The sequence below is a fragment of the Neolamprologus brichardi genome, chromosome 12, assembly GCF_056152115.1.
Source record: "Neolamprologus brichardi isolate AB-2024 chromosome 12, ASM5615211v1, whole genome shotgun sequence".
NCBI classification, from domain to species: Eukaryota; Metazoa; Chordata; class Actinopteri; order Cichliformes; family Cichlidae; genus Neolamprologus; species Neolamprologus brichardi.
The window spans coordinates 27,465,469-27,606,983 of NC_142115.1; the positions used below are offsets into that span (position 1 = coordinate 27,465,469).

The window sequence follows — 141,515 nt, forward strand, 5'->3', positions numbered from 1 at the left end:
AAAATGAGACCGTACTTTTCTGTTTTATAGAGCGCATGTGTTTTACACTCACTGTTGTATTGCTCTCCTGACCTCTTCGCTACATATTGATGATGTTTTAAATCACATATTTCAACTTTGGAATCATCAGTCCATAAAATCTATTGCCACTGATTTTCAGTCCAGTTCTTGTGTAATTTGTCAAACTCTTTCTCTTTCTTCTTTGAGAATGCCTTCATGACAGCGACTCTTCCACTAAGACCATCACTGATGAGGCTTCAGCGACCAAAAGATAGATCAGATGCATCCCATAGGCCCTGTGTGAAGTCACTCAGATACTCCTTATTTTGTCCTACACTTGTGTAGTTTCCTCTGGGTGTTTTGGGGAGGGGTTACAATTTTTTATGTAATAGCTATTTTGAAATCATGTTGATTCAAAAATATCTGTTAAACTGTGTTATATTTTGCATTTTTAATAGATTCAGCTAAAGAAATGGGGGGGGTTGATCAGTTTTCAGGCACCTTCAGTTCCCTCACAGTTTAACCTCTATTTTTTAAACTATTGTGTCAATTCTGGGAAATACGCATCAAAAGAGAAGGTCAGAAGCCAGACTGTTTTTCTAATTTACTGGTTCTATAACTTCTTCTGCCATGCTCTACTTCACACTTGACCAGAGATGGGCAGTAACGCGTTACTTGTAACCCGTTACTGTAATCCGATTACTTTTTTCAAGTAACGAGTAAAGTAAGGGATTACTATTGCAAAAACGGTAATTAGATTACCGTTACTTTCCCGTAGGAACGCTGCGTTACTGCGTTACTAAAACCGTGATTTTCTTGCGAGAATGTCTCATGACAGTGACTTAAGCGAGTGTGATGTTCGTGACAACAGCTGTGTGCAGATCAACAATGGATAATATATGAGTGCGGGAGAGAGTATGAGCGTGCAGCGTTTAAAGCGTGGAAGTACTGACCTTATTTTGAGTTTGATTCCGTAAAAAGTGACAAAAACATTAGTGTCCGCTGTGCGTGGGAAGAAAACTTCTTTTTACAGCGAAAAAAACCCCCTAAACTTCCAAGCTAGCACCGAGTAGCTACGACGTAATGAGAAACTCACAGAGAAACTGCGGTATCCTTCCACTGACCGCTGCGGCACACCTGCACCAGGATAAACCTCCGCCTACTCTACTCCTGCTTTACAGGTGAAAATAGAGCAAAAGGACCGCTAGTCTTTGACTTTATTTATTTTCTGCTGTGTTTTACTTGCATCTGAAAGAGTGAGTGTAAACACAATATATATATATATATATATATATATATATATATATATTTATTATGTGCTGGAATGTGCAGAAAATAGGTTTAAATGTTAAACTAATTTCTTCCAGTCAGAGAATGGTGCATATAATTAAAATTTTGCTTCATGCATAAAGTTAAAAGATTAAAATTAACAAAACAAGTTTTAAAAAGAGACTTTTCCATTTGATTACATTTTGTATGATGGATTATGTAGAAAAAGTAGAATTGGGCTGAAGGATCTATCACTTTATCACCTATTCAGGTTGTAAATCATGTTTTTAAAAAGTAACTAAGTAACTAAGTAACTAAGTAATTAATTACTTTTGAAAATAAGTAATCAGTAAAGTAACGGGATTACTTTTTTGGGGAAGTAATCAGTAATTAATTACTGATTACTTTTTTCAAGTAACTTGACCAACACTGCACTTGACATACCATTATTTTATCTTTTATGTTTATTATTAATAAGAAATGACAAAGACCAGGTTGAAATTTTAGTTACACAGACATCGGTGGAAGTAGCACACTGGTTTTTAATTGAACCACAGTCTGAAAATTGCTGCTCCAAGTGACAGAGATTTCGCATACACAAAAGTTTGGAGTTTTCTAAAGAAGCATTTGCATGGTAGAAACCGGAGACAGAGCATCTGGTAGACAAACAGTGACCAGATCAATACACAAGATAATGTTCAACGCTAAGAAAGCTGCAATTCACACATATTGTCTTTGCAAAAGCCTTTAGAGATTTGACAGATTATTCACAAATCAATAAAAAAAAACAGATATTTTAGTAGCAGCTGTTGTGTTAAACATTTAATCTTGTGTTTTTACATCTTCTTTTTTTTTTACATTATTATTCAACATTCATTATTATGCATGATGGATGTTATGCTTATGCCGAACTTTAAATTACTTACCGTATAAAGCATGTAAAAGTCAAACTGCTCTATAATATAGAGCAGTCCCTCCAAAAAGCACAGTGTACTTACAATGTAAGATGGGAAAATATTGTTTTTGTCTATATTTAAGTATTTGTGGGTAAATAATGACAATAATAAATTACATTGTAATTTCAAATAAAATACATTAAAATTCCATTTAATTACAGGACTGTGTTATAAAGTATTATCCATGTGTTTGGACTCTCCTGTATTTGGGGAGAATATCCATCCACCCTAGATTTAAACCTGGTACTTTCTTGCTGAACAAAATCCTTGACATATGAAAGGAAGTGTTCCTAATAACAGTTGCAGGAACAACATTCAGGAACAAGAAACAAGAGGCAGAGTGACAGCTCTTTCTTTTTTCCACCTCCTCCCCCCTGAGAAGCAGATCAGGCGAGGAGGCGCATAAAAGCCAATCGGAGAGCCTGCTGCAAGCGTAGATGCATGGTGCCGTGGACACTGAGATAAAAATATAATAACAATAATGATAAAAATAATCAAATATTTAACAGTGTTTCTCCACGATACGAGCAGTAAAATGTTCTTGTGTAGCCCATTAAAAATAAATAAATAAATTAAACCCCCCATGCGTTTCCTCCTTTATTTCCGTGCATTTCAGGTGCTTTTTTCTCCTGTTTAACCAAATGTAAGATATAAACTACAGCTCCCGGGGTGCCTCTGGTGACCCTTGCTTGCAGGCTGCATCAGTGTGAATTTGGCGCTGAGCTGAGGAGCTGGATCCACCGAGAATTTAAAAGAAAAAAAGGGCAGAGCGCTTTTGTTAAACCAGAGGAAGAGGGTGCTAGAGATTATTTTGAAGAAGAGGACGGGAAGGGGGTTGCGATCAGATTGAGGTTTTCGGGTCCTCACACTGACGAAGAGCCCCGCGTTGGGATTGGGCAGCGACTAGATCGAGTCCTCCTCCTCCTCCTCCTCTCTGTGGAGAATTGCGTTAAAACGAAAAGGGAAAGGCCTGAGCTTTACCAACATCACAGGATTATTATTATTATTTTTTTATTATTTTTGTACCCCCCTCCTTCTCCTCCTCCTCCTCCTCCTGTAGATTAAACGAGGAAGCATTGCTGGCTGGTGTATGTGTTTAGAATGGGACACGCTGAAGGTATTGACATTTTTTTTGTGTATTTTCCTGCATCTTTCGACTCGCTATCAAAATCCGTGCTGCTGCTGGTGCTACTGCTCAGTGTTGGCCGCCTCTGCATGCTGCATCTCCTCGTTTTCAGTCGTAGCCAGCTTGCTTTCGGGCACATTTTTCCCCCACAAACCGTCAGTGATGGAGGTATAATCACGGCAGACAATTTGATTTAAAGGGGTACCAGGCAGCCATATTGGCAGCGTTAGCGTTAGCCTACCCAACATTAGCTTTCTCCCCCCCTCCTCCCCTTCCACCTCCTTTCATCTTGTTTCATGTGCGCTTAGATGGATTAGAAAACATTAATAAATGGAAATGTGTCCCCGAGTGTGTCAGAAAGACAAACAGCCACATCCCCGTCGTGTGCCTCGCTTTTTAACCGTTTAAACGGCTCCTGTATTTCCGTTTCGATGCCTTTGGTGCCAGGTAGCTTCAAGCTAACATCGCAGGAAGCTGTAAGATCAGTCATTGAAACCTTGTTATGCCCATGCATGCACCCGTCTTTTTTGTTATGTTTGAATAAAATAACACATCTATAGCCAACTATTGATCTCTGCCACACTATATATACACCCAAGTTATACTACAAGTCCTTATAGGAGACTAGTGACCGCTGGATGACATCTTTTGGATGTTTACATCACCGTTGTTCACCCTTCGCAAAGCTGCTAACAAGTTAAACCGCAACAAGAGGAGCAGATTATCCACTCAACACTTTAAACCTAATTAATTATATCAGCTCTGGTGGTTAAAAGTGTCCAGTGCATGAGGTCAAACCCACCTCTGGTAGCTGCTCTTTTGTTTTGTTTTGTGCAAGCAGGCCACCATGTGTTTGTGTTGATGGAAAATAAACACATAAAAATCACCTAAAGCTTGTGAACAGGAGCTTGCACGACCTCTCAGTATACACTACGAAGATGACCCGAGTTTGTGATGATAATATGGGGATTTATGGGGTCTGCAATTCAGACCACCCTGTGAGTTTATCATAGTAATCATTATAATGAGTATTCTGCAGATCTCCTCAGTGCATCTGTTTAAAAAAAAAAAATCCCACATAATTCAAACTGCTGCTCTAAAACTCAGATTTGAGAAGTAGGAGCCTGGTGAAACTGCCACTGAAGTGACAGTTAATGGTCAGCTAACCCTGAGTTTGTAAGGGAGGAGAGGTGTGTGTTTCTACAAGTCAGAGTTAGAAGTTTCACACGAAAAATAGACACTAAACTAGAAATTTCTAGATATTTTAACCAGAAAACAGCTGATACATGGCAAACCAATTCGGTATAAGGCTGACTTCTTTCCAGAACTTATGACAGTCCCGTGTGTTTATCTGCAGCGAGAAATAGATTTACCAAAGCCCAGATCAGTGGTCATAAACAAAAAATAAACTGTGTTATTCTGATGTTTTTCTAGCTATTTTATTCGTATAATAATAAACAGTCTGTGTTTATTGTGGGAACCAAAAAATCAGATGATGTAACTCTGTCTTTGCTCTTAGTTTCTCTTCATTTACAGCTGCAGTTTGATAAGTTTCAGACACCAAATCTGCTTGGTTCGATTTAGAGAAAGGATTATTGTTTGGGTTTAAATATGCCTTTTTACATTGAAAAATGAGACTTAAAAACGGTAACCGTGAGTTCAGATGTGACACCAAGTGTCAGTGCGTGACAATTTGGGATTCCAGAGTGAAGCTTTAATTTGCAAACAAGTTTGCTTAATACACTGCTAGAAAGTTAAATAAAAAAAGGCCCAACCCAGAAACACAGATGTGTGCAGTGTTAATCTGTTGCTCTGTGTTAAATAATCTGTTAATAATTCCTGAAGGATAGAAGCTAAGGTCTTGGTGACTATTGGCTGTGTGCTTGTTGAGCTTTCCTGCGGTTCATTCAGTTGTGTGTACCTCTGTCGGCAGGTCCAGTCAAAGAAAAAGACAGTTAAGGATGCAGGAGCCCAACAATGGATTTCTCCTTCTCTTTCATGCAAGGGATCATGGGAAATACAATTCAGCAACCCCCTCAGCTCATTGACTCCGCCAACATCAGACAGGAAGGCACCTGCGACACCGGCAGTGACCCGGGTGAGGATGGTGGTCCCTCCTACGATGCAGCCCTGGATGCAGAGTTTCCGTACCCGCCATCGGCTTCGGAGGACATACCGCAGGTCCCCAATGGCTACCCGCCGGGTTTGGGCATATACGAACCGCAGGCTAAATTCTCCATGTACTCGCAGTTCCCCAACGGCTCTGCTAATGGCTATGGGGCCATACGGAGCTACGGGGACCACGGCCTTGTGTCGGTGGAGGGGACCGTCCTGAGAGGTCCCGGTCTCCAGGAAAGACCTCTGTCTCCCGTTTCACCCCCACTGTCCACACATCACCCACACCTCCACCACCACCATCATCATCATCCCCATCACCACCACCATTCGCACCACATCCACTCAAATCCACCTCACATACAAACCCACTCACACCCGCAGAGTCCTCCACCGCCACCCTTGCCCACCCAGCATCACCTACACCAGACACCTCACATCATGACTCACAACCTGCCCCCTCCTCCCCCGTTACACCTGCCTTCGTCCAGTCCTCCCCCCTCACTTGTGGACAACACCCCCTCGTCTCAGCCCACGCATGCCCCATCCAGTGCTTCTGGTGGGGTCCTGAAGAAAACCAGCTCACCGGAGATCAAGCTGAAGATCATAAAGACGTATCAAAACGGCAAAGAGCTGTTCGAGTCTGCGCTGTGCGGAGACCTGCTGCAAGAACTGCAGGTAACTGCCAACAGCCTTTTAGGCAACATTTCTTTTTACCTTTTTGTTTATTCTTCCAAAGATGCTTTTTAGTGCAGAAGATTAGGTGGAAATGTGGAAATCTGCACAGATGTGCACAGTGGTTTTTTTTTTTTTAATTTATTATTATTTCATATAATGAAAAAGATGCATGATCTGACTGCTATCTCCTTTTCAAAATTGCTTCAAACATTTTTTTTCATGTGGTAGAACAGAGCTGGAGAACTTCTGGTTCTCCAGAGTTTAATGTATTTTTAAAAATTGCATTAATAATTACAAAATTTATAATGTTTAAGCTAATTTTTCTGCAAACTAGACTATAGTTAGCCGTTCCTATGAAAACGAAAACTTTGAGGTACAAAAATCAACCCGGGTGTTCTCGACTAAGATCAAGAGCCAAGCCTATGAGCAACAAAATCAAGAGACGACAGTGCAGCTGGAATTACACTTACCATCTGAATTGATTAAGTGTAGAAGGAATGGGCCATCAATGACAACACGTGGGTTATTGATGAGTTTAAAACTCCCCAGAAGCTTAAAGGCTGCACATTATCAGGATCAGCCTCTTTAATTTAATCAAAGTTTGGATAGCAAGATAACAAGAGCTGTTCAAGTGGAGGTCACGGGGTGAAAGTGCATTTTCCAGTCTTTATATAATGTATGCATACATACTATCATCATTTAGCTCTGGTCAGCTACTGCCAGAGGATTTAATAAAATTTACCAGATTTGAACGATTCTGGTTGAGGTTGCGGCCAATCTGCTGTACTGTCTCTCTGAAAAAGACAAGGACTAATGTTTTATATTTATATAAAGTTTAAAAATAAACTCCTTACTTGATGTTAGAGCTGAAATGATTAGCAACGTAATCAATTAGAGGATCAAAACGAAAACGATTAGAGATCCTGTTCACAGCTAATGTGAATACCAGATAACAGTGATGACCCTCAGCTCAGTTTGTTCACAGTGTTGCATACAGTTCTTCATTCTTTTTTTCTTTCTTTCTAGGAAGAGTAAAGATCAAGTAAAAAGCACAAGTTTAATTATTTAGGGAACTTAAGGATAAATATTAAACTAATGCTGGTTTCAGCCTGTCAAAGAACAGAATTAACCGGTTATTGCTCCTTTTGTTTTAAATTAAAAATCTTTAAATTGTTTTTTCTCACAGGAATAAAAAAAATGGAGAGAAAGAAACTTTATCAAAATATAACAAGCATCTGAAGTTTTCACATTGTTTTATTGTCAGGTTTTTATTAACATTTGCTCGTGTTTGGCAGTCCTCTTTAACATGAGCACATGTTTCTTCACAAATCTTTATGGCTGTACTAACAAACTCGCTGTGTGTGTTTGTTTTAAAACCTTGCTTTTAACTTTGTATGTTTTTATTAATGTGCGTATTAGTAAACCTAAAGGGTTTGCTGGTCAAGGTTTGTGCATGAGAAGAAAGCACACACTGACTTTAATCTGAACCGCTGCATCCCGTGTTAAATCCGAGAAAGATGTGTGAAACATAGTTCAGAGGTGCTGCAAACTAATTTGCTTCAGAACTTCAGTCTGGGGACGTCAATTAATGATTATTTTAATTATTACATAAACTAATTGTGTGTCTTCTACTATAACAGTTAATAGTTAACTAAAGCTAAACTAAAACTGGGTGTGGAAAAGCAGTTTTAGTTAACTTATATAAAGCTTAAAAACTAGGCCTCAGAAAAACAGAACCAAGTTTAACAACTTGTCTACTTGGAAATCATACGCAGGAAATGTCCTTGGTATTAGTCTTTGTCAGTTTGGTGCGTAATTTGAACATGTCCTCCCCTATTGTAACAGTTAAAAAGACGGAAATTATGAAAAACTGAAGTGAAACAGGCAAACTCATTTTGGATAGTACCGAATTGAAAACAAATGCTCAAAACCAAACAGAAAGAAAAAGCAAGCCGAAAACTTAAAAAACTGTAATAATGATGCCTCATGTACTTTTTTAGACAGTCGCCCAACACGTAAGCTCGGCCAGTCCACATACAGCGTGGAACTTTACATTACATTTTGGCTTTCCTGCACCTTACGCTTCTGCTCAGTAAAGGAAAAACTTGCATAAACACAATTATCTTCCCGTTTTAAAGACATTGTGTCCTTTAAAAATGCCCTTTTCTCCCTTTTTCCATGTTGTCATGGACATTGTCAGACATTGATGTCAGTGTGTGTTGACAAATACTTGTAAGCCAAAAGCTCACACTTAGACTGGTCTAAATGCTCTATTTTGTAAAGGTATTTTTTAACTCTTGACTCCGTATGATCTCGAAAGGAGTGGATATCATTATCAGGCAGTGTGAAGGTCGCTTTTGCTTATGAGGGGCAGCCAATCAGAAGGAAGTTCACTTACAGAGAGCCCCAATGACAGATGATAAATAAACTGAGTATACCCAGGCTCAGTACTAGATAAATGAGGATTATTTTAACCATAAAGCTACTCTGCTGCAGTCCAAGAATAAAATTATGCTGATGGAAATGAACATAAACTGTCCTGTTTAAATCCCAAGACACCTTGGAAAAATAACTGTGCGTATTAATTGGAAATCTTATCAGTCCATTTATTTTTTAATGGAATTATTACCGTGCACATCTTAGTTTACTTTTAATTATTCTTCAAAATCCCTAAAGCAGCGGACATCTGAGGAAATTCTGAGTTGTTTCTTTTATAAAAACACAACAAAATGAACTGCCGTCTCATCGCAGCTGACTTCTTTCTGTTTATTTCCTCGTCTTCAGAAAGAGTCTCAGAAGAACGAGGCCGCTCAGGCGCAGCGCAGACATGAGAGGAAGAAGGAGAAGAGGAAAAAGAGTGCAAGACTGCTGCTGCAAGCTCAGGAACAGAGCCTGGACACGAGCCAAACACAGCCAGGTACCACAGGCCAGACAGAGGACACCCACGTCCAGCCGCCGCCAAAAGAAGCACCGCCGGTGCAGACAGAGAAGCCTCCGAAGACCGTTATTAAAACCGAACCAAAGACGCCGAAGGCAAGAGCTCATGTTCACTCACCAAAGCAGTTTGAAGTCGTCGCAGATCAGCCGCTGTGGTTTGTAGTAAACATTTTGAAAACATAACAGTGACTTGTTCATGTTTAGGTTCCTAAGGTCCATCATCCATCAGTGATCCAGGAGACAGGCTTCTGTAAGGAGTTTGTAATAGGAGATCTGGTGTGGTCCAAGGTGGGTACCTACCCCTGGTGGCCCTGCATGGTGTCCTCAGACCCACAGATGAAGGTCCACACTCGCATCAACACCAGAGGTAAAATCCCTTAAACATCTTTGTTGTTCAAGTGTTTAAGTGTGTAAACGTGTAAACACAGAAGTGCCGCAACTTGTTTTCTTTCCTCTGCTGCCGTGCAGGTCACAGGGAATATCACGTCCAGTTCTTTGGCAGTGTCGCAGAGCGAGCGTGGATCCACGAGAAGAGGATAGTCGTGTACCAGGGGAAGCAACAGTTTGATGATCTTCAGTCAGAGACACTTCGCAAAACCACAAACCCTGTAGAGAGACACAAAGTATGCACAGATGGGAGATTTATTTTTAAGACTTAAAGAAAACAAACTGTCTAAACAGAATTTTTGTTGTTTTCGGCTTTTAAAATGATCGTTTCAAAAATCTTTAACCAGAATTAACCATATAGTGGACCTGCTATGCTTTTCCTTATTTTCAGCCACTGTAACAATGGTGGATGCTCATATTAAAGATATTAAAAATAAATTTCAAGTAATGAGGTCATCGTATGTGCAAGTAATCCCTTTCGAGTTAAAAGCTCAGGCTTTAGACTTCTGCAGCGGCACACATTTAAAAATGTTTGATTTTGTTGAGTGGGTGGAAATTGGGATACTTAGTTTGAAAGAATAATGAGGAAGTCTAATTTTTTTTAAAGATTTTTCCCTTTTCTTGATGAAGGCATATTCTGAGCTGTCTTCTTCACATAACATCATCATCAGACATCCCATCCCCACTGGGATTATAAGACAGCTTTATGTAACATCAGTGTTTATAGTGGGGATTTCTCAGTGCCACTTTTTCATCTCCCATGCTGATGCTGTCTTTTTCCCCTCTTACACAGCTAAGCCAATAATAAATTTACATGGAGACACGTCTGAGCTCGAGATATCAGTTTAACCCAATCAGATATTTTTAAATCTCAGTTACTTGTCACATCTGTCTTCATGGCATGCTGTTAACTGAGGTTGTACCACATAGTTTTGGCTAATGGAGCACATCTGATTATATTTTCCCCAATGTGTTACCCACTATCTTTGACCAATATCGAATCAATACCAATTATTGGATCCGCACACCTCTTCTTTTGTTTTTAGTCATGTATGTAGTATGTGGAACACTTTTTAAAATTATTATTATTGTTCTTAAAAACTCCCTGAAAAGCCTTCAGTTCATCCAAAATCATGAATGCCAGGGTTAGTACATATTTATAAGTTCATGAGTTTTCTTTCTTTTCTTTTTTTTCCTCATCAGCTAATGAAGCCTATCCCTCAGCGGGAACGTTCTCAGTGGGAGGTGGGTGTTGGTCACGCCGAGGATGCTTTTCTGATGACGAGACAGGAGCGAATTGACAACTACACCTTCATCTATGTGGACCCAGACCCTACTGAAGGCCCACCCAGCAAGAAACCCAACATCAGACCTGAGAAACGAAGCCGGCGCTCAAGCAGCTCGATCAGTAAGAAGGAGGACCAAGATGTAAAGTCACCAGATAGAGAGCAGCCTCCGCGACGGCAGCTTCCACGGAGACAGTGTAGTGTTTCAAACACAGATGACAACGCAAACTCCCAGGCCTCAAGTGAAGATAAGAACCAGAGGGGGGACCAACGTAAGACCAGCTCACCGAAACAGAATGCCAGCTGTGATGCACGAGCACAGCAGGACTCTCCGCCTCCGGTCAAAACGTGGAAAACGGCAGCTGCCAGGAAGCTGCTGCCTCTTTCTATCACAATGAAGAGGCTGAATGTGGAGATCACAAAATGTGACTGGCCTCTTATCCAGAAAAAAGCAGCTGCCTCCCCAAAGAAGGACAAAGAAGAAGAGAAGAAAGAGAGGGTGGAGAGAGAAGGCAGGCAGCCCGACCTGGGATACTGCTCACCTGAGGTTGGTCTAACTGACAGAAGAAGATTTGCACAGCAGAAACATCCTGTAAGCTAATATCCAAATGTTGATTTCAGCAGGACAGCAGAGCTAAACCTGAGCCCAGTCCAGAGGAGGAGGAAGATGGGGATGAAGGAGAGGACGAGGGAGAGGAGAGGAGAGATTCCCCAGCGAGTCGGAGGAGTGAAGAGGGAGGATTGCAGCAGACCTCATCTCCGGGATCACACCACAGCAGTCCACAAGGTTGGCGAAACACAGACATGCAGAGTGTTTCTGTTGCATTTCTCAATTTTATGGATTAAATTGACAAAGTCAGAAAGAGATGCAGCTTAGTGTTTTGTTTTGTTTTTGTAGGTTCTCAAGAGAGGAAGCTTCAGCGGCGGTGTGTCAGAAGCAGGTCTGAGTCAGAGAGAGGCAACGATCTCGTCCCTAAGAAGAAAACCAAAAAAGAGCAGGTATTAGTCCTCCACAGGGAATCAGTATGCCATACCTTTCTCTCCCTGTCTTTTTTTTATAGATTTTTATAGAATATAAAAATATAATAAAGTAAAAATTGAAATATGAGCCTAGCACTTCTGTTCACGTAACAGCTTTAGCAGTTTGAAAGCTTATCAGATGCTAAAACGCTGCTAAAAGGATTTTGTAATATGATAGAGCATTGGGCAGCTGTATTTTTCCTACACCGCAGGAGTTGGCAGGAGAACTGTGAAATTGTGTATCTGTCTTCCAAAATAATCCAGGTATGCATGTGTTGAGCTATATTCAGATTTGTTTTGCAAACTTTCCTGAATTTTTGTGCAGGAATAGTTTCATTAAATTGAATGAGACCGCTTAGAATCCAAACTAAGAAGACATGAGATAACCTGAACCTGCACTTTTAATCTCCTTGCAGGCTGAGATGGCTCCAGAGACCACGCTGAGGACAGGTTCACAGAAAGGTAAGCGATCATTCAATCCCACACACGCTGTAAATCATTTGTCATGGAAGCTCTTTGTACTTGTAGAAAGATAAACTCTGTCTCTTCTTCCCCTCCATGTGATCGTGTAGGAGCTAGTGAGATCTCAGATGCGTGCAAGCCCCTGAAGAAGCGAAGCAGAGCATCAACAGATGTCGAAATGGCTTCATCTCAGTACAGAGACACGTCTGATTCAGACTCCAGAGGCCTCAACGACCCACAGGTAGCCTTGAATGACATGACCGAGGGCTTTTTTTCTGCACACAAAATATTTGTCTCCATTGGTCCAGAGGCTAAATATCCATACATTATTGCCATGCATGCAGAGATGTTTACTGTTCATAGTGCAAAATTCGATCTCAGTCATGTTTTCATTATCTCTGATTCATTTTGCTCTTATTGCATTAATTTATTTTATTCCTGTAAGCAATAGGCCTGTTTAGACCCCAACATTGCACCCTTTAAAACCAGAAATGAGCACTTCTTAAGCTTTCACCTTCTTAAGGATGATCTTTTTTTTTTTATTATTTACATGTTTTCATATTCTTCTTTGGCTTCTCTGCTGCTGAAGAAAAGAAGACACTTGAAGCAGTTGATACTCTTTTTGTCATTCCTGTCATATATGTATTGTTATGATGATGGTCCACGTACAAGTAATTCCTGCAAACTCAAGCTCAGACTTGGGGCTGCTCATTTGCCAGTTTTTTCCTACTCTTTGATTTATATGTAGAGAGTGGATATTCCTAATTTGGTCATTTCAGGTGCACAGCTCTGACTGTGAGCGCAGAAGCTTCTGTTTGCGAGGTACAGCCAAAAAAGGAAAAAGTAGGGTAAAGGAACTTAAACAGCTTGGTTTGATGAGGATACAATTCACAAAGTTCCAGTGTAAGATAAGAAAAAATGTCTGCACACCCGACGCATTGGTTAAACACTCTGGTTTACATTCAGTGCATCTCTGCTTCAGGGCTTATTTGGGAAGAGTCTTGATAGTCCAGCAGCAGCAGATGCAGACGCTTCAGATACTCAGTCTGTGGACTCTGGCTTGTCCCGTCAGGACAGCAGCACCAGCAAGAGGGACACTGTGTGCCAGGTCAGCGTTGCTCATGATTCACCTCAGTTCTGCTCTTTCTTCTAAACATTTACAGGCATTAGTTGTGTGGTATATTTTTAAACTGCCTCACTCTCTGTGTTTTTGTGTAGATCTGCGAGGTGTACGGAGATGGTTTGATGGTATGTGAAGGTGACTGCAACAAGCAGTTTCACATGGAGTGTCTCGGTTTGTCGTCCCCACCTGAAGGAAGATTTAGCTGCACAGAATGTAGAACAGGTGAGTGAATTCAAACACAACTACATATTTACCATCATATCTGCAGTGTTTGGCGCTTTTCTGCAGCACGTTCTCTGACATTCCTTTTCTAGGGAACCATCCTTGTTTTAGCTGTAAAACAGTGGGCAGGGAGGTGACGCGCTGCTCTGTGTCTGGATGTGGTTGTTACTATCACGAGGACTGTGTCCGTAAACTCCCGGGAGCCACCAGCAGCCCAGGTGGAGGTTTCAGCTGCCCTCAGCACAGTTGTTCAACCTGCTGCCTGGAGAGAGACCCACAACGAGCCAGTAAAGGTAGAACAGCTTCCCTTTTTTATCTTTAGTAATTTCATGGTTGAGTCTGTAGGGGTGTGAGCTGGTGATAGATAGAAAAAGGGTGATTAAAATGGAGTTTAGACTCCTTAGGTGATGATACTGACTGACTAATAGAACAAAGCTCACATTGAAATCAAGCTTGTGATTCTTTGTTGAAATATGTAAGAGTTAAATGCATTAGAAGTAAATAGGAGTGTCTTCTTCAGAGAAAACAGAGTGTGGGAGAACTTGTGCCAGATTTAATGAAGAATACTTGGTGACAGCCTTGGCACAAACATCCTCTTCATCTCAAAGTTAAATTGCTCTGTTTGGTGAGAAGTACCTGGAGACTGTCGAGCACCGGCGAAAGTAAACTGGCTTGCTCCTGGAAAGGTCTTTAGGTGATCGTACATTATCCTGCAGGAAATATCTGCAAATGAGAAAAGATGCGCTTCGATGCAGAGGTGATAAAAGTGATATCGACAACTATGATTTCTACCAGGGGTGGGTGGTTCATTTTCCCAAGGGGCCACATGAGAAACTGGGACTGTAGTGGAAGACTGTAATAATAAGTGGAACTCAATTCTGCTCCGTTTTAATTTTATCTCTTTATAATTGTGTTGTTGCAGCCCTCCACAACAATCCCAGTATGTCAGGGAAACCCTTAGGAAAATGAACTGATTTATACCTTTGCCATCAGACATGAAAGTCATCCAAGTGGGAAGAGAGGAAAGGCTGGAAAGGAAAAAAAAACATGCCTAACACCTACCGGACACTGCTCTGGTTTTGCATGAATTTGCTTTGAAAAGGACTGAAAGAATAATTTTCAGTTTGTATACAAATGGGGAAAAAACTTTATGATTCAAAGAAAAATCAAATAACACTGATTTCTTTTCACTTACCTAAGATCATTATGAGTGTAAATGGATGCAGGAGAATGGGCAGGTGAGGACCTGTGCAACTTTGATAGGAGTCAAATCGTTTTAAGTTGTTACTTTACTGGATTTTTCTCAAGTCATGTTTCTCTGGTTCTTTAATCCACTTTTAATATCTATATTTTTTTATGTGAAAATGTTAATGAGAGTAGTTGTATCCAAAAAGTTACATTTGCAAATAGTTGAAGCTTTTGTTTAAAATAAATAAATACAAATCAATAGTGCTTAGGCACAGCAGGCCATCAGTCTTTATAATACAGTGGAGAAAACTTTTTATGAAGAACTTATTTTAAATCCAGTCCCAGCAGGAGAAACTCGTGTTGTTTTGTTCAGTATATGTCTACACAGCCCAAAGCAGTGACTCTCAATCTTTTTGACTTGTGATCTTTTGCGTTTTTGTAATACTTTGTTCTATTTTAGATGTTGAAAAGTCACATTTCCCCTCTGAGCTTTTTTTCCTTTTTAACCTGAGTAAATACTGCACAAATCTCCAGGTTTTCTTGTGCCCTATTGAAAATTTATTGTCAGATTCTGATTTGTTGTTTAAGTACTGTGAAGATAGATTTCAATAACTTAGAGCTCAAGTCTCTGTAGTCGGTTGTGTTTTTCCTTTTGCTTTCCTTTAATTACAGCTGGAGCCCATTAAAGGAATATGACCTATTTGTTTTTAATAGAATCTCAGCAGTAAAAAGAAGTGAGCAGAGCTGTGTTGTTAGGCTGAGTCATTAATTGGATTGCAATTATACTTCCATTTTTGTTTTTTAATGATCACGAAAAGAAGGTAATCTGCATAAAACACAACAGTTGCCGCTTCCTGCATCTCAGATCTACAAGGACCCCTCATCCTGTCTACTTCCAGCAGTGTCTTCGCGTGACTACAGTGCATGTCTTCAGGATGGCTTGAGGGCCTCTGTCTGCACCCTGGTCATAAAGACCCAGACCATGTGCACCTCTTTTAGTTTTTTACTTTTTTTTATGTATTTATTTTTAGCAGCCCTAGAGTACAGTTGAATACTCCAGAATGATTACCTCCTACCTAATCATTTTTCCTTGACCTTCTTGGAGAACGTCACAGGGCCAAAGACATAAAGGCAAATTTATACCATGATTGTGGTAAAATCTGCTCTATCTCTCGTCTGTTTCCCCTCCAGGTCGTCTGATTCGTTGCATCCGCTGTCCGTTGGCCTATCACACCAGCGACAGCTGCGTGGCAGCAGGCAGTGTCATCCTTACTCACCACATCATGATCTGCAGCAACCACGGCAGCGCCAAGAAGAACGGCCTCCTCACCTCCCCCGTCAACGTGGGATGGTGCTTCCTGTGTGCCCGAGGTAAGCTTTCCCCACCGTACACACCGACAAACCCCCGAGCCAAAGGAGTGACGTTCCCCCTCGCCCCATGCTGCAGACACAAGCAGTTCTTAATTACACCAGACGATTTGAATCTTGTGGCGAAATCCAAGATCGATTCTTCTTGCCTGCATCATCTCATATTGTCATCTTTTTGTTTGTTTGTTTGTTTTATATACACTTTTAACCTCTTTTTGACGCAGTAACATCTCATTTAGGTATCTTTAATATTACACGTTTCACGTTTGGCTTTGTTGTTCATGGATAGCAGTGCTGTGTCTGTTTTCCATCACGATACTAATACTATGAACGACTCGGGCTGTTACACTGCACTCCACTTAAAAGAACCACGTCTGTCCTGAGTGCCGATGAAAGCAAACATCCTTTTTTCTTTGTGACTTTTAGCTCGTTTAAGCCTCACATTTAACTTCAAGTTGAGTGCACTGTCTGGCCTCTTTCTGTTGGGACCAACTTTGTTTTACTTTTTGTTTTTTGTGCGTGTTACAACTGTGTGTGAGTATGTGTGTTTGTGTGGCTGTGCACGCGTGTTTGTTCTTTCTCTTTTTGTAAACTTTGGGTAATTTTCGAGTTTGACTGCGGCTCACCCCCGTCTCTTCCTGTGTGTCTTGTGTAGGGCTGTTAGTGCAAGACCTTACTGACACCATATTAAGTTCATATGCCTATAAGTCCCACTACCTTCTGACTGAGTCAAATCGTGCTGAGTTGAAATTACCTATGATTCCCTCTCCTTCGTCAGCTACCAAAAAGAATGTTGGGAAAGGTAACTGAACAGTTTTTCTCTTTCTCCTTTGTCCCACTGGTCTGTGTTTGTGTTGTGCCTGCTCCCATTCTGACCCCCCCTCCCTCCCTTTTTGTACACATCTTTCATTTCAAAGCCTTGAGGTGCAAAGTTAATTAACTGACTACACATGCAGTTAATTTTAACGCAGAGTGACGCAGAGTAACTTCAGCCAAGTTCCCTAACACATTAACAAAACAACAGTGGGCCTCATGCAAGAATTAAGTCTTGTGCTCTCATCCCAAGCCTCTCATTGAAGGGTTGCATATGAGAAGCCAGAGTCACAAAAGTAAAATTATTGTAAAATTGGTCTTTCAAAGATATTACATTTAGAAAGGCACAAGTGTACATCAATTCTGTTTAGCTGTGTACTGCTGACTCATTGCCACACAATAATAGCGCAGTAGATTAGGCAGAAATTATGCTCTTGTATATAATAATAGGACAAAAAAGGCGATTCTTTAACTGATGAACCTGGAGTGAGGAATTACCGACTCGCTGGAGTTTGGTGTGCAATTATTTAGATTGAATTTATTCATTTATGCAACATTTGTAATATTTTAGGCAATCAATCCGTGGATATTGTCACTGTACTATACAACTAGGCCTCATGGCTACGTATTCATATTAAAGATATGAAAAAGATACATTTGTGCTTGTTCCTTAACAAAATTAAAAGAGATGGCGACATAACTGAAATAACACGTCTCATCTGCCTAAGTATGTTATTACGATAGACTCTATAAAAGATGGACGTAGCTTCTGGGTCTGAAAAGTAAAGCCAAACATGTCTTCTGTGGTAATGGTCATCAGAGAGCAGCTCCTATGTTTGCAAAGACACTTCTGGTTGTATCAAAGTAAACGCGTTCATGACTTTACTGGCTCATTGACTTCTTTGGGGTCATATTGAATAAAACATGAATGTTGTTTTGTAAATTATGATTGTTCTCAGAGTCAAAAAGAAGTGTTTTCCAGAGTAAATGAAACCTTGCAGACTTTCCAAGACCGACTCTAAGGTGTCAGGATGTTTTCTTTTTGATGCTAAAGATACTTCTTTATAGCTTTATGACTTTGGCTGAATATTTGGGCATCTATGATGTGAGTTTGGCTAAGCAGACCGTTCCCTGACACCCTGGTACTATTTGAAAGATAAGAACCTAAACATTGAAATGCCTTTAAACCTTCGTACAGTACTCTACATGTATAAGAGGGAATAATTTGGCATGAAGTTAGAGGCGACAAATTCTCTCTGCAAAGTTACGATGGGAAGCAATGAAGAGGAACCAGTGTCACAAACACGGATACTGTTCAGCAGGATGAGAGGTATTTGGTTATTCGTCTTAATTTAAGTCAATTACGGAATAAAGCAGCGGTCCCCAACCTTTTTTCGCCATGGACCGGTTTATGCCCGACAATATTTTCACGGACAGGCCTTTAAGGTGTCGCGGATAAATACAACAAAATAAAACTAGTACCGGTACCGAAAAAAAGAAGATTTATTCATAACTCACGTGAAAAGACCCAGGAAAACCGAGTTAACGATAAAAACGATAACAAAATAACACTGAAAACCGATAAAAACCCTGAAATCCATACATTTCACACCTGAGCCTCAACTCTCGCGGCCCGGTACTAAACGAGTGATGGACCGGTACCGGTCCAGGGCCCGGGGGGTGGGGACCGCTGGAATAAAGGATGATCAGTGCAAAGCTAAAAGTCAGACTAATGTGGAAAAATCTCTTTATAACACAACTGATCTGAACAGCTCATGAATTTTGTTCACTCATCCTGTTGAACGTGAAAAGTTCTTATTTATCGTAGGTCTGCTTTGTTTGTATGAGTGGTTCTTGCATGAGGCCCATCGTAAAATTGGTTGCGCATCAGCAACCAATCTACAAACTTCTTTGCTAAAATAGTCGGTTATAAAGAAAATAAATCAGTTTATCTGCTGGTAAAATAAAATGGGTCCTTAGACCTGCAGCGTGGATGTATGAAGTCCCAATGCAGGGACGGACGCTCTGGGTTGGTTCAGGTTCTCTCTGTGGTTTGTGGAGCTTCTCGCTGCTGGAGGCGCATTGCTTCTCTGCTTCAGCACTCTGGGCTTGGTTTTGATTTGAAAGACCTCGTCCGGCGTCACCTCTTTTATGGCAACTGCAACTAAGTTTGTTTTTGACTGAAAATTTAAAACAGTATGACATTTTGGCTCCCCTCATGTTTTTGAGCTTTGACCTGCCTTGGATGGAATATAATCCTAATCATTTAGGACAATTAAGCAAAGAATTGTTTCCATATGATGGAGGTTAAATTACAGGGTTTTTTTCTTCTTTTTTAAAAATTATAATTCTGATATTGAATTTTTTTTAAATACATTTTGGAAATGGAAATACTGTAAAGATTTGATTCCATGCAAGCTGGTCTGTGCAGAATGTGATATGTGTGATGGAAAAAGTTTGCTTTATGAGCTGGACTGCATGCCGGCTTTTTGCCAGTACTTTGTTATTTGAGTATAACCCTGATTCATTGTTAACCTGCTGGCTGATTTTTATTCCGGTGCTGCCGCATGTATTTCCCATAAGACTGGTCTTGGTACAGTGCTCTGAATCTGATTGCCAGACATGCTGTAACCGCTGCTATAAAATGCTATACCCAAACCAGGAAACCCATGCAGGGTTTCCAATCATTTCATTCATGCAGTCAGGCTGTTACAGGAGGCTTCACTCAGGCCAGAAGGTTCTAGCCTTAGTTTTTCATTTATATTAATAGCCAGATGTTATTGTGGTAGGAATGTCTTCCTAAAGAACACTGTTTTAACTCACATTAGATGCTAGAAAACCACAATTGTATTCTGTATTTATAGACTTTGTATTAGTTGTACTTTTAGTTAATAGGCTTGTCTGCAAATGAGATTCAGAGTTTGACCAGGTGTTAAGGTGCATCACCTAATCATGCACTCCTCCTCTCTTTGCATACCCACCCCCTCCCCACAACGCATGCACACACACACGCACACACACACACACACACATACAAACACACATGCAAACACACATGCACACACACATACGCAAACACACACATGTATACATCCATACAAATGTAGGAGGCAAGTTGCTGTGCTGCGACTCATGCCCAGCTTCCTTCCACCCGGAGTGTCTGGAGATGGAGATGCCGGAGGGGTCGTGGTCCTGCAGCGATTGCAGGGCGGGGAAGAAACCTCACTACAAACAAATTGTCTGGGTCAAACTAGGCAACTACAGGTAGGAAGCACAGATTGGGGACAGCTGAGGGTTATGCAGCTGTCACTTTGTGGTATGGATGCATTTAAAGGATAAGATAGTGATAGTTTAGATTTCAGTGCATGATTTCTACCTTTTAATCCTATTTAAAAAAAACACACAAAAAAAAACCCACAGAAAGTTGATTACACGTACAGTCTTCTGTGTCGTAGACCTCCGCTGTTGTCCAGAAACCCAGTAATGACCACCAATACTGTTTCCTTTCTTTTAATAATCCTTCTAGTCTTGATAATTTAAATCTGCCACAGAAGCTGAAATGTTCTTTTGTCCAGAGCCTTAAAAAAAATTAAGACCAACAATCAGCCACAATATTAAAACCACCTTCCTAATACCGTTTATGTCCCCCTAGTGCTGCCAACACATGTCTGACGCATCAAGGCATAGAATCCACTGAATGTTTCCTTTAGTATCGGGTACCATGACGTTAGCAGAAGATCCTGTAAGTCCTTCAAGTTGCAGAAGTTGCTGCTCAGTCAGAATGAGGATTTAGAGACTTTGGAGACCCAAGCAATATTTGTTTATTTAGCACTTTTTCCTCTCAAGAGTTACAAAGTCCTTTACAAAAGCCAGTATTCATAATAAAAGGTTAAAATAAAAGACACTAAAATTAAACTGAGCAGAAGACAAAAGAAATCATCATCAATCATTCTCCATTCCTGCTAGAAAACACCATCAGAGTGAATGCCTGCAATGAAGTTATGTATCTGGTCATGCAACAGTGTTTGTTCCATGTCATCACATGAATACAAAAAACACTGATAGGAGCATCACACTGTCTCTGTCAGCTGTTATTCTTTCCATAGTGCATCCTAACTGCCATGTCAGTGCGCCCCAGGGTGGCTGTGGCTACAATGTAGCTTGCCATCACCAGTGTGTGAATGTGTGTGTGAATGGGTGGATGACTGGGTGTGTAAAGCGCTATACGAATACAGGCCATTTACCATTTCTTCCCCAGGTAAACAACACACACTCACCCAGCCGTTCACATGACGTAAAGAAGACGTGATTCATCAGACTAGACAGCCAGTGATCCATTTTTGATGCTCACATGACCACTGCTTGTGCTTAAAGCTAGCATTTAAAGATAAAGGTGTATTTAGAGTGCTGACTGTTTTATTCATCAGTCTGTCATGGCCACCATTAAGAGTTTCACTTATTTGTGCTACAGTAGCTCATCCGGCAGATCAGCTACACAGGACAGCCTTTATTCCTCAGTGTTATCAGAGACAGTAATCTCAGTTCTCTGCTTGTATTCCCATGGGCCTCTGTTGGTAAATGCTGTGTACTGGCAACGCAAAACAAGACATGCATCGCAGTTTGTCTCTTAAATCTTTGAGAGACACACAAGCTATTTTTTCAGCTTCTAACACATACGTTTTAAGAATAGACTGTTAACCAGCTGCCTAATATATCCCACCCCATCATAGAGGATCTCGTAACTAGACTATTTTATTTAGCTGAGCTGTCAGTGGTTTAAACGATCTGTTTTTTTACTTGCGTCTTCAGCAGGAAGAAATCTAATATGAGCCTGAGAACCGCAAACATTACAGGGGAGTGCGTGCATGCAGATTGTTGGTCTTGGTCTGTTTAAACTCGGTGTAGCACATTGTTTTCACACCTCATGGGGAAACAGGATGTGATAATATAAATGCAGGTATTCAGGAAACACCAAGAGCAGCGCTTTTCGCTCTCACACTGACTGTCAGTCAGGCTCAATATTTGTCTCACAGTTTAGAATCTTCTGGCAGATTAAAGGTGTGCACGCAGATAATTATTAATCTGTTGATGAACAGCTCTGAATTTGATTAAAAAAAACAACATTTCTAGGCAGAAACAAATAAATACAGTATTTCCTCTCTAACTCATGGTTCACCTTTTCGAGGACTCGCTGCATCGTGGATTTATCTGTAAATTTAGATTGTGGAATTTCATAATATCACAGGCTTCTGTGGCCTATAGGTATTTTTATTCTTATTCACTTTTGCCCTTGATTTTCTAATAATGTCCCTTGCCTGCCAGGTGGTGGCCTGCAGAGATCTGCAACCCTCGTCTGGTGCCATCAAACATTCAGAGTCTTCGGCACGATATTGGTGACTTCCCGGTTTTCTTCTTTGGCTCCCATGACTACTACTGGATCAACCAAGGCCGCGTCTTCCCATACGTGGAGAATGACAAGAACTTTGTCACAGGACAGATCAATATTAACAAAACCTTCAAGAAAGGTAACATATTCCTAAAATCCTTCCTTCTAATCTGTTGTGATTTCACTTCAAGCCAAAAGAAAAGATGATTTTCTGAGTCGCTATTCATCTTTTAGCTCTGGAAGAAGCAGCCCGGCGCTTTCAGGAGCTTAAGGCGCAGAGGGAGAGCAGGGAGGCTCTAAAACAGGACCGCAATTCTCGCAAACCACCACCCTACAAGTTCATCAAGGTGAGCAGATGGAAAGACCAAAAGGTGGTTATAAGTTTTGATTGTCAAGTCTTCAGGGTTGTTACTAATTCTGTGGCTGCTGTATTTTCCTGTCAGTCCAACAAGCCTGTGGGGAAAGTTCAGGTGCACGTAGCCGACTTGTCAGAAATTCAGCGATGCAACTGCAAGCCAGCAGACGAGCATCCCTGCAGCCTGGAGTCCCAGTGTCTCAACCGCATGCTGCAGTATGAGTGTCACCCACAGGTCTGCGTGCATCTTTGGGTTTTTATGTCATTTGTGATTCAGATAATAAAATCTAACTTTTAACTTTCTGTGGTTGTGCTCCTGTGATCAGGTGTGCCCTGCAGGAGACAGCTGTGAGAATCAGTGTTTCTCCAAACGGCTGTATGCAGAAACAGAAGTGATAAAGACGGAAGGGTGTGGCTGGGGCCTCAGGACAAACCAGGCACTGAAGAAGGTGGGCGCTGCACTTAAAATGCAGACCTTTCATCTAAAGAGCATCAGCACATCTGATTTGTATTTGCTACAAGCTGAAATGTTAAATAAACCAATCTAAACTAGTTTAACAATCAAATTAAACACAGAAAAATACTGAAAAATAAAAAAACTGAATAGATTACAATAAAAGCTCTTCTTATTAATCTTCCAAGCTGCCTACCCTGCAGAAAAGCTTTTAAACGCCCCAGTGTCTGTGATATTTGTTAACATATGTTCATTTATGCTATAAGTATCTTCTTCTGCATACAAACAAAAACATCTGAGTGCAGTAGCAGTTTCTAGATATGTAAATTCAAAAATCTTTCCGTGGGTGTATGTATTTAAACTTAGACATCAGTTTCATCTGCCAGGCAAGAGTGTAAAAGTTCAGCAAATCAGTGGTTCTCATATGTGTGTTTGTTATTTGTTGTCAGTCTGCTTCCTAGCAATAAGTAATTTTTATGTGTGTGTCTGTGTAATACCCAAAACAATATAAATGTGTTTGTTGTTTCCTGCAGGGTGACTTTGTGGCCGAGTATGTGGGAGAGGTGATAGACTCAGAAGAGTGCCAGCAGCGAATCAAACGTGCCCATGAAAATCATGTGACCAACTTCTACATGCTCACCCTCACCAAGGTAACATCTGTGATGTTTACTGGACACTCAGGCTACACAATGCTAACAACAATAGGTAACATACAACAGGTAACAATAGGTAACATACAACAAGTTGTAATATTAGTCAGATAATCCATTAGAAACACCCCCAAAAGACTCCAACATAGTTTTCAGTGATCTTAAATTTATTTATTTTTCACTTCTTCATTGATTTAATTTTTCAGTCCTTGACTGTCCCATTTATTTGTTCATCCATTCATTTCCTTGTCCGATTTGGGGTCAGTTCACATAACATCCCTGATACATAAGTCGTCCACAGAAGAACATTTCCTAAACTCTGGTGTCTTAATACTCACGTCTTCCCGGTAGGATCGTGTCATCGACGCTGGCCCAAAAGGAAACTCGTCTCGGTTTATTAACCACAGCTGCAGCCCAAACTGCGAAACCCAGAAGTGGACGGTAAACGGCGACGTTCGTATTGGAATCTTTGCCCTTTGTGACATCGAGGCTGGTGAGTTAATCTGCAGCGCTGACACACATTTTCCTTCATGTATATTAAATGTACTGAAAGCAAGTTAAATGATTCCCATTTAATGTTGCTCTTCTCCCTGGTGTCCCTGCAGGCACAGAGCTGACGTTTAACTACAATCTGCACTGTGTGGGCAACAGGAGAACGTCGTGTCACTGTGGATCTGACAACTGCTCTGGATTCCTTGGGGTCCAGCCATCGGTGAGGATGTTTGTCATCCCCATAAAGATTCAGAGTACCTAAGAAGGACCAGCCAAGTTTGGAACCTGTGTTTGATACCTCTTTCTTGTTTTATCACATTTCCTGCAGAGTGCTGCAGTGACGGAGAAAGAGGAAAAGGCCAGGAATGCAAAGATGAAGCAGAAGAAGCGGAAACTGCGGCCAGAGGGCAAACACACACACGAGTACTTTTGCTTCTGCTGCGGAAAAGGAGGAGAGCTGGTGATGTGTGACAGGAAGGACTGCCCAAAAGCGTATCACCTGCTGTGTCTCAACCTCACCAAACCGCCATACGGTAACGACAGGAATGACTTTCTGCATCCTTTTGTTTAGTTTGTGTTGCTCCTGAAACGTTTCTGCAGGTCAGTTTCTTGCAGTTTTCCAGGTTTTGTTTTTTTTTTGTCTTTTTTTTTTTTTTTTTTAAATTGGCTGTCTGTACTTTCAAACCTTCTCTATAATACTAAGTTATCAGTAATGTACCAGAAATTAAAGCAGATGTATTAGGACAGGATATTAGAAGAATTTCCTGTTCTGTAAATCATCTCATTGACAGCTCAAGTTTTTGTTTGGGATCTATTTTTGAGGTTGGAAACTCCTGTCCTCAAAAATCAGTTCACTCCACGACATAAAAAATCAGCACAGCAGGAAAATGACACAGGTGGTGGAAAGCACAGCATTTATGTCACTGTTCCCATCCACCCCTGTATGCTGTCCTTATGCATCACAGTGAGCTTTCCATTTTGGATTTGTAGCTGGGACACGGATGCAGAAGTGTCTGAAGGAGGCAGGGAGAGACATCCACTCCATTTATTTTTAAAGCTTTTGTTTTTATCAGAAATGTAATGGAAAATATAAAAAATACTCGGTGGAGGTAGATGTTACACTGATTGGACACTTTTTATCTTTATCCGTCTGTTTTGACTTCTGTGCTGAATTAGTGTCTAGATGACGATCTCTCAGCAGTGTGACAGTTAACAGGTTGGTGGAAGGCTCGTCCTGGGCCTATATCAAAGATCAGCACATACTCATTTGTAATCTGGTTCACATGCTTTACACCAGTTTTCCCAATCAAAGAAAACACGAAGTGTGATGATCAGAGTTGTGATTGACATTTCAAGTCTGGTGGGCTATATGTGATATTTATTTTTAAATAATCTCCTTTTTCAGTTCTCTGACTTGATGCAAATAAGTACTCCTGTTTGGCGCTCTGCTAGCGTCTGTAATTAACCCATTTCCTGTCTCCAGGGCGGTGGGAATGCCCGTGGCATGACTGCAGCGTTTGCAGCAACCCGGCCTCGTCTCTCTGTGACTTCTGCCCTCGCTCCTTCTGCCGGGATCATGAGGCGGGGGCGCTCACCACCTCCTCCCTGGACGACCGCCTCTGTTGTTCCAGCCACAACCCGCTCAGTCCCCTGGGGGCCAAATCCAGCTCCACCCAGCAGCGGCGCTCCGCTCAGAGCCCCGTCAGAGTCAAAGAGGAGCCGGAGTCAGGCCAGCCGGCCACGGAGTGATAAAACCCTTAATACCTCATTCCCTGCAAAGTGTGCTCCAATCCACCTCTGATCCTAAGCAGTGCACTACAACAGGGAATACAGTGCTTTTTTCTTTTTTTTTTGACACATGCGATGGCCGCAACTCAGAGCTGAGACACGCTGACGAACACCTTGATGCTGTTTTGTGGCGACAGTAGGAGAAGTGACCAGAAATCATCAGGCACCGTTTTCCCTCCTGTCTTGCCATAAAACACCACTACTTACACTCTCTGCAGCTCGCCTGCGCCCACTGGAGGGCCCAGGCCACCACCTCATTATGTTGTTTTTAAATTTTTACTGCTATTTTTTCTTTCTTTCTTTTCTTTTCTTTTCTTTTCTTTTTAAAGCAGTGTAAGCGTCGTCACGTCTCCAGTTCCTGGCACTTTGAAGAACTCACTGAGTGAGGTGGAGGAAGGGGCAGAGAGGAGGAAAAGGATGTGGGAGCTGAAGCTCTCCATCACCACCAAGCTGCTCCTCTCCTTGTTTACCTGCTGTAAGCTGTGGTCTCACACACAGGGTGGCTTTAGGATGGAGACGAGCCAGCTTTTCTCGTGATCTGTCATCCTCTTTATCTGTTAGAGAAAAGGAGCGGCGGGGAAATGACCAATTTCGTGCAATTTTTTTTTTTCCTGGACCACACTACATTCCAACCTTCCTTAAACATGGTTTTAATATGCTTATGGGTATAGATAAATATAATTATATACAGTATCTATGTTTGTTAATGTTTACAGACAGATTCTCTCACTTCATCTCAGTGAGTGGTGTATTATGTTTGTTTAGGTGTTGAACATTACGCAGACCTCCTTGTGAAAATAGTCCTATTAAGGTGAAATATAATGGTATATAGTGAAATGGTATGACATTTCAGAAGTTCTTGTGATTTTCATATTGCCAGTCTCACTCGCCATTGTGTACATAATTGGCTCACAATATTGTAAGATACTAAAAAGATCAGGAGGGGGCGGAGCCTCACCTCTCTGATTGTTCTTGGAAGATGGAAAAGCTTTTTCTTTTTTCTTTTTTTTTTGTAATAATAATTGAAAAAAAAAACAAGACAGATCCTTTTTTTTTTTTAAATTCTTTCTTTAAACCTATGTTTTCATGTTTCCTCCAATTAGTTATTTGCAAAGTAGATGGAGGGGCCCAGCTTGTGATCACTGGTGCTGTCTTAAAGAAGTGTTAATAAGCCTTAAGTTTGGGTTTTTAGCTGTAGTTACTACTGCCCAGATGCAGTCCACTTCGGTTGTTTCGGTTCGGCGTACTGTGACGGCTTTTTTGTTTTCGGGGATTTGGGGTTTTTTGCCAGACTTTTTCTGAAAAGCACTTTCACGCGGCTCATTGCTACTCACCTTAGCTAGGTCATACGTATACAGAAATGTATATTAAAAGAACATATGACAAGTGTTTCAAAATGGATACCTCTTCTTCTTGTATTATTGGAAGTTAAACTGTGTTGTAACTTTTTGCCTCTCGGTCAGAAACGTGGTGAGCGCTGGGTGTGGCTTGTTTCTTCTGAGGAAAGTGGCCTAAATGCTGTTTTTATTTTATTTTATTTTTGTTTCAAATTTCTTTTATTGTTTGTTTTCTTTTACATTTTTCTTTGGCACACAAGTAGGAAAGACTGCCAACCCAGCTTCGTCCAAAAAAAAAAAAAAAAGAAAACAAAAAAAAAAAAAGTCCTCCGTGTCCTCCAGAGACACTTCTTCATTTTCCAGCTTGAGAAAACTCTTAAGGCTGGGCTTTATATGGAGACGTAATGGTGTAACAACAGTTCAGTCCAGTATAATGTACAAACTTCTGTACAGTGTTTTTAATCGCTCATCGTCAAATCTCAAATTTTTGTATTTATTGCACCACATTTTATACCAATTTCTTTTTCAAACACCAGTGCAGTAATTTGTCTCCCTCTGTAAGGAAATAGGCTTAAAAAAACATATGGGGAGTTTTACGTAATATACCTGTATTTTCTTTCTTTCTTTTTTTTTCTTTTTTTTTAAAAAACATTTGGTGTAATGATTCCACATCCGGTAACAGCCGCTGCTCATCAGCCTGTGTCGTGACTCACTGTAATTGGTGTTTAAAAGCAGTGTGAAGCACTTCAGTATTGGAATGTAAAGTTTCTGTTTCAGAGCAGGTTTCGCAGCCCGGACTCAGGTGGTTGTCACTGAAGGAAGCTTTTCTGTGATCGCGCCTTGCTTTGTGTTCTTCCTCAGTTACACTGATGTTTGTTTTGTTTTTTGTGCCCTTAAAAGATGTATTTTCTCTTTAAAAAAAAGTGCAACAGGGTAAAATGGTGCCAATGTTTCCAATCAATTTAGGTGATTTAGGGTCTTTTTAAACACTCAGTTGCCCGTTTATTAGATAGAACTTCAGAACTGGGATAAAACTTCGAGGAGGTTATAATGCTCATTATTTTTCTACTGATGTTGATGACGGTAGAATAAATGGAGCCTTTTTCAGACATGATATGAAACATACAGGGCTTCAAGGTGCTGACACTCAGGTGCGGTTTTTTTTGTTTTTTTTTCTTGTTTACCTGAGTGTTGTTGAGGCTGACTTCAGTCTACCCACACTGGTACATCACTAAGAGAGATCTGTTTTCGCAGACGAATGTTTTTATTTTAAGTGCTAATAAAAACTGAGTCAGTGAGTTAAAATGACATTATGTTCTTTATATTGTTGTTTAAGGCATTCTTTACTGAGCTGAGGAGCATGTGCAGTCCTAATCTTTAGTGGGATTGCACGAGTCGTAAACTCGTTCAGATGTCGATGCTGATAGATTAATCGGGGGGTAAATATCTGAAAGGATGATCTCTACGCCACCTCTTGCCCAGTCACCAGCTGGGATTGTATCCAGCCTCTTGTTACGCTACAGCTTCTAAATGGACAGATTTATTCTCCGACCTCTAAAACAGGGATGTCAAACTTATTATACGTCAAAGGCCACATGCAGCCCACTTTGATACTTAGTAACTGTAAAAATACAGTTAAAAGTTCAAAGGTTTATCCCCTCAATATTTCCAAAGCTGGCCAGATTAGAGTCTTTGCCAGGCCAGTTCTGGCCCCCGGGCCTTTTGTTTGACACCCTGCTCTAAAAATTTTTCCACCTCTAAAAACAAAAGCTGAGCATTATAGCTTTCTTTAAAATTTTATTTCAGGCCTGATAGCAGTGTGGGTTGTTGTTGGTTTTACCTAATAAACTGGCAGCTGGCTGTAAATCATGAGGGAGAAAGAATAAAAGCCTCCGAATGCAGAAAAATAAGACGTACTAGACGTTTAGTTGTGTGAAAATACTCACCGTTCATTGACCAATTATGTTAATATGCACAAGTCCGGTTTCTGTGCGCTACAGGATTTCAGTTTAAGCGTGAGGCCTTGAACGACCTCTGGACACTGATTCTCACTGATTCTCGCTTGTGGCACGCAACACAAGACCTGATTAGTTTTAGGCAAAGTTTGAGGCAGGACACTCGATGCCTACTCACTCGCTGTGATAATCACCTGACTTTTTTAATGTCCGACCACAGATATTTGTGAAAACGGGGACGTTAAAGTCAGATTTAATTTGACCACGGGGAAATGAACATTTTGGGGTCAGACTTCTGTTTTAATTGACTGATGTGCATTCAGAAATGCATAGAAAAGCTTGAACTTTGAACTTTTTGCCCCCCTCAAGTTAAAGTCTCTCTCTTTTCTGCATTCGGCAGTTTCTTTCCTATAATTCCTGTTGTTTTGTGCCTTTCAGGAAGCCTTTTTTAAGTTGGGATTCCTGGAGGCGAAAAAAGTTGTATTTGTTTTGTTTTTTAATGCAATTAAGCACTTCTAGTTTTTCTTTTCTTTTTACAACTGTATTCCTTGATAATCAAGTAGGTCCATGACTAAAGCACCTATTTGTGTACTCCAAAAGGTCTGTGCGTCTAAACTTTAGTTTCTTTCTTTTTTTTAATTTATTGAAGTACTGTTTGTTTGCGTAGGTTTGGGGTTTTTTTAGCACAGGTTTCGTACGTGTATGATTATCGAACCGTAGGCATCCCTGACTCGTGTTATCTGCTTAAACAAAAGCGATCATTTGTGATGATAAAACTTGTCTTAAAGCTTCTTTCTTTTTTCTGTTGCTTAGCTGAACTGCATGCTTCCAGACAACGACTTATTGCCAATGTTTTTTTGTTTGGTTGTTTTTTGGTTTTTTTTGGTTGGTTGTTTTTTGTTTTTTTTTTTTAAATTGTATTGCACAGAGATTCTGCAAAACCGAACGGCCTTTATTTTCCTTCGCACCTGCAGATCGCATGATCGCGCTCATTTTTTTGTGCCAGTTTGTCCTCTCCCAGCCCTCCTGCCTGACAAAGCAGCAGTATTATTTAAGTGTCCATCTGAGTTACTTCAGAAACTGTCTGGTGTGTATGTTTTGGTTTGAAGAGACAGCATGTTTGCTCTCATTTAAGTGGCCCTTAAATACGCCTAAGGAGGATTTGATTTTATTTGTTTTCCACCCCCTTTCTCTGTGTCAAAGGGCATGTTTCAGTTCACTGTGATGTCTTTTATGTTTTGTGCAATGTTGCCGACTTTTTGTTTTTTTGTTTTTTATTAACATGCTGTCAAATAGTGTTGGAATAAATAAATAAATTCACCTTCATAAGCACTCATGATCTCTTTTTACTTGTAGTAAAATTGCTTACAGTAACTCTAACTGGGGTCATATCTATCTCTCTTGGTGTTGCTTCAATTAAAAAGTGGATGAACACAAAGTACCATGTTAATTACTGTTCAACCTGTGTTACTGCATACTACATTATTGTTGAAGAACTTGTAAATAGTTTGCATTGAACTTGCATAGGATCTTGTTACTGTGGCGTGCTCTTTTTGCCTGTAAAATTCTGCTTCTAAATGTGTGTGACTGTTGAGACGACACTCTTTTTGTACATGACTGTCTTTTTATTTGAGGATATTGATTCTGTCCTTTTTCATTCGAAAGTTGAGTTTGAAGAGTTCAGACATGCCTGAAGTTTGACTTTAATAAAGCTGTACTCTGTCTCAGTGAAACACTCCCACTGTGTGTGGCTTCTTTTTTTTTTATTGTTTGGTGAGAACAAAGTGAACCAGAGCAAAATGCATCCAGGGGCAAATTCTTACCACTCTGCAGTGGAGTTATTATACAGTCGTGGCAAAGAGAAAATAGATCATGCCATTAACCTCCTAAGACCCAAACTCTTTCATGGCATGCATTTTTAATTTTTCTTTGCTATTTGGGCTGATTGGGACTTGATGAATGTAAAAACAAAGAATTACCAGATTTTTTTTTTTTTTTTTACCAAATTTTGTTCCTAAAAAATGAGATCCACATATGAGGACATTTATTTTAAATTTTGATAGAACAGTGCCAGCATAATGTCCTTGTATGTGGATATCAGGCCCTTGTAGAGGAAAATTAAGTATTTTGGTCTAGACATCCTAAAATGTGATGTCCACATATGTGGACTCCAGGTCCTAGGAGGTTAATGTCAAAAACTAAAATCCAAAAGTAGCGTGTGATTGTAGAACTGCCTTTAGCAAGTGTGAAATAACTTAAAGTAATCATGATCTGTATGAGTTTATCAGTTTCTCAAAGCATAATGGAGGAATTTTGGCCCACTCCTTACAATTTCAGACATTTTAATTGGGTTGAGGTCAGGTATTATGTTGTAGGTTTTGTGCTTTGGATCATTGTCATGTTGCATGATCCAATTTCAGCCAAGCTTTATTTATGACTTCACATTAGACCCTAGAGTACTTTGGTAAACAGAGGTTTATGGTTGACTAAGTGACTGCTAAACAAGCACCAATCATCATCATGTTTGATATAAGGTGTTTGGAGAAATCCAAACGTCCTGCTGTGTTCAGACATCTCCACTTTTTTCAACATTTTCAACTTTCTCCTAGCAGCACATACTGTTATGAATTTTTACATTTACCATGCTAACTGAGGAATGGATCTTGTAGAACTTCTTTGCCACTATCTGATCATTTTAAGAGTGTTACACAACTTGCCTCATTCGCCCATTTCTTTCTATGCTCTTTCTATGTAACCTTCCAAGTAGTAGGAGAGCTGCTCTACCACCTGAGCTACAGCCACCCCTATACATAGAGAGTGAAAAGAGGTGAGTGAAGAAGAACAACGTACCATAGGAACCCCCCAGCGGCCTAGGGTTGAGGGTCACCTGATCCAGTTTTAACTATATGCTTTTTCAAAAAGGGAAAGTTTTAAGGCTAGTTATAAAGGCAGAGAGGGGTCTGTCTCCTGAATCCTCTGCCTCCCATTCTACTTTTAAGTATCTGAGGAACCACAAGTAAGCCTAAAAGTCTGAGAGAGAAGAGCTGTATTGAGATAATATGGAAGCAGTAATGGTGTATCTAAGTCTGTCCACATACTGCTTCTTTATTTTGGCAAATTTGTCATTATTCATCTAAGGTTCTGTGTACCTGATATGAAGACCCAGACTGGAGTGTTTGTAAGGGGCAGATTTAAGCCTCTCAGTTATATACATATATAAAGTCTCAATCAACCCTAATCAGGCTGGTGCCTGATAACAAGATTTAACCAAAGTCACAAAGACCAAAAATTTATGTGTGTATTTTAATGAACTTTACCTTCTTGGTAACTGGTCCGGGATAACCATACGATGAGTGAAATGCCATTTCTCCTACCTCAATGTGCGGTAAAAACATATTAACAGGCAAAACACATAAAAATCCTAGAAATATAAACTGGGAAGCTTTGAATGGATGAGTATTTAATAAGTGGAGCTAAACGTATGCAAAAAGTGAAATATTTTACGAAAACGCAGCAGTAAAAAAACAAACATTTAGGCAATGTTTGTATATTTTTTATATATTTTATTGTTTACTCTATTTAATTTGTAAAATATGTATACACACACACACACACACACACACACACACACACACACACACACACACACACACACACACACGTAGGAAAACATATTTAGTATACACATCCAGTAATGCATATACAATTATATATTGTACATATATTTATTAACCGCAACCGCGGTACTGCGCTCCCTCGCACTTTTCTTGTTTCTGCAAAATTCTCAGTAAGTAAAGTGAAATAGTTTGACAAGATTTGCACCTCAGTGCGGATTGAAGAACAGCTGGTGGAGATTTAACATATCTTAAATTAAGAACTTTGGACATCGAAGTCAAGAAACTTTATTAGCTACCAGCAACATTAGCCAACATTAGTTACCAGCAGCTGTTAGCTCGCCAGTTAAAAAAAAGAAGAAAGGACCCCTGGACTGGAATGGCTGGTTAAGACAAATATTTTATTGAAGTTTCACGAGTAACACAAACTAAAGACAGTATGCCACCCAAGAAAGGCCCAACACCAGAGGAGGTCGAGGACATTAAAACCTCCCTCGGAGCATTGTGCGGAGACGTGGCCGCAGTCAGGGCGCAGCAGGAGCTGCTTCTGGGGCTTTTGGAGGAGGTAAAACAGCTACGCCTCCAAAATGCCGAGAAGGACAGACGAATTATGGATCTCGAGCGGCGGGTGGATGAGCTGGAGCAGTACACCCGTACGAACGACGTGGTCATTAGCGGTATAAAAATCAAGCCGCGCTCGTACGCGCGCGCGGTGGCCGGGAGCGTCGGGGAGCCCAGCGACGAGGAGACCCGCTCGGTGGAGCAACAGGTGGCCTCCTTCCTCCAAAGCAAGGGGATAGAGATGGACCTGGAGCACGTAGAAGCATGTCACCCACTGCCCAGGAGGAGTGACAGACCGCCGGCCGTCATTATGAGATTCGTCAATCGGAAGAACAAGGTCGCACTGCTGAAACAAGGACGCAAACTGAAAGGCACGGACGTTTTCATTAATGAACATCTGACACGAAAAAACGCAGACATCGCGAGGAAGGCAAGGCAACTGAAGAAGAACGGTAAAATACAACATACATGGGTAACAAACTGCAAGATTTTCATTAAGCTAAACGGGACACCAGAAGAGGCAAAAGTACTGATAGTGAGGAACATGGAGGATCTGGACAAGTACAACTGACACTAATGTATTGAGGTAATATATAACTCTAATGACAATCAAATGATAAATACACCAACATCTCTAATTACACCAGGAAATGACATGGACACGTTGAAATCAATTCTCCAACAGAAAGTAATTGATCTAGATTGTGAATATAAGGAGCATAATATAATAGACCCAGAAATAGATTCTGAAAGTAATTTTCTTTCTTCTTTTGTTAAAAATTGTAATTATTTCACACAGGAACAATATGAAAAAAAAATCAACCTAGATGGGAAGCTCTCATTAATTCACTTTAACAGCAGAAGTATGTACTCTAATTTTGATTTCATTAAGGACTACTTGCAACAATTCTCTCGCCCCTTCAGTGTTATAGCCATCACTGAAACTTGGTTCAATGTTGATAAAGGAATAGATTTCTGTTTGAATGGATATGATTTAAAATACATGAATAGATTAAATAAGGCGGGCGGCGGGGTTGCTATATATGTTCATAACTCTATAAAATATAATGTTGTAACAACTATGTCTATGGCTATTGATGGAATTTTGGAATGTTTGACTATTGAGATCATGAATGAAAAAAAGAGAAATGTTATAATAAGTTGCATATATCGGACACCCAGTTCAAGTATTGACACTTTTTATGAATGGATAGAAAAAATGTTTGCTTCGGTGAACCAAAAATTACTATTCATCTGTGGTGATTTTAATATTGATTTGCTAAACCCAACAAGGTTAAAAGCCATTGATGACTTTACTGACACGATGTACAGCTTATCACTATATCCAACAATAACAAAGCCAAGCAGAATAACATCACATAACGCCACTATTATTGACAACATTTTTACTAATGTCATGGATTTCCAAATTAATAGTGGCCTGCTTGTCTGTGACATAACTGACCACTTACCAGTTTTTACTTTGTGTGACTGTGATTTAAAAAAAATAGATACCAAGATTACGATAGCAAAGCGAACAATAAATGAAGAAGCAATTCATGCCTTTAATTTCGATTTAGCACAACAAGATTGGAGTTCGGTGTATGAAGAGTCAGATGTGGACAAGGCTTATGACAATTTCCTAGATATTTTCACTATGTTGTACAATAAACATTGTCCTGTAAATGAACACAAGACAAAGAAAAAAAAGATAAAAAGTCCTTGGCTCACAAAAGGAATTATCAATGCTTGCAAAAAGAAAAACAATCTGTATAAACAGTTCATCAAAGTAAAAACAAAAGAAGTGGAACAAAGATATAAAGCATATAGAAATAAATTGACTGATATTATAAGAACGAGTAAACAACTTTATTATAGAAGAAGATTATATGAAAATAAAAACAATATAAAAGGAACTTGGGATGTGTTAAATAACTTAATTAAACAAGGATCTTCTGGAACATCATATCCTGAATGTTTCATTGATGCAAATGGTGAAAATCTCAACATGAGTAACATTGTAGATGGGTTTAATAAATTTTTTATAAATATTGGCCCTGAACTAGCAGCGGACATCCCGTGTCAAAAAAATGAAAACATCAGTAATATAAAATCAAATCCCTCTTCACTGTTCCTCTCAGCTACAAATGAGCAAGAAGTAATAAATATCACACTAAAATGTAAAAGTAAGTCTTCAATGGATTATCATGACATAAATATGTCTGTAGTTAAACAGGTTATTCTGAATATTGCTAGTCCCTTAACATATGTCTGTAATTTATCATTTCAGTCCGGTTGTTTCCAAAAAAAATGAAAATTGCAAAAGTAATACCACTATACAAAAGTAATGACAAACACAGTTTTACCAATTATAGGCCTATTTCTCTACTGCCTCAATTCTCAAAAATTTTAGAAAAACTTTTTAATTCAAGATTAGAAAAATTCCTTGAAAAACATCAAATAATAAATGTTGGTCAGTATGGTTTCAGAACGCAAAGAACCACTTCAATGGCGATAATTGAGGCAGTAGAAGAAATTACTAATGCACTGGATAAAAATAAATATGCAGTTGGTATTTTTGTTGATCTCAAAAAGGCCTTCGACACAATCAATCACTCAATTTTATTGGATAAATTGGAAAGATATGGTATTCGAGGGAAAGCTGGTAACTGGTTAAAAAGTTACCTAACGGGTCGGGAACAATATGTTAGCATAGGGCATTACCATTCAGAGAAACTTGGTATTACATGTGGTGTTCCCCAAGGGTCAGTGTTGGGACCAAAACTTTTCAATGTATACATAAATGATATTTTTGATGTTTCTCAAGTACTTAAGCTCATACTGTTCGCAGATGACACCAACATATTTTTCAGTAGCGATGATTATACTGATCTTGTAATGACCGTAAACAGGGAGCTAAAATTAATAAAAAAATGGATGGATATAAATAAATTATCATTAAATATAAATAAAACTAAAGCAATGTTTTTCGGTAATTTAAAATATAATATAGAATTACCGATTATCATTGAAGGTGTACCAATTGATAATGTGAGTGAAAACAAATTTTTGGGAGTCGTAATTGATAACAAAATTTCATGGAAACCCCACGTCAGACACATAAAAACCAAAATTTCCAGAAGCCTCGCAGTTTTGAACAAAGTGAAACCATACCTTGATAAAGATGCACTTCGTACTCTGTACTGTACCCTGGTTCTTCCATATTTTACATATTGTGTGGAAGTGTGGGGAAACACATATAAAAATACAACTAATCCATTAGTCACAGTACAGAAACGAGCACTGCGTATTATTCACAAGGCCGGTTATCTAGATCATACTCACAAACTCTTTCTTCAGGCAAAGTTACTTAAATTCCAGGATCTGGTTAATTACAATACATCCATAATCTTATACAAAGCCTTTAATAAACTTCTACCTGCAAATTTACAAATTATATTTGAAATTCGAGAAAGGGTTTATAATGTGAGAGGCTTCGGAGAATTCAAATTACCCAGAACTCGAACAACCCGTAAAGGTTTTTGTGTGTCTGTACGTGGTGTGAAAATCTGGAACAGTCTGAGTTTACAACTGAAACAATGCAAAAATATTCATAGATTTAAATTCCTCTACAAACAGTTTGTTTGGTCACAGTATACTCAATGATGGGTATAGTGTGCTCTGTAATGTTTGTTCTCTTACCATTGCTGGTATGGATTCAAAAAAAAAAAAAAAGTGTGTGCATATGTATGTACATGTGTGTGTAGATATATATGTATGTATGTATATGTATGTGTGTTTGTCACTATGTAATTATTATTGCCTGTTACCTGTGGTAACGCAATTTATAATTAATATATATTCTGTATTCTGTTATGAAGGTCCTATTTGTTGTTGCGAGCTGCCATTGAGATGCTTGCATGTGCCCGGGGCTGTTGATGGTTTGTTTGGTTGCAACGATGGGCGTAGCTGTGGGAAGCTTATTGTTTTTTGTTGATGAGTGAGTATAGGGGTGGGATTTAATAAGTTTTCTTCGTCCCACTCCTTTTCAGGTAATTTTTTGTTTTTTGTTTTTGTGCACTTTATATTTAATATATGTATTTTTGTTGTGCCTGAAATGAACAAATAAATGAAATGAATGAAATGAATTAGTCTCAGATTTAGCCATTCTTATATTTTGCTTGTTTTACGTTATTGTATTTTTGCACAACTCTGTTGCTTGTGAAGCTCGCACACAAGAATTTCACTCACATGTACTGTACCAGTGTACCTGCACATGTGATGTGACAATAAAAGTGATTTGATTTGATTTGAATAAATCATGCAGACATCTTCTGTAACCTCTAGGTGGCCATTCGTAACGTGACGTGGCTTCTTGCATTCCACGTGTCAAGCAGAAAAAACTGATCTACGACAACTTCCGGTTTACAAAACATCAAGCAAATGTTTTTTCTCCTTTGGAACGAACGTGGATCATCGTGAAGCATTTATATCATGAGTACATTACAACCCCCCACCCGAAAAAAAGGAAACGAAAAATAATAATAAAAAAAAAAAACAACCCAAAACCAAAACAGCAAAAAAGAATTGTCCATCGAAAATTACTGAATTAACACTTTTATACCTTACACACTCCCTGTGTGTTACTAAATAACACACATGGAAAAACGTAACAAACTGTCACCATACCTCAGTTTTATAATTGCTGGCCATCTTTTTAATATACTTTTTAAAAAATGTACACAGTAAACTACACAATCGCAATTCTTCACTACGACTCGCTTTTTTGAATATATCTTCATACTATTTTTCTATCTATCTATCTATCTATCTATCTATCTATCTATCTATCTGGAGTAAGACGGGACTTTGAGCCGCATTTAACTTAACACTTTAATTTTTTAAGGCTTTTATTTTGACAGCTCACACCAGACGCGCGCGCGGTGTTCGTTAGCTTCACGCAGCGCTCCTCCTCCTCCTCCGTGACATCCCTGTTTCTCTCAAATCTAAGAATGCTCGACTTACACCTTCGGTAGACACAGAAGAGCTAGGGGCCTGCTTTATGTTACAAGAAGATTAAACTATGAGGATAAAGAGGTAAAGAACAGCTTCCGGTTTAAGGTTAGTAGTGTTAATTTTTGTTAATTTACTTGACAACGCGGAAATCGTCCAGATGTCTATGGTGACAGATGTTGCTAGCTTAGCTTAGCTTAGTCTGCTAACGTATACTTTGTACAGATCACTTAAATAAAGCTCATTTTTATTTCATTTTCCTCTGTACCGACGGCACTCATCATAATTCAATGCGTTTATGTTATATCCGGTCAAATGGAACCTCTTTAATATATAGAGCATCTGGAAGTGGAGGGCACAGGTGCAGCATGTTGGCCTTTATGCCAGATTTTAGACGTGGTCAGTGTAAATACTGATGTAAACTGCCTTTTTATCTTTACCTGTATTTATCTGTGCGAACATACGATGTGTAAAGAGGGGGATTCATCAATTTTATTTTATTTTTTGCATTTTTTAAAATAATAAGCTCAAATAGGCGCATTTGACATCGTTTTGCCTGTGATTTCAAATGAATGGTGCCCTCATGTATTTATTAAGATTACAAGAGTATTTTCTCCTCCTTTAGACCAACACCAGATCTTAAGTGTCAAGATCATTTTACATACACCCCATTTTTATGGAGTCCCTTAAGATAGAGTTGTTTTTAACCTTGTGCAAATCAAGTTATTTGGCTTTTGAGAGCATTTTATTGTGGACACAAGTTACACAACGGTTTTTATCTTGTGCAAACAAGTTATTTATCTCTTCGAGCAAGAGATTATCTTAATCAAACAAGTAATAAGATAAAAAAAAAATATTACCTTACAGGTCTTAGTGGGCTCTATATATTTACTGTAGTACAGCGTTTATATTTGCTGTTTTTCTGTATATAGGATGTATAAATAATGTAAGTAGTTTTGCTTTAATGGTGATTATTTTGAGAAACTTGGAATTGTTACCTTTCATGTGACGTTTCATGCCCTCATTTTGGTAAACGGGGTTATCTTTTAACTTAATTTCAAACGACGGGTGGTTGAACTGGAGGTGGTAGAGTTGTTAAGATTTTTATTGGGAGTGATGGAACGGATTAGAAATGAGTACATCAGAGGGGCAACTCAGGTTGAGTGTTTGGAGATAAAGTTAGGGGTTAGGCCGAGATGATTTGGGCATTTGCAGAGGAGGAATAGTGACCATACTGGACAAAGGATTTTGAAGATGTAGCTGCCATGCAGGAGGAAAAGAGGAATACTTTAAAGCAATTTTCATGGGTGTAGTCAAGGAAATTTGGTGTGACAGAGGAGGATAGTAAGGATAAGGGGAGATGGAGGCAGGTGGTTGGCTGTAGATGTTAAGGTTAAAACTAGACTTACAGCCCAAAATATTAACCAGTATCACCAGGAGGTGCCCAGGAAATAACTGAACCACCTCAACAGAATAAAGCAGAATAACTTCAGCTGCTTGTAATGCACACACTTGTAACTAAAGTATTTTGCATAAATCACTGAAACTATTTAACTGCTAACCATCTACCAAAAAAAAAATCTTCTCATCGTTTAGGTTTCATTGTTTTTCTTTCAACATCTAAAGTAAAACTAAGACTCAGCTCTCCATTGTCTTTAGTCCCAGTTAAGTTAAAAGATGGTGGAGTGAAGATGTTTGCTGTTGACTGACGTCCACTCCGAGAAACAAAATGAAGAGGAGGCTGCTGCGTGGTTTCCTGTCGGAAATCTCCATCCGGCTGGCGCTGTTGGTGGTGTTCCTGTAAGTTATCCCTGGGACAGGCACAACATCTGAATGCAAGCATTTTGTTTTATTGTGGGCAAACACCACCTTAACACCATTTGTGCTTTGCTCAGTGTGACGGAGCAGCTTCCTCCTTTCTACCGTGAGATCCAGGCAGAGGAGATGTGGCTGTATAAATTCCACCGCGTGGAGAGGGACCATGTACCCACCTCTCTTATGTTTGTGAGTATAGCTGTTTGATAAACTGGAATAAATAAAATCCCTCTGGTCATTTTTGTACTTTATTGGAACACGTTAACTTTCTGCTGTTTTGTAGGATCATTGTAAAGTTTCTTTTTAGGACCTTAACTCCCATAAGTTCATATTTCTGTGAGAAAATATATTCATAATATATCATAACTCTCTGGATTTTTTTTAGCTTCAAAATTAAACTGCATGATGGTTAATTTACATATTAAATTAACATCTTGTCTTTTTAGTTTGGATATGTTTTGATGCACAGTCCACTCCTGATGAATGCTGTGCTGTAAGACTGCATACATCCACTGCATACTTGTTTTTTTTGTCATAAATAGTCAAAATAAACATGTTGACCCATTGCAATCTGGGTAAACCCTGGTTATTAATTTCCAATTTATGGTCTGAGCAGATGTCTTGATTTCTTTAAAAATGGCTGGTCTATTATCCTGAAAGTTTTAGGAGTCCTAAAACATCAGCATAGGACGAAAGCTGTACTGCACAATGGGGTATTTGATATGTCCAATAATATGATTTTGAAAATGGTCTAAAAGGTCCCAGTAGCAAAAAATAAACAAAACAGTGCAGAAATATAGTTTAATTACCCAAAAACACCTTTTAAATTCTACCAGTAACCATATTTATGAGTTATAAGTAAATCACCCACCATACAGCAGGTGTTGTTAAAGGCGTAAACTTTCCATAGAGGCTGTAAATGTGCTTTTCACTGCTGTAACGTTAGACATTTTAATATTGAATCTGTGGAGAGTTTTGTGTGTGTCCAGTCTCAGATGGAGAGGATTTACAATTATTATTGTTATGATCTCCTCTTTTGTTGATCTGTTACAGAGTGTGGCGGTTTGCACCCCGCTGATTGTAATCCTGGCTTTCACCTTCCTGAATAAGTCGGAGCGTGGTGATCTGAAGGAAGCCTCACTGGGTAGGAAACTCGTGCAAAAGAGCGTTTTGGTTTGTCGCATTTAAATGTGTTGGCTGGCTTTTTGAGTTGACTTATCTTTTTCATGATTCAGTTCTGTTTCCCTCTGTCATCCAGCTGTGACTCTGACTCTAGTGCTGAACGGGGTTTTCACCAATGTCATCAAACTTGTAGTTGGCAGGTGAGCATGTTACATTACATAGCACATTCAAATTTAACCAGAAGCTCCACATTTGTCCTCCACGTTCATTCTGTGTCACATCCTCAGGCCACGACCAGACTTCTTCTACCGTTGTTTCCCAGACGGTCAGATGAATCTGGAGCTGCGATGCAGTGGTGACCCAGATGTCATCATGGAAGGCAGAAAGAGCTTTCCCAGCGGGCATTCTTCCTGTAAGAGGCTGTTATGGTCAATTATGGCTGCAGAGCTGGTACATTTTCATCAGCAGGCAACAAGAAAAGTAAATGGAGGCACAGAGTGAGGCAGGGGGGCGTATATCTCAATGCACATGTATCCAAGTGTGTAATAGCCTTTAGGCTCTTATTTCATTGTTAGACTCATGCTTGAGTTATAGTACTGCCTTAAATCTATGAACATAAAAAAAAATCAGAAATGCAACTACACATCTCAGTGAGGTAGACTTCCGCAGCTGAAGTCTCTCTGCCCTTTCAAGAAAAGGAACTGTATGAGATTTTTCAGCCTCTTAACAGCAGAGTAGTGCAGACCACATCATTAACTGGTGGGGATTCAGCACAGTGCTATAATTTCAGCTCTGATTTCCCATTTTGTGGCATAAAACTTCCTCTGGCTCTATTTCATCCCTTCCGTTTCTTTCTCTTTGGTTGCAGTTGCCTTTGCAGGTTTGGGCTTCACAGCGCTCTACATTGCAGGAAAGCTGCGCTGCTTCACAGCAGCAGGCCAAGGCCGAGCGTGGCGGCTGTGTGCCTTCCTCACTCCTTTACTCATTGCAGCTGTGATCGCCCTCTCCAGAACCTGCGACTACAAACACCACTGGCAAGGTCTGTTAAATTTGCTTGGTCTGAACACTGCAAAATAAGTAGTTGGCTTTTTTAGCTGACAAATTTTGGGTACTATTTTAAAGACGAATCTCTATCAAACGCTTTTATTTATGAAGGCAAAAGGTTATCCAGACTTACCTGTCTGTATGGGAAAACGTAATTAGCCCCTTGTTAAGTTATGAATTAACTGACCACATTTTTTGAATGCCAAGTTCACTACCTCACCCACCCCTGATTACTGCCAGACCTGTTGATTAAAAAACAACAACATCTTAAATAGAACGTGTCTGACAAAGTGAAGACACAGCTGAGAAACAAAGTCATTGACATCTATTAGTCTGGAAAGGGTTACAAAACTATCTGTAATGGTTTGGGACTCCAGCAAATGATGCTGAGAGCCATTGTATTGTATTGTATCTTTATTTTGAATGATGATAAAATAGTCTAACAAGAACAGAGGAAAAAAAGAAACAAACAAACAAAACAAAAGGAAAGGAAAACAAGACAATAATATTTATAAATAACTTACATGTTAAAAAAGAATTAGGAAGAAGCATAAGCTTATTTAATCCCACCCCCTTTCCACTATTTAGCAACTCAGAGTCAACACTTTTTCTTTCTGTTTATGCCCTATCCGTCATAAATTATTTCTTGCAATTTGTTACATATTACATGTATTTGCTTTGTTTTGCCATTATCCACTAATGGAGAAAACTTGGTGAACCTTCCCAGGAGTGGCCAGCCTACCAAAATTACTCCAAGATTGCATCAATGACTCATTGAAGAAGGTCACAAAAGAACCCAGAAAAACATCTAAGGATGTCTCTGGCAAGGAGAAAACCAATGCTGACCAAAAAGGACACAAAGTCTCGTCTCACATTTGCCAAAAACACTTCTTGATGATCCCCAAGAAAATATTCTGTGACAGTTGTGATTTTGAAATTTTTGAGTCCCATTAAATCTTGAATAAAACTAACTTTGTAAAAAGAACTTCATAACAACAGTTAAACATGGTGTTGGTAGTGTGATGGTCTGGGGCTGCGTCAAGACCTTCACAACTTGTTGCAACTGATGGAAGCATGAATTCTGCTCTCTATCAGAAAATGTGAAAAAAGGAAGGTTTTGGAATGACCTCAGAATCTGGATTTAAATCTGATTCATATCTGTCGCATGACCTTAAACAGGCTCCTCATCATTGAAAACCCTTCAATGATGAGGAGCCTGTTAATGACTTAATGACTTAATGACCTATGACTTAATTACAATTCTCCATAGAAGAGTGGGGCACATCACCTCCACAGCAATGTGAAAGACTAATTGTCAGTTATCATACATGCTTGATTGCAATTCTTGCTGTGAAGGGTGGCAATTTAGGTTTACGGGCAATGACTTTTTCACACAGGGCCAGGTAGGTTTGGATAACTTATCACATTTGCATGATGAACCCAGGTGCTTGTGTTACTTATGTCCATTTTCCCTTAAAAAAACAACAAAAAAACCTAACCCATAAATAGTGTATAATAGTGCATAATGTAAATAAGGGACTAATTTAGCAAAAGTTCTTATCTGTGTTGTTATGTGTCTCCTTTATGCAGATGTGCTGGTGGGGTCTCTGCTGGGTCTCGCCTTCGCCTGGCTGTGCTACAGGCAGCACTATCCTCCCCTTCGGGACCCAGACTGCCACAGACCTCTGCGTCACAGAGAGACTGTTCCTGCCGCACAGGAGCGCAAGCTGGCCAACTCCACCTACATCCTGCCCATGTAGAAAAGCTGTAACTGCATTTTCCTCTTTGCTGGTGTCATTTAAACTGAGTTGCACAGTAATCCATGTAATACTGTTTTTTCACTCTTTAGGGCTGGGCAGCATATCGGTATTTAAGTTGATCATTAATCATTGTCAATGTATTCTCTGGGGGGTTTTTTTGTAGAGGGAGACATGATACACAGTTTCTTTTCTGGAATGAATTTGCATCAATTACCGATTCAAATTTTCTCCTACATTGTTTCTGAAACCCTTGAGAGCTACACTAGCACATTAGCAGGTGTCTTTCTAGTCCCGTAATTACCCAGCAAACATGGTCGAAACCCGGATGATATCTCCCAGGTCAAAAGAGGTCGCAGTACGACCACAAAAACTAAACCGTAGACAGACGTATGTCAGTGTTGTCTCAACATAGAATAGAGGCAAGGTCAGACAGCCTCTTGCAAAGTGAGGAATACTGCAAAAACACTTTATATTTTTACAGTTTTCTGCATCTAAACTGTATTTCATTTGTGGCACAGTGAACTTTATGCATTGAACTTTTACAATTATCCCCTCCCTGTCCTCGATGTCAGTGTCATAGACTCAGGAACGCTCAGGAAAAGAAAGAGGTCACACTTGACATGATTATTTTTTTCTCCTGATTCCTCCTCTCGAGACACTTTTTTGTTTTATTCTCATCAATAAGGAGATAGTGGGGGAAAAAATCTTGAACACAAGCTTTCTCTTACCAGAAAGTCCAACAATGATGTCCGGTAACCTCATGTATTTTTCCAACTGTGACTTGATGTCTGAAAATTCTGCTGTGACAGTTATTCAGTGTTGAAATGTTTGCTGGGTACAGATGGGATATCTCATTATCATGATGCTGTTATCCAGCCCAGCTCTGCACACTCTGTGTATTGTGCCTATAGATCACATACTTTACTCACAACAGCTGAGCAGGTTATCTACACAGCCACTGTATAACCAGTCCACCACGCATCAGTCTCTGGCTCAGCTGCTGTGAAAGAGTTTCTCATGTGAGAATCACTTTGTGATTGTTTTGTAAACTTGCAACTTTGTAAAGAAGCAGGATTGAGGCTTAAAGGGAAGCTAACTGCACTCTGAGGTTCATTTCTGTGCATAGACGCCTCCTCTGGTGAGAAGAATCGAAACTCAATGCCTGAGGATTTTTCACCATCTGTTTCGGTCTTTGTGGTTTTGGAGCTGGCTCAGGCTTAAACAAACACTGGGAGCAAACATCAGCTTGTTAGGGGTCAAAGTCCTTGACTGTCCTGTCTGTTCACAGATCAAAATAGCACAAACACACCTAGTAAAACCTCAGAGAAGCATGATATGACATGATGACACAGACAGTAAGATGTGATTAAATGACCCAGTGTAATGGAACCTTTGAGCTTAGATGGTACTGACCACCAGACCATGTCTTTCTTGGGGTTACTGGGTAAAACTGCATCTGTCGTGATGCCTGTTATAGCATATCACAACACTAAGATACTTTGTGGTAAAATTTTGTTGTTTTTGATAAGGAATTGGGTAAAGACACAGGATTGTCTTTGTTATACCTGCAAATTAAGAATGTGAAATTAACTTTATGCTGCCATAAAGTGCAGTGACAGCAACGGCCTTTCAGCTTAAACAGCCTGGCTTGATGTTGGCTGGTCCCGTGATTAAATCATAGCTAACAACGAGTTAAATATTACTTTGACTTTCCCATCTTTTCTGTGGTGTTTTGATGCTTTGATGATGTAAAACTTTGAAAAAAAGTCAATACTTTATAGGTAAAACCTTCTTAAACTCCTGAGCACTGTTGTTAAAACAAAAGTGCAATTAATAGGGACTATTTTGAGCTGCGGATGAATACACATATAACATTCCAGTAGTTTTTGGACAGCAGTGAAGCTCTGTGGCACAGAGGAAAACAGTATTTGTTTTGGTTTTGAGCATATATTGGGTTTAGTGATTAAAAGTATATAACACCTCCAAGTGATTCTGTTAAATGAACTTTCATGAGTGCAAACAACTAAGCACTCCTCTTGCATTTAAAGCCACGTTCACGTAAAACACATTGATCACGCTTGTTTATTTTTACTTTATCGAATGCTTTAAAACTTTGTCTTCCTATAATATATGTTCAATGTTTCCATTTATTGATTTAAAAAAAAAAAAAAACTTCTCTGTAAAAAGTCCTCCACAATATTAACATCCTGATGTAGCAGTGCTGCTTTACGCTTCTCACAGTTTTTCCAGTGCCTGCTTTGCTTTAAATGATAAAATCATCTCTGGTGTAACAGGACAGCTCAGCCAATCACATTATTCCAAGTCACCGTAACTGTAAAGCGAGTTAAACGAGTCTTCTCAGGCTTACTGTAGATGGGGTACTGTAGGTACTGTTTTAACCTCTCCAGGCGATGGTGCTACCCTCCCAGTGCTCCTGCTGGCCAGGTTTTTCTCTCCAGTATGTAAACTCATCGATCGTAATCTGAGACATTTAACGCTACAATTTGTGGTTTGGGCGTATTTTGAGTTTTTATTTATTTAATGTATATTTTTTTTCTGTTTGTGTGTTGAACCGGCCAAAGTTTTGCACGGTTAACCCAAGCATAAAAGCAGCTGGATCTCAGTGGTTACAGACCAAACTTGGCATAAAGAAAGCGGATAATTTTTGTGCCTTTGTTTACTATGTTCCTCTCAGTTCATGAATGAAGTGTATGCTGCATGTTATGGTGTATGCTCTCTGTCATGTAACCTTTTTTTTCTTCCTGGATCTACTTTTTGTTTGTTTGATTGTTTCCAGTGTATTCACTTGTAAACAAACTACACAGTGAATATGGCATGCTGCATTTTTTTTTTTAACCTCAGAAAGAAACGTGTCATTTCCTTTTACTCAGTGGATTAATTGTTGGTGGAGTCAAAAGTGAAGACGTGTGTGGATAATGTCAAATTTTTTAAAAAAAGGAGACAAGAGGAGAGAAATTGTATCTGAATTTCTTTGACAGATGTTTTGGGGTTGGTGTACAAGTATGTTTACTTTTGGGGGAATGCAGGAGTTTACTTGAATTTTTAATATTTGTAACTTTAGAAGTGGTTAGGATGAAAATGGGAGCAAAGTTGTGGGTAAACTTTGAAGGTATGACTCACCCTGAAGTCGGACATACAATTTTTTCCTCCAGCCTGTAGTGCTGTCTATAATCTTAAATAAAATGGGGCTAAATGTCCATAGTAAAAGAGAAAAATCTGAATTTTAAAATGTATTTTGAGGAACTCGAAGCAACAGGATTCAAGCACCCTAAAGGCAAAAACATTTCTACAGCTGATTTCTCCCAATCTGACCAACTCGTACTAGAATTGTCTTGATGAATAAACAAGGAAAAATCTGTAAGTTCGATTTTTGGGGTGAACTGTCCCTTTAAGGCAAAAAAAAAAAGGTCATTAGGCTGCTGCTTTTTCATAAAATCATGCATGTTTCACACATTTTTTTTTTTTTTTGCTTCCATCCATTCTATTAATTTATGTAATTTCAGGGCATTCAGAGTGATGTTGGGGGATTCTGCTGAGACTTTCCTGTTTGCTTTTTTCATGCCATGATCGTACAGCTCATTCTGCTTATGCTTATGTGCTGTTTGTGTTGTGATGCTTTTAATGAATCTCCCCATGACACTGAATGATCTCTTGTCCTTTCCATGTTTTCTTTGGAGTCAGCAGTCCTGGTTTTGAGTTTGTATGTGATGATGGATGATTAATAAATGAGGTTAAAACGCATGTGCATATCAAATTATGGGGCACCAGTATTTGTAGATGATGTATGGGGAGGTAATCTCCCGGACATTGTATGTATTTACATATTGTGTGTGATAATAATTCAGATTTTTGAACCTCTAATCAAAGCTGTAACCTGTGCCACATCTCTTTTTGTAGTTTTTCACCTATTATAATCAAACTGAAGCATGTAGTTCTGCTGGTTGCCAAAAATATAGAAACAAGTCTGCTCTTTGGAAATTATTTTAATGTATTTCAAGTAATGACTTCGCAGGGTAATGGACAGTTGGTGGGTGGATAGTTTAGCAGACGTTAGGGTGTGTAAATCAGATTCAGGTGGTGACACAAATAAACAATTGAACACACCTTTTTTTAAATAATAGAATTCAGTTCAACTTGTTTTGTGAGTTTGCGGGAGAAGTTTTCTTTCAAGGCTTTTTGCCAGACAAGCTCATGAGATACATTTATATACTATTCAAGTGGAAAGGGGTTGGGCAAAATCCTTTCCAATATGTTTTAATCTAAATCAAGTACTTTTTAAAACTTCAGTCTATAACAGATTTTATCATTAAAGTCTAAAAATGTGTGATTAATGCCACTTCTATAGCTATGCCAATGAAAACATCTTTAATAGTACATACTTGTAAAGTGTGTGTCACTACTGAGCTCCAGGTTTACATGAATAAATTTATACTTGGTTAAGTGAACCTCTCATATAAATTCACACAATTTCTGTTATTGTAACCACACGGTGGAAAACTACAATTTTATGAATGTGTGAAGTGTGTGCATAAGTCATTGTTTTAGAATTTTTACAGTTAGACTTAAAACAGTATGGTACAGATAACTCATAGTTAACTCTGTGAGGTTTTTGTGTTTTTTATTAAATTGTTTTCCTATGTCTTTGCAGTCAGAGAATAAACAAAATAATCATTCTGACACACAGAAAACTGATTAATTCTTTCTCCAAAATATAGAGGTAGAGGTTACCATCTATAATTGTTTATATTATTATAAATTCACCCTTCAGGTAATATAAACACTAATGATAAAATAATATTGTGTTCTTAATAAAGTCTAAATGAGTTTACACATATTATAAAAACATCGTTATGACATTTAAATAAATTACTAAATATTTCAAAATCAATATAAATAAAGCTATAACTTTATTTCAGCTCTTTTTAGTTCCAGTACTGCTTTGTTTTCTCAACCTGGTAGGCGGGACTTCCAGCGTTTGACGTTGCTGATTTTCTTCTATCTGATTGGTCGGGAGTGACCTTTGGATTTGGCGCCACATTTCCAACAGGGAACAGAGCGGCATCGCTGTGTGTGTATTGTCAAAGCTCCGAGCCTGACAGCAAGCCAAAATAACCCGCAGTTTATGCCACCTCAGGGTGATTTGATTAGGCTCGTCTTATTTTAATAGTTTTAATCGACTAACATCTCTGAAAATGTTCATCGCGGACATAAGAAAGGATTTTTATGAAGTTGTCGCCAACCAGGTAAGGCTAACTCTAACATTAGCCAACATTGCCTAGCAGCTATGAAACTTTACATCTGAAATCGCAAACTGAAATCGCTTACATTATAAACCTTCTCGTGCTACTTACAGAGAGTCGTGCTCCTGGTGGCACCAGACATTGACGCTCTCTGCGCCTGTAAAATACTGCAGGTAAGACAATAAAATGTTAGCAAGCGGCAGTTCCTGTAGCCTTTCCGTGCACAGTTTTTGACTGTTTTTCCACTGTTATTTTGCCTCTCTTGTTCTAGTGGCTTTTGTGCATGATGACGAACATTTGCGCTCTTAAACTAAGGTCATTGTAGAGGGTAAACAGAGAGCATGCTGATTAAATACTTCCAGTTATTATGGACTTTCGGACACCCAACCGTATTGTTATAATGGGGAGGTTACCATCTGTTCATGCATTAACTGGAAATATTTAAAAGTACTGACAGTAGGTTTCAGTAAGTGCTGTTGCAGTTTATGGAGCTTTTTTGACTTTTACTGTGTTCAGAGTAATTATAAGCTGATGTAAACACTGACTGTTTGTGTCTTCACTAGGCCTTGTTTCACTGTGACCAGATCCAGTATACACTTGTGCCAGTTACAGGCTGGCAGGACCTTGGCACTGCCTTCCTTGAACACAAAGAGCAGGTAAATAAGACCAGAAGGCTGTGCTGCAAAGCGAGATTGACGTTAACACATTATTTCAAGCCAGTATGAAGGTGCTTTTAGCTTTTTGAGATCACCATGGAAACGTTTGCTTTTTTATGCGTTTCTGCTTGAGAACCTGAAGTGGAAAGCTTTGTAGTACACTACTCTGAGCCTGCACATGAATATATGACAGTAAACACTGAACCTTATGTATTGTGTTGACTGATTTTTGTGCTGCAGTTTCGATACTTTGTTCTCATCAACTGCGGAGCAAATGTTGACCTCCTTGAGATGCTGCAGCCAGATGATGACTCCATCTTCTTCATCTGTGACACTCACCGGCCTGTAGATGTGGTCAATGTCTACAATGATACCCAGGTGATGTGCAGTGGTTTGCTAATTCGGGCTATATCCCCACTAATAAGTTCACATAGGTTCACAGGCTAGGGTCTACCCCACAGAGCCTCAGAGTAGCACAGGGATTCACTCAAGGCGTGAAGTCTGAGAAGAGAAGGATCAGATGGTGTCAGGCCTGTAAGACTCAGCCCAGTGGCAGAAGTTTGATGAGGATGCGGATGCAATGCTCGACCCTACAGCTAAAGGGGACGTAAAAATGAGGTTTCGAACCATGATGACCTTGATAGTGAGCATGGTAGTGGAGACGTTTGGAGTGTAAGAAAAAAGAAGGGCCAAGTTGATGTATTATTTTAAAGCAGAAGGGGGAAAAGACAGTTCTGTATATGTGAATTTTATAAACAAAAAACATCTTCTCACATCATCAGTCTCATCAGTTTGTCTCAAGAGCCAAATAACAACACACACATTTCCTCCAATTCTATTTGGCGCTGTGTATAATCTGCCCACTGGTATGTGTGTGTTTAATAATATTAACCACTAGTTTGCCTGTAGAGCCAGGCTCTTCAGAAGGTGTTTGTCACCATTGCTTAGTCCACAGGGGAATAGGCAAGATAACAAAAAAATTGTAAAACCTTTACAAGTATCAAAGTCCAAAACTTTAGAAATACTTGTTGTTAAAATAAGTCCAAAATACATGAATTGACCCTTTTTGCTCCACATTCTCTCCAGCATGCCGGTGAAGTGCCTAGCTAGTTAGGTATAAGATTTTTCTTAATTTCTGTGACTGATAATGTCCAGCGGGCAAAGTTAGCGTAGGGGCCTTTAAATATGTAGATAAAGTCTCCTTTTTGCCCATCAGAACTACAGATGGAAGTACTCTTGTGTTACTGTGCTGTACTGTATCTGCAATCTGGTACAAAACATCAAATAGTTCATTATCTTTATGCATTTCACTGTAAACAATGATCTATTTGCACCTGAAGTTCAAGATTAACAATACTCCCACTTGTTTGTGGAAGTGAGCGTTACATTAACTCTGTCTTCTGCTCAACAGATTAAGCTGCTCATCAAACAGGATGACGACCTCAGCGTGCCGTCGTATGACGATATCTTTCGAGATGAAGATGAGGAAGGAGAAGACTCTGGAAATGAGAGCGATGAAGGCTCAGAGCCGTCTGGGAAACGCAGAAGATTTGATGAGGTAGGTATTAAACTGAGTCGGTGCTGCCCGCAGGGATGAACTGGTAGCGTGAACTGTAAAGGCTATTACATTGGGGCTGTGGTCCTGTGTTTGCAGGGGGCTGTCGAAAGGAGAATTGAAAGGCAGCGAGCCAAGAGGGAGTGGGAGGCTCGAAGGTGAAGTGTTTTTACTTAGTAGTTTGGTTCTTTCTGCGCACAGCACAACAGTTGACTGCATGCTTACCTTTCATTAATTTCACAGGAGGGAAATCCTGTTTGACTATGAGCAGTATGAATATCACGGCACCTCGGTGAGTTATGACAACCTCACATAAGTAATCTAAGAACATTAATGTTACCTGAATTTCTGAATGAACTCCTGAATTTTCATTTGTTTTCCTGTCAGGCTGCGATGATGTTTTTTGAGCTTGCGTGGGTTTTGACTAAAGATACCAAGGATATGCTGTGGTGAGCTTTCTGAGGAGATGTCATCTTTCATGGCAAACAATCTTGAAATACAGTTTATACGGTCTGTTAGATGTGCACTGCGTCTTCTTTGCAGGTGGGCCATCATCGGGCTGACAGACCAGTGGGTTCATGATAAAATCACAAAGTAAGGATGTAACTATTATCAAAACAATTAGAAACCAATTTCCCAAAAGCTCAGGACACTGAAAAATGTAAATAAAAGCTGAAAGCAGTTGCTGTCAAACAATTTAAAACCTTAAATCGGTCAAAATCTGAGAGTATTTTTTTATTTTATTTTAATGAAAGCATGCAAAGTTTTCATCTTGTACTATGGAAATTTTGAAACTTACTGGCTTGCAAATTACATAAGGTTGATGCTTCTTGGGGCTTTTCTTTTCCAGCTCACTCATAACCCATTTTTTTCTGGGTAAAACTGACTTTTACGCTCCTTTACACCACCCACTCCAGTTATAAAAATCTGAAGCCAAGATGTCGTTTTTGTCCAGAACCAATTTTAAGCTGTTTAGGTGTTGTGGGATATAACATAATCCCAAAGACAAAACTGCACCAACTTGTCTGTCAAGCTGACAAAACTTCAAAAAGGCTAAACAAGGATTGTGTCACAGGTGGCTTTTATATCAGGGGTGTAGAAAAAGCTGAGCCATACTATTGAAATTGCACAAATTTTCTTACACTGAGATATTGCAATGATTGAATGTGGAGTTACATTTCTTCACACTGACACAAAGGGGAATTTTAACTGGTGAGGTCCATTTAAAATCAAAGTAAGCTGTTTGTGGCCTGTGATGTAAAATGAGTTTGACATCCCTGGAGAAGATCTCCTTTTTATCCATATTTTGTCTCTGTACGAGATTCCTTCTGTGCTTTTTTTTTTTGTGGACATAAAAAAAAATGTTAATTTTTTTTTAAAGCATTTCAGGTCTGAAAATTTCACATAGTTCTGCGCCTGTGATGTTATGAGGGCTCGAAATAAGGTGCCAAATTTTGACTCAATGCTGTGCACTTTGAGTGTCGTGACTCAGTTTGAGTTTAATATATTAAAGTTTAAAAAAAAAAAAAAACATCAGCAGATTCTCATGAAAATTGCTTTCCTTGTCTTACTTGATATATAAAAAAAGAAATCAGTTGCTTAACAAATTGGCCCTCTTGGAGATATTATTGGACTGGAAGCAGACAAGTTCAGCACATGGACTCTGGCGATGGAGCCATGCTCGTGCAGGATGTGCTTGAGCACTGACTTACTGAAATGGGGACGATGTTGCCTCAGCTGAAGGATGTGTTGTTCAGGAATAATGGATATCACAGATATGTCACTTGGCTATATCACGAACAGTGTTGCACCCCTCATGCTGAACTGTGCTGGTGACCTGCATCCAAAAAGAGGTTTAAATTGTGACGGTTCAGACCACAGGTTTCCACTTTACCTTTAACCCTTACTGTTCAAATATAATATTTCAAAGATTTACCAATCATTGCATTTTGGGTTCTATCTGAAATATAAATACAAGGAAACTTTGTGTAAACTGTTCTTTAAAATCACTGCTGATCTCTCTTTTTTTCTTTTATATTTCTGCTGAGTTATTTTTTGTCTGCCTCGCTTCTTATTTACTTTTTTAGTATGAAGTATGTAACCGACATCGCCACTATGCAGCGACACGTTTCCCGACATAACCACCGAAACGAGGATGAGGAGAACTCGCTCTCCATCGACTGTATGAGGATCTCCTTTGAATACGAGTATCCTTAACTCATCTGGCTTGTTGCCTTTACAGATCTTTATGTTCCACCGGATTTCTGCCTCACAATTGCTGAAAATTACTGAAAGTCAGAGCCTTAACTGTCTCTTCAGTCTTCGTCTTACCCTTTACCAGCACTGGTCTCTGTATGAGAGCATTTATAATTCCTGTTACACTTCCTGCAGCTTCAAGCTCTGGACCTTAAATGGCCAAAAGAAACTCCAGGAGTTTTTAGCAGACATGGGGTAAAGTGCTTTCAAATCCATGCTTTGTGTGTTAACAAACTTCCTCTTTTTGTTGAGCCGGAATTTGTTTTATAGAAAATTTGTGTTACAGACTGCCGCTGAAACAAGTGCGTCAGAAATTTAACTCCATGGATATGTCGATCAAAGAAAACCTGAGGGACGTCATTGAGGAGTCCTCCAATAAATACGGGTATGAATTTGAATGGCAAACACTGACTGCTCATCCAGTCTGCTTTTCCCTGTTCTACTCCCATTTCTCCTCTTCATCAGTATGAAGGACATCCGCATCCAGACGTTTGGCGTTCACTTCGGCTTTAAGAACCGCTTCCTGGCCAGCGACATGGTGCACGCTACTGCTGCCTTGCTGGAGAGTGCTGAGAAAGATGACAGCGAGACTGACAACTTCATCAAGGCTCTCGATGCCCTTTCTAGGTGTGCAAAGGAAACTAAGTTCACCGTTCAAAGACTTAATTTGCTCACATTTCCTTTAAAAATGTCTTCTTCTTTTTTTCTTTTTTTTTTCTCTGTGCAGGAGCAACATCGATCGTCTGCATTTGGGTATTGAGCTAGCGAAGAAGAAGCTGATTGCCATCCAGCAAACGGTCGCCAGCTGCATCTGCACCAACCTCATCCTGTCGCAGGGACCCTTCCTCTACTGCTACCTCATGGAGGTGCGAGTGTTTGGATGCCTGAGATGTGCATGCTTTCAATTTTATTTAGCCATATATCCTATTCACATCCTCTCTTTGTAGGGAACACCTGACGTGAAGCTGTTCTCCAAGCCCATGGCGCTAACGCTGCTCTGCAAGTACCTCCTGAAGGCTTTTGTCCATTCGGTGAGTGTCTGAACGCTATCGGGACTGATTCACAATGTAGAAGGAGGTTCACTTAAATCATAGTTATTCAAGTCTCTCTGCTCTTTCACTCACGGTGTCTTGGCCAATTAGACGAGAAATAAACGCTGCAAACTGCTCCCGCTCGTCATGGCTGCCCCCAAGGATGTGGAGAAGGGAACTGTCATTGTTGTGGGAATCCCACCAGAGTCTGAGACGTCTGACAAGAAGAAGTAAGTTTCTCAGTTTATGATTTCTCTCCTTCTCAACCTGCATCTCTGGTTAAGTTGATTAGCTGCTTTTTGAAAGAGATCAGAGTCCACAAATCTCGGCAGGACTTAATCTCAACAACTCAGAGCCTGCTGGAGATGTACGGATATAAAAGTTCACTAATGTGAGCTGATTTTTGTCCATGCAATGCTCTAAAAGTCAAAACCAGAGTCTTCAAGTGGTCTCTGAGGTTAATGGTGAGCCTGTGTATGTGATATGTGAGAAGAGTTATAAGTTAGAAGCCTTGCAGCAGCGTTCTGAACAGCCTGCAGACGTTCCAGGTTCTGTTAAGACGAGCAAATGCTGAATTATAATAATTCAGACACAATTAAATAAAGGCGTGAATATTTTCCAGTTCAGAGCATGACACAGTGGGACTTAAATAACAACTAGTGGCTCTTATTTATTTCCTTTTCACATTTTTCTACCAGTATACAACAACATTGTCTCATTTCCTCCTCTGCGTTTGTTTTTGCCCTTTTAGTTTCTTTGGTCGTGCATTTGAGAAAGCTGCAGAGAGCACGAGCTCCAGGACTCTTCACGACCACTTCGACACTTCAAGTAAGAAACAGTAAAGTGTTTTTTGTTTGGTTTTTTTGCTGCTGTGCAGACAGTCAGTGAATTTGCTCTTGCATGTCTGTAATGTGGCCACTAGGTGTCAGCCTAGTCTTTGTTTAATGTGCAATCTGTTTGTCTTGCCATTCTCACCCAAACTGTCAGTTGGGATGCTGTTACTCAGGATTTTTACTTTAATCTGTCATGTCTCATGTGTGAAAGAATATTTTAGAATATTCTGCTCATTCCCATCTAAAATATTTATCCAGTTCACCATCATTTTAAAAATCGCAAGCGGAAAAACTCCTCCCAGGATGTCAGAACGCTGCTGGATGATTTGTCCTGTTGACATGTTTTTCTTTCTTATCTGTGTTTTTCTTTCTGCAGTAATTGAACTGAAGACTGAGGACAGGAGCAAGTTTCTGGATGCGCTCATCACTCTCCTTTCATGAGAAACTGAAGCTCTCCCAGGGCGACTCTGAGTTTTCAGATTGAGCCCACCGTCTCGGTTTGAACAGATCAGCTGCTGGTCACGTGTGTCAGGCGTGTAAAATGTCACCAGCACCAGAACTTTATCCTTGGTTTTGTTTTTTAAGGTTTTAAGTGGTTTTTATGTGTATATTGTACAGTGTTTTTGTAAATGTGTTGTTTTAAATTTGTCTTTTATTCCCAAATGTGAGAAATTTTAAGTCATTCACATTTTAAACATGTTTAATAAATCGTTTTATATAATGGAGACGCGTTGATTTTTATGGCTTTTTTTAAATTTTTATATGATCAGACATTATTAACTTTTTTTTTCATACTCTTGCAGTATTTAATATTTTTTACCTTATCTAATGTATGACCAGAAAATCCCGCATTCCTCACGTGTCATTTGTTGAACTTTTAACATGTCTTGGCTTCGCTGCGGCCTGAGAGAAGTCAGCTGTCTATTTTGAAGCCCAGCCAGCTTTGCTTTCTTTTTCTTGAGAAGATGAACAAAAAAATTACGTGAGGTAAGTTTTTTCGTAAATTTTCCAGAATGGCAGTTTTGAATACCAAAATAGTTTTTAGTCTCATATTTTTAAATAACTCAAGGCATAATTTTAGTGAGAACTTATAAAGGTGTTCTTAGTTGCCATATTGTAGTTGTAGTATATACAGAGACTGACGGGTATATTGGTATTTAGAATCAGCTTTAACGTTCAAGTACACATACAAGGACTCGGGTTATTTATGCCCACTTCTCAGTGAAAGAAGCATTTACTTTGACTTGACTGTCAACAGACAGTACATTGCATTATTTATTTTTAATATTAATAAATTGAGTTTGTGATATTACAACAGTTAGGGAGTGTACACTGCATAAACAGAGGAAACAAGAGTTTTTAAAAAAATGTAAAATGTTTGTGTCAGAATAAAGCGCAGGCCAATATTTAACAGTAAGAAACTGTTAAATAATGAAAACTTTAATACGGCAATTATTGTTTAAAAAAAAAAAAGGATGTACCAACTAATAACAAAAATTCTACTATTGCAGTATTTTGTGGTTATTTAACTCAAACTACAAATTTAAAGACTTTCAAATCATATGTGAAACTTTAACACCTTTCAGTGTTGAAGTTTTACATATTACTGTATTACTGTTAATGCTTCCATAGGAGCAGCCAGGTGCCCCTAATCAAATGCACTTTAGTACCTAACTGTGCACACCTTAAGCAGAGATGTATTAGTTTGATGGTCTGTAGCATTCAGGTAAGACATCAGGAATGAGAAGCCCAATAGTCTGAGATGGGTTATATGGCCAGGTGAGAAGCTTTAACAAGAGGAAAATTGTCAAGACAGTACAATTAGAAAAAGACTGAACAAGAATGGTTTGTTTGAAAAGATGCGCAGGAGAAAGCCTCCTTTCTGGAAAGAATGATGGCAGGAAGACTTAGGTTTGCAAAGACTTGTGGAACAATGTCCTTTGGACAGGTAAGAGCAAAGTGAAGATGTTTGGCTGTACTGCAAACATGCACAGGGCCATGTTTGGAGACAACCAAACATAATATTAGCACAATCAACTCGTACCAACTGTCGAGCACAGTGGTGGAGGGGTGATGATTTGGGCTTGTGGGCACCTGGCAGGCACTGAGTCAACCATGAACTTCTCTGTATACCTTCATACTCTGAAGTCAAATGTGAGGTCATCTGTGTAACAGCTAAAGCTTGGCACAAACTGAGTCATGAAACAGCACAATGAGCCCAAGCACAGCAGCAACTGTACAACAGAATGTCTGAAAATCAAAGAATGAAGGTTGCAATGGTTTGGCTAAAGTCCAGACCTCAAACTGCTACAGTAAGACCTGTGAGAGCTGTGCATAAACAAAGGGCCACAAACCACAACGAACTGGAAAAACGCTGCAGACTTTGAATGTATGCAACTCACTTTTTAATATCTAACATCTGATGCAGTCACGTATCATATGTTGCTTGAGTCGGCACAGTTGAACCTTTTCTGCAGTAGTTACTGTTTCAGGGACAATATTATATTTAATTAAAAACTCTAAAAGTAAATGTTAATGAATACATTTATGTTTTCATATTTGAAATTTCTGCTTTTTGTATTTAAAATATGTACGAGTTTAATCACTTTTAAAGCTTTTCATACAAATGGTTTCTGAGGGAGATGGAGCAAATTAAAAAGAACCTGCATGCCCAGCAACCTTTTTATTACAAGGTGGATATAGTGGATTTTAGATTACTTGCTATGCAAAGGCCCAATAAATCCTTTGAATATAGCAAACCTCACAGATTACTAGAATCAACAAGCACGTCCTGCAGTACTTGTGGTTACAGCCCAAGTCTGCTGGCTATCCAAACTTTAGCAGAAAAGCTAAAGTTTGGATATGAATGATTATGAAAAACTTCAGGCTGAAGTCCTGAAAACATCAGCAGTAGATAAGGTCAGTCTGCCACCACACAGTCAGCATAAATCACCATTAGCTTGTTATTAAGTGTTAGTGAGTTTGTTGGGGTGCATGACTTGAGGCTTTACCTAAGGAACCCTTTTCCACTCCTAGGCTATTTAAACTTCACTCATATTAGAAGGAATTACCGCATTTTTAAAACCCTCTGGTGGAAGGTTATCCATCCAGCTGCAGGCAGGAGGCAGGGGGCTGCAAAACTGCTGGGATCAGTTCGGAAAAATCCAGGCGTTATAAGGAAGTCATAAGTCTTGTATCATGAAACAAAGACTTGGCAAAGTGTTTGCTGTTGGCAGTGGTCAGTGAAAGGGTCAGAGAAAGGAATCCAAACCGATAACAGTCTTTTCATCTCAATCCAGTCTTTTGTTTTGCTGACGCACAACTTGTGGTTCCACCAAAACTCTTCTAACTGTATTTCTATGATTTCCAGTTAAAGCATTGAGGTCCACTAAACTTCACATCTTCTCCTGAGCTCAGCCCGCTCATGTGGGGCAAAGGTGAGAGCACAGCCTTGGCCCACACTTGGGAATGTAGGCCAAGCCCCCTGGTGGTGACTTGCTGCCGCCCTTGAGACTCACTGGAAGGGAAAGGCCTGAGCTGCTCCCAGCAGGGTGATTTAGATGCCTATCGCTTCTGGATCAGGATAAGATCATGAACTTCAGCGTGAAGGGAGTTTGGGTGGTTTTGCAGGAAAATCCGGAGTGAGTGGCAGCAGCGGGACGGAAACATGCTGCAGTGGAGGATGTTAAGGCAAACTGTGGTATTGTCAGGAGGGCGTGCACATCACCTTGGTTTAAGATCTGCGAGTCATGCTGTTTTCCCTAGGCTGGCTGAGAATTACTTACATCCATAATGACACTGTTTACAGTCACAGCAGAGTGATGTTATCCAGAAGAAATAATGTTACAAACTGTAACTGAGGAAGCAGAGTAGTTTATTTTAAGAGATGTAATTATCATAAATTGCCTCAGCAGCCTTTCTGCTTCCACCGCTGTCTTTGAGTTTATTTATTTATTTATTTATTGCTGGGTAATTAACATGTTTAAAGAAGACCTGTACGTTTTAGTAGAACAGAAATTTCCAAAAACGTTTCCATGTAAGAGTACCTATAATTCTTTTGTACCAAAAAATAATTATCTTTAGATACAGTAGAAGATGAGAAGACGAGGGGAACCATTGTATGTTTATTTTTTAAAATAAACTAATTAGATTTGATGTATCTTTAAGTAGCCTGTAAATTTGTGGTATTTTTTTTATCATTTTTTTTTACAATAATATTAGGAAGCATCAGTGTTGGGGAGTAACGGAATACATGTACCGCCGTTACGTATTTAAAATACAAAATATGAGTAACTGTATTCCGTTACAGTTACCGTTTAAAAAGGTGGTATTTAGAATACAGTTACTTTGTTGAAATAAATGGATTACATGGCGGTACTTCCCTGTTTCATATTGTGGCGGGTCAGGACTGTTTGGGTTTTGTTTGACAGCTACGTTCTGTCGTTCCAGGCGGCAGCGTTACGGTTGCCATGGTTACAGGGTTACGCTCTCTTTCTCTCTGCGTGTTTCCTGGGTGAGAGAGGCCTTTTTGTTGTTGTTGTGCTAAGCTAATAGGCAGAATGCTACAGGTATAGCTCTAAAGAATGTAGCATCATAGGCAGTGTAGTCCGTGCTGCAAGGAGAATGGACTGCCATACCCGTTATGTGTCTGTGAGCGAGGGAGGGAGAAAAAGGAAAAAGTATGAGCTGTCATCGAACAAAAACGGGAGCTGGAAGCATGTAAATATAATAATAACCACTGCAGCCAAGAAGAGTGCCTGACGAGCCCAGTTGTAAGTAAGCTATTAAGACTCGACTGTACACCGTGTTCGTGTTTTCCTCCAAAAACAATAAGTTCCGTTGGAGCAGCCTTTCAACGCCTCTCTCTGTCTCTTGCTAGCAAAGTTGACCCAGAGAACAAAGTAAAGCTAGTTTTCGGCTACGAGCCCGACATGGAATCCACCGTATTAGCCAGAGGTCCCTTTACTACGGTTCGGAGCCGCGGACCTTCAGTAACAGTAATAAATCACAGCAATAGTACATTCATGTAGTTGTAAACAGCATGATAATATATTAAGTAATCCAAAGTATTCAGAATACGTTACTCTCATTGAGTAACGTAACAGAATACGTTACAGAATACATTTTGGGGCATGTATTCTGTATTCTGTAATGGAATACATTTTAAAAGTAACCTTCCCAACACTGGGAAGCATAAACTCCCCCATCTCATTATAATTATATATTATTTTGATGTCCATATTACAGGCAGTCCTGATGCGTGTCTGCATTGAAATTCAACCACAAAAACTGAATTTACATTTTGAAAAGTAATGTTGTTTTTGAGGAAAATGGGTACATTATAAGTACATATAAGTATATCCCGTAATTATCAACTTCGAGGTGTTTTAGAGGAAAGAAGGTTTCTCTGTGTTACACTGTAATTATACTGCATTTCTAGGGTTGCAGGCTGTATTACTGAGTAATTTAACCTTCCAGTTTTACACTGTAATTACTCAGGATTGTAAGTTTGAAGACCTTATTTCTGCATAGCCTAACCTCCCCAACTTGAAAAATAATTACAAAGTATTATTAGGGGCATGAATTGTAACATAGAGTAGTCTAACCACCCTATTTTACATTGTATTTACACAGGATTTATTAAAAACATGCAGACTTTATTATAAAGTAGCCCAACGTTCTATATTACATTGTAATTACAGACACATTTTTGCTGCCCGTGTTATATTTTCAAGTAGAATAACATCCTCATGTTGCATTATAATTCCACAGTACGTTTTGGGGACCGGGCTGTATTAACAAGTAGCCTCCATCAACACCTCTTTTCTTGCACTGTAATTACACTGCACTTTTAGGGGCATGGGGTGTATCACTGAGTTGCCTGACCTCATAGTTTTGCATTGTAATTAAACATGTTTGGTGCCACCTGATATTGAATTAAAATGACTTTATATTTGAATTTAAATTGTCTATTTTTAATCATTTCAGTTGCTCTGATTTTCATTCGCACAAAAAATTCAGTTCTCCAAATATGTATGTATTTGTTTAATTACAATGTAAGCTGGGCAGGTTAGGTTACTCAATAATATAAGCCTTGCACCTGAAAGTAAGAAAATACCCCAAAGTTACTAAAATATTTACAGTATAATTTGTTTCTTCTATCTTTTTGAAACCTCCTGTTTTTACCCTCCTTGTTCTGCTGTGCAACTAAATCAGTATTTGAAGCTGCTGTAAACTGCGCCCTAATTCAGAAAAACCAGATGGTAATTTCCAGGAAATTACACAATACATCATGGGCTTTATTATAAATTGCTAGCACCTTTCTCTGTTGTTTGTTATACATTTATACATTGTTATTTATATGTTGTCACAAGGATGGAGACATGACAACGTTGCAAATAACGAGATCTGCTCACAGGATGTTCCCGCGGCACATCCACCTGTTTGGCCTTCTCCCCCTCAGCCATCAATCACTTTGCTCTCCACCACCCCCCTCTTGCACCTCTGGTAAAGTGGGGCCACTGCCCTTTACGCTGCTCTGCATACGAGGAATGTGGCACGTTACAGACCAGACACACACACACACTGAGGAAAACAGCTCCCCAAAGGCAGGACCATACAGTCAATGTGTAAATGTGCAGAAGAGATTTTTCAAGGCTTCACACAAACAGTACTGTTGCCTCAACAGGACTGAGCTGCTTAGTGGGGCTTTGTGGGATGTCGGTGGAGTAATGATGTGGGTGATGGGAGAGGGGTGGGGTGGGGGGGCTGATACAGTATTTTCTGACTTTTATGATACACTGTTATGATCTACATTTAAAAACTCCATTAATTCACATAATCCGTTACATACACATATCAGTAACACACATAAACATTGCTAACTGCACAATTTTTAGTGTGTTTGACATTTCTGCACTCATACTTCTTTCTTATCTGCTGACATGTACACAAATACCACTGGCTCTGGTTGTGTTGGCCTTCTCCATTCATTTATTGGTCCGCTTGATGTATAGGCATTCCTGGTCCTAGCAAATTCTAATTACTTTGGTTAATCAGACTTTTTATCTAGTGCCACGGCACAGCTGAGTAGTTAGTCTTTCTAACAATGACAACCTATAGAACAACAAAATGTTGTTTCATTAATTACTTACATGCTCGTGTCCTTTCTTGAAATAAACTCTCAGAAATTTGCACATTCATCAAAATCCATAAAAAAATGAGCACCAGCTGTTTTTACTCCTGTTCCTTCTCTGTCTTTGACAAACCTCTGGACAGCCAGAGACTTAGAGTCTCTCCGTCATGCTGTGAGCAGATCAAGATCCACAGTCCTATACGAACTTTTTACACAAACTCAACAGTACAAATATTATCACCTTAAAACCTTTATTTCCTGCACTGCTTCTGCTGCTTTCGTCTCACCCTGTCAGCCCACAGCTGCCCTTAATGATCCCTAACCCCTACGACCTTTAACCTCTTCAAACCCTCTCACAGTTGGCGGTGTTATTTCCTGAATTGGTCTGTTCTCTTTTGTTTTAAAATGCTTTCAAGCAAAAGAGATTAGCAGCAAAGATATGACGCAGGGCCTGAGAGGTGCTTCTGGGCCTTCAGTTGATCAGTCTACTGTTTACTGAATCCTCATCAGAAATGATTCAAATAACTAAGGAAGATGGAGCTGGAGAAAAGGTTGAGGAATGCCAAATTACACAAGAAGTGGACTGAATCTCAATGAAAACAGGCCTTACGGAGTGATGACATTTTGAAATTTTTGGATCACATTTCTGTTAGTGTGAACAGAAGAGGTCAAGAGAGAGGCACAACATGAGTGTCTGCAGCCATCTGTAAATCACGATGAAGTGTCTGTCATGTTTTGAGGCCAGTGGTGGATGTTGTCAAAATTGATGGAATTATGAATGCAGAAAGAAAAAGGTTGCTTTTTGTCCACCACGCAGTATTATTTGAAAAGGGTCTGGTTGGAAACCGCCTAATTTTTCAGTATGGCAATGTTCTCAAAACACTGCCAATGCAACTAAAACACACCTGGATAAAAAACACACACACTGGAGCACTATCAGTTGTGGACTGGCCTCCTCGGAGCCTCGACCTCAACATTATTAAAGCAGTGTGGGATCAACTTGACAGAGAATGAAAAGGCTGCCAAAGAAGAAGAGCCTTGAACGTCCTTCAAGAAGCCTGCAGATAGCTTACCTAAGAGAGTGCCGGCTGTGTTAAAGAACTTGCTGGTCATACTTTTAATATTGACTTTTAAGCTCGTTAGAATTGAAACTCTGCTTTATATACTGTATTTCTATGTATGCACCTTTACCCATTTTCCAAGCAAAATATAAAGAAATGAGTGATGTCTCAAGACTTGTGGACAATAATGTAACCAATCTAGACTATAACCATGATAACTGCACTAATACAAGGTCTGTTTATGTATAAATATGCTTTCCACAGGATGTTTTTTAGCATTGTGTAGAAAACCCTAATCGGCATGACATTCCTGTTACATTTGTGTGTTTGCACACTGGGATGTCAAGCAGAAACACTGAAGGAAGGAGGGCAGGCTCAAACACAGTCGGGTGTGATGAGAGTGTCTTTTTTTTTGCCATTTCCTGTGGTGGGTGGCTCAGTCATGCAGGACACCCTTTAATGGATAACAAGCAGAACAACTTTCTTTCTTCAAAATAACCTATGGTCCCCTGAACACAGACAGAAAGCTCAGGAAGAGAAAGACAAAAACAAAACACACACTAACATGAGTTTCCTTGTTCTACCTTTAATTTTTCCACATATCAAATTCAGGTTTTTTTTCTTTTCAAGAGTCCCAAGTTTTCCTGCAAGATGTAATTAGTGCAGAAACAATACACTTTGTGCATCTAAATCCTGATCCTGTTTGTGTACGTGGTTTAGATAGTGTTTGTTTACTAAACCACTGATTGCCATATCCTATGTTTGAACGGGAGTCCAAATAGAAGCCAAAGTTAAAGTACTGCCTGTATCGCAGCCCTTTATAGCAACAGGAGTAATAAACAGTGCTGGTGGTGACATAACATACGTTTTGCTAACCATGCCAAATCAGAAATGTCTCCTGATCACACCCAGACATTCCTCATGCTGCCAGCACTCCTCTTCATCTCAGCAGATTGTTGCCATTCACTACTTTAACTCATCCATCGTACCCACTTGTATATGTGTGCGATGAAGTTTTTATGTGTCCAGGTATTTAAAATGTCCATCTGAAGATATACCGAAACATGATCTCACTCAGACTGGCATGGAAGGAGTAGAGACTCCCTGTTTGAATTTCTCCCCGCTCATATTTTTGAGATACAACCATCCCTGTGCTCTCTGTTTATCGCACTTTTAAGAAAACACTCGCTGTAGAAATGTTGTTGGCTTGTCTTAAATTATACATGAAAATCTAAATATTGTGTCATTTTTGGGAAAGTGAGATTAAATATTTGGCATGCCTTTTTGTAAATGTTGAGATTTGAAGCGTTAAAGGTTTAAAGGTTTAGATGCTTTTTCGGGGTGGTAAGTGGAAATAATCTGTGACATATTTTTAATTGATATGATGAACCTGTTGCTTGTTAACACATCAAGCAAATACAGATTTGAAAGAATAATTCACTTTATCATACATTTACCAGCAGGTAATAGTTACTGAAAGTTCTTGTCCAGTAGAATGTGATATTTATAGACCTACATAATGCATCTTCTGATTTCTCAAACATGCCACAGTATTCCTGTTTAAAATGGGAGAGCTGTCAACATAGTTTTTACATGATGTATACATAAGGATTTAAATATTACCAATAAAGTAAACGCATCAATAGAATTTGGAGGTCGAATTATCCCTGAATTATGTCGTAGATGAACATTTTAACAACCTATTAAATAACACATGTTAAATCTGTTTTTCACAACCTTATCTGAGCTTTATCAAATGTACATTGAGCAAAATACAAAAATCTTGAGTGTTTTTTTTAAGTTGCAAAATCGGTTCAGCCAAATAATTCTCTATATGGCTTTAAATACACCTTTCCTTACAGATATTTGAGATATTTGATACATTTTAAAAGTTTTAGAAGTTTGGGGATTTCAAATAACGTTGTACTTGTATCAATACAAGTACTTATACAGAGTACTCAAAGATACTGCAAAAAAACCAAGAGCTTCAGCTCATATCCTGCCAGCTTCAGTTAGCACAATAAATGTTCATGACGGTGCGATTACAAGAACCCTGAACAGGCTATGGTTTAAAAGGGTTGCCAGGAGAAAGTCTCTTGCATGAGAGCACAGCTAGGGTTTGCAAAATAACATCTGAACAAACCACAAGACAATGTCCTTTGGACAACTGAGACCCAAGTAGAGATGTCTGACCATAATGCACAGTGCTGGATTTGGAGAAAACCATAACAGCACAAACACCTCATACCAACGGTCAAACATGGTGGTGAAGGGGTGATGATTTGAGCTTGTTTTGCAGCCACTGGCCATGGGCACCTGGCAGGCACTGAGCTGACCGTGAACTCCTCTGTATTCTAAAGTATCATGAAGTCATATGTGATGATGTCTGTCTGATGTCTGTGAAGGTTCTCAGTCATCCACATCATCGTAGTCTAAGGAGCTTGGAAAGAAAAGCGTCTGGACTTCTTTAAGTTTCCTTGAAGACTTTTCACCTCTCATCAGCTGTCAGTCAGACAGCATTAGCTGTCAGCTAATGCTTGGCCCAGACTATCATGCAACAGAAGCACAGCACCAAATAAAAGCACAGCTGAAAATAAAAAGAATCGAGGTGATACAATTAAGTCCAGACTTCAACCTGACTGAAAAATTGTGGCTTATCTTAAGTGAGCTGCGCAAAAACAAATACCTGCAAAACTCAATGAACCAAAGTAGGTTTGACTCCATAGAGTCCTGTGGTAACTTTCTTTTTCATGTGTCTGTATATACGTGCATACAGGTTATTTTTCTGCAAACTGTTTGAGGTATATGATGCTGTGGCTCTGAGCACATAGTTCTCTTGATAGGACCTTCTGTTTGTGACATGCAGCCAATCAAAAGAAATCTCCAAAGGGAGACTGGCCTTAAAGATTAAGGAGCTAAAATAGTTTGTCTTGGGCAGAGGATGAGATCAGGGGCTGCACCAGTGCAAGAAAAAAAGGATTATTTTGAGTTCTGAATCATGTTAAGCTCGTCTAAAAGAGAAGCAGGAAATGAATACAATATGCTCATTTTAAATGCTGGACTTAGCCCCTACAGTATAAAAATGGGTGAATTTATTTTTAACTATTCTCCTCATAAAAGCAACATTTGATAATTTCCCTTGTACCCTTAATGACGAGCTTTGAGTATTTACCAATAAAGACGTGACTTGACCACCATTAGTAGTTTCCAGGTAGCTACATAGGCAGAGACCACCCACACTAACTTCTGATGCACATCCAGTCTTTTTGTTCAATAAGCAGGCCTGAAACACTAGGTTCAGAAAAAAACATTTCAAGGGTTCCTTCTAGTTATCTTTCAAGGGGTAAAGAGATAAAGGGATTTGTCCTTTTCCCGGTAAAAGATAAATCACGTGTCCCTATTTTCCAGATTTGACCTGATGTTTGTTTACACGTGATGATGTCTTTGCTGTTCTGTGAAGTGCAAAAAGTAAACAAACTTAACATCTTCACTTTTACATAATCCAGATGGATATTTTAATGTTTGAGGAATGTCTGTTCGCAACCCACAGATGAGCAATTATATGTTTGGATTGCATCAAACCACTAACCTAGCATAAAACAGAGGGTTGTCATATGCAAACTCATACATTTATCTGTACCTGTGTTTGTGTGAATACTGAAGCCTAGGGAGTAGTTTACCCAAACCACAGGACTCCATCTACACACACACATTACACTTCTACTTCTCCTCCTCTCCGCACCCTCCATGTTCCTTCCTGTTCCTGTTTCCTGTTCTGCTGTCCCCCTGCACAGGAAGCCTGGTCGTGCTACTGGACTCTGACAAAAAGCCGTGAGTCAAGCTGTAAACTTTCTGGACACACTGGAGGAAAGAACGTGGAGTTTTGTTTTGTTTTTTCTGATCTCCATCTCCATCTAGCTCTCTCATTGTTTCTCAAACAAATGACTCATGGGGTCTTTAACTCTATGTACAAAGCCACATTTGTCCTCCACGTTTAACCACCTGCAGACTCTTGGCTTTGCTGTCTGTGAGTAAGCTGTGTCCAGCTGGGAGGTCTGTAGATTGTATGCACCTGCTGGCTCTGGTGCAAGTCTTACTCAGTCAGTAAAAGCATTACTCAGTTCTCTTGTTTTGTGACTCGTTTACGCTGCTTTAGAGGCTTTGTAATATCATTGTCCTGTAATGTTAAGTTTTAAAGTGACCAATCGTTCCAAGAGCCGTTATCAGCTGGTGTGAGGAGCTCAGACTGAGGGTTGTGACCCTGATCCGAAGTTTGAGGCTCGGCTTCGATTAGATCATGCCTGATCAGTGGAGGGAGCCGATCTGCAGCCTGACCCGTGACCAGCTCCAGAGGTCAAGGTTCAAGCCATGAGAGTCGACTTCTTAACTCAACCCTGAAAAAACACACGTCTCTCATTCGTGACACAAATCTGAAATCAGCAATCAATCTGATCGCCTTTTGACACGGCCTTAACTGTATGGCCTCTCGCTCACTCGGAGGTCAAGTTTAGTTGTTCTCTGTGTGCTGTGTCATCCGTTTCGCATGTGTTTGTTTGTGTGCATGTTTCAAAACATATGGCAACATTTGCTCTTTGGATGAAACACAATGAAGAAAATATGCTTTTGCTGTCTCAGCCATTTTTGCAGTGACCATTAAAGGCTTTAAGTAAATCCCTCCTTCATCTTCCAGACTGCTGTGGATAGGCTGTGCGTATATTTGTGTGTGTGCATGTGTGTGTGTGTGTGGTTGTATGTGCGCGCGTGTGTGTGTGTGTCCATAGTTACTGGAATGTCTGCTAGCCAGGCCTTTTATTAGGCTCATCCATACCACCACATTATAGGCTCCCGTAGCCAGGCAACTGCAGGTTCTGGCTGGTTACAATGGCGAGCGTCCATTGAGTGACGTCGCTGGCCCTATTTGCCTCCCTCCTAAGAGAAATGAGGGCCTTTTTTAAATGTGCACCCCCATTCCAGCTCTTTCAATACTCACACATACATACACTCACTTAACCCGTTACTCACACAGACAGACACACACACTGTGCTTCGTCACCCTCTGTGAAGATGAGTGGAACTAACAATCTGAGAAAAAAAAAACACATCTCACTGAGGCAAAGCACACTGCAGCTTCCCGGGAGTGTCTTTGTGTAGGAAAACCCATGCAGGCCACAAAGTGTGAGCGCTTACTGTAAGCCAGTCTTAGCCTGATTATGTTACTTTGTCTAGTAGAACATGTTTTACTGTGCAACAACATTCCAACTAATACAAGTAGATTAGGTTATGATAACCTGTGCATTTATAGGTAAACATGAAATTATGATTAACAGTTATTGAAGTTACAAATTACTCACATTTTATTATTTAGACTAAAAGCAAAGGTTGCCATTAAAAACATGGTCATTTTGTTGGATTCATAGTCTAAATTCCAAAGAATTTGGAATTTAGACTATAATAAAGAATAAATAAAGAATTTTATTTATTGATTCAGTCTGACATCAATAAATAAAAGCTGTACCATTTACCGTTTGGGAAAAAAGTAATTTTGGTGATCTCAAACCAGCTATCAGAGATCTTGGAGTGACGTTTTATGGGGAGTTTTCACTGAATTCTGATGTTAACAGTTGACTAATTTCACAAATGCAGTCCTATTATATCTAAATGTGAAATGGAGTTTGTTATTCCTGCTTTTATTTCCTCTCACCTTGACTACTGCAGCTCACTGCCTTCTCCTTGGGTTGTCTAGCACTCATACAAAATGCTGCTGCAAAGCTCCTTACCAGCTCCTCCATCCTTCAGCTCCTCACATCACACCTCTGCCGATCTCACTGCACTGGCTCCAGAATCCAATTCAAAGCTTAGGCGTTCCTCTTTGGGAGTCTGCATGATGAAGCACCCACTTTTGCACACCTCACCGGGACTCTCAGGTGTTGATCAGGACTTGGGATCAAGAGTAAAAACTAAACATGACAGAGCCTTTGCAAGTGTGAGCCCCCGCTCTCTTTGCAACACTCTGCCCTCCTGTGTCCAATCGATGAGCAGTTTTTTTTTTTATCCGTTTCCAATTGAACTTGTGCTTTTTTCATATCTTTCAGAAAATGCAAGTAAGTAGACCTTGAAATGGAAATATTTTATCAAACTTATAGATGAGGACCTTGTGATATGGTTGAACATGCTGGAAACTTGCTGCAGTCTCAGTGAAACCTTTGTTGTTTTCTTAACTGCATATTCAACTTACAATTGTGGGCACCCTGAGTTTCTGATGATGATTTTAATCTACCATGAAGTATTTCTTATGTGTGTTACTAGAGGTCCACTGATCGCCCTATATCCTGACTGTATGCAGCCTCTCTGCGTGGCCATATTTTGAACTTTTAAGAGGGCATATGACCTGCTAAGATTCGTAAGTCACCAGCAAAACAAGTATGCATAAGCTTCTGTAATCCAGTCACAGTTCTAAATCAGAGAGCTGTTATTGGAATATCTTGTGTATTTTTCCCCTGTTGTTCCCACTGTTTAAATCGGACTGTAACTTCATTACCTTAATATACCAAAGTAATCCCCAGTGTTTTGAGTAAATTCCTCGCCTGTGAAGTAAGTAAACAAATTGCTCTGTACCAATTTGTCATGGAGCCTGCCTATCTTAGCACCTCGGTGGAAGAAGATGTGAAGACTTATGAATGAATGAATGGAGTGACTTGCAGGACAACGATTGCAGCAGCTTCTCCACAGCTTTAATTTGAACGTCTTTCACTGACTGCGGATGAGGAGGGGAGGGGAGGTGGTCTGAAGGGGGGTGGGGGTATTGTGAGTTGAACAGCAGAGCCCCACTCTGGCTGAATGGGTATTGTCATCTGGATTTCTATGGCTAACCAAAATACTTTCTCCCGCCGTGGGGGTTGGTTTATGGATTCATGATGGGAATGGCAAGTCTTACACACAGCTATGGAGGGCACTCCTGCCCCTGCAGACCATCATAACTCAGACTTTAGCACTAAAAAAACACTTCAAATGAGGATTATATACAATATATTCAGTTTAATCTTAATAAAATGAAACAGTATTGCATCTTCAGATACATGAATATGGAATCATTACATCAAACATCAATAACAGAAAACAAAGTTTATTTCTGGAAATTGTGAAAAAACAAAAGACTTCCTGCAATGAAGGGAAAAGTTGCAGGTTCTCGAGACTGTAGCCTACACTGCATCTGTTGCACATTTTCATGTCACATATAGGCCAAATCTCCAGAATCTACAGGTCCAAAATAAGAGCAAGCCTCAAAGCCACCCCCCTCTTATTAACTTCTGAGCAAAACAAAAGCTTATCTGAGATTTATGAGGGCTTTGACACAACATTTTACTTTGACATTGTTGTCAATTGTCCCCCTAAAGGAAACTGGTCTTTGAACGCGTGGGAGTGCAAACATTCTCAGTTACTGTACAAGGTTGTGCTGACAATGCACATCAAGGCAAAAGAACAGCCTACATTTTTCGGTGGCTAGAGTTCCTCAATAAAAGAAAAAAACAACAACAACAACAACATGTAGTTACAGCAGTAAACAATTCAAAATACTAATAATTTCGAGAATTTACAAAGCTGGTACCTAAGAAAGATACTCTTTTTTTATATACGTCGTGAGCTACCTCCTGTAGTTGATAGTCTTTGTTTAATCTCCTGTAGACAGACACATAAAGGACGTGGTCCGAGCGTATTGAAGGGCCAGTGTAAAAACAATAGAGGTGGTTCCACTGATTTTCAAAGTTCAAATTTATGAAAAAAACAAACAAACTGCTGGTGCAAAGATAAAGTCCGTAAAAAACAGTTTTTTCAAAAGCGGCAGGTTCACTATTAGGCGTCACCTCCTGGGAGCCACATAGCTACACATAATTCCTCTTGTCATAGTCCCCGTTCTGCGTGGCGGCTCTTTTGGTCTGTGCGTATTTTACTGAATATCCCGAGTTCCCGCTGGAAGGACAGGAGCAGCACAGCAGCGCTCCTCCGATCAGCAGCAGCGCTGTGGCCGCCCAGCCGATGTAGAGCGCAGCGCCGATCTCCCTCTTCTTGGATGCGGGCACCTGCGGGTTGTAAAAGTCCGATATAATGTTGTTTGCCATCCAGCAAAGGGGCACGAGCACAAACAGGCCACTGAGGATGTAGATCACCCCACCGGCGTTCACCACCCGAGCTTTGACGTACTCAGTGCGGATACAGTTGGTGCACTGTGCCCCCGCAATCACAACCATGAGACCCAGCACTCCCATCACGGAGGAGATGATGGTGAGCGCTCTGGCCGCCTGCAGGTCGTGGGAGAGAGCGAGGACGGAGTCGTGCACCTTGCACTGCATCTGCCCCGTGCTCTGCACCACACACGACATCCACAAGCCGTCCCAGAGCGTTTGAGCCACCACGATGTTGGCTTCGATGAAAGCCGTCACCTTCCACATAGGTAACCCGCACGCAACCATGACCAGGAGCGAGCCAATTACGCACATGGAAAGTCCCAAAATCTCCAGTCCGGCCGACACCATTTTCACTCTTGTTATGTTCAGTCAGGTCCGCGTGAAGGTGCTTAAACTCTCCGCTTGTTTCTCTCCTTGAAAGCAAAGTGCGGTTTTCGCTTTTGTCTTCTTCCTTCTCAACTCGATACAGGAGGGTGAGTCGTTAGTCTCGCATCACTCGTTACGTTTACGCAGAGATGTAAGGCAGCAGCTCCCAGTCTCTTTGTTAGCGAGGGGATGTGAAAACAACTGGAATCACAGTCGCACCGGACCACGAATATCTGCGAGGTGGGGGTGTGTGGACTCGGAGAGAAACTTTCCTCCAATCCGCTGTGTCCGCATCCTCAAGGGACCAATGAAAGCGCAGGGAAGTTGACCGACTGAATAAAGCGGTCCAGAGCGCATTGTGCTTTTGAACAGTTATTTACAATGAATAGAGGGGGCGGGAGAGGGGTGAAGAGATTTTATGGCAGACCTCTGTGTGCGCGTTAACGTTGTGGAACAGCTGAAGTGCAGTGGTGTGATGAATCACGGCACTTGCTATTGATTCTTCAGACATGGAGGATAATGCAACTTGTCTGTTGGGTATAATTATCATTTCACACCTATTCTCATAGGAATATTATATTTGTCTAACCCATTAGTCAGAAAAGAAGTACAAATCTGATTTTTAAATATGTCCACTTATCTTTGAAGCATTTTTTTAGACTCTACAAAAACAAGTACAAGTACAACAAGAGTTTTTTTTTTTTAAATGCTTTTCTTTATTACTGTTGTTTTGTCTTAATTTCACCTTCATCTTCAGTCAATCATTTGCAGTCAACTTGCACTTTTAAATAGCTTATTTTAAGTTCATAAACTATCTACAGCTAATTTTATATGTTTAGTGTTTGGACTGGAGGGTTTGCGCCCAATGACTGCAATGAGTTGACTTTTCCTGTCAAGTGCCCTTGGTGGCGCAGGCAGATTTCAAATTCTAAAAGCCTCACATAGGATTCATACAGTCCTACCAGCACAAAATGGAATTTTACTGCAGGATATGTTCAGTGTAGCAGGCTTGATTTGAACTTGGGAGAACTTTTAATCTGCTTAAGGTGGTACTACCAAAATATAACTCTCAGTGAAAGATTTGTCTTGGCTGAGGGATTTTAAATAACAAATACAACAAGTAGATAAGTACTTTATTTTTTATAAAAGGACAAATGAATACAAATCAAAATCATTAGTAAATGTGTTACAACACTGTAGGTAGGCCCAGGGACCCACTGGATGACTTCTGAAAATATGAAGAGTGACATCAATTTTGGGTTTTTATTTTTCATTTTATTTTCACAAGTTTTATAGCTTTTCTTCCTGATAAAGAACTCCCTCATAGCCATTCATACAAGACCAAAGTAATTAAGTAATAGATAAACAATTAACTGAAAGAAAAGTTCCTGTTCTTTCACTTAGAATCGAATTATGTGGCCCACGATGTAAAATAAGTGTGACATCCCTGATATAGACAATAGCCTACTTTCTTATGCAAAAACCATCACAAACATAGCAAAAAACATACTTCTTTATCTTTTAATGTCAGTTTTTTGCACTGCATTGTGCACTTCATTTTAATGAATTTTAATGCCATTTGATATTTGCTGTGCTTTTCCCCCTACATTTTATAAGTCATATTTACATCTATTTTCCTGTTTTACTTTATTGTATAATAAAGTAAAATAAAACATTAAAAATATCAATTTAATTCCAAATTTAAATGCTAAAAAATATTTATTTGAATATATACTTATTTTTGCTTTAGTGTATTTAATTTACTTTTATTTCAAATTCGTTTTTTTTTTTTTTTTTTTTTTTTAACTTTTTTGAGATATTTCTTTTCTCGTATTGAATTTTATTTTTTGAGTTCTACTTATTTTGTTAGCCTGTAACTTTGTTTAGCTTTTTTTTTTTGTTTAGCAGAATTTACCCACTTAATAAATTAAGCGATTCTCTCATCGTTAACATAAGAATACATAATTCGGCGGATTCTTGGGAAACATTATAACATTTTTAATAAGATAGTTACAACTTCTATCGCATAGTTGTATATTTAACGGTTTCCACGGCAGAAAGAAAAACCGTTACAAGGTAAAGTACCAAAGAAACTGTTCCGCTGAAGTAACCATATTGGTTCTGCCTAATGATACATTCCTACTTACGCCTTTCTAGCAGTTGAGCCGAAATGGCGTCAGTGGCGCTGTACGGTAGCCGTTGGTAACGAAAAGACACTGGGACGAGGGCGGACTCAGGGAAGCGGTTTCCGGGTCTCCCTTCCTGGGCTGGGACAGCAGAGAGAGACGAAACGCTCCGGTGGATTAATAGCATTTCAAAGGTACGGACAGGTAAGGTACTGCTCGGTTGTTTGCTGTTATTATGATATATAGATTTTTAACTTTAAACAGTGTAGCGACTAGTCGATGGAACCCTAAGGGAGACAAACCAGACAATCAGTTTGAAGACTAGCTGGCAATATGACACCAGCCGCGGTAGCAACTGTTGCATGCTAAAGTTTGACATGTAACACAGTTTCATCGCTTTTGTAGACCCAACGTCGGTTTATCGAGCAAGTTTTTAAAGAGGAAACTATTTAAGGAACTATTGTGTTTACTTAAGCTGGGTACTGGCAAATTGCAAAGTCATTGTCCCAGTAGCAGATATTTGGAAAACTCTGTGAGTGTCTGACAGACTGGGTGTGGTGGACATCTGACTGTTACAGACACTGAGGCCTTCACACACGTTTCAGACTCCCCCTGGCCAGTGACTAAAGCATTATATTAAATTCTCCTTCATTATTTGACACAGCTGTCCAAATAAACACTTCCCCTTCTTCATGTTTTGAAAAACAGCTGCACTACCCACTGCTTTGAGCTCATTTATTGCCCCATGGCCCAACTGCTGGGAAGCTTGCTACACTTCACCAGGCTTAATCAATTCATAAATAGGCACCATTAAAGAACTTTGCTCCAGATTCCTCTTGTGTACCCTTCCTGACCTCTGCACTTGCTTTCTAACATGCAATTATTCCATGACCTTTGGTTATAAAGCACATTTCCAGAAAAGTAAATTTTGCCTTCAGACATCTTTAACAATAACAGAGGGAAACGATAACACATTCTCATTATGTGTCTGTCTAAGATGTGGCTGAGGGCCACTATTGAAGAATTGTCATCCATCTTTGTTGTGTTTTGGACTTGGTGAAAACATGCATATTTCACTTCCTTTCTTGTTAAGTGGTGAGCACTATGGCAGACTCTGCAAGGTGTAATCTCAAGGCGGCAGCTGCCCCTTACTACAGAAAACAAGTAGGCTTTATGGCCAGCTGGACAGAGATTAATTTGATATTAAAAGAACAACATCTTCCCGTAATGAAAGACGCCCCATGGCTCAAATCAAGCACCTTCACCTTTCTCTGACCTTTCCCCTTCCTCCGACTTTATCTCACTAACACAGTCCAACAGGGATCACGTTTGTTTGAAACTACACAGGGATGTTTCCGATCGTTTTGTACTGCGGTGTGAATGGAAAGGCAAAGCTTCATTCACACCAGCAGAGCCAAATGGACTGTGGGTACTGCTGATGTGAAACTGCAGGATACTTTTCAATTAAGCTGGACTTGTGTCAAAATGTGATTTTTGTTTTTACATAATGTGAATTTTTTTGCAATAATGTCTTTTTGAAATGTCCTAAAAAAAGATCAATTTGGATAGTAAAACAGAACAAAAATAAACAGGAGAACACAGTTTTAGCAGTTTCTACACTGCCAAACACACTGATGTAAAGTTAAACAGACACATTTTTGAAGATAATAAGTTGACCCAGTAATGTTGTCTTGTTACCAAAACAAATAAGCAAATGATATCAATGTGGATTGCCACATTAATACAAACATTTTGTTTATATGTTTTTAAAGTAACCTATACCTTTCCTTATTTTCTGGCAATTAACTAATCATTTGATTCAGGTGTGTTGACTCAGGGTGATATCTAAAACCTTCAGGACACCGGCCCTTGAGGTCTGGAGTCCCCCATCCCTGACTTTTAAAAACATTATTATTAAGAATGCCTCAAGTTTCAAATATTGAGGGCATATGTTTAATTTACCCATGTTATCCATAAGCTTAGGCTTATCTGGATGAGGTTTTTGTTTTATTCTTGCATTTATTAAGATATTCTTTATTTTGTGTTGCTGAAACCCAGAATAAACCCTGTTTCTTCAGTTTGTTTTATATGTACAGCTAGTTAGAAACTTGCCTTGAATACACAGCATGACTTTACACCACCATTTGTATGAAATAGAAGCAAACCTTTTGAGTGTGAAAAATTAAGCCTTAAACCTGCAGCATTGCTAAATGCCAGCAGGCCTGTTAGTTTCCCTTGATTGTAGTTGGCTGTCAAAAAGACTTCCGATAAACATCAGTCCTACAGTAGTCTGTGGGAAAATGGGCCTAAGTAAACAGAGAGAATTTTAATTTTGATGATTTTAAGTGTCAGAAAGGAGGATTAGCCTTGCAATTTTCAAGCTATTAGCCAATTAACTTCCAGTTTCAAAACATCAAAGCTTCCTAACAGGACTTCGTGACTTTATGTTGCTGGCATTACAGGAGTTGCGTCCATCTTTTATACCACAGGTGTCAAACTCCAGGCCTCGAGGGCCGGTGTCCTGCAAGTTTTAGATGTGTCCTTGATTTAACACAGCTGATTTAAATGGCTAAATTACCTCCAGTTCAGGCCCGGTAATGAACCAATCATTTGATTCAGGTGTGTTGACCCAGGGTGAGATCTAAAACCTACAGGACACCGGCCACCAAGGCCTGTGGCTGTAATTATACTCCGCTGCAGATGGAGATGAAAAATTACAACAGTTCTAAATGAACCCAAACATCTTTTTCTACATGATGTTTTTATGCATATGATGTATAGAAACAGATCTTTGATTGGCTAATATTGGCTGAGTATATTGTAAGACAACCATAGAGAAGATTAGTGCTTTCTGATGTTGGAGAAAGTAGTTTTGCAGTGTGATGAAATGAGCATGGAAAAGAACAGGTTATATTACCTCCACCTTTAACTGTGCACCAGTGTACAGCAGCTGTGAGTATTATAAAGATAATATTTTGTTACTGAATGGCTCCCACTTGTTTTCAGTAATTTCCTATGTTGCCCTCATTGTCATAAATCATCCTAAGCTTTAAACTCTGTGTGTGTTATGAACAGTCCTGGTGGTTTGCCTGTGGTCGAAAGGCTTTCTTATTCCGCCAATTGTGGCTTTTTTTCCTCTCTGTGGGCTCATATTTTTAAGTGTTTCCAAAACCACAGCTTAAAAGCCTGTGTCATGTCTTTATTACACCACTTTGGCCCACCATTCCTACCTTCAGACCCCTAAGGGCTGCTTAATTACAGTCAAGCCCCCTTCTCTGTGTGTTGTATTGTCTACGTGTGGAGGTCTTTTGCCAAACATCACTTTATTATGCTCAGCTGCTCTGGGGTCCTGTTGCTTTGATCAGTTGCCAGTAATTTACCATTTTTGTACTTATGCCACTGACTTCATAAAGTCTTCACATTGTTAAATCATTGTTTCATCTTTTTCAATAAGTTCAGAGAGGCCTTAATCCAAGAAGAGCAAGTCTGCAGACCTTTGACACTGCCTGTCAAGGAAGGTGAATAGTTCTTCTAGCATTGCTGGTCCTTCGTGGCTTCACTCCAGCCAATAAATCAACTGTAAATGCATTACATGCCAACAACTTTGGCTTTCTAAGGTGGCATTTTTCCCTTTTGGCCCTAACTGTTTAATCTCCCCCATGTCTGCCCCACTGATGCCAGTGTGTATGTGTATGTAAGCAGCTCAGCAGCCTGGCCGATTAAATGGCCATTATTAAGAGCGTATTATTGAAGTGTGCCTCCCGCCTGTCTGTCCTGTAGTGTTGTCTTTGAGAGATTACAACTGAGATATTGGACCAGTTTAATTAATCTGCTGCTGGTCTAATGCTGGTTCCCACAGAGCCTGAAGAAGAATAACACTTAGAGTGTGTGTATGTGTGCAACACAACTGAATGCACTTGTGTGGGCTGCTGCTTTAACTCAGATACTCATTAACTGTAAAAACACATTAATAACTGCCTTTGTTGTGTTTTTAGGCCTGAAACAAATGATTTTGTAGGTCATGAGTTGTGACCATAGAGTGTAACCATGGTGTCACCCACCCGGTGTTTAGTGTGTGTAGTGTCTATTGGGATTTGCTCAACCTTCCTCAAACTGTGGGTGATGTGTACATACTCCAAACATGGCAGCACTGTGCCAGCAATATTTATGTTTCCACAATGTGCTGGCTGGCCTGTCATGCAGTTTCTGAGACTAAAACCTTAGTAAAAGTGGTTAGCTCTCAGTAGCCTTCTTAGGGGGAAAAAAGGGCGCTGATATTCTAACACTACCAGTCTTGGTCAGAAAGCTGCATTCACTGACTTTGATGCTTTGCGCCACTATGAGGGTAACATTTCTAAATTCTTGAATATATTGCTACTCTTTCAGGATGTATGGCTGCTGATTGGCTGTCTATTAAATTTTCCTGTCCTCCTAATGTATTCAAATTTCTGAAACATTTTTAATTTTTAACAGTACTTGCAAAAATAACAAGAAGCAGGTTTTCTGTTTCCAAATTCTTCACTCTGTATTTAGCGGTGACTTGAGCAAAATTCTGTCATGGATTTGATTATTATAACCACTTATTTAATTTTGTGTTTATTCATCCAGTGCAGCCAGAGTAGCTCTGATCCACCAGGGCTTGGCCAATGGGAGATTGTGGTTTGCCCTCTGTGTCTGAAAGAGTAGATCCTTGGGAACTAAAAAGTGTAGGTTGGAATCTTTGAATCTTTAGCTTGTTCCAGTCATCCTTTCTCATTCCAAAGCATTACGTGATGCAATTATATTAGAGAGTGTATTCATCTCACCTTTGTGTGAGTACACATGGTGTCTTTTAATGTTGGTGCCTTGAGTCATTGGTCATGTTTTTATTAGTGTCCTAATTGAGACCCACAAAGTCTGTGTAAAGATGTTGGAGGGTCGGCGGCAGCATAAGTCTTTGGTTTATCATCTCATTCTGTGCTTTAACAGAATTACCTTTCTTTATGGCCCAGAAATTAAACTAACAGAAACTAGGCTGCATAGATGGGTTGGATTGGTATCTGGGAACTGGAGGCTGGATTCAGGTTTCTGGTTCTTTATAGTGCAATTCAAGCAATTTCAGAGCAGTGGTATGACAGCAGGGAGGAGGCTGTTGTCATCAGGGAGTGCTATTGTTGAGTGCTTGGTTGTCGACAATGTTTATGTAGATGGCACTCATCCAATTAACATCCACATGAATCCAGGGACTCAAGGTTTCCGTGGAGATTGCTTTAAAGTTGATAAATTTAAGGACAAGGCCTCATATGGTCTCTGATCACTTGGATTGCCCCTTTACCTTAATTCAGCACTGCTCCATTCTAAATGGTTTGAGTCTCCCCCTTACTGTCCTGCATGCGGTTGGTCTTAAAATGTCTTCAGGGTTCAGGCACGTGTTTCCCCTTCTCTGTAAGCCCAGCTGCCCTATATAGGAAAGGCTTCAGGAACGAAAGGGATAAACAGCCATTGTTCTCCTTGTGTGCTTGGTGAAACCACCCTGTCAGCAGGACAGATCGCTGCCCACTTTGATCTAGATACAGACTACTCCCAACTACCATCTAATACATTTAACAACGTGAAATGGTTCCCCAGGTGACCACAAATGTGTTTGTCAAATGCCACGGTCAAATCGGGTTCCCATGCCACGTCTTTCCACTGGCAAAGATTACATAACCAGAGTGCATCTCCGTTTGGCAACACACGGAAGCCTGCCTCTTTCTAATGCTTATCACACTCCACCTGTCAAGTCCCAGTGTGTTGGTGATAAAATGGAGCCTGTTCTTCCTGCTCAGTCATTATGTAGCGAATTTATCAAATGAGGCTGTTGCTCTGTCGTCTGCTCAGAGTCATAGGGAGAGCCAGGAGCAATGAGCAGGCAATACTGTAACAGCTTAATGAGAGTCTGGGAAGTTGTGCAGATTTGATAACCTCTGCAGTGAGAGTGATAGTGTTAACAATGGTGTGGACATCTGCATCTGAACTAGGTCTACATGTTTTGGTCTTTTTGCAAAGATATAAGGTTTAAATGTAGCATTTTTCTAATTGTATAAAAATAAATTGTCAAATATCAAAGTTTTTGCTGTTGCTACAGGGTTTTTTTTTGCCACCTTTCTTTGTAGCTTTCTGAGGTTATTAGGATCCCACAAATCAATGTGACAGCACAGCTCTAAAACCTCGAAAACATCAATTAATTATTTTATTCAAAAAGTTGTTTCAGTTGCTTTCCACAAAATAATGTTTTTAAATTTATATCAGTATTTTAAACTAAATGATTACATTTATGATTTGGTTGATTTAATTTTTTTTTTGTTTTACATTTTGTTTTTCATAATCAAATGGGTGTTTTTTCAGCTGTGCAGCATAAATCCAGTATAAATATGTCACTTATTTTATGGTGGTTTAACAAATATCAGTGTTTTTTAAGGCTTAAACTTGAACAACTGATTTAACTATAAGGGTGTAAGTCACAACAGCAATAAAATTTTAAAACATAAGGAAACACAAAGGCCTCGTTGAGCTTATAGGCTACTCAAAATGTTATTATTAATTTGCTGGATACAACTTTTACAGAGTGAAAAGTTGTGTGTGTGTGTGTACATATATGTATCGCTCAACTGAATAGATGCATAAAAGTTATCAGAATTATTACAATGGGTCGCAGCAGGACATGTCATTTACCACTCTCTTTTTTTCCCCCTCCTACAGGCTTGACAGACATCACATAAACAGTAGCGATGTCTCAGTCTGGAGAGAAAGGAAAGGTGAGTAAACGTCAGAAATTTCCTCACATCACAGTTTAGATTAAACTATGACAGATTTTTGGTGGGTGGTTTTCTAATAAGGATCTGGTGATTAAGGGCCATGGTACTTGTAATCTCTAACACACACGCCTTCACAAGCATCCACAGAGGATATCCTGTTTAAATGCAACTGTTTCATGGCTTGGCTTTATTGTGTTTAAAGTTTCTCAGTGATATGTATCATCATCAATCTCTCTCTTATACACTTCAACTGTACACCTAGACTTCATAAAATGATGAGGCAGGAGTTGTTTAGAGGATTTATCAGATGAAAGAAATAAGCAGAAAAATGTCATGTAACATACTTATACTATGCTATCACCTAAATGCAAAACATCACATATACTTCTGACTAGTTTGCAGCTTATTTTTTGTAGTTTCTGATCCTATTTGTTTTTCTTGTGCTACAGTTTCCAGATGCCGCAGGTTATGTAGGGTTTGCTAACCTGCCTAACCAAGTGCACCGGAAATCAGTGAAAAAAGGGTTTGAATTTACCCTCATGGTTGTAGGTGAGTGGTCGAGTGCTCAAGTTTCAAAGTGGGCATACCAGAAAAAGTTTGAAGTACTCCATATGTTTTCTCTTGAAAGTACAGATTTATAGTTTAGTCTCTATTTTTCAGGGGAGTCTGGTTTGGGCAAATCCACATTGATAAACAGCCTGTTTCTCACTGATCTCTACCCTGAACGTTACATCCCTGGTGCTGCAGGTATGTCCACACACTCCCATACATGCACATACACACACACACACACACTCATGCACACTTTAATATTAAAAAAGGCCTACTGCAATGTCTCCAGCAAAGTGTTATTTCAAGTGGAATGCTGAGAATGCTGCAGTCTCAAAATGTGACCCTCCCCTACTTATGACTTGACTTAGATTAGGACTTGGGCTCTAGCTTGAAAACAATTATCCAGGCCCTCACAGTTCAGAAAACACATATCTCTCTTATATGGCAAAACCGACGGTTTGGGGCAAATCTGGTGTCATTTTTCTTATGATTTGTTTTAACAGAGAAGATTGAGAGGACAGTGCAGATTGAGGCATCAACAGTGGAGATCGAAGAAAGGGGAGTGAAGCTTCGTCTCACTGTAGTTGACACTCCTGGATACGGCGATGCCATCAACAGCCAGGACTGGTGTGTTTTTGTTATGGTTTTTTTTGTTGTTGTGGGGGAGTTAGAACAACTTGAGACGTGTGCAGCATGATCTCCTATCCTCCCCACCTGTCCCCGATGCGCCTTTTTTTCCAAGTTTTGTCTCAGGCTCCTTATTTCTTACCTCTCCTCCCCCTGCATTCTCCGTGTCTCCTATTATGTGTGTATGCGTCTGTAATGTGTCGGTATGTGTGCTTACTTGTGGGGCGTCCTACTGTCAACGTGGGCTCTCTGTCCAGGATACGTTTCCTGTTAATTGTGCTGGCATAGCTGTATTTCTACATTCTTGGGTCCTCTTCATAACAACTCCACACTTAATAAAAGGAAACGTTTCTTCACTTACCTTTCATTTCTTTCTGCAAAATTTGTGTGGCACTTTTTTAGCATTTAGATTACGAATATTAAATGGTAGGTAAATGAAACCAAATTTTAAGAGCTATTTAGAAATTAAAGACGAAGAGTAAATTTCAGACAACAGTTTAGACCAGCCGTCCCCTACCTTTTTTGCGACACGGACTGGTTTATGTCCGACAGTATTTTCACGGACTGGCCTTTAAGGTGTCGCGGATAAATACAACAAAATAAAACCAGTACTGGTACCGATAAAAAAAAAAAATAACGATCAAAAACCCTGAAAACCATAAATTTCACAACTCTCACATCCTGGTACCAAACGACTCACGTGCCGGTCCGGGGGTTGGGGACCGCTAGTTTAGACTACTGAACTGAGAGAAGGTAAAAGTTAAAACTGATGGAATAGTATGATTTAAAGATTAACGTTATGTATGTTTGGTTGCTTTGTTTAACACTGATAGAAATAGAAATGATGTTCATTCTACAAGTTGATTTTCATATTTGACTGTTTGGCTAGAAGATATAAAACTGCACCCGTCAGCTACATTTTTTATCTTATGAGTCAGAAACAGATGGTGTGAAAATGGCTGCTTTCCTTCTTTCCTTTTTTAAAAAGTAACACTGCTGTTGTTAGGGAGGTTGAGATGGTGTGCCAATTACAGCAACAAAACTTTTCATTTTAAGTTGATTCCATTGAATTTCCAGCTCTTACAGGGACATAGACCCTTTCAACTGGAAATGACCCATTCATTCAGTCATAAACCAGGAGGATTTATAATATCAGTGATCTATTGCCTGACATGTAAAACTACACTTGAAAGGGTTTTTGTGGGAGTTAAAGCAGGTTTCTGAAGATCTATATCATCCCGTGTGTTTGATTCAGTGGAAGTATGTCCTGGCCTTATTCTGAGAAACTATTTCTTCACTTTGACCCTTCTAACCTAATGACAGGTGTTTTACAGCTCTAACCTGCTTTTTGTGTATGAGAAAATCTAACTTGGAGTGAAAATAAGTTGTGTATTAAAACTTACAAATTCCTTACTGGTGCCGATAAATGTTTTTTGGGGGGACGGGATATTCTGTATTTGATTTCAGTTTTAAGACCATCATCCAGTACATCGACAATCAATTTGAACGATACCTCCATGATGAGAGTGGGCTGAATCGAAGACACATAGTGGACAACAGAGTGCATTGCTGCTTCTACTTCATTTCTCCGTTTGGACATGGGTAAGTAAGCACAGACACAACACTAAAGGCACCAGAAATGAGCTGACTTGTACTTAACACACTACTTTTAATCATGTTTGGTGGTTCTAAAGCAGAACTTCCTTAATTTGGGTATTTCAAAGCTACACAACGCTTGCTGTTTATGACATCTTTAGCATTAGCGTTTTTTATTAACTTGAGTTCCTTTTACACATTTCAGTTCTGCTTTGTTTCTCAGTACTGTCATATGCTGTGAAAGGCAGTTATTCCTTGTCCAATTTTATCATTTTTGTCATTTCAAAACAGTTTTTCACTGTGTCCTAATTGCCCTCTTTGTTCTTCCTTCTTTCCCAGTCTAAAACCACTGGATGTGGAGTTTATGAAGGCCATCCACAGCAAAGTCAATATAGTCCCAGTCATTGCCAAGGCTGACACACTGACTCTGAAGGAGAGGGATCGCCTGAAGAGGAGGGTGGGTTTGATTTTACACCCACAGACACATAATTTCAATCCTAAGATGTCTGTTTTCTGGTATATACACCACATGTAATCATCTTTATTCAAATACTACCACAAAGCCCAAATGCCACTTACTAAAGACACTGTTAATCCAATTAGCGGATATATGTGTACTCCATTAGAAAGTGGCTTATAATCGTAGAATGGAACAAAACAGTATTGTATAGCTTATCTGTCTATAATGGCAGCTTAGCATGTCACACCTCTTTGCGTTCGTGTGAGACTGCACTTTTGCACTTCTCCCTGTGATTGCGCTGATGAACGGCTTTAAGTTTTTGCGTTTCTGATGAAATCACCAGTTTCAAAGTAAACGGAGGGACAAACCAAGAAAGGAAACAGTAGAAGGGATGGACTGAGGAAAGTTTGTTGTATATAATTTAGATGAAGCACATTTCATCCAGTTTCAACACGTCCCAGATACTTCCTCTTGGACCTGACCCAAGTGTCTGCCTGCCTGCCTGCACGCTTCTCAGCTTCCTGCTGTCCACAGGGGAAGGACATTGTAGTACCGCTCATCACACACACTTCACAGCAGTGTGTTCAGCTGATAACGTCTTGCTTAAGATGATTTAGTAGGATTTTCCTCGTCTTTCCTTGTCTTATTTCCTTTTTTATATCTGTGAGACAACTTGAGTATTCCTTATTTCTGTGCTTTTTGTCTCAATTCAGAGAACATTGGAACTAGTTGGTTGATAATATGTCCTTTTCTCTGTTTTTATATAATTAATTGATTTTAATGTAAAAATGTTGCCTCAGACTGAGAAGTTACATCAGAAATTCTTTTTGAACTTTAGCACTTTTTGTATTTGAAATGATTAAGTGAGAAAAAGACCCACTCTTTGCAGCCTGGTAAAAAAGCATATTGTGCCTCAGTTGCTAATAACTTTTTTTCTGTCAGCCCTCTTTAATTGAAAGTCAGCCTGTCTCCTCACCTTCCCCGGATGCCCAGACCTCCCACCTGCTTCTCATTCAGGTCTCGGAGCCGGTGGTCTGGCAGGCGTCAGGCTGATCGGCTGACCGGAGTCCAGCTCTGCTTTGTTCTCCCAAACAGCCAATCTGTTTTGTTAGAATCCTGGGCTGTTAAATTTCTTGAAATCACCGATGCAGTATCTTAGCAAATTGCAGGTTACAGTTGGTCATTCAGGACATTTCTTCTTGTACTTGCTGAGACAGCAGGATTTAACAGTGGGCGCACATGAAAACTCAGTAACTGCACTTAACTGCAACTCAAACCTCAAGTCTGTTCCTTTGGCAGTTAAGATTAAAAATACCATGTCTCCTGCCACTGCTGACCCCCACCTCAAGCTGAAGGAAACCCCCAAGCTTTTTGGCTTTTTGCTCCAGCTGCCAGCCTTCAGCAGGTCAGCTGTCTTTATCAGAGTTTTGGCTCAACTTTTGTTTAATTTTGTGTGTATTTTTCCCCATTTACTATAAAAGTTTAGCCAGGAGAAGTGAAGTGAGAAATAATAAGGGACAAGGAACTCTAAGGAAATACTGTAACAGTATCACTCTGATCTGACCTCCTTTCAGTTAAACTTTCAGTTTGTTCTCATGCTCTGCTAAGTGTTCCCTTAACAAACAATTCCGACTGTACAATGAGCAGCAATTAGCTGCAGAGTTTAACAAAACTGTCAAACTCACGCATACCCACACCCAATAAGATCTATAACATCTAAAGCGATGAAGAAAACAGGAAATGTAGAGGACTAGTCAGCTAATCCCGTGTGGCTCTCCAAATGATGTTCCTCCCCGTTTTCTCAAAAAGGTCTTTCCTACCATTAGACCACACATTCTGAACATTATTAATACTAGTCTTTTGTCTGGTCAAGTATCTAAGGAGCTTAAGCATGCAGTCATACATCCTTTACTTAAGAAACCAGGCTTAGACAGTTCAGTCATGTAAAATTTTAGACACATTCCCTTTCACACTTCCCTTTCTTAGTAAGATCCTGGAAAGGATTGTTTATACTCAGTTGATTGACTATTTGAATGACTCTCAATTGTCGGAAATCTTTCAGTCCGGCTTTAAGCCATTTCACAGTACGGAGACAGCCCTCGTAAAAGTTATGAATGACGTTCTGATAGCGACAGACCTAAATATGCAGTGCTGGTCTTCTTGGACATGACCGCTGCATTCGACACAGTGGATCACGATTTGCTGATCTCCCGCTTACAGCACTGTGTGGGAATTTCTGGTTCAGCACTGTTGTGGTTAAAATCTTATCTCTCAAACAGGACCTCTTGTGTTAAGTTGGGGTCGGCTTCATCTTCTGTGGCCCCTCTGCTTTGGGGTGTGCCACAGGGATCTATTCTTGGGCCATTATTGTTTGCACTGTATCTTTTGCCTCTTGGCGCGATATTTCAAAAACATAGTGTCATTCCATCTACATGCAGATGGCTGCCAGCTTTATTTACCTTTTAGTCATCCTGATAGTCTCTCAAGTCGACCTCTGCTTGACTGCCTTAGTGATGTTAAAGCATGGATGGCAAAAAACTTTACATTTTAATGATCGTGAGACGGAAGCGATCTTATTTGGCCCAAATCGTTTTTCTGATGCCCCAGATGTTGATCTTGCCGCTTTGACTTCCATTTAAAGAGTTTGATCACAAATCTCGGAGTAAAAATTGATTCTGCACTTACCTTTGATGGTCACGTAAACGGGTTGGTAAAATCAGCATTCTATCACCTCAGACGTTTATCGAAGGTTAAGCCCTTTCTTTCCAAGCGTGACTTGGAAAGTGTTAATCATGCCTTTATTACTTCATGTTTAGATTATTGCAATTCTCTTTTAATAGGGGTTGGGCAGGGCACTTTGTCACGCTTGCAACTAGTGCAAAATACGATTTTTAACTGGCAGAAGGAAATTCGACCACGTCACTCCGGTTTTGGCCTCTCTACATTGGCTTCCAATTGAATTTAGAATCTGTTTTAAAGTCCTTTTATTGTTTTTTAAATCTATAAATGGTCTGGCACCTGTTTATTTGTCTGATTTGTTGAGGCCCATGTCCCCATTCGTTTGCTTCAGTCAGCTGAGCAGCTGTTGCTTTCAGTCCCTAAGTCACGGCTGAAACTTAGAGGAGACTGACCGTTCTCTGTTGCAGCTCCAATGCTTTGGAATAACCTCTTCTCCATATTAGACAAGCTACATCAGTGCCAGTTTTTAAGTCCAGATTAAAAACCTATTTTTATTCCCTGGCTTTTAACTCTGTGGGTAACTGATATTTTCAGAAATTTTATTGCTATGTCTGTTTTTTGCTATTTTATTACTATATTTATATTTGTATTGTACAGCACTTTGGTCTACCAGGTGTGTTTTTAAAGTCCTATATAAATAAACGACGACGATGATGATGAGCTATCTTCCCTACATTTAAAAATGGCACCATGTGGCTCTTAGGAATGTATATTATTTGTACTGACTCTTGTTTGTTTACAATCTGGGCATGTACAACTTTTATCTCCGTCTTTGTATAAATGACTAAACTGCTGTGGCGGTTCTATGTGGGTTTTGTGTATTTCATATATACAAGGATGCCCTACTTTGATGATTGCAAAGCTGCACTTTTTAGTGTCAGTATTACAATCTTTGGTCTTTAAATAAAAAAAAAATAATACATATTACAACACAGCTGAAGTTGAACAGAATTGTACTGATTTAACTGTTGAAGTAAAAAGATGAACCAGTGAACAAGAGACTCCTTTTCGAAAGTGGAAGCACATAAAGTCTACTGCTGCTTTCCAGCATTTTGAGTTACATTAAAATGAATCATATACTGGGTGAGATCAAGAACTTCCACATCTTTGCCCATAAAAAACAAAAACCATACCTGATTTCAATGTGGGCTCTATGCACTTCGATGTTGCCTCCTTTTGTACCATCTTCAGCTCCCAGCGCATCTGCTTTCAGATGCTCAACCTGTTTATTTTCCCTGAAAGTCCTACTTGGTGGTGGGATCATTGCCATCAAAGTGAGTTCAGATTGACACAGGACTTGATGTTTACTCTGTACAAGTTTGGCAGTTCTGGTGAAATTGCAAACGTTCTTTTTCAAAAAGTCAAAGGGACAGTAAAATGGTCCAAAATTGTTCAAAATGAAATTGGGCAGCAGAACTTTTCATCACTCTTTACATAGGAAATTATGTTGGAATGAAAATGATGGCTGACTAATTTACAATGAATTCAGGATATTTCACATATCTGACCCAGTAATCTGTTTTTTTTGCATGTTTAGAAGTTTGACGTGCCATGGTAATGCCCATTAATCTCTATTACGTGTCTCTCGGGAAAATGGACGGGAGTATTTGTTGGGTTGATCAGATAAGTTCAAGTGGCTCTTAGGTATACGTGCCTGACTCCTGCTGTACAGTCCTGTACAGTACGGCACCAAGGCCTTCCTTTGAGGTCAGAGCACTATCAGCCAAGAACCTGCCAGAAAGCTGAATGCTGGAGAATGATTGATAACCTCCAGTGTTTCTCCCACACAATTTATTAGTTTGTTTTTTGCAGAGCAGTTTCTCACCGCTCGGAGAATTTGTTTCCCCTCCCTCAAAGGCTTGTACAGTCCTTTCCCCTATTATTAGTGGGAAACAGCTTGTATAGAACAATATAAATTTCCTGCAATGTGTCAAGACTGTTCCACTGACAAGACACAAGTAGCACAGCTCAGGCTCAAAGAACAAATTGAACAAGCGTTCACCGGAACCACTCGTCATTTTCCTGCGTTTTAACCAGTTCTTCCCTTCCTGGCAGTGCTTCCCCCACCAGCCTGTTATTTTCTCGCCCTTCATCTTTGTGTCCTCTTTTTTTCTTTTTCTTTTTTCTTTTTTTTTTACGCTTGCTCTAATGCCAATTTCCTTCACCAGAGTCATCGTGGTCTCTAGCTCATAACTTGCCCTGAGGAGGGTATATTGAGGGTCTGATCCTCTCAGTCTGGGTCCCTAAAGTCATATCCTGTGTGGAGATTTAGTCTGAAAGTGCTTTACTGGTTGTTTTCTGTTTGAGTGAAGAGGATGGTACACAGCTGGTTTAAAGTGGAATCCAGATGAGCAAAAAAAGAGTAAAGACCTTCATTCTTATCTAAAAAAAAATAGAGTGCATATTTCTATTTTTTCCCTTCTGTAGCTACAACACTAAAATTGACTGATTTCAACAACCACCTTTTTTATATAAAATTGAGGAAGAGAGGAAGCTTAAAAGACTAATACAAATCCAAGATTTATGTGAATGTAACTAAAAACTGGGCCAGCTGCTTGCACTGACGAATTACCTCTCTCAAGCAAATTACGAGTCGCTCTGTGTTGTGTTCATGCTTTGATTAAACACTGCCCAGAACAAAGGGAAAACATCTAAGATCCCAGTCTGTGATTTTTGGAAGTGATCAGCATATTTAAAGTGTGAGGAATTTGCACTAAAAGGTAAAAGAGTGGCTAAGGATGCCTTTGCTATAGGCAAAGGCGTAAGAAAGTTGTATTAAACTGATTGTGACTGTGTGAGCTTTCTTTCCTTTTGTGTAAAGACTAAAGTCAGAGGTCAGTGAAGGCCAGAGAACCCAGCTCCTCCGCTGTTCTCGCGCAAGCCTGTAGATCGCAAACAATACCTCAGCCTCTTTTTCATGTCTTCCTCGTCTCCTCTTCTTTCTTGTCCTTATCTTTCTGTTTGCCCTTGTCTCAGTTCGCACAGCATTTTATTACTTACTACCATGTCCCCAACTCCTCCGCCATACTCCTACTTTGTGAATAAGCTCTCCACTAGTGCACGTTACCAGTGTCGACACAGTCGGTAATAATAATGACTGTTTTTATTTGCATCACTATTAATATATTTTTTTTAAAGTGACAGAAACCAGACACAGAAACCCGATTAAATAAACATTGAGAACAAAATAGTTGACTGAAAAGGCTGAAGCTGCAGCTTTTTGCACCGATTCTTTTTGCAAAACCTGTAAAACTAAATGTCACCAAAATAAAGGCCAAAGAAAATAAAACATTAAAAAATGAATTATTGAATAAATTCAATACAAAAATGTATGTTTCATATATAGTGACCATACCTAACTTGTTCACCTCCTTTTTTATTTGCGTTAAACCTTTCTCTCAAATTTTAATCGTTTGAACCAAGTTTAGTTAAATGGCAAAATCAAAACATGATTAGTAGTCAGATATGTTACTCTAGGAAAGCATATTTTTGAGGTAATTATACGCACCTGAATAATGATATGTAGTTATGGGAGTTTCCTGATGAAAAGTGTAAATGTAAAGTAAGGGATTACTATTGCAAAAAAGCTAATTTGATTACTGTTACTTTCCCGTAAGCACGCTGCGTTACTAAAATCGTTTTGGGGTTTTTTTTTGCGAGAGTGTCTCATGACAATGACGTAAGCCAGTGTGACATTCGTGGCAACAGCTGTGTGCAGATCAACAATGGATAATATATCGAGTGCGGGAGAGCATATGACCATGCAGCGTTTAAGGCGTGGAAGTACTGACCTTACTTTGAGTTTGATTCCGTAAAAAGTGACAAAAACATTAGCATCCGCTGTTCACTGTGTGGGAAGAAAACTTATTTTTACAGCAAAAAAACCCCCTAAACTTACGAGCAAGCACCAACAGTACGCTGCCACGGGAATGTGAAACTCCCAGATCCTTCCACTGACCGCTACGACACACCTGCACCAGGGCAAACCTCCGCCTGCCTCACTTCTGCTATACAGGTGAAAATAGAGCAACAGGACCACTGAGTCTTTGATTTTATTTATTTTCTGCTGTATTTTACTTGCATCTATTTGAAAGAGTGAGTATAAACACAAAAACAAATTTCTTCCAGTCAGAGAATGTTGCATATAATTTAATGTTTGCTTGATGCATAAAGTTAAAAGATTAAAACTGATAAAACAAGTTTCAAAAAGAGACTTTTTCATTTCATTACATTTTATATGATGAATTATGCAGAAAAAGTAGAATTGGGCTGAAAGATCTATTGCTTTATTACCTATTCAGGTTGTAAATCATTTTTTTTAAAAAGTAACTAAATACTAATTACTTATTTTCAAAAGTAAAGTAACGGGATTACTTTTTGGGGGAAGTAATCAGGAATTAGTTACGGAAGTAATCAGTAATTAGTTACTGATTACTAATAAGTAATTGATTACTATTCAGTAACTGATTAGTAATCAGTAATTAGTTACTGATTACTTTTTTCAAGTAACCAACACTGGTGCAGGCTTAGACTGGTACCTTATCAGTGAGATTATGGGGTGATTGCAAGTTCCTTGTGTCAGGCCCTGATCAGCTTGTGCTTGATCATTTTCCTTCCAGTGTTTCAAACAGGGTGATATATTTATTTTTATGCCCTCCTTTGGTCATTGTGCCAGGGAACGTTTCCCATCTCCAAAGATTTTAAAATAATAAATAGGCCTTTTGTCTCATGGAACACACAACTCTGTTACACACGATTAATTGCTTTTAAGTGAAGAAAGTGTGGGTCAACTGTAGCGTTACAAATCTGAAAAGATCATTTCTGGACTTTGGCTTACTGCTGATGAGTCACTTGAAGCTGTTGAGTCCCTTTTAATTAGCAAATAAAGTCACAAAACTTGGTTTGTGGTTGTGGCTGTCCTCTTCTAAATCTCACATAAATACAAGATTACGTGAATGGCTCAATTGTATCTCTCTGTATGCTCTTTGATCAAAGGAAATGTGGGTGGTCTTAACTGTACTAATGCTTAGCCCAGACAATAGGAGTGTGGGTGGCTGTGTATTTGTGTGTTCATTATTACTCATACGATACCTTCGTGGTACTATGATTGTAGGACTTCCTTTGTACTTTACATCAGTACCATTCAAATCTGGACCAACAAAATATTTCTAGATAGTGTTTCTGTGTGTTGTGGTGTTCTACTGTTGCTGCTGTGTGTCACAATTAGTTTTGTACTTTTAAGGGAACTTTCTGGGGGATTTAGTCTGTAGATTGTCTGGTCACAATGGCCTTTTTAACCTGTCCTGTTGTTGTTCTTTTACTTTAGTGAATCACTGACCTCCTTGAGCTACAAGGCTCCATGCACGTAACATACAAGCTCTGTTCCTGCTACTAACGCCAGATTATACCAGTTGAACACAGTATGTTAGCACTTAGGTGTGTGTGTGTGTGTGTGTGTGTGTGTGTGTGTGTGTGTGTGTGTGTGTGTGCGTGTGTGTGTGTTTGGTTAGATGGCTGGTATGAGATCTAAATCCCCCTCCGACCCCCTCAGATCAGGTATTGTTGGGGCTCCTTCACCCCCTCAGACTCCCTGCAGGCAGGAGAGAGCCGGTTAGCTGAAAGGCGTTTCCTTGCAAGACAAAAGTGTTCGGCCTCATGTGTCTTGAGGTTGTATTTGGAAGCTAAATAGTAGGAGGTTTATATGTGAAGGTATGTGAAATGTGTTTTCTGGAATTTTATTTACAAAGATACGAGTTCAGTACTCTCTAACAAGTGTCAATATTTGTTGACATATTTCATTAAAAGCCACGTGCTTTGATTTTGTGAGAGAGAATTAGAAGTCTTGTTATGAGTTTGGAAAAGTCTTAAGGGGTCATACCTTTCTAGACAGCTTTTTGACCATTTTTATCATGGTGTTGTTTAACAGTACTGTCCCTTTTATTCTTTGTAAGGCTATATTGCTGCTTGCTCATATTTCTCCTTTTTTGTCACGCAGAATATAGGAATCCATCATCAGACCCATCAGTACTCTATTTTTCAGGAGATTTACTGTGACTTGAAACACATTAACAGAAAATGTGTTTTTGACCATAATATTTGTTTATCCAGTGTGAAAATCCAGCTATAGCTCATCTTTTAACGCATTTACTGATTACATTTTCATTTGCTAGAAATAAAAATAAATGCCCTTTTTATATTTTTAATTAAAAAAATATATATTTTAAAGTCTTTGCTTCAAGCATCTCTTATATAAGGTTGTAACGTATTAAGCAAATTTGTATAGTGGCACCAGTATTCAAAGATGGTGAATGCTTGCCAAATAACAATGCATTGACAATTTTCACCTTGGTTCTAACATTTTTTTACCATTAAAATGAACCGCTAAATACCAATGCCAGTATTAGTTCCAGTTGACCTTTGAAAACCTTTTACAGTACTCCTATATTAGCTCTTGCCTTCAGAAAAGTAAAAATTAAACATTAAAGTAAGTGCATGGCTTTATAAGGTGTAGAGCAAGCAGTAGTTTACACACAGTTGGACCTACTGGAGTCTTACAAGAGGCACACTGTGGATTTTCCTTTAATAATGTCTTCAGCCTTGGAAAAAAGGGACCCCTGTCCTTTAATCTCATAACAAGCAGCGACCCTCCATGTGGGTCAGTCTTAACAAATCTGTTCGGTTTCTCTCAGTCTCTAATGAAGAAATTGGAATAGTGCATCATAAGGTTTAAGGAGTTTCTGGTATAAAAGAAGGTCTGAAAGCTGCTCGGATGTCCTGCTTCTACTGGCAGGGATGCATTGTTTTATTCCCGTAGCTCCCTTGAAGAAGCTGGCATGCATCTTTAAGGTTACATAAACCTTATTGAAAGTGCTCTTGGTCTGGTCTTTAGTCTTACGATTCTTACTTGGTCACGGTTGATTGGAATTGAAATGCAGTTTTTTTTTTATCCTTTTTGGCTTTCTGTAATGTTATTCTTCTATGTCTGCATTGTTGAGTTCCCAAGAGTACTTTGCGCCATGTTTCTCCTTCCAAGTATTGTTCCATGCCACAGTTTGACTTTATTGGATACAAATCAGACCAAACCAAGAGACTCAGCTCTATCCTCAGCAATCACACGAAAAAAGCCTTTAATAGTTGGGAGTGTTTGCTTGTGCATGCAGTCACCTGTTGAATGTCAGTACTACAGTGATCACCACAATCCCCTTTTTTTGTTTCTGTGTTCTTTTCTTTGGCTGGTGTTTGTTTCCTTCCAGTGATGTTTGTTCATAGCTTGGCAGGTGTTTGAGTCATTCATATTCTTTTTTTGCTTAGCTTATGGGAATGAACAAATCCTGAAAATATTTTTCCCTCGGCAGGTTAAGAGATGAATGTGGAATCCCTCTAATGATGGGTTTGCATCTTGTTTCTTTATGATTGGAGGTCTTGGCTCAACCTGCTTTGCAGTTGAAAAAGTGCTTAGTCACATCTCCCACCACTACACCCTGTGTAATTATATCTATGTATAGACCTGCGGGTATGCTATATTTGGGCTGCACATAACTGTTACAGTATATTTCATACTCCTATTTCAAGAACTGAGTGATACCAGCTTTTCTCTGTAAATACATGTCTGGCATGACTCACCTGCCGTTTGTCCCATTTCTAACCTTCAAACCTAACAGTACCATTTCATATCATACCCTCACACTGGACTCAGAGCTGCCCAGCATGATGGAGTCTTTCTACAAACATCACTTCATATTCTGTGATGTAAGCCAGAGATGTAAACCGATAAATTGTTGGCTTCCTTTTCTAATTAATGCTCAGGCAGAGTCTGGAGTTGAATTGTTTGTCTGCCGCTCCGACAGCTTCGAACAAACCACTAAAGCCAATCATAACAGTGGGGTGGGAGTGTGTGGCGTATTATGGCCTGACATGATGGTCATAAAGTTAACTTGGTTCCCACTGCCAATATCCCCGTGCCAACTAAAACACTCAATTACGAGAAGGAGAGGCTGGTGTAGCGTTGGGGATTAAGGCCTACATTGTGTACAGTAAATCGGCAGGAGACAACAGGTATTTGGAGCGAGTGATGGTTTTGAAATCGCATGATCCATTAGCGGTCTTGATTATAGGTCTCAGCCTGTGCTAAGCACACGTTACAGAACAGAATAATTCAGGTAAACAGCCATTTAGGATTAACAAGGTCTGGAAACAGATGATGGCAGACAACAGATTTGTGTTTGCGCAATGACTGAAGCAGTTTTGTAGATATTTATTTGTACTTTGCATTTGTAAAAAAAAAACTGTTATTCTGTTTTTATCAGTTCTTCAGTTCATTTTTTTGTTTCATTTCTTTCTGTTTTATCACATATCACATCTGCATTTGTGTCTAATCTAATCTACTTGTTTTACAGGATTTGTTTGTTTCATTTTTTTTCCTGTCATTGTGTCACACATGTTTATTTTCCCACTGAGTGCATAGTTTCCCAAAATTCTGTCTGTGCTACCTCACCAGAGTGATGTTTATCGAGCCTCCGTGTAGAACGTCCCTGTAAATCTGGTGTTTGAGTACGTGAGGGAGAAACTGAGGCTCTAGCCTGGTGTCACAGTCTCCTCTCGGTCCTGCAAAGCCTGTTTGTTTTTAGATCTGGCCCACAACAATACCCGACTCTCCGCCGTGCACACACTATCTCACATACACTGCGTTCAGAGCTCACTGAGAAAACAAGCGACAGCCATAACAAGGACTTAAACAGGAGCTGCACTCCGTAGGAATAGCTGCACTCACTTCCCAGGCTGCTGGCTGACTCACCACCATCCTATTATACACTATAGTACTTGAAAGTCCCCAAAAAGTCAGGAAAACAGCGCTTGACATTTTTTGGCACCATTACACAAGATTGCATTGTCGTTTTTAAAATTCTCCTCTCGGGAACACAAAAACAAAATGCAGCTTTGATGTTTACAATAATAAATACTGACATCTGTCCCAGCGGTAGCAGAGAAGAAAGCTCCTTTGTTTCAGCTTGTTTCTTCACCGGTCAGAGAAGAAATAAAGGAGGGCGAGATCTTTGTTTCGGACTCTTTGGAAGTTTGACGCGCACACAGGCTATTTTTTTTTTCACCTGTCTAACCTTTCTGTTTCAACTCCTTCTCCTCCACAGGGGTCTTTAATTAAATGTGTTGCTGCAACAACAGGTGCTCACTCACACCCTCCTATTACTCAGTAGAGCTTCCTTACTTTCTGTTTATGGGACAGCGGCTGTTATTTTCTACATATAATTCACAGTTTACAGTGAATGTACTGTGAACCAGTGCACCATTTTAGGACTGGAGAGGTGCTTTAAGAGCAGATCCTCTGTCAGCTCATTCTAAAAAGAGCATCCGCATAAAGATTGAAATATTTTTCTTTCCTTTTTTCATAATCCCGCTGACAGACAGCCTGAAAAACAAGTTGACATTGGTCTTTCCAGAGAAAATGTGTTTGGATGAACAGTACCTATATGCCGAGCTGGAATGGTCTGCTGCAGTTATCAGCTGTATTGATGTTGTTTTAGTTTATTTTGTTTTAGTTAGGATATATGATTAGAGTTTTTAATAAAAATGAAATGGTCCTCATAGGTAGCAACAATGTGAACATTTTACTGTTTAAATGAGATGACATCTGGCTTTCTGGACTGCTGCAGTACCCTGTTGGTAAAGGTCAAGCTGACCCGTCTTGTAGTATTTGCAGTGGCACATTTGTTGGGCTCGAGTTGAGATTCCCATCACAGTGGGAGAGTTCAGGATCACAGTGACGCCACAGCATGGCCTCTTCTTTCAGTTTCTCTCGTTTCCACTTCTCAGATCCTGGATGAGATTGCAGAACAAGGGATAAAAATTTATCAGCTACCTGATGCCGACTCTGACGAGGACGAGGAGTTCAAGGAGCAGACTAGAGTCCTGAAGGTGAGAGAGGGGCACTCAGCTAATGCCGGCTGTTCCCATAGGAGGTCCGCCATTTCCCTCTGCTGGTTCAGTGATACACCATTCTCTTCCCATTCATCTTTGCTTCCCTTCACTGGAACTGCTCCTCGCTGATACCTTTCTTTTCCACATATCCTTTCCTCTGCCTTTGGGTGTCCACTAACATTTGACTTCCTTTCCCAGGCAAGCATTCCCTTTGCTGTCATTGGCTCCAACCAGCTTATCGAAGTGAAGGGGAAGAAGATCCGTGGTCGTCTGTACCCCTGGGGTGTAGTAGAGGTGGAGAATCCTGAGCACAATGACTTCCTGAAGTTGCGCACCATGCTTGTGTGAGTATCTTTGGTTATAATTTGAAAAGTAAAGTCTTATAAAATCTAACCAGAACTTTTGCCCTGTTAAGCTTGTCGCTGCCAGAGATGAAGTTAAAATCTGAGCTCTGCTGCCTTCTAGTGTTTGAAGACGTGATTGGTGTCTGTCTGTTGCAGGACCCACATGCAAGACCTCCAAGAGGTAACTCAGGATCTGCATTATGAGAACTTCCGCTCAGAAAGGCTGAAGAGAGCGGGCAGGTGGGATCGTGTTTGATATAGCAAAGCACACGTTAGTTATTCCTGTTTCTTTCAAGGAGAATAATATTAATCACTTCATTTGTCCTGCAGAGCTGTGGATGAGGAGGTGTTGGATAAGGACCAGATCCTGCTACAGAAGGAGGCAGAGGTAAAAACACACGGAGCAGATTTGTGTATTTGAGCAATAAAAGTGAATAGCCGTACACACAGACCTCCGCAGTCTGAAATAGATTAAAAAAAAATACTAACCCGTGGCGCTTTTTCACTTTACTCATTTAAGGCACAGACTCGTGAATAATTTAGCAAATACTTACATTTCAGTCTTACATCATTACAAGTATATATACAAATTTTCATTTTCTTTGCAAACTACATAGAAACCTGTTCAGTTTTAAAGAGAAATAATCTGACCTGTAAACTTTTGGTTTGAGGTTTATGTGGAATACTGTAATGTTGTTATGGCTGCTTATTATCACCAAAGACTGTACTCGTTTAACTTATAATTTTAAAAGGGACATTGAAGGGACATGTATTCATTTCTTTGGTAAATAATTTAAGACCCCAATTTTAATACGCATTGTACCCTACTGGATTTCTTTAAATTTAAATCTATACAAATATATATATAGTCATTATGTAATAGAGTAATGATTAACAGCACCTACATTTTAAACAAATTTAAAATGAAAAATAAAGTTTTACATAAAATTTAACAGTACTCAACCCACAGTTCACGCATGTCAAAAACATCTTCATCTTTACCAGAATGAATCTGTTAAGTTGTAGGTCTGTGATATTTAAGGACGTTATTTCCAATTCCTTACAGTGTGTTTAGTGCTGACTCAACAAAAATCGAAAGAATTAGGATTTATAATCTTATTTTTTAAACATATAGAGGTTAATAATCATTGACTTTTTTGTACAATAAGTAAATGAAACTTTATTCATGCATACAAAAAGGATTTCTATCATTGTTCTTTTTTCTTTTTTTGTTAAAGTAACAGAACTACACAGATGAAAAGCATAAATAAAAAGCATAAAGTAGCTTGATTTCCCAGTGAAATCATGATGTCTGTGAGCCATAAATCTGTAAATGTAGAAAGGCTCAGTTGATCGTTTCATCTTGAAAACAGTTCAGTAGAATATTTCAGGGTGAAAAATGGCTGACATGGTGTTCAGACAACACACGAGGATTTGATGACTCAAGTAGGTCAACTCTGGCACTCGGTGTATAGTCAGGTATAAATGCAGAATCACACTGAGCCTGCAGCACTGTAACATAACGTGCTTTCAAAGGTCATGACCAAAGTTTTAGAAGCTGCAAATGCAAACCAGGAAAGCAGCCTGTTTTTCTGTCTGGTTGTATGTTGGAACGCAAAAACATTCTTATTTTCACTCGATATGCATTGTTAACCTTATGGGCCGCTGAGCCTGCATGTCATCAGGTCATTACCTGTTTCCTGATTGCCTTTGATTGGCCTTTTTCTGTTACTGCAGCAGGGCACCATAGTGAGCAGGTGGGGTGCGATCAGAGCTGTTTGTAAACAATGTCTCCAAGCAGGATATGCCATCACTTCCTGCCTGGGTGTTTTTTATGGTGGGAACAACCTCAGTAACGTTAGGAACCGAAGCCACAAAGCCAGAGGGATCGTTTGTTTGGCTGATTTGTTTAGATGTCGTGAGAGGTTTCGCTGGGAGGAAATATCACAATGACCTGTGATACTCCCTAGATTCCTAAAAGGTCCCAGAGTAAATGAATAAGTAATTGTTATTTACTTGAGAGGTTCTTAGAAATAGTTGTGTACTGAGAACTGATTAATGAGTTCCAAGTTGTCACATTCAATGATCGGATAATGCACCGAATTCAATGTGCAGTAATGTCAAATTTGTCTTTCTTAAATTTTCAGGCAAATTCAGCAAATAGCTCAATACATTCTTAAGGTTAGGGTTAAATATACATTTTCTGACACTTAAGGGTTTATTTTCCTTACAGTCAGAGCTGGAGTAGAGTTAACAGCCCACAGGAGGCTTAAACTAGACTTTCTAAGTGGGTAATTCAGTTGCAGCAAGATGCCATCTTCCCTTGTTTTAGACAGCATAATACTATACAGTAGCAGACTTTTCAGCCTCTTAGTTCTGTAGAAACAACCATATTTCACCTACTGAGAGAAAAAATAATCTGGCTTGAACTGCTTGAAGTTCTGTGCTCTGCCACAAGAGGGCGAGAGATATTAACAGGAGAGCTGCTGTTTAATAAGAACACCTGTGATCCTTCTGTAGTGCATCCTCACTGTTAGTTTTAAATACTGGCTTTGTTTTAGTGCTTTTTACTCTTTAATATTTACCATGTAGCAATTATTCATTTATTAGTTTGCATTGGTTTTATGCTTTATTTATTTTTAAGCTTTTTGACATTATAGCTGATATAAATACTCTCTATTTGACTAAATGGTGACTAAACAAACACTTTTTTTTCTTGTGTAAACAAAATGTTATTCTGTAAGCTGTTTCAGATGGCAGTTAGTTGGTTGCTTTAGCCTAGTTAAATACTGAGTGAATTATACTGTTGTCAGATGAGAAAGTCCTCCAATTTCTTAAGCTTAAAACAATTAAAATATTTTATTATTAAAGAGAAAAAAGGCTTATTTTTTCTTTTCTGTTAATACGTGAATATTTTCTGGGTATGTGCGAAGTAGGAGAAGTACTCTTTGAAGCAGACATTAGGTCTTGAAGTCACACATTACATTTCGCCACAAGCTAATATTCTAAGAAAGGCTGACTGAATCAGCAGATATGTGTGTATTTTAACCCCAGACCACGACCTTCTGATAAGTTTATATCGATAGTTTGGTTGCCTAAATCTGACCAAACTAAATGAAACATACTGATGTGAAAGTGGTCACTGCTTGAAAAAAAACTTCAATGGGGTTTTATTTTCATCTTCTTTCTCTTTCTGTAGCTGAGACGCATGCAGGAGATGATCGCGCAGATGCAGGCACAGATGAAGATGAAGTCGGACGACTAAAAGGGTCGGAGGTGAAGGGAAGCACTGTGACCCAAGCCACCAGCACACACGTACACATAAAGCATACACACACACGCATACACTTAGTTGTCCAGCCCTGCCACTCTGCAGACCCACCAGGAGCCAGTTTCCAGAACCACATCATCTACGTGCACACCACCACCTCTTCTTCTTCTTCCCTCCATTCTTCCATCCATCGGCTGTTTGGCAGCTCTGTCTCTTCAAGACTCCACATTCAAACTAGTCTCCTTGTGGGAGCGGGTAAAAAAAGAAACAAGTTATGACGACGATGTTTGAATACTGGCTGATTATCATTTATCTGCTATTTAGCCTTCTTAGTTGATATCCTCAGCGTTGACAGTGACAGCGGTACCGAGTGGATTTACCGTCACACACGTGTTTACATAATATACAAACTGTGAGTTTCACCTCACAGGTCAAAACTTTACAATGCATTATTTTCCATTTATTCTGCTATTGGGTTTGAACTCATTCACTTAAAGGTACAAATAGTTTGCTTCTCGTTTTTTCTGTTGGTTACTCATCACTTACCCATCACCTTCACCTCTGAATAACCATTAGTGCCTGTTTGCTTCAGCCTGATAACGCAATAATTATAAATATTACCACAGAGATAGATACATGTGGTAAACCATGATGAGGAAAACTCTTAAATCTGGTTTTCCTAAATGTGTTAGACTAGAAGCTTTATTGTATAACCAACAGCTAAAACTAATGCAAACCCTCCAGGCTTTAGAATTTCTTAGTTTGTTTTTTTTTTTTTTTTAATTTATCTGTAATACCTGGTTTTAATGTGCCAAACTATAACTTCAGACTGAAAACTAATCAGTCAGTACTGTAAGTTACAATGTTCCCATGTTTGTCTCGGTGACATCATTTCATGTATAAAACAGTCAGCCTGTACTCTACATGTGCAGCTTTTCAACTTACTTTATTCACTCATTTCAGTTTAAATATGTAACTGTGCTGTGTGTAAACTCCCTCCAGCCCACTGTGAACAGCAGACCTTAACATTTCCCCAGCACTGCCGTTTAATCGTGCTTTCACTCATGTGCCATTATTTCTTATTAATGTGTCAGTTGAGACTTTGTAGATGTCGACATGTTTTGTATTTCCTGTCTCAAATAAAATTTGTTAAGAGAACAAAAGTTGACATTTGCTCATTTGGGGGCAGGGGGTACCTTTGAGACTCATGATCGATATGACTTGGCAGTGTTACTGTTTCTAAAATGTGTGACTGTCTGTGTTTTCAGTTTAGTTTCCTATGTAACATGTAGAAAGAAATGTGACATCTGTCTTGCACAGGAAACTCTCATAACATCCATTTTCTTATCCGCTTATTCAAAGTAAGTTTGTTTAGGGAGCAGGAGCTAATTTTAGCTGTAACACGGTGAGGGGCGCAGTACACCCTGGATTGGGTCGCCTGTCTAAAGGAGGGATAACACAGAGACAGCAACAGACTCTCACATACACACATTCAGCTTGAAACCACCAATTAACCCAACAAGCCACAGAAAGCCCACGCAGGTCTGAGACAAACAGGAAGTTCAAACTAGGGACCTCGTTACTGTGGGGCAACCATTTCGCCGTGAGAACAGGCATAGGAAGAAATTTCAAAGAGGTAGTCGTTCCAGACGTTTCTTTGATTATTATTATTTTTTGTTCATTATGAAGTTGCTGGCACAAAGTCCAGGAGCATGAAAAGTAAATCCTATTAAGCTTTGTGAATTTATCAGTTTTATTTCTTTCTAGAATTATTTTTTTTTAATGTAAAAGTGTAATCTGCACATACCGCAAAGACGTAACCACAAAGGGAGCAGATAGTTACAAAAAGTAAAACCTTAGGTCAGACTGAGGACTTTCATGGTGAATAAATAAAACATAAATAAAAGGTACAAAGGTTACAAAAAATATGAATCGTTTCATTGAGGACACTAAAAACAAGGCAAACTTTTGTAGGTTCATCAGGTAAATATGTGTTCACGTGTTGGGTCCAGTGATTTCAAGCGTAAGTAAAATAGCTTTAAGGCTCAGAGAGAAGTGAGGGTTACTTAATTACGGATGTTACTGAGGTTTTGACACTCATAGCATCCTCCTGCTGTTTGGCTGAGTCTGTGAGGAGGAGGAGGAAGGAGTGGTTTTCATGTGTCGTGTCAGCTCGGCCCGCCCTCCTCCTGTCTGTCCGGGGGTTTGGAGGCGAGGGTCCGCTGTCTGTGAGCCGTCGCTTCGGTGAAATTCGGGAGGAGAACGGTGAACATGACGTCCAATATTAGGTACAAAAGCCGGATCCCGGTAAAGACAGGTGAGCGTGCTTTCTCGCTTTTATTCGTCGGATTGGGTTTAAATGTGATCAGTGCAGTGATGTCTCCATGTTTCCGTCTCTCTGGGCGTCGCTCTGCATCCCTGCACCTGCAACCCCCTCTCATCCAATCCTATGATGGCTAACAGAGGACAGCACGGAGGTAGGAATCATCATTTATTGTAGTTATTATTGATATTTTTTGTGGTTGAGGATGTTTTACGATGCAAGAGCTCTGGCACAGGGAGAGCTCGGCTCCAGCAGCATCACTAGTATTTGCTTCTCAGATCCCATGTTTTCGCTTTTTTTTTTCTCATGTGCGCGTCAGATTAATAATCGCACGATGCTCTGAGGGTAGCCGTGCCATCACAGGCTGAGCTGATCACCACACTGACAGGCGGAGAGGGGTGGATAGAGTAATTTTTAGACGCATATGTAGAGCAGGCCAGCGCGACAAGAGGCGAGCAGCCAACGTGATGGTACCCAAAAGGCAGCATCCTTCCTCCTCATCCCCTCCTCCACGACTCTCTGCTGCCTCCACATTTATTCTGGTTTTTCGGTCACTGAATCGGGCGATGGGCTGACCTAATTGTCAGCGTTGCGTCAGCAGGACTCGCGTATACAGTCGCCGCTGCTGGCTGCCTTTAGTAAACCTTTACTGACCATTGTTCAGCTAAAAACAGCTGCCACATGAGCCTGCAGGGGAGGCCGGCTCTCTGATGACCCTCCTCCTCTTCTTCCTCTTTGAAGATGGTGTAAGGTGACAGTACAGGAGTAACTGCGTGGTTACACATGTGTGTGTGAGTAAAGCAGGAACCACATGCAGCAAAAAGACTAATTTATTTCTTATACAAAATTCAAGTATCCCATTGCAAGAAATGAACATTTGTGGAATTTTTTTTTTTTATTATTATTATCATTTGGTCTTATAGTATAGTTTCATCAGGGGAACTCTTATATGTTTTAATTTGTAACTGGAAAAACGACTTGAAGTATAAAATGATCACAATTTAAACTATTAAAACTTGTTTCTGTGGGTACAACAGTCAGAGGAAAAAAGATGTCCTTAAAAAATTGTTACCTAAGTCCAGTTATGTCTGTATGTGCGGACTGTGCTCAGAGCCCCCTAATAGGCTCTTGTTACTGGTTATGTGGCTCCGTCCCTGTGATTGAATTGATTTACTGTAATGAAACGTGTTACTGTTTAGATTTCTAGTCAAAGTTGAAACATCTCACTCAGAACAGCAACTTGAATTAGTAGTTTCAATAAAACCGAGCAATATAACATCACACGGGTGACATTAAAGCAGATCGGGTTTATCTTATTACTGAGTTCCCCCTGAAGCAAATGAAAATTTATACTCAAGTAAGACTATTAGTTTTATTTTTGTTTTTATGTGTACTTTGACCCGGATTTGGAAGTATCAGTGAGGTCTTATATTTAAGGGTACAGGTATGCACAGCAATAACTCTCAGAGGGTTGTGTTTATCTGTCATCTCTCTGCTTTTGTAGAGCATTTTGATGCTGTCTCACCGCATTTCAGTGCCAATTCCTTAAACAAATGTAAAATCAGTTTAAGTAACCCATATGTCAAAGACTCCACTCTCTAGATGAGACCATGAACCTGTATTTATTCACATTAAACTACTTTCCAGTGCAATCGGTATGCTTGTGGAGTAATAACTATGATGACTTGTCTGCATGATCATAGCAAATTGGAGAGTATTCAAACAAAACAGAGCATGCCATTCTCCCAAGGATGGCAAAAAATACTTCTTAAAGTATATCTGCATATTGTCTGAAGTATAGAATTTGTGTAAACGTGCTTGTTTACATTCCACCACCTGAAACCAAAAACAGAGATGGTTTCTATCTTCATTTTTACCCCCACCGCCTGTATACTCCACCCTCCTCGGTGCTGTAGAAAAATGCTGAACAGGTTGGAGTGGCTTTCTTCCAAAAATTCCCAATTGGATCCAGTTCAGTCGTTAAATTCATGGTGGTGTTGGTACTGCAGATCCAACACAGACTATGAGGAAAACCTGGATGAGGATGGTTTACGTTACGTGCATAAACAGTATAAAAAAAAAGCCTCTTGATAAAAATATTCATTACTACACTGTTTTTACACCTTGTGAGTTCTGCTTTTGGCTGTCACTTCACTCTCCACTCCCACACTCTGTGCTGACTTTGACCCTGATGAGAAAAATATCTCCTATTCTGAACCATTTATGGGAGGAGGAAGAGGCGGGAGAGCTGGAAAACACAGTAATCCTTCTCAGTATGACTGACTTAATGCTGAGATCATAACTGCAGAAACAGCCGTAACTGACAATCAATCTTAAAATCAATGTTTTTAGAAAACTCCCATCCGACTCTCGTGTTCCTCTTTCCACGTTCCCCTCATTAACGTCACCCTGAACGCTCACTTCCTCGGCTGTGATAGCGTGGGGACAAAAAAAATCAGTTTTCATGACTGTTCCAATATGAAGGAGTGGACGACGCCATCTGACCTACTCACAATCCTGTGTGGTGATTAGTCTGTGTGCGTGTGTGTGTGTGGGTGGGTGAGTGGGTAGGTGGATGGATATTCACTGAGCATTTTTTCATCAAAAGAAAAAAAATCCCAGTTTGACCAGCACTCAGCTGCATGATGTCACCCTGATGGAGTGACACACAGATGATGTATCACTGATTTGAGCTCAAAAATGTGCTTTTGGATATCTAAAGTGTTTCTACAATAACATCAGTTAGTAAATCAGTCTCACTACGACCCACACTAGTAGCTGTTCATTGTTCTGTTCATTAGACTGATTTTGATATTTTGATGATTGCTTGTCCTGTTTTGCTTCTATTCCTGGAAGTTTGCTGTTAATCAGTGAAGACATGCTGTCATGATGAGCCCCTTAGTAACTGTGGCTCAGGAGCAGCAGGGGAGAATAGGAGGGTGTTACATGCCAATGCTGCTGTATTCTGTAGGGTCTGTGATTTGGTGTTGGGTGGTTGCTAGGCAACATGATGATAATGATGATGATCTATCATACATAACGAAAGTTTTGTGGATATAAAATGCATGTTTTTATCGTAAAATTAAACTCGTTTCATGCTTTTATAACATGTTGTAAGTGCATATATGCTAATTTTAGCCCATTTGTATCTGGTTGCTCAGGTCAGCATGATGAAGTCATGATACCTGACGTAAATAAGAATCTTCAAGGGTCAAAAATGTTCCTGTTTGCCAAGTTTGATTACTCAACTCCTGATTGTGCAGGATGAGTTTGCACACAGAGATTTTGTGTGTTGTAGCCTGTTAAGGTGTAATCTGCTGCGCAGCTGGAATTGCAGCCGCTAGAGCACAGATTAGAAAATCAATCAGTCCGTTTGTTGGCTGTTTATCACCAGGAATGTTCAATCAATACATTCTATTTCACTGTAACGGCAGCATCAAGTAGTGCAATAAACATCCATCCATCCTTTCTTTTCCACTTATCCTTGTCAGGGTTGAGGGGGGCTGGAGCCTATCCCAGCTGTTTTAGGGCGAGAGGCAGGGTACACCCTGGAGAGGCCGCCAGTCTGCCGCAGGACTAGCACATAGAGACAGACAACCATTTGCATTCACATTCACGCCTATGGGCAATTTAGGGTTACCAATTAACCTATCCTCACTAACTGCATGTCTTTGTAATGTGGGAGGAAGCCGGAGTACCCAGAGAGAACCCACGCAAACATGGGGAGGACATGCAAACTCCACACAGAAAGACTCCAGCCTGACTCAAGACTTTCTTGCTGTGAGGCAACAGTGCTAACCACCATGCTGCCCCTACAATAAAGATATTAACTCGGAAATTCACAGAATTTCCTTAAGCCTTGCTCTACTGCCTTATCTGTTGCCTATATATGTATATATATATATATATATATATATATATATACATATATATATATATATATATATATATATACACACACACATATATATGCACTATTTATATATATCTGAGTCACAGACCTTTACCACCCGTCCATCTGATAATGCCTCTGATTGGTGTTTTAGGTTTTCTTTGAGGCGGCTAACACAGAGAAAGAGTACTTATGTTGAACTTTCTTCATAGTAAAGCCTAAGAGAACTCTCCACCCCCCCAACCCCCCCCCCCCCCCCCCCCCCCCCCCCCCACTGGGCAGGAGATGTGAGCAGAGAACAGATGTTGAGTCAGATGTGTCTGCATGTGTGTCACTTCACTTCAGGTACAATCTCACTTAATTCTCTCACCTGCTCTCTCTGTCTCTAAACATACACCCTCTCGCTGCCACAGATGGGACCCTCGCTGCTCCCACTGAGGACCAGCTGCAGAGCAGGAGCAGGCAGCTCAGAGAGGGGGGTCGACTTAAACGTGGAAATTTAAGCCTCCTGCAGCTCTTCAACAGATAAGAAAAGGAGGGAGCAGCTGATGCATGAAGCCTCGAGCTTCTATTAATCATATGGGCACAACATTTTCCCCTAAAAGAAACCATTTGACATGTAGGGAAACAGTCACTTGGTCAAAGGCTAGTGCATCGATTCTCAAACTTTTTCTTACACACCAGCTTCAGAGGTAAAAGAAACAAACTTTGTGCCCCAAACTTTCCAGATTTTATCAGTCATTTGTCATAAAAAAGTATCCAGGATAAATTTTAGAAAATTAGTTATTAAACAGAGCACCAGCAAGCAGGAGATCTGTGCACCACAAGCAGACTTTCAGGTCTTTGGTGGCTGATTGAAAGTCTGCTTTTCAGACTTTGGTGATTGATTTTCCGTCAGCTACCAAAGACCTGAAAATCGAGATCCTGAAAGCAAAACAGAGTTACAAAAACTTTCTTGAAAGCAAATTTGCTGCAAAAAAATTTGGGTCTGCCTGGACATGTCTGAAAACCATAGCGGGGCTTCAAAATCCCCAGAGCAGTAGCCGTTTTATACCATTTTAATTCAAACAGAGATTTTTCAAACTCCTTGAATATGTTGCATGCTTTAATTCTTCTGATTTTTGCAAGGATATTTTGGAACTGAAACAGAAACTGAAAGACACTCAGCACTTTATCATTGAACTCAGCGATGACCAAAAGGCCTTTCATGCAGTTAATGTGAACGAAAGCCAGGGTCCTAATAACATTAGTGGCCGCCTAATTAAATGTTGTGCTAAAGAACTCAGTCCTGTATTTCAGGTTATTTTTAATGAATCCTTGCAAATACAACCTGTGCCCTTTGAAAAGAAACTGTCCTGGTTCCTGTCCCTAAATCTAGTCGTCCAAAAGTTCCAAACAACTTCAGACCTTTTGCCCACATCTCAGTCGTGATGAAAGTCTTTGGATAAAATCCTCAGAAAAGGATTATGGAAGAAATTGAACATGGTGGAAAACCTGGTGAACTGGATTTTAGATTTTTTAACTGATAGGTCACAAAGAGTGAGAATAAATGGGGCTCTGTCTGACCCAGTGTGTCTTATAACCCTGATTATTCATACTCTATACAAACATGTGTCTGAGCAGATATGAAAACAGGGCCATCATTAAATATACAGATGACTCTGTTATTGTCAGCTTACTGAAAGAGGGTGAAACTAGCCACGATCCAGTCATTGATGATTGGTTTAGTGGTGTGACGAGTCTCTTTTATTAAGTCTGTTTTATCTTTTTGTTTAGTGGCATGGTTCAGTCAGACCTCTGTCACAGAGCCTTGTCTGTCAGGTTTAAATAGGTGTGTGTGTGTGTGTGTGTGTGTGTGTGTGTGTGTGTGTGTGTGTGTGTGTGTGTGTGTGTGTGTGTGTGTGTGTGTGTGTGTGTTTTATGAGGGGACGGCAAGTGCTATCATTTTTCTGTAAAGCAAACTTACCTGCATGTATAAATAACGTAACCTTGACCTTGACTGAACTTAACTGCCACCGAAACCAACCCAGACCGCTAACGCTCACTAAAATATTTCGCATGCCAAGTATAGAAACGATTATACTGGTTTTACTTGTGTTAGGTGCCAAACTTTGTATTGCCTCAGACAAATTACAAACAGCTCAGAAAATAACTGTTCCCAGCTAATAAGTAATCAAGCGCATAACACAGCTTAAACACGTTATGTAACAGTGCACATGCACTGTTTAGAGCTGCTGAGGTTAATTTTAGACAGTGCCAATTTAATGCTAATGTTTTCTACTGTTTGTCTCATGTTAAACTAAGCTAGTTGTAGCTCATGGCCATAGACTGTATATAAAAGATGGCATAAGCAGCAGTTCGCTTGGTGAAAGCGCCTTGTTGAGGTCAATAAGGAGGAAATAGTAACTCAAACAACCACTTGCCACCACCAAGGCATACAGAAGAGCATCTCACAGGCCTGTGATTCATGCAGGCTCACCAAAACTGGACAACAGAAGAGTATTGTTGCTGACCATGTCATCTCCCTTTATGACGACAGTGCGCCCATCTTCTGATGGCTGTTGGCAGCACAAAGCTCAAATAATCTCAAACTGCCTTCTTAAATGTGACAACAACTTCACTGAACTCAAATGACCTCCATGTTAATCAGATCTCAGCCCACTAGAGAAGTGAGGTCAGAATATGCAGATCATCGATACGCGATGCGATCAAGTTGTCAATGAGCAATGTTTCCAGCTCCTGGCATGAAAAAAATAAGGCAGTTCTGAAGTAAACTGGTACTAGCTGTATCTAAAAAGTGGCCGGTGAGTGTGTACACCATTATGTTTGATAACTGAGAATAATCTAGATCCTGAGAAACCAGATCAGGCAGCCTGGGTGTGTTTCTGCTCCGGAAAGTTATTTTCTCTCTGTAACAGTTATTACCTGCGCTGTTGTTGTTCAGGTGTTTGAGGAGTTTGTGCCCTGCAGTGAGTTCTCATGCACATACTTTCATTTTTCTCATGCCGCAAACACGCCTGTACTGCCAGTGATCCATTAGCCTGTGTGCATGTGTGTGTGTTTGTGTGTGCAGTCAGTTTTCCTCTCTGGTTTTTAGCTACAGCTCAGCCTCAGCTCATTTTTTGGACAGCTCAGTGAGTGCAAGCTGACCCAGATATCTTTCAGTCTTTGAAAGAAATCTTTTAAAGTATTCGGTCGACCTGGTTATGTTTGGGATTAACTTTTTTGGTAATGGGGATCAGGACTTTGTCAGTAAGAATATTTTGTAACCTTTCTCGAAACATCAAAAATATCTTAATTATACTGTCATGAACCACATGCAGTTAATGGAGTTATTCACTAGAGAAAACATTGAAATGATTTAATTCCATTTAAAGCATGAGGTTGTTTTTGTGGTGGTGTAATTCCATTTTTTTCTGTACGTGAAAGATTATTTTTTATCTTGGAAAAAATTTAAAAAGCTCATTCATCTTTGTGGTTTTGCATCACATCATGTGATCATGATCATGCTGAGTTTGCTTGAGCATAACCCTCAAGCTAAATAAAAATGAACCAAATGAAGCCCTGTCAGTATCCAGATGGATGACATATTAAAAAAAACTCATCCTCGTGGGGTCGTTATGAAGTTTTTGCCTCAACTATATTGAGGCCAAAACTGTCTCTTGCATCAGGCTGTAAACTTTTTTTTAAAGGGTTTACACTTCATTGCTTTTAAAGGTCGTTACTTTGTACACAGCCTGCATCTGACAACAGAGCACATCTGCAGGTAGATGGGCGATCCCACTGACAGGACCGTACCCAACTGAACCATAACTTCAGTTTAATGCTGTAAAGTTGGACAGTCTAACACGGGAGTCTTCTGACTATATTTAGGAGCCAACTTCAAGTGGCCACTGGAGGAACTGCAACCTTCGACAGTTTGACGTTGACATTGATGCCCCGGAAGTTGGATCCCACCTGTAACCTATAATTGGATATATTGTAATGCAGTCAGTCAGTTAATACATAAAACAAGTAAATCAGCATTTTCTTCTCATCGTTAATAAAAGCAACACAATCTGACTCTTCTCACCCTTCTCAGCACACTTAGTCCTTAGGTGGTTCCACATAGCTTAAATGGGACAGTGTAATTTTTACCAGCTTTTCTCAAACATGTGGACAAGGTCTGTCGATGACTCTTTACAAAGAAATGAAATCCTGTAAATGTATATTAGGATTAGTGCAACATGTTTGGCTAATTGGTGTGTTTTTAACGTCTGTATACATCTATGGTACAAAAAAAAGACATGTTCTTTGTTGATTTGAGTTTTCGTGGGATCTGTTGACAAAAAGAAAGTTATAGAAGCATCAGAAGTTACTTAATTATAATGCACAGTTTCCAACATTCCTCGGCATGATTACTTACCAAATATGGTTATAGCCAAGTATCATTTGTCTTTGAATGAGCTGATGCTAAAACTAAAACTGGGCAACCGCGGCCAAATGTCCTTGAAACATTTTTATCACTGCCTGAGCATTTACATGCTGTCAGATTAGCATGCTAAATAGCCGGGAGCATGCTGGCCTTTGCATCTCCACGGAGACAAAACAAAGGAGGGAGGGGGGTCCATCTTCATGTTGTTTTTTTGCACCCCTCTTCCTTTGTCTCACCCGCCCTCACCCCTCCTACTCCTCATCTTCCCCTTTGCCTCACTTTACTGGGCTACCATCCGGTCGGCAGGCAGTGTGCTAGAGGAAGCGTTCAGTGTTAATGGCTTGAAAGTGTCAGCGGGATGGCTGGGAGCTGGAGAGGAGTGAACAGTAAAGGTCACAACTCTTCACAGCTCCATCGCAGGCCGTCTGGCTGCTTTAAGCTGGAAGCACATGAATTAAAGCCGGGTTATTACCACTACACAACATCATGGCATGCTGTCAGATTTTTGAGCAAAAAGGGTGGAAAATAATTGGATACACGCTCTCTCTTTCTCTAACAACTTAGGAAATCTGTTATATATTTTTACAATAATTCATGGTCAGTGCTTTGGTCCTTCCACCTTCAGTCTCCACTGAAAAGCATAAAGATTTGGCTTTGGTTCACTTATCAGTGCATTTATAGATTAATTGGTCATAGGTGTGAATTCAAGTGTGAATAGTTACTTACCTCTCTCTGTGTGTTAGTCTTGTGGGAGGCTGGTGATCTGGCCGAGGTGTACCCCGCCTCCTGCCCCATGCTAGCTTGGATACGTCAGTGCAGAAGTGCTTCTAACCTGTAGTTTAGTTAATGGCCACCAGAGGGTGATTTGCAAAAAGACTTCTGGTGCTGTAGAAGTTTATGGGAAAATAGCCTTCAACGCTTTCCCTCTGTGACCTCAGTAAACAGTTTCCTTATGAGTTTATGGACTCAGTCGCTTCTTTCAGGTCAAAGTAAATAAAAGTTCTTATTTTGCAAAAAGGGTGCATTTCCAGGCATGCCAGTGGGTTTGTGTGTCGATCTTTTATACTGTCTGCTCCGTTTAAACATTCTCTGTTTAAAAGTTTAGAATAACTTCTTGGTCTGAAAAGTGACATCTGTCCAGAAGAGACTTAAATCTTTCATTTTTTCTGATAACCAACAGGGAGGCTTTTTGTTTCAAAAGAAGTCTATTGTACAGAAGTCAGTGAGGAAACCAACCACTGCACCTCATGATCTGATCTCAGCAAATATTTTCCTTGAGGATTTTATAGTTTCAAAACCTATTAAACATAATAAACCTTCTAAAGCTTTGTTTTTATAACTGGTTTTTGACTGCTGCGTACCTGTTACTTCAAGGTATAAATAACGGTCCTACAGTATGTACTGTACTACAGCCTTCATTTGCTCACATATGCTGGATAATCATGATGTTGTAAAAACAAGCAGCTTGAACGTTGATGGTAGAAATCTCTGTTTCTGCAGTCTGAAAAAGTTTTCATGATGAATTTAGATTTTTAAAGTTTTCATCAGCAAAACTGTGTCTCATCAACTGTTGTTCCTCCTTCAGCCACATCCAGAGTGATGACATGCGATTTCATGTGTTTGTGTAGCAGAGGAGATAACTGCTGTGAGCCTTTGAGAGTCACTTCCTTTAAAGACAGCTTTGTATTACTGAGAGGAGGAAGTTGAGCGCTGCCTGCTGAGCGAGTGGCTGATTTCTGGATCTCTGCCTAACAGGATCGTCCCACATATTGGCAAAGATACTGTTAGGCAGAGATCCAGAAATAATATTCTGACAGCCAAAAAGTTTCTTCTTCTTGTTAGTTATAAAGAAATAAACATAAACAGCAAAAATGCCAAATATTTTCAGATTTGTGTTTTTAAACTGAAGATTCAAGATATTTCCCAGTTTTACCACTAAAACTGAAAAATTAGCAGAACATTCAATTTACAGACATCATCACTGCTTTTGGATTATCAAGGGTAAAATATTCATATATAATCATATTCATCTGCGCTTCCATAGGGAGGATACACAGATGTTGATTTAACACTCTGAGGTCTAAGTCATCTTAGGCAATAACTCTATTTTGATCCAAAACAGTCTTTTTTTAATGATGTTAATGCTTTTTTAAAAAAAAAAAAATCTTTATTACCTGGTTGTCAAGACTTGTTAGTGAGTATATCTGAGCATACTGTCTCAAAATAAACGCTGGTATTTTTGACTCCAGTCATATTTTCAATACAAGTTTTGCCTTTTAAATAAAGACAATTCTGTGGCTTCAGAAGGACTCTGTTTATTTTTAGGGTTAGTGAATCTGCTGTGTAATATTCAGTTAAAGTGTTTATTCGGTGTTACCCATGAAGTTCAAGTGGCAGCAAGGCATAAGATGAGCACATGAAAGAAAAGATTATACAAGACCTTTGACTTTACTCAGCAATCAATAAAGCAAGAAGTTTAAATGAATACTTTGTGAAGTGACATCAGCAGAGTCTGCATGTGTGTGTGTGTGTGTGTGAGAGAGAGACGGAGACAGAAAGGGACAGCTGGCCATTGTGAAAGATGGTGGTGGTGGGGGGGGGGGGGGGGGGGGGGGGGGGGCTGGGGCGGGCTATTGTAAGAGCATTTCAAGACATCTGTTCCTTTCTTTTATTCTGATTGGGCCTCCCTCCTCCCTACACACACACACGCACACACACGCACACACACACACACACACACTCACATTCTCTGTCTACAATGACCGTAAACTTTTCATCTGCCATTTGTGACGTTTCAATTTGCTTCCTCTCAGCTGAGAAAACTTACCAGGAAGCTGAAACCATTAACTTTTTGTCCCAGTTCAGTCCTCTGTCTCCCTCCTGTGGCGTGGAGCGAGGTGCTCACGCGCCATACGTGGCGTCACTGCGAGGCATTCCTTTTCAGGGGAAAAAAAACAGTATTCTTCTTTAAAAGCCTAGCTTCTGTTATTTCAAAGAGCATTTTAGCTCTGCTGCCCACGTCATGCACAAGTCGAACACACCCATCCCATCGTACGCTGACATACACACACCACAGTCACATCTGGAATCAATCGAGTCCAGCCTCTGCCATGAAACGTACCTCGTTTATCTCCACACACACAGAAATGCATACACACTCCTACAGTGCCCAGTGATTTCTTTACATCCTTCTTATTTCAGTCCAGACTGGCAGTTTGTAGCAGCAGCACATAAGTATGTGCATGTTCCCACTGAAAATCACACCGTGGGTATACAGCATAACAAAATGATTTATTCACTGACCTAAAAAATAAACCTGAATTATTTAAAGTACGCAGCATGTGACGGTTTGGGGGGTTTGGGGGCCTTTCTTGATAAGAGATCAGAACTCTGATATCACTCGTGTGTGTGTGTGTGTGTGTGTGTGTGTGTGTGTGTGTGTGTGTGTGTGTGTGTGTGTGTGTGTACAGTAAATGTGAAGCCACTGCGAGAAGCTGGCTTGCTCTCCTTAGCATAAAGGCAGATAATGAATCTGGTTATGTCTGCATTATATATGTTTTTATGTGCTTTTACACGATGCACATGAACTTCAAACTACACCAACCTTCAGAGTTACCAGGGAATCTGCACTGATTGATTATAAAATGTGATTTTTGTAGAACACAGCAGTTAAAAAGTGATTTAATTACAGTGCTGCTGTTTGTTCTTCAGTCTGGAATAAAACCTTTAAATTCCTCTTTACAGAAAAATACCTGGTCCTTATTGCACTGTCCTTTTGGTTATATCAGCATTTCAGCAGGTTTAAGGTCAGGAGTTGGACTTTCCCAAACATTCATTTTCTCTGATGTGCGGCAGTGTTTCCAGCGTTTTTTGAATCTCTCTAATGCTTCTTTTAAGGTGCTTGAAAACACACACATAACCACTGCTAACTGCATTTAACCTGTTTGTTAATTTAAAGTCTTGTAGTTAAGTTACTGCTGTGCTACTTGCAAAATACAATTTAAAATAAAAAAAATATGCAAGATTCTTATCAAATTTCATTTCTTGTATTTGTTTTTTTCTGATAGAGCTGCTTCACTGTACTCTTTACTCAGCTGGCTCAGAGCAGGTAGAAGAAACATGTGTAAAGAGAGCCAAGGAAAACACGCATGAAGGGTCTGACAGGCCAGGCATCAAAATCACAGTGACTCCCTCATTTTTGGGTTGTGAATCCTTATAAGAATTTATGTTTAGCCTAACTTAACAAGTATTTAAAAAAAAAAAAAAAAAAAAAAAAAGGTAGACTGCACATTTATGTGGTAAAACTTTCTCCTCATGACTCATCAGACCAGTAAAATATTCAAATACCGAGTGAATGATGTAGAAATATCAGTCACAAGTGTGTTTTTTGGAGTGCTTTTATTTATTTCATTTATCTATCTAATTTTGCTGTAACCCCTGCACTTACATAAGAGTTTAAAAGAAGAATATTTACTCATAATGTAAAACCTTTACTCGTTGTATTGGTCCTCTTCCGTCACCGACTGTCACTGCAAACCTGCAGTAAAACACAGATGCCTCGGCTAATAGCAAAGGCAGCAGATACAGAGCTTTCGCTTGACTGACAAGTGACTCGATCATCTGATTGTGTTACCCTGCAGGCCCGAACTTGCAGTTATCATTTGTTTGCACTGCAACTTTTGTCACTGCCATGCTCAAACACGTTCCTTTATTTTTCTTTATCTTACGATATAGTACACTTTCTCTCCCCTCTGTCGCTCTCTCTGCGAGCTGTTAGTCATTTCTCTCAGTGTAAGGATTTATTTTTGTACTGTTGGAGCTGGGGGAGGGAATACAGACCGAATGAATGAGTTTCTTTTAGACCTTCGTTCCTTCCATCCCTCCCTTGTTTCCTCCCTCAAATTGCCACTTCTCTCTTGCTCCCTCTCTCTCTCTTTCTCAGCGAGAATTCCTCCATACCTGTCTGAGCAGGGAGCGTAAGACCGCTGTAGGGCAGAGGAGAAAAAGAAATAAAGAAAACAAAGGAGAAAAGAGAAGAAAGGGAGTCAAGAGGAGAGCAGGAGGAACACATTTAAAGCTCATAAACAGGAGGGAAGTGTGTTTGAGACAGAGCTATCAAGGTCTAGAGCATTCAAATTTGCCTTTCCGCCTCCCTGCTGGGCTGTTTTTTAACTTTCTGAGACCAGCGGCTATTTTGGTCCGTCAGTGTCGGAGCGGTTTAGGATGGATGCCATCATGCTGCAAGAAAAACTGGTGGAACGGCTGCTGTGCCCACGAGTGAGAACTGCCAGACAGAAGGTAAAGAGTTGGATTTATGGTAAGAAATGTGTGAAGAAAAGCCAAAGACTGGGAAAAGAAATCAGAAAGTTACGAGGATATTAAAATAGCAGCAGATAGCTCGGGATGAGTTTAGAAATACCCCCACACCTGTAGACCCTGTTCAGCATCTGTTTGCTGTTTTTGCTGCTTTCTGTGGATTTGTTTGAGTTCAGTTTCCATTTGCAATTTTTCTACATAGCGTCAGGTTTGCAGCTGAGATTACCCAATGATTTATGTGCAGCTTTCTCAGCAGTTCTCTCGGTCTTACACCTCTGGCTCTTTGGCAAGTGTCTTGTCTTATTGCGCAGCTTGTGGGTTTTCTTTTATGTATGTGTGTGTGCGCGCGTGTTTTTATAAATGAGATTCTCACCCGAGGGGGGGGGTTCGGAAATGCCTATGACAAGTTATGACAGCGTATGAGTACACTGACTGTGTGCTTGGCTCGTGTGTTTGCAGAGTAAAAAAGAGCTTTTCAGGTCCTTTGAATGCAGCTTCTGTCCGTGCGTGAATGCTCTCTGCGGGCCTCGAGTGTGTATTTATGTCCACACATGTCAGTGTGTCGTACTGTGGTGTAAAGATGACGTTCAGATGCAGCGGGATACTGGAGTTACCGCTGTGCGTTACAGCGAGAGCCTGGTAGCCCGTGGCTCTCTTTGTGTTTCTCTGAGAGATTTAGTGGAAACTCTGAGATGCTGGTTATTCTCAGCTGCACGTGTTTTTTCCGTGCAGTTGTAGATTTTCTGTATTATAGACCTCGTCCGTCTGTTGTGGTGATTTTATTGCCTCTGCCAGATCCATTTGGTCTTCACATTACACTCCCTCAGCGTTCTCTTACAGTTGTTTGGTTTCTGCCTCTGTTTTTGACCTTTTGCTTTTTGGTGTTTTATTGTAGGCCTGAAGCTTAACTTAACTTAGGAATTATTCGGTTAGTCAAATAATAGAAAGTCAGTTGGCGATTTTTTGGATTAGTTCAATTATTTAAACTGTTTTTCAAATAAAATATTTCCGGTAAAACTCTGGGCAGCCTACATATTGCAGCTGCAGGAGCAGCTTGGCCATGAAGCTCCTCGTACACAGTTTCTGTGCTGATGTTAATGCCAGAGGAGGCCGAGTTGCTGTGGCTCCTAAACAATTTTACTTTGCAATAAAATTCCACAATCAGCTGTAAGTCTATGAGGGAAGAAGTGTTGCAAACTGACCTCCTGTTATAGCGCCATGCTGGAATTGAGTTTGGTCTTTAGAGCGACCCATTCTTTCTCATACATGTTTGTCAAGGCAATCCATGTGGCTAAGGTCCTTGATTTTATACACCTGATTGATTGATTGAATCTTTATTTTGAACATGTTAAAAAAAAGTACAACAGCATAGAATTAAAAGAGACAAATAAACAAAGCAAAACAAAAAGAAAATGAGCAACCACAACTACAAATAACTTTCATGTTCAAAAACCTGGGAAAAAGGATTAAAAACACTTGAATTCAAAGGTTTTCACGGCTGTTTCTAACAATACTTTTGGCTCCTTCCTTATTACCAAAGGAATTGCCACACATAATGAATCCCCATATTTGATTTGGCACAGATTTTTCACCAGATCCTCTTCCTGACACAACCCTCACATTTATCTCGGCTTGGGTTCGGCACCAGCTTGTGACACATCTGTGTTTCATCTCTGGGCTGATGATGAGACTTACAGCTCAGATACCGGCAGATGTTTGAAGAGTTTCAGTCAGGTTTCAGAGTTCATCACAGCACAGAAACAGCTTTAGTGAAGGTTACAAATGATCTTCTTATGGCCTCTGACAGTGGACTCATCTCTGTGCTTGTCCTTCTTGACCTTAGTGCAGCATTCGATACTGTTGACCATAATATCCTATTAGAGCGATTAGAACATGCTGTAGGTATTACAGGTATTGCACTGCAGTGGTTTGTATCATATCTATCTAATAGACTCCAATTTGTGCATGTAAATGGAGAGTCCTCTTTACACACTGAGGTTAATTATGGAGTTCCACAGGGTTCAGTGCTAGGACCAATTCTGTTTACATTATACATGCTTCCCCTAGGCAGCATCATTAGAAGACATAGCATACATTTTCACTGCTATGCAGATGACACCCAGCTCTATCTGTCCATGAAGCCAGATAACACACACCAATTAGTTAAACTGCAGGAATGTCTTAAAGACATAAAGACTTGGATGGCCACTAACTTTCTGCTTCTTAACTCAGATAAAACTGAGGTCATTGTACTCGGCGCTGAAAAGCTTAGAAATATGGTATCTAACCAGATTCTTACTCTGGATGGCATTACCTTGGCCTCCAGTAACACTGTGAGGAACCTTGGAGTCATTTTTGACCAGGATATGTCCTTCAACGCACATATTAAACAAATATGTAAGACTGCGTTCTTCCATTTGCCCAACATCTCTAAAATTAGAAATATCCTGTCTCAGAGTGACGCTGAAAAACTAGTTCATGCATTTATTACTTCCAGGCTGGATTACTGCAATTCATTATTATCAGATGTCCAAAAAACTCACTGAAAAGCCTTCAGCTAATCCAAAATGCTGCAGCAAGAGTACTGACAGGGACTAGAAAGAGAGAGCATATTTCTCCTGTTTTGGCTTCCCTTCATTGGCTTCCTGTTAAATCCAGAATTGAATTCAAAATCCTGCTCCTCACATACAAGGTCTTAAATAATCAGGCCCCATCTTATCTTAATGACCTTGTAGTACCATATCACCCTATTAGAGCACTTCGCTCCCGCTCTGCAGGCCTACTTGTTGTTCCTAGAGTATTTAAAAGTAGAATGGGAGGGAGAGCCTTCAGTTTTCAGGCCCCTCTTCTGTGGAACCAGCTTCCAGTTTGGATTCGGGAGACAGACACTATCTCTACTTTTAAGATTAGGCTTAAAACTTTCCTTTTTGCTAAAGCATATAGTTAGGGCTGGACCGAAGACCCTGAATCCTCCCTTAGTTATGCTGCAATAGATGTAGGCTGCCGGGGGATTCCCATGATGCATTGAGTTTTTCCTTTCCAGTCACCTTTCTCGCTCTCTATGTATTAACAGACCTCTCTGTGTTGAATCATATCTGTTATTAACCTCTGTCTCTCTTCCACAGCATGTCTTTTATCCTGTCTTCCTTCTCTCACCCCAACCGGTCGCAGCAGATGGCCGCCCCTCCCTGAGCCTGGTTCTGCCGGAGGTTTCTTCCTGTTAAAAGGGAGTTTTTCCTTCCCACTGTCGCCAAAGTGCTTGCTCATAGGGGGTCATATGATTGTTGGGTTTTTCTCTGTATCTATGAAGCGCCTTGAGGCGACTTTTGTTGTGATTTGGCGCTATATAAATAAAATTGAATTGAATTGAATTGAATGTCACAACACACCTGACAGCTGCCGTATGATGAGATAAAGTGCAACATAAACACACTGAACACCTCTGTCTCCTTTTCTTTGTGTTCCAGGAGAAACAGTATGTGGGCTTTGCAACTCTGCCTAACCAGGTCCACAGGAAGTCTGTGAAGAAAGGCTTCGACTTCACGCTGATGGTGGCAGGTGCGTTTCAAGCTGAATCTTGCCTATTTACACTCAGCTGCCTATTTAATAGGCACACTAAACTAAAACCAATTTAGGCATATAATAAATTCCCATGGACCAGTTTTTGTTTGAGTTGTTTTTAGAGTCATTTAGCTGTTTCTAATATTTTGCCTTTCCTCATTGATAAAGTCATCATGGCAGATGGATTTATTGCAGGACTACATTAGTAAATTGGCAGCTGAGTTCATTTTATTAATATCTCATAATTAAATATACACACAGGATAACTATCTGGGTGTCTGTGCGTGTGTTTGTGTTTGACCTGCAGGAGAGTCCGGTATGGGAAAATCCACTCTTGTTAACAGCCTGTTCCTCACAGACCTCTACAAAGACAGGAAGCTACTGAACGCTGAGGGTGAGTCCTTGGTCTCTTTATTATCTCTGTGCAGCAGTCATAATGAATCCACTGCTTGCTGAATACTTAATGCAACCTTCACAAAGCCCCACCTTTAATTCCCCATGTGTGTTCATTTCTTTTAATTAATCTTAGTTTTTTTTTTTATTGGGTGCAACAACAACATATGAACGTGACAGACTTAACTTTTGATGACATCTGTCACAAAATATAGAGACCGCGCTTCCCAGTCAAATATTCAATTCAATTCGATTTTATTTATATAGCGCCAAATCACAACAAAAGTCACCTCAAGGCCCTTTTGTTGTGATTGATATGTGTGGATAGATAAAAAAAAATAAATCAAAAGCTAAAGAACAACAAGTTCAAACAAATCCAAACGACCTGAAAGAGGGAGAATGATTGCTAAGGTCGTTTCCCTGATCCAAGAAGCCACCAAAACCTGGAAGTAGCTATAGAGGCTGAGGGACCATAACACAACCCCAGCAGACGGTGGAAAGTGAGGTAGCATTAACCAACCAGATGGAGTAGTTTAGAAATAAATAAAACACAAAGCGATCTCTAGATGAAGCCTACAAGCTGTTCTACTTAACAGCGGCCAAAGAAATAAAGTCCTAAGCTTGCAGGCCTGCCTCTTCAACATAAAACTATAGTAGTGAGTAGCACCCCTAAAAGTAGTGTGTCTAGCAAAGTGTTTAAATGTGTCAACAATTACTTCCTCTCCCTGTCTAAAATGGACTCACACAGGCCAGTTACATTACTCACGCTTAGTAGCCATCAGTCAGCAGACCACAAACTCTGGGTACTCTAAGTTATATACACGCGTCCCAGTGATGAGTAACCTCTCCCTAATCTAATGGCAGCAGGACAAACTGCACACAAGGGAACACAGCTGAATGAGTGCCAGCTGTTTTAATAGCACCCCAATTATAAGGGTACTCGTGCTCATGCCCATCGTTCCATTTTTAGCTGATTCAGTCTGCTTCGAAAGTGTCCGTGGGCAAAATACTGAACCACCAGTTGCTCTGGATGTGTTCATTGGAGTGTGAATGTTAGTAAGAAAGCATTCACACATAGAAAAATGTACCTGTGTGAATTTGTGTGTGTGAATGAGACATGTTGTATAAAGTACTTTAAGTGCTAAAGTATAGTATTTATAGTATTTAATGAGTTGTTGATCGGCTCTTGTACACTTTCACTGACCTCCTACTTCAGTTGTCTTCTCCTCCTCATTGCTGTCACGTTGCAGAACGCATTAATCAAACTGTGGAGATCATCAAACACACCGTGGACATCGAGGAAAAAGGAGTGAAGCTTAAGCTGACAATTGTGGACACACCAGGGTTTGGAGATGCCGTGAACAACAATGAATGGTAAACATAAGACTCTCGCTGATCTGCTTGTGTCTGATTCAGACTGCTCGATTGAATTCCCGGGACCTCGCAAGAGCAGCTAATGTGGTCTGTGGTGTCTTTTTTGTCCCAGCTGGAAGCCGATCACAGACTACATAGATCAGCAGTTCGAGCAATATTTCAGGGATGAGAGCGGGTTGAACAGAAAGAACATCCAGGATAACAGAGTCCACTGCTGCCTCTACTTCATCCCTCCATTTGGGCATGGGTAATAACACACACACACACACACACACACACACACACACACGCGTGTACACAAAGAAGTCATGATTGATTAAAGCCACAATTTTGAGTCTCCTGCTCTCTCGTTTTTCTTGCTCAGGCTTCGTCCGGTGGACGTTGAGTTTATGAAGGCTCTACATGAAAAAGTGAACATTATTCCACTCATCGCAAAAGCCGACTGCCTCACGCCCAACGAGATAAAAAAGCTTAAAGACAGAGTGAGTCAAGGAGCTCCGCAGCAAAATCAAGATGTTTCCTTTGCAGGCTGGTGAATGAAATATAATCTCTCTCTCGTGTGTGTGTGTGTGTGTCCGTGTCCAGATAAGAGAGGAAATAGACAAGTTTGGGATCAAAGTGTACCAGTTCCCTGAATGCGACTCTGACGAGGATGAGGAGTTTAAACAGCTGGACAAAGAGCTGAAGGTGGGGACTCACATACCTGTGAGCTACTGACTTACTGTACCTGTGGCTACAGATTCAGATCATCGTACTTCTTATTTAACAAATGCATGGAGAAAAAAATGCAAACCATATGGCTATCATCCATGCAGAGTGGAGCAGACCACCAGGCTTATACACCAGCAGTGGTTTCAGTGAATAGTGTAGAAGGGTAACCTTTTATTGAATTATTACCTCTATTTGAACCTTATAGTATAAAACAAACATGAGGTCTTTCCCGATCTGTCAACACACTGTCACAGTCTTCCTTAATACATGAATTATGCTCAGTTAACATTTGGTATGTCACTTTCTCAGGTCAGGTGTGGAAAACTAAACAAACTTCTTGTTCTCTGGAAGATTATTCAATCCAGTTAAAAACTCTGGGAAAATAACTTGAAGGTATTTGCCTCTAAATCTTGGACCTCCATTGCATTCAGTGGAAGTGAATGGAGTTTTGTTTTTCCTCCTTAAAGCAACTCAAAGGCTGAGCTGCATCAGAATGTATATCTCAGCTCCTCTGGATAATCTGCACTTGTTAAGCTGGCAGGTTGGAAGTGCTTGTGAAAGCTGCTCACAGCAATGTTTTGTGCCTTTGTTTTTAATAAACTGTAACCATTAAAAGAGGTCGTATTAAATGATTCAAACAAGGACACAGGAGCACATTTCAGCATGATGGAAAGTGATAACAGCTGTTTTGTGAAGAAAATGGAGATGGATCTAGAGATGCTGCCAGACGTTGAAGTGGGTGTGATAGTTGGATGGTGCGTTTTGGAAAACTGAGCAAAACCTGTGATACAGAGAAACCTTCAGCTGGCAGAAAGTATCTGAAGTAAATGATATATGTGGTGTATACATAAAGTTCAAAGACAAATTTATTAAAAGGACCTTTCTTCTCCTTTCTTCCACCATGTTGTAATATGGTTCAAAGTTCAGTCTTAAACAACCCATTTTAGCTCCCTTACCTTTAAGACCATCCTCCCGTTAAGCCAGCTTATCTCTGATTGGCTGCCGCTCACAAGCACATGTTTAATACACACGTTTACAGCTTGAAATATCCTCTATTACTGACATAATACACAGCCAAGAGTAGAAAAAACATCTGAAACAGGGTGTTTAAAGGGGTCTGAAGCTTGGATTACTTGCACATATACTAAATGAAAATAAGGAAAAACACACCTGATCTCGTTTAAAATGTGAGTTCATTAACCTAAATGCACCTGCATGGCTTAATGGCATGAGGCCCGAGAGTGTTTCTGTGGAATTTTGTGCTCCTAACCATTTACTGTCATTTTAAATGAAAGTGCAGCAGCGCCTCAGGGGAGATAGATGCGGGCTTGGAGCATGAACGCACCGATCAGCTGAGAAAGTCAGTGCAGAGAAAATAAACAGCTAACAGTCTTTTACCTGTCTCAACAAATAAAGTCACAGTTGTCTTGAGCAGCTCAGGGGTCTTTTGTGAGCGTGTATAACTCTGTCAGTGTGTGCCAGCATGCTCAGACAGCTTTCTCGGAGCAGAGAGGGGTTGAAATAACAACCTTTCCTCGCGTCTCCTTCTGCAGGAGTGCACCCCGTTCGCTGTGATTGGCAGTAACACAGTGGTGGAGGCTCGTGGACAAAGAGTGAGGGGAAGGCTGTACCCCTGGGGGATCGTCGAAGGTATGCATGCTCGAATATTCCACGTCTGTTCAGCTTTATTCAGCCTGAATGTAAATTGAAATAGTTTGCATGTCTCGACTGGATTAATAAAGGTAATGATGCGTATTTCTTTGCGCAGTGGAAAACCAATCGCACTGTGACTTTGTGAAACTGAGGAACATGCTGATTCGTTCCCACATGCACGACCTCAAAGACGTAACCTGCGACGTCCACTATGAAAACTACAGAGCGCAGTGCATACAGGAGATGACCAGGTACGTGAGGAATGAAAGCGTGAGCAAGTGCAAACGTGTAGCAAACAACTTCAATAGAAGTGATGTTTTCTCTCCATTTTCTTCATCTCTCAGTAAGCTGGCTCAGGACAACCGTATGGAGAGCCCGATCCCCATCCTGCCGCTGTCCACTCCAGATGTGGACACCGAGAAACTGATCAAAATGAAAGATGAGGAGGTACTGAGCAACTTTTGTTATTTAAAAAAAAAAAAAAAAAGATTACAGGTGATATTAAACACAAGCTGTTATAACTTGTAATTGAAAATATGTGCGCCATAATAAGATTTAACATGTTACAATTTTGTTGGATTCTGTTGCGGATGTGAAAATGTCTGCTGCATAAAACGACCAACAAAGAACCAAAGTGCCAGCAAAATATTTAAAATGTCACCATCTTGCTTTAATGTTTAGACGTTCTATGAAACGCGTGACAGACAGTTTTTAATCTGCTCTCCTCTCCGTCTCCAGCTGAAGAGGATGCAGGAGATGCTGAACAAGATGCAGCAGCAGATGCACGACAAAGAGCAGTGATGTGCCGCAGCGCCACCTGCTGCTTATCTCCCTAACGACAGTGAGACCTCCAGACTTTGAAAATGGTTATCAAGCGTCAGTGGCAACTCTGGCTGTACATTAATCTTCAGTTTGGTGCTTTTGTATAGTTTGTTTGCCTGGAGGGTGGTTTTTTTTTCCTCTGAAACTATCCAATCTCCCACTTTGAGCCCCTCGCTGTGGTCCTAACATATAAGATATAAACACATAATTTAATAATCAGTGTATCTAATTTATAAATGCAGTGCTAAACTTTTTGGATTTAATGTCAGGGTGTTTGCTGCGACATATTTTGTAATGAAACGTAGGTTCTTGGTGATGTTTCGATTTTTGAACATGGATATTGTTTTTTATTATGCGATGGTGTGTTTCGGTGTGTGAATGATCATTACATTTTCTTTAATATTACCTTTAATATTACCAGGTATGCATCCATAAAACTCCTTTAAAAGGTACCACAGTGAATTTACGTCTACTAAAATCTGATTTTAGCTCTTCTTCATTTGCTCAAAAATACATTTGTTTGGCATTTATTTGCATACGGCCGGTGAAAATCTTCTGCTCCTCTTCCAGCATTTTGTTAATGTGCCGAATGAGCTGAAAATGCTCTTCTTGCCGGTGGCTACAATGAATGGCGAGCCTCTGAGATAACAAGAGTCTGTGCAGTGCAGGGTGCATGTGCAAGCATGTTGTCATTACTCATATCCGCTAAATGCTACTGTGGGCCTATTTTTATCGCTTTTTAGCCGATGCCCTGTTGTTGAATTTGATGGATCGTGGCCTACAGGATGCTTTGTTACCACTACAGGATCAGTAACGAGGAGCCACTACTTTGTGCTTCTGTTTAAATATCTCTTCTTGGAAGTGAATTATGCCACCAAAGTTGTGTGTCCACAGTATGACAGAGCGTGTGTGTAGGTGTGTGTGTGTGTGTAGTCTCTGATACTGATGAGCTGTACATATTTTTTGCCTGAAGGCTGTGAGCTCAGTCTGTGTCCCATTTACAAAGGTGTGACAAATAAACCCCAGTTTGTCGTCAGTCTGGCCTCGCCGCTTCAGTGTTGTTTTTTAGGAAACTCTCGCACGATATCCTCATTCACGTCCTCACGTCAGAGTCCGAGCAGCAGTACTCAGAGCTGAAGCCGCTGCGAGGACTTGATCTGCTGATTCATATTTATCTCCTGCAGCCATTCTTCCTCTGCACTGCACACGGCATCTTCTTCCTGCTGGGCAGCCCAGAAATACACGAGCAGATATGGGAGGACAGAAATATCTCAGAAGAGCTCAGTTATTATATTATTATTTTATTATTAAGTGTCACAGTGGAAAATAAGGGTGTTTTAATAAAGGTAAAAGCACTTGTTATTGTGATAATGTTGAATGCTTGTGGTGACAGAGTGAATTTTAGCTGCTTTATTCAGCTCAGTAGCATGAAAATGTCTTTTCTTAACCTAAAATAATTCAAAAGAATTCACAATCTAATCATTTGTTTGTTAATTGTGTTTTGTCTTACTGATTTGTATCTGCAAATTAATTGGAGTAAAATTGCAATTTGCTTCTCCGAAGGGCTGTATGAGCATAAAACAGAAATATCCAAGATCACTACAACTTCCTCAGATTTCTTTTTAAGCATATAAACACCCCAAAGTCAAACTGGTGTTTCACTGCTCAGAGAGACTACAACAAGCGCGAGACTTACATCTCAGAATCTACACGCCTCAGTTAGCATGTCAATGTTGAAGTTCATGACAGTACAATTAGAAAAAGACTGAACGAGCATGGTCTTGGTTGGAAGGGCTGCCAGGAGAAAGCCTCTTCTCTCAGGAAAGAACGTGGCACAGCTCAGATGTGCAAAGCTGCATCCGAACAAATGACAAATTCTCGTGATGGAGGTGTGATGATTATGGCTTGGTTTGCAGCCACAGGACCTGGGCACCTTGCACTCATTGAGTCAGTCATGAACTCCTCTTAATATCAAAAGTACTCTAGAGTTAAACTGAAGCTTGGCTGAAAATGGGTCATACGACAGAAGAATAAAGGTGTTGTAAAGGTGCAGTGAAAGTCCAGAAATGCTGTGGGAGCTAAGAAAGCTGTGCATAAACGAACGCTCTATGAACTGAAACTGTGTTGTAAAGAAGAGTGGGCCAAAATTCCTCAACAACACTGAGTCCTACGAATATCTTTATTTGCACATGACTGTACGTAACCGCTGTCAGACAGTTTAAAACAGAAGAAAAAAATAGGTTTTTGATTTTTCAGAGTTTATGTGCTTCTTATTGGCTCCTTATGGAATATTTAATATTAGACTTAATACATGCCATGTCTGGTGTGCATTATGACACAAAAATACAATCTAAACATAGACTATAAAATTATAAAAGTAGATTCTAAAGAATTGTACACTTCAAATTATAGCACATATTTAATACATGTTTGCAGTTTGCTATACAGAACTAGGAAGAGTCTAGAGGGTCGTGGGGTGGAGTGAAAATAAGTCATCAAAAACTTTATTGTCCTCACATTAAATTCTCTGTTTATGTCATGATGGGAAAAAAATTGTCATGGTCTGGGTGTGTGGCTGTAAAATTCCGCTGAAAGTCTGGACCTCCCTGGTATCCACCCATGGGCAGGGCCTACAGCCTCCCTCACCTGAAGCTGATTGAGGCAATTAGGTTGGAGATTTAAGCTGCTTGCTGACACTGTTTCCTCGCCATTTCATCAACTAGCCTATTTACTCCTGGGAATTCCACCACACTGAACAACTCATCTTGGAAATCTGGTTAACCCGCCTGCTTTCAGAATCATCTCCTTGCCTCACCTGCCTGCCCTCCTGCCCTTACACCACCACAGGACCTTCACCGCTCAGGACAGCTGACGCACACCACCAAACCCACCCGGACCACGCCACCTCTCCTTCAACGCTTCCATTTCCCACCTGCACACGCGTACCTAATCACCAGCCAGCTGCCGTTGCTTTCTTGGACCTGTCCCCTTGCTTTATCCCTCTCTCCTGGCCAAGACCCTCGCACCCCATGTGTCAAGCCTTAAGCCAAGTGCCATTGTAAACATCATCCTTGTGCTAGTTAAGAAAACTTTGTTAAACCTTTTCCTCAGCCTCCGGCCGTTTTGTGACAAAAAAATTTCTAGCCTCATGTGATCTCAATAAAAGGCCGACAATCGATTACTGTGTGAAAATACTCAAACTTTAAAAATAAAGAAAATCTTTAATTAGTATAAACAGCTCTTTTTAGAACTTTATTAGGATTTAAATCATCAAAACATAGCGGGTGACATGTTTTCCATGTTGGTGTGCATGTTCTGTGCGTGCATGTGCACAGGCGTGTGCATGCCTGAGCTCATAATTTGACAGCAGTCTTTATCAGTGAGAGCCAGCTGGCAGTAGCACACACTCTGAGAGCAACTGTAAAAAACAGAGTCATCTCCCGAAGACGCGACGCACTGAAGGTAAAAGATTCTCCTCAGACCTTGTTTAGACTTTTCAGGTCTGCTGTGACATCATCAGTTTAATTTATTCCTCTTAAAGTTTAAGTTGATAGTTGATGTAATTACTGTGTTCTGTTTTCATTTACTCTACAGTGTAATGTACTTAGTATAAATGTGTGAAAACAGCAATCGGGTTGTGCAGCTTGTGATCAGCAGGGAGGTGTTTCCTGTCAATGTCAATGCAATTGACTAAAATTATCCAAAATTAATAATTTATCCTGTAAAATGTACAATATTTGTTATTTATGAGTCCACATCATGACCTCATTATTACCATATTCTAAAGGTATGTGGTCATTTTGTAATGTTTATGTGTTAAATTTGTTTAAATAAATTATGACCTAGTTTTAGATCATGGATACATCACATGCAGTTTTACATGTTTAATTTTATAAAGTCTGCATGAAATTTACTGCTAATGTCATATTAATCAGGACAAACTGCTCAAACAATGTATGATCAAATACAAAGCAGATACTGTGAGCAGTAAAATGAAAACACCTGCACACATGAATGCATTTTTAGCTACAACAACACAAACTGCAGCCTCACAACAGAACCGAGACTTTCTGATCATTTACGTTGAGATATGAGTTTGTAGTGGACACTTGTTTGTGACACACAAAAAATGACAGGCAGAGGTAACTCTAGTTTTCGAGTCATTATCTCAAAATGTTGAGTTCCTTCTGAGTAAGTCAAAAGATCAAGTTTTTAAGACGCAATTTCAAGATATTTAAACCAAAACCTTCCGCACTCATCCACGCCTCGTTTCTTTTACCTTGTGTCCTTTCCTGATTTTCTCTTCACCGATTGGCTCCTGTTTTCTTTTGTCCTTTAATTGAACTCAGTTTGCACACATTATACAAGGACTACACTCCTCCATGGGGCAGCAGCTCAGAGTTTTTTCGGTTCATGTGCGTCTCCTTGTGCAGTTACATAACCTTTGATCTGAAGTAAAATAAACCTTAAGTACTGATTGCTGGCTCTGTTTTTGCTGATAATCCTTTTCTTTGAACCTCCAAATTACATATATGTTATATAGAAAAAAACCCATAAGCTCACGTATGTCTGATTTTTTTCCTCTGGCACTGGTGTGGGCATCAGATCTAAAGACCCATCATCAGTCCAGCCCTTTAGATCGGAGCAGCTCTTATACATGCTTTACTGCCTTAAGTTAGAAGAGTTTATCTTTTTGCACAATGTGGATTTTTGACTCTTTTTTATGTCGGCACATGATGCATTTTGCATAAACACACTAATGATCTTCATGGCTTCAATAATATACAGTGAAGAGATTGTTTCACACGATACATACAAAGGGCAGTTTTACAGTTCAACTCACTCTAATTAACCCTTGATTCCTCCTCTCTCCTCTGCAGTGATTAGGAACCATGAAGGAGTTTCTGCTCATGTGTCTGCTCCTCTTGTTTGGAGGTCAAAGGTCCTCCGCCTGTCCCCATCTCTGCTCCTGTCACGGCAGTCAGGTGGACTGCAGCAGCAGATCTCTCACAGCTTCTTCGCTGCCTTCCAGTTTCTCTGCTGGGACCTCCGAGCTCCGTCTCCACAATAACCTGCTGACCACACTCCCTAACGGGCTCCTGGACGATCTGACCTCCCTCCGCTCCGTCTCTCTTCACGGTAACCCCTGGGCGTGTGACTGCGGCATCCTCTACCTGCGAGCCTGGCTGCTGCGCCAACCTGCTGGCAGCACATCACACGTGGGCGTCAACTGCAGCTCCCCACCCAAACTGAGAGGTCGGCTGGTGGCGTATTTAACTGAGCAGGAGGTGCTGGACTCCTGCCACTACTGGTACTGTGACCTGGCTTTGGCCTCGCAGGTGTGTCTGCTTGTATTTGTGGTCGTGCAGGCGGCTCTGCTCGTGGCTCTTGTCTTCTTCCTCAAGAGGTTCGAGAAGGTGTCTAAAGAAGCAAAGAGAATAACAGAGGAGAGCTTTACCCCCGCGGATGGTCAGAGGGAGAACGAGTACATGCCTTTAAAGCCGTGATGTGCGAAGGGCTGATCAGCATTTGAACACCAGGGATGAAACCTCTGTCACTGTGATTTTAAGTTCAGGTGACGAGTTGAAGGAGTAACCTGAAAATAAATATATTCAAATATGTAAAAACATAAATATATTAAACACACCAAGTTTCAGCTTCGTTTCAGGAGAGCACTCGTGAGGAAGATTTTAGATCTGAAACATGTCCAGTTGCAGACCACAGTAGACCACTGTAAAATAAACTAAACAAAAACAAAGATTATTTTATCTGAGAGTAAATAAACTAACGTGTTAATAATATCATCGTGTTTGCTCTTTACACGTATCTGATCAAATGATGTATGAAACCTGATTTATCTACAAAATGTTATTTAAAAATAATATTTTATGATTTTTAAATAAAATAATAATCCATGTGTTGTTATTATCTGGATTTAAGCATAATTGCAGACCAAATGAAGGGCAGATATGTTGTTGGTATCTGTTTAGGGCAATTTCAAGTTGTTTATTCTTTTGAGCTTTATTTTAGGATAAATCTCATGATGTCTTTTGCCATTTTGCATTCATACATTGTGTAATTTGTAAGAAAACAAAGCAAAACAAATTATTCTGATTGATGTTTTGTCATATGTGTGTAACTTTTAAGCACAAAACAAATGGTTTGATTAAATTTTTTTCTAATTGTTTCAAAACATTGTACACTTTTTTCACAATTGTATTACAATGTCATTGCTTCCTTAGCATACCTATTTATCATACCAACCCTCTACATGTCCTTTGTCATTACATACATGAACCTCCTCTGAGGTTTTCCGTTTTTCCTCATGCCTGGCTCCATCTTCAGCATCTTTTGTCCAGTATATCCACTATCCCCCCTCTGAATATGTCCAAACCATCTCAGCCTTATCTCTCTAACCTTTGTCTCTAACCCTTGTCTCCCAAAATACAGCTTTAAAATGTGCCATCAGAAGAACTTCAAATGTGTTACATGACAATTTGGAAGATTTTTGCATTCGTACGTCAAATAAACACCAATCGGACCAAATCATTATCATCAAAGCATCAAAGCTTTTTGCCATCTGATATTGGCTGACCCCATAAGACAAAAAGGACCCTTATACGTCATTTAAATGTAAGTATTTTGAGTTGATTAAATAAAAATCAATAAATAAAAAAGATTGAAGGGTTATACAGTTTAGGTTATAAACAATATTTTCCCATTAATTAGGATCACTAAACAACGGGACGTCGAACTTTTTCTATAGCGGAACGTTTCTACGGAGTCAAATTTTAGCGACGGACCGGTGTGGTTGATGAACACTTAAATGTTTACACGTGAGGTTAGTGCACAGTTTTTGGATCCAGGTGTTTAAAGTCAAATGCAGCTGTTCAGATAAGAAGGTTTGTATTTGGAGGTGTTCACAAACTTTTAATCGGTTCTGTTAATAACAATTTTAGGCTAACGATAAAGTTAGCTTGTTAGCTGTCGATGTTTAGCAAGCAGTGTTTCAGACTTTATTGGTCTTTCTCATTATAACCGGTGGCTTTGGGTTCATAGCTTTTTATTTACTGACCTACAGACTTAAGTTTAAAATGGGAAAACTAAGGAAAAAACACAACTGGAAGGGGCGACAGCAAAGTGACCCTCCGCCATCTGCAGATGAAGAGAAGACAGAAGTTGTTGTGGAACTCAAAGGTAGCAGGAAAACATCAAGAGGAGAAAACATCTTTGACACTTGCATGTCGTGCATTCTGTGACCCTGACTCTTCTGTTTGTATAAATCAGATGGGTCCATACTGAAAGGTGTAGATGAGAGCAACGCCTTGGTCCTCCCATCCAGCAAATCCAAGAAGAATAAATCCTCGCTGCCACCGATCTCCAAGAAGAAGCCCCTCACCAAGAAGCAGAAGAAGGAGCTGCAGAAGGTCCTGGAGCGTAAGGAGAAGAAAGCTCAGGTAAGGAATCTTCGTACATTTGGTTCTCTGTGAGGTTTTTCTAATTCATGTCGTCATTAATAACCAGACTGATTACTTTAGTGACAGTGATCCATTGTTTCTAAAGTCCTGAAAGAAAGTTAATGATTTGGTTTATAAAATGATCAAGGTGAAGTGAAAGTTGATCCTGAAGATGTGAAAATGTTTGATTTTCCTCAGTAAAGTGGAGCAGATATGTGTTATGTGCCGATAAGTACTCTGACTCTAGATATAGAAGCTGAGTATTGAGCACAGTACGATGTTGTCCTTATATTTACTGTAGCTTGTAGCTTTTTTGCTGAATTTTAACAGTCAAGCTCACATGCCAATAACATGTTGCTCTCTCTTCTGTCCAGAGAGCAGAGATCCTGGCCAAACTGGCTGAGGTGCAGCTTCCAGAATCCGAACTGAAGCTGCTGTACACCACTTCCAAACTGGGAACAGGAGAAAAGCTCTACCAGGCTAAACGGTAAGAGCACAACACAATGTGTTAATCAAGACGGAGAACATGTGTGATTGTTTCTCGGTGGAGAAGGTGGAGTAAAAGCATCTTGTCTTCTTCTTCTTCTTCTTTTTTTTTATTCAGGTCAGCAGATGAAGTAAAGGATGAAGACTCTGGCCCAAAGATCAGCAGCGTCAGCGGAGCAAACAGGAAGAGAAAATGGGAGGAAGATGATGATGAAGAAGAACAAAAGGCAGAAGAGAGTAGTGATGTGGACACGTCGTCTGATGAGGATGAAGATGAGCAGGAGGATGAAGTTAGTAACACCACAGATATGAGTGAATGTAAGGAAACCAGCTCTGTCAGTCAGGAGACCAAATACGAAGTGAAGGTGGAGCAAGATGGAGAGAAAGAAAAGAAGATTTCAGACCAGGAGAAAGTTCAGAAGAAGCCGTCTGAACCAGCTATTTTCATTCCTGTTGATAGATCACCAGAAGTACAGGTGAGCACCTGAGACCATAAAAGCATCCTGCAAACTAGAACTTAGAAAGGTGTTTTTGTGCATTTTCATCAATTCTGCATTACGATGTTGCTGCAGGAGGCTCGTCTAAAGCTGCCCGTTCTGGCAGAGGAGCAGGTCATCATGGAGGCCGTGAGAGAAAATCCCAGTATCGTCATCTGTGGAGAGACGGGGAGTGGAAAAACCACTCAGGTGCCTCAGTTTCTGTATGAAGCCGGCTATGCCAGGTAGTTTGTCCACTTTAAGGTGTTGCCTTTGTAAATGTTTCATTGGAGGAAAAAAGTGTGTGTAGTTCGTCATCCTGCTAACTCTTGATTCCTGCAGTGGCGGGAGGATGATCGGCATCACAGAGCCGAGGAGAGTAGCAGCAGTGAGCATGTCCCACAGAGTGGCCAAAGAGATGAACCTGCCCACACAGTAAACTAACCATTCTGTGTTCAGAGTAATTAAAAAAAAAAAAATACAGTTTAAAAGTCTAAGTTTGTGTTGTTAATTATATGTTTGTGTGTCTGTTATCAGGGTCGTGTCGTACCAGATTCGATACGAAGGGAACGTGACGAGTGACACAAAGATAAAGTTCATGACAGACGGTGTTCTGCTGAAGGAGATTCAGAAGGTATCATCTGCTTTCTACTGGGTCACCTAATAAATAATATGACAACAGGATGGAGGTGGAGGATCAGCCAGGTGGATGACTCGGCCTTTTTCATTTTTCACAAACGATTTCATCAGTTTGGACCAATTAAATCAGTTCTAATGAGGAAAGTTAATGCCTCGCTTCCATGTTATTTGTATTAACCAGTAGTAACAAATAGTTTTTCAATTGTGTTCTGAATTTGCAGTAAATTCTAAAGTTATTTTTTGCCATCTTTGAAGAAGCAGTAAAGGGATAAAAGAGCATGGATTTAGTGTTACTTCAATTGTCTCCAGTTTTGTCACAGACTATTTTGTGTTGCAGGATTTTCTGCTCCAGAAATACAGCGCAATCATCATCGACGAAGCACACGAAAGGAGCGTCTACACCGACATCCTCATCGGATTATTGTCTCGTATCGTCCCCCTCAGGAACAAGGTGGGAATATCTTAATGTTTCCGATTTACAGGGAAAAAAGGGGGTTGTTTCTATAAAAACCTCTCCGTTTCTCCTCGGTCTGTCTGCAGAAAGGTATGCCTATGAAGCTCCTGATCATGTCCGCTACTCTGCGGGTTGAAGACTTCACAGAAAACCAGCGGCTGTTTCGGACGCCTCCTCCCGTCATCAAGGTGGATGCTCGTCAGTTCCCGGTAACTATCCACTTCAACAAACGCACCCCGCTGGAGGATTACACTGGAGAGGTTTTTCACAAGACCTGCAAAATCCACCGGATGCTGCCTCCAGGTAGGTTTTGGTGTTTATATTTATTTACTACAGAAAGAGGTGAACAAAGAGGGGGATTTTGATGAAAGTATAACTGAGGATATGATGAAAATATAATATATGGGTGATGGGGCGCCTCTTTAAGGGGCTGATCATGCGACTCACATACAGAGAGCCCTGGGTGGTGGCAACTATATTTTCCTGTAAAAATGAATTGTGGTGCGTCTCATTCGGGTAAACTGCAGTTAGAGTTCAGTCTTTCCACAGATACAGTCTCCACTTCTTTTATAACATGGTTGCATTTTAGGTGGTATCCTGGTGTTTCTGACTGGTCAGGCTGAAGTTCACAGTCTCTGCAGAAGACTGAGAAAAGCTTTCCCCTTCAGGAAGGGTGACACAGCCACAGGTGAGCGGTCGGCCTCCTCACACTCTGACGTATATCTGAGCTGGGACTGTGGTTCTGTGTATTTACTTGAGTTTTGTATCCAGCTGAAGATGAGGAAGCCGAAACCTCAGAGGCAATGAGGAAGTTCAAAAAGGCCAAACAGAAGAAGACTGTTGTAAGTAAACTTTTTAAAAAATATATTCTGTCCACCTCAGTCCTCGACAGATATTGAACAGAAGTGTTTTAACTGTTGTCTCCAGTCTCTACCCCGAATCGACTTGGATAACTACTCCGCCCTGCCAGTGGATGAAGGTGATGAGGACAGAGAGGCGGGGATCGGAGACGAGGAGGATGGAGACTCCGATCTTGACCTTGGAGATGATGCTGCTGATGGAGGTAAGCCACTCTGAATAAATCTCCAGTCCAGGTGGATGCGTTTCAGATGAGCAACATTACAAATTCTGCCCTGTTTTCTCTCCGTAGAGGAAAAGGCGGACGCGTCCATACCACTCTACGTCCTCCCACTCTACTCTCTCCTGGCCCCAGAGCAGCAGGCTAAGGTGAGATTAATATCTTATCACAGAACAAACCTGATAAAGAAAATCATACATGACAAGAGAAGTGCCGGTGCTTGTGCGATAAAGTAAAATAAACGTTTTGGTTTTGCTTCTGATCAGTCAGACTCATCATAAAACATTACTTAAAAAAATCTTTACTTCCCAGCAGATTTCTGTAGTTTTATTTTGAACTGAGTTTAAAATTTAAACTCTAAACTTTCTGATTTAAAGTGCCACTATAATTTCCAATAGCAGCCACTCAGTAGCTTCTGCTTTTAGTAAATAGCCATTACAGTTTTATTTATAGTGTAGGGATAAGTGCTTTTTGCTCATTCGGTTCATGTGCAAGATGAAGGTTTTAGGAAAACTAAAAGCTCCAGTTTACTGAGTTTTCTAAAGAAAATGTAGCTTTATACACCCTTTGAGTTCTTTTTCAGACTTTTTTCAGTAGTTTTGGAGTCACATGATGCTTTTATGATGACATCATGTATATGCGTTCTTTTTGGCTGCAGGTGTTCAGGCCTCCTCCTCCCGGCACTCGTCTTTGCGTCATCGCCACCAACGTGGCAGAGACGTCTTTGACCATTCCTGGGATCAAGTACGTGGTGGACTGCGGTCGAGTTAAGAAGCGTTTCTACGACAAAGTGACTGGAGTGTCGTCCTTTAAAGTCACATGGACCTCACAGGCTTCAGCCAATCAGAGGGCTGGCAGAGCGGGACGAACCGAGCCAGGACACTGCTACCGGTCAGTGCTGTTAAACTACGTAACCGTAAAACCCTAATTAGAGAGGGTTGTTTTGTTTTTTGGTTGTTTTGTTTTTTTTACACAACAAGGATTTTCACCGTCCGTCGTGGTGAAGAGAGCTGAGTGTAAAAGTGAAGCTCTCAATTTACCGGTCGATCTACGTCCCTACCCTCACCTATGGCCACGAGCTGTGGGTAGTGACCGAAAGAACGAGGTCGCAGATACAAGCGGCAGAAATGAGCTTCCTCCGAAGGGTGGCTGGCCTCTCCCTTAGAGATAGGGTGAGAAGTTCAGCCATCCGGGAGGGGCTCAGAGTAGAGCCGCTGCTCCTCCACATTGAAAGGAGCCAGCTGAGGTGGTTCGGGCTTCTGACAAGGATGCCTCCTGGGTGAGGTGTTCCGGGCATGTCCCACTGGGAGGAGGCCCCGGGGCAGACCCAGGACACGCTGGAGAGATTATATCTCTCGGCTGGCCTGCGAACGCCTTGGTGTTCCCCCGGATAAGCTGGAGGAGGTGGCTGGCCCTGGATAAAGTGGAAGAAGATGGATGGATGGATGGATTTTCACCACAGTTTCTCCTTGTTTCTGCAGGTTGTACTCCTCTGCAGTGTTTGGAGACTTCGCTTTGTTCTCAGAGGCGGAGATCACTCGCAGGCCTGTGGAGGACCTGGTTTTACAGATGAAAGATCTCAACATAGAAAAAGTCAGTAAAATCTGAAATGCTGTCTTAAAGGGGAACAAAATTGTGATTACAGGGTTTTAACCAGAGTCATATTTTGTGTTTTCTGCAGGTGGTCAATTTTCCTTTTCCCACACCGCCCTCTACTGAGGCTCTTGTTGCAGCAGAGCAGTTATTAGTGTCGCTGGGAGCTCTGGAAGAGCCGCCGTGTACTGGAAGGTAACTTTTTACTGTTCCATTTAAGTGTAATTAATGAGTCCCCCTTTTTTCTTAGAACACAAAATATATTTATTAAAAGGGTGGTTTTACTTCAAAGATGGCTCCTACATAGAGACTTGGAAAAAATTAAAATGAAATCTATACTGGGCAGAATCCAGCAGGTATTGATATTGTACGTTTCAGTTTACTTTCATGCGTTTTAGCTCCTAGCTGGTGGCTAGCCTTCACTGTCTAGAGCAGCTGTAGTGAGTCATAATGTTGTTTAAATGGACACTTGAGCATTATCAGGATTTCTGCTTTAATAAAAGCATAAAATTCAGTTTAATTCAGTTTTATTTAAATCAAATCACAACAACCGTCGCCTCAAGAAACTCTATATTGTAAGGAAAAGCCTGTGTGTATATTGTGAGAGAAAACCCCAACAATCACACAACTGCCTTATAGCAAGTGCTTGGCAACAGTGGGAAAGAAAAACTCCCTTTTAACAGGAAGAAACTTTCTTGAACACACTGAGTAATCACTCACTACAGTTTAGAAAAAGTGAAAAGGTATCGCTTTTAAAACAGTCTTGTGCAAACTTGTAAACTGTTTATTTCTTATAAGGTTGAAAGAAATGCAGCGAGCGAAGCTGAGCTGTCCCATCACCCCTCTGGGCAGAGCGATGGCGTCGTTCCCCGTGGCGCCGCGTTACGCTAAAATGTTAGCGCTCGGGAAGCAGCAGGATTGTCTGCCATACGTCATCGCTGTGGTAGCAGCCATGACAGTTCGGGAAATTTTTGAAGACCTCGACAGGTGAGAAAAGTGTAAAAATTGATGCTTTGGAGGCGCAGATCACCACATATAGATGAGACTAACTTTAAATGTTGGATGAAATCTTGACATACCCTTCAAGCTCAGTCTGTTTTTAAGCCGTATATATGATTTTTTAATTTATTTTTAATAGCTATATATATATTTTTCCTTTTCCTCTGTTTCTCTCCTCAGACCTGCTCGTAGTGAAGATGAGAGCTCCAAGCTCAACCAACGTCGAGCTCGGCTGACCCAAATGAGGAGGTTGTGGGCTGGACAAGGAGCCTCGCTCCTGCTGGGGGACCTCATGATTATGCTGGGTGAGCTTACTCTTTGTTCAAGTTGCACTAGTGGTCAGTATTGTACAACAGTGTTTTAGGCAGTCTGTTAGATTGCATGCTTAGTGTGTTGTATGGCTCCAAAACCTTACATTTCTTCCAGGTTTTAGCAACAAGCCGAATTTTTAGGTGAAACTGAAACAGCAATTATTCATTAGAATAATTTTTACAGAGACAGATTTAACTGGGGTCCATGAAGCCTTTTAAAAAAAATAAAAATTGTACTGCTTGAATATATTACGTATGTTAATAACTTGCATACCTGTGTCTCCAGGTGCTGTTGGTGCTTGTGAATTTGCTGGCTGCACTCCCAGGTTTTGTGAGAACAGTGGGCTGAGGTATAAAGCTATGGTGGAGATCAGAAAGCTCAGAGGACAACTTACCAATGCAGGTACATGGACACAGCAAACTCAGATAATCAACATGTGTTCCTCTGAAACACAGCTGCAAGTCATTTTTCTTCCCTCGTCCCAGTGAACGCTGTGTGTCCAGAGGTGGGGGTCTTTGTGGATCCCAAGATGACTCCACCGACGGAGCACCAGGTGGTTTGCTTGCGGCAGATTGTTCTGGCAGGTCTCGGAGACCATCTTGCGAGGCGTGCCCAGGGAGAGGATTTGGTGGACCCGAAATGGAAGAATGCATACAAGGTCTGTAATTGAACATTAGAAGTATAAACTGTGTTATGGGTCTCTTCACATCCTCATCTTTATCCGTTTTTGCTCATAGACACCTCTTATGGATGAGCCGGTGTTCATTCATCCAAATTCTGCATTGTTCAAAACGCTGCCAGAGTTTGTGGTCTACCAGGAGGTCATGGAGACCAGCAAGATGTACATGAGAGGTAAATGAGACTGAAAGGAAATAAAATCACATGTCCTCTTAATTCGTGTAGAACTGACTGCCAGCATGTGTCTGATTCCTACATGTGTGACAACTTTTTATAGTTGAATATATAAAAGGGACTACCTTGTGTTTAAAAGGTTGTTACTGCATGAATCTGCAGGTCCATCTTTTATAGTCTGTGGCACAGTCCTGATTGTATGGCTGCTTACATGCTTGTTTTTAATCATTTTTACCTATTTTCTAAACATCTTCCTTCTTTAATCCCTAATTAAAGGACAATAAAGTGGTGCTGGGTTACTGAAACAAGATTTGCAGACTGATGCCTTTCCTTTATTCCTGTCAGGTGTTTCAGCTGTAGAAGCAGAGTGGGTCCCACAGTTTCTCCCACAGTACTGTCACTTTGGCTCTCCGCTAGAGTCACCGTCCCCGTGGTTCTGTTCTTCTACCGGCACCGTCAGATGCCACCGTTCAAGCACCTTCTGTGAGTTCTCCACAGCAGAGCACTAGAGCTGAAACCTCTTTCTGCCTACAGCTGATTAACTGCTGTGTTTCTCCTGTAGTCCGTGTGGGTTGGCAGTTGCCTGCAGTGGAGATGGAGTATCCAGAGGGCCTGGAGCGCTACAAGCTGTTTGCCAAGTTTCTTCTGGAGGGACAGGTACTGGTTTTTGTTTATCCTGAGCAATCCTTCCTGTAGTTCATCTATCCATTTTCTTCCGCTTATCCGGGGTCGGGTTGCGGGGGCAGCAACCTAAGTAGAGAAGCCCAGACGTCTCCCCCGCCACCTCCTCCAGCTTGTCCGGCGGAACACCAAGGCGTTCCCAGGCTAGCCGAGAGATATAATCTCTCCTGGTTCTGCCCTGGGTCATCCTCCTGGTGGGACATGCTTTACTCTGAACCCCTCCCAGATGGCTGAACTCCTCAGCATATCTCTAAGGGAGGCCAGCCACCCTTCTAAGAAAGCTAATTTCTGCCGCTTGTATCCACAATCTCGTTCTTTCAGTCACTACCCAAAGTTTGTGATCATAGGTGAGGATAGGGACGTAAATCCATTTGGTTTGCATAGTTATCCTTGTGACAAAAACAGTAATAGATCAATTAAAAACATGGGAAACCTTGCAAGAGCTGCACAGTGAACAAACCTGACAGGAGCAGTTAATGTGTACTTTGTATGGTTAACAGGTTTGTCCTGCACTAAAGAAACACAGCAGTCACCTGCTCTCAAACCCCTCCATCATGCTGAAAACATGGGCAAAGTAAGTTGGTGCTCTCACACACACTTTTAATCCCTTTTTACTGCATTTCCTAATTCATTTACTCCATAGACCAGCGCATCTCGAGGAGGTTTTTTTTTCCTCTTACTGTCATGTCTTTGCTGTTTTTAGGTTGCAGCCCAGGACAGAGGCTTTCCTGGGAGTACTGGTGTCAAAGAAAGTTGACTGCAGAGAGGCACTCCACTCTGTCTGGAAGACTGAAGAGAAATGTAAGCATTAATGTTGTTAGTTTGCCTCTGATTTGGTTAGTTGTTTTGTCATCTAATTGTAGAATTTTTTTTCTCCTCCTCCAGTTCTGCTTACTGCATACTGCCAGTGGTTACCTGAATCTGTGCACCAGGAAGTAGCTAAAAGTTGGCCTCCTCTATAAAAGCCTGCGT

At 40.2% G+C, this 141,515-nt stretch overlaps 9 protein-coding genes across 15 annotated transcripts in view; 8 read left to right on the forward strand and 1 right to left on the reverse strand.

Moving 5' to 3' along the window:
* The first annotated feature begins 3,093 nt into the window (after positions 1-3,093).
* nsd3 (nuclear receptor binding SET domain protein 3) lies at positions 3,094-27,103 on the forward strand. Its single transcript, XM_087849258.1, has 25 exons — positions 3,094-3,342; positions 5,285-6,144; positions 8,929-9,177; positions 9,286-9,448; positions 9,550-9,704; positions 10,672-11,301; positions 11,376-11,541; positions 11,653-11,753; positions 12,191-12,236; positions 12,347-12,477; positions 13,219-13,344; positions 13,455-13,581; positions 13,674-13,874; positions 15,961-16,140; positions 16,793-16,939; positions 20,058-20,214; positions 22,273-22,475; positions 22,571-22,683; positions 22,780-22,926; positions 23,018-23,140; positions 23,679-23,795; positions 24,147-24,288; positions 24,401-24,507; positions 24,616-24,820; positions 25,771-27,103. Exons 2-25 carry the CDS (start codon positions 5,329-5,331, stop codon positions 26,034-26,036), a joined length of 4,818 nt encoding a protein of 1,605 aa, XP_087705384.1. The 5' UTR covers positions 3,094-3,342; positions 5,285-5,328; the 3' UTR covers positions 26,037-27,103.
* Positions 27,104-33,336: 6,233 nt separating this feature from the next.
* LOC148100250 (uncharacterized) lies at positions 33,337-34,915 on the forward strand. Its single transcript, XM_087849259.1, has one exon. It carries the CDS (start codon positions 33,421-33,423, stop codon positions 34,111-34,113), a length of 693 nt encoding a protein of 230 aa, XP_087705385.1. The 5' UTR covers positions 33,337-33,420; the 3' UTR covers positions 34,114-34,915.
* A 3,581-nt stretch (positions 34,916-38,496) lies between these two features.
* plpp5 (phospholipid phosphatase 5) lies at positions 38,497-48,195 on the forward strand. 2 transcript variants are annotated; one of them, XM_006789932.2, is made up of 8 exons: positions 38,497-38,663; positions 40,215-40,355; positions 40,451-40,559; positions 41,424-41,514; positions 41,629-41,692; positions 41,780-41,904; positions 42,361-42,531; positions 44,127-48,195. In XM_006789932.2, exons 2-8 carry the CDS (start codon positions 40,285-40,287, stop codon positions 44,294-44,296), a joined length of 801 nt encoding a protein of 266 aa, XP_006789995.2. In that variant the 5' UTR covers positions 38,497-38,663; positions 40,215-40,284; the 3' UTR covers positions 44,297-48,195. The 2 variants fall into 2 exon arrangements, with proteins under 2 accessions (XP_006789995.2, XP_087705386.1); XM_087849260.1 differs by having other exon boundaries at positions 41,780-41,972; positions 44,127-44,355.
* A 1,159-nt stretch (positions 48,196-49,354) lies between these two features.
* cdc45 (CDC45 cell division cycle 45 homolog (S. cerevisiae)) lies at positions 49,355-56,607 on the forward strand. 2 transcript variants are annotated; one of them, XM_006789933.3, is made up of 18 exons: positions 49,355-49,560; positions 49,671-49,730; positions 50,121-50,213; positions 50,454-50,591; positions 51,625-51,771; positions 51,868-51,926; positions 52,012-52,060; positions 52,156-52,217; positions 52,312-52,362; positions 53,856-53,975; positions 54,088-54,219; positions 54,311-54,409; positions 54,490-54,651; positions 54,752-54,890; positions 54,972-55,055; positions 55,167-55,285; positions 55,807-55,883; positions 56,265-56,607. In XM_006789933.3, exons 1-18 carry the CDS (start codon positions 49,510-49,512, stop codon positions 56,327-56,329), a joined length of 1,707 nt encoding a protein of 568 aa, XP_006789996.2. In that variant the 5' UTR covers positions 49,355-49,509; the 3' UTR covers positions 56,330-56,607. The 2 variants fall into 2 exon arrangements, with proteins under 2 accessions (XP_006789996.2, XP_035763229.2); XM_035907336.2 differs by lacking the exon at positions 54,311-54,409.
* Positions 56,608-71,099: 14,492 nt separating this feature from the next.
* Positions 71,100-72,878, reverse strand: cldn5a (claudin 5a). Its single transcript, XM_006789934.3, has one exon. It carries the CDS (start codon positions 72,613-72,615, stop codon positions 71,965-71,967), a length of 651 nt encoding a protein of 216 aa, XP_006789997.1. The 5' UTR covers positions 72,616-72,878; the 3' UTR covers positions 71,100-71,964.
* Positions 72,879-74,790: 1,912 nt separating this feature from the next.
* zgc:63587 (septin-2) lies at positions 74,791-102,214 on the forward strand. 2 transcript variants are annotated; one of them, XM_035907274.2, is made up of 12 exons: positions 74,791-74,963; positions 81,480-81,535; positions 81,985-82,084; positions 82,196-82,282; positions 82,591-82,714; positions 84,182-84,316; positions 84,650-84,767; positions 97,338-97,439; positions 97,641-97,786; positions 97,943-98,026; positions 98,117-98,174; positions 100,986-102,214. In XM_035907274.2, the coding sequence occupies exons 2-12, from the start codon at positions 81,509-81,511 to the stop codon at positions 101,049-101,051; spliced, it is 1,047 nt and encodes a 348-aa protein (XP_035763167.1). In that variant the 5' UTR covers positions 74,791-74,963; positions 81,480-81,508; the 3' UTR covers positions 101,052-102,214. The 2 variants fall into 2 exon arrangements, with proteins under 2 accessions (XP_035763167.1, XP_087705387.1); XM_087849261.1 differs by having other exon boundaries at positions 74,791-74,953.
* A 1,021-nt stretch (positions 102,215-103,235) lies between these two features.
* Positions 103,236-126,552, forward strand: septin5a (septin 5a). 4 transcript variants are annotated; one of them, XM_087849264.1, is made up of 12 exons: positions 103,236-103,374; positions 103,521-103,534; positions 120,470-120,560; positions 120,871-120,957; positions 122,207-122,330; positions 122,443-122,577; positions 122,695-122,812; positions 122,916-123,017; positions 124,595-124,691; positions 124,810-124,945; positions 125,039-125,141; positions 125,433-126,552. In XM_087849264.1, the coding sequence occupies exons 1-12, from the start codon at positions 103,329-103,331 to the stop codon at positions 125,493-125,495; spliced, it is 1,116 nt and encodes a 371-aa protein (XP_087705390.1). In that variant the 5' UTR covers positions 103,236-103,328; the 3' UTR covers positions 125,496-126,552. The 4 variants fall into 4 exon arrangements, with proteins under 4 accessions (XP_087705390.1, XP_087705389.1, XP_035763177.1 ...); XM_035907284.2 differs by lacking the exons at positions 103,236-103,374; positions 103,521-103,534 and adding an exon at positions 116,441-116,984 and having other exon boundaries at positions 125,043-125,141; XM_006789937.3 differs by lacking the exons at positions 103,236-103,374; positions 103,521-103,534 and adding an exon at positions 116,444-116,984.
* A 2,349-nt stretch (positions 126,553-128,901) lies between these two features.
* On the forward strand, positions 128,902-131,212 carry gp1bb (glycoprotein Ib platelet subunit beta). The gene is made up of 2 exons (XM_006789940.2): positions 128,902-128,978; positions 130,397-131,212. The coding sequence occupies exon 2, from the start codon at positions 130,409-130,411 to the stop codon at positions 131,021-131,023; it is 615 nt and encodes a 204-aa protein (XP_006790003.1). The 5' UTR covers positions 128,902-128,978; positions 130,397-130,408; the 3' UTR covers positions 131,024-131,212.
* An 890-nt stretch (positions 131,213-132,102) lies between these two features.
* dhx37 (DEAH (Asp-Glu-Ala-His) box polypeptide 37) overlaps positions 132,103-141,515 on the forward strand; it is a 9,693-nt gene continuing 280 nt past the window's right edge. The window contains exons 1-27 of the mRNA XM_006789938.3: positions 132,103-132,418; positions 132,598-132,713; positions 132,804-132,973; positions 133,348-133,460; positions 133,578-133,935; positions 134,032-134,180; positions 134,278-134,370; positions 134,473-134,569; positions 134,912-135,025; positions 135,115-135,331; positions 135,618-135,716; positions 135,800-135,870; positions 135,956-136,091; positions 136,179-136,255; positions 136,765-136,997; positions 137,588-137,699; positions 137,788-137,894; positions 138,498-138,686; positions 138,879-139,003; positions 139,296-139,412; positions 139,496-139,668; positions 139,748-139,862; positions 140,208-140,345; positions 140,425-140,519; positions 141,044-141,117; positions 141,247-141,344; positions 141,429-141,515. The exon at positions 141,429-141,515 is cut by the window's right edge and continues 280 nt beyond it. Coding sequence (XP_006790001.2) covers positions 132,611-132,713; positions 132,804-132,973; positions 133,348-133,460; positions 133,578-133,935; positions 134,032-134,180; positions 134,278-134,370; positions 134,473-134,569; positions 134,912-135,025; positions 135,115-135,331; positions 135,618-135,716; positions 135,800-135,870; positions 135,956-136,091; positions 136,179-136,255; positions 136,765-136,997; positions 137,588-137,699; positions 137,788-137,894; positions 138,498-138,686; positions 138,879-139,003; positions 139,296-139,412; positions 139,496-139,668; positions 139,748-139,862; positions 140,208-140,345; positions 140,425-140,519; positions 141,044-141,117; positions 141,247-141,344; positions 141,429-141,505 — 3,450 coding nt within the window. The 5' untranslated portion in view covers positions 132,103-132,418; positions 132,598-132,610 and the 3' untranslated portion in view covers positions 141,506-141,515. The remainder of the gene's footprint in view (positions 132,419-132,597; positions 132,714-132,803; positions 132,974-133,347; positions 133,461-133,577; positions 133,936-134,031; positions 134,181-134,277; positions 134,371-134,472; positions 134,570-134,911; positions 135,026-135,114; positions 135,332-135,617; positions 135,717-135,799; positions 135,871-135,955; positions 136,092-136,178; positions 136,256-136,764; positions 136,998-137,587; positions 137,700-137,787; positions 137,895-138,497; positions 138,687-138,878; positions 139,004-139,295; positions 139,413-139,495; positions 139,669-139,747; positions 139,863-140,207; positions 140,346-140,424; positions 140,520-141,043; positions 141,118-141,246; positions 141,345-141,428) is intronic.

Excerpts from the sequence above, each read along its gene's own strand:
- cdc45 (XM_006789933.3), top strand. The coding sequence starts at position 49,510 with ATGTTCATCGCGGACATAAGAAAGGATTTTTATGAAGTTGTCGCCAAC. Across the intron at positions 49,561-49,670 it reads ATGAAGTTGTCGCCAACCAG|AGAGTCGTGCTCCTGGTGGC; the intron begins GTAAGGCTAACT and ends TGCTACTTACAG. Across the intron at positions 53,976-54,087 it reads AGGATCTCCTTTGAATACGA|TCTTCGTCTTACCCTTTACC; the intron begins GTATCCTTAACT and ends CTGTCTCTTCAG.
- cldn5a (XM_006789934.3), bottom strand. The coding sequence starts at position 72,615 with ATGGTGTCGGCCGGACTGGAGATTTTGGGACTTTCCATGTGCGTAATT.
- gp1bb (XM_006789940.2), top strand. The coding sequence starts at position 130,409 with ATGAAGGAGTTTCTGCTCATGTGTCTGCTCCTCTTGTTTGGAGGTCAA.
- zgc:63587 (XM_035907274.2), top strand. The coding sequence starts at position 81,509 with ATGTCTCAGTCTGGAGAGAAAGGAAAG. Across the intron at positions 82,715-84,181 it reads GCCATCAACAGCCAGGACTG|TTTTAAGACCATCATCCAGT; the intron begins GTGTGTTTTTGT and ends ATTTGATTTCAG. Across the intron at positions 98,175-100,985 it reads TGCTACAGAAGGAGGCAGAG|CTGAGACGCATGCAGGAGAT; the intron begins GTAAAAACACAC and ends CTCTTTCTGTAG.
- LOC148100250 (XM_087849259.1), top strand. The coding sequence starts at position 33,421 with ATGCCACCCAAGAAAGGCCCAACACCAGAGGAGGTCGAGGACATTAAA.
- septin5a (XM_087849263.1), top strand. The coding sequence starts at position 116,910 with ATGGATGCCATCATGCTGCAAGAAAAACTGGTGGAACGGCTGCTGTGC. Across the intron at positions 122,331-122,442 it reads GCCGTGAACAACAATGAATG|CTGGAAGCCGATCACAGACT; the intron begins GTAAACATAAGA and ends TTTTTGTCCCAG. Across the intron at positions 123,018-124,594 it reads AGCTGGACAAAGAGCTGAAG|GAGTGCACCCCGTTCGCTGT; the intron begins GTGGGGACTCAC and ends CTCCTTCTGCAG.
- plpp5 (XM_006789932.2), top strand. The coding sequence starts at position 40,285 with ATGAAGAGGAGGCTGCTGCGTGGTTTCCTGTCGGAAATCTCCATCCGG. Across the intron at positions 41,515-41,628 it reads TCTGAAGGAAGCCTCACTGG|CTGTGACTCTGACTCTAGTG; the intron begins GTAGGAAACTCG and ends TCTGTCATCCAG. Across the intron at positions 41,693-41,779 it reads ATCAAACTTGTAGTTGGCAG|GCCACGACCAGACTTCTTCT; the intron begins GTGAGCATGTTA and ends TCACATCCTCAG.
- nsd3 (XM_087849258.1), top strand. The coding sequence starts at position 5,329 with ATGGATTTCTCCTTCTCTTTCATGCAAGGGATCATGGGAAATACAATT. Across the intron at positions 13,875-15,960 it reads CCCACAACGAGCCAGTAAAG|GTCGTCTGATTCGTTGCATC; the intron begins GTAGAACAGCTT and ends TTTCCCCTCCAG. Across the intron at positions 24,508-24,615 it reads TCCTTGGGGTCCAGCCATCG|AGTGCTGCAGTGACGGAGAA; the intron begins GTGAGGATGTTT and ends CATTTCCTGCAG.